This window comes from Mchenga conophoros, linkage group LG16 (assembly GCF_057382185.1).
Source record: "Mchenga conophoros isolate Kocher_MC1m ecotype Shallow Benthic linkage group LG16, M_conophoros_male_GT1.1, whole genome shotgun sequence".
Classification (NCBI taxonomy): domain Eukaryota; kingdom Metazoa; phylum Chordata; class Actinopteri; order Cichliformes; family Cichlidae; genus Mchenga; species Mchenga conophoros.
The window spans coordinates 17211242-17344614 of record NC_140541.1 but is presented as its reverse complement, the minus strand read 5'-3'; the positions used below and the strand labels follow the sequence as shown (position 1 = coordinate 17344614).

The 133373-nt window shown below is 41.9% G+C and overlaps 4 protein-coding genes and 2 long non-coding RNA genes across 8 annotated transcripts; all 6 read right to left on the bottom strand.

Moving 5' to 3' along the window:
- Window positions 1-16731: 16731 nt before the first annotated feature.
- LOC146556529 (uncharacterized) lies at window positions 16732-27392 on the bottom strand. Its single transcript, XR_014889046.1, has 4 exons — window positions 27080-27392; window positions 18824-19064; window positions 18007-18078; window positions 16732-17231 (listed from the first exon to the last, which is right to left on the bottom strand). It is a non-coding gene; the product is annotated as an uncharacterized LOC146556529 (long non-coding RNA).
- A 4248-nt stretch (window positions 27393-31640) lies between these two features.
- impg2a (interphotoreceptor matrix proteoglycan 2a) lies at window positions 31641-57373 on the bottom strand. Its single transcript, XM_085249786.1, has 22 exons — window positions 57038-57373; window positions 56707-56937; window positions 55449-55615; window positions 55335-55360; window positions 55189-55221; window positions 53657-53703; window positions 53270-53334; window positions 53027-53182; window positions 51936-51994; window positions 51787-51807; window positions 49245-49456; window positions 47074-47117; window positions 45024-45195; window positions 43912-44852; window positions 43530-43817; window positions 43204-43423; window positions 42224-42434; window positions 40634-40822; window positions 38542-38743; window positions 37978-38057; window positions 37327-37390; window positions 31641-34141 (listed from the first exon to the last, which is right to left on the bottom strand). Exons 1-21 carry the CDS (start codon window positions 57114-57116, stop codon window positions 37348-37350), a joined length of 3486 nt encoding a protein of 1161 aa, XP_085105912.1. The 5' UTR covers window positions 57117-57373; the 3' UTR covers window positions 31641-34141; window positions 37327-37347.
- A 2314-nt stretch (window positions 57374-59687) lies between these two features.
- Window positions 59688-79938, bottom strand: LOC146556527 (sentrin-specific protease 7). Of its 3 annotated transcripts, none has more exons than XM_085249483.1 (23): window positions 79736-79938; window positions 75644-75728; window positions 74736-74801; window positions 74542-74657; window positions 73519-73773; window positions 73008-73132; window positions 72562-72662; window positions 69979-70309; window positions 68508-68656; window positions 67352-67486; window positions 67230-67263; window positions 66430-66657; window positions 65902-66311; window positions 65600-65727; window positions 62697-62813; window positions 62466-62582; window positions 61998-62093; window positions 61714-61901; window positions 61559-61605; window positions 61428-61471; window positions 60397-60465; window positions 60133-60283; window positions 59688-60049 (listed from the first exon to the last, which is right to left on the bottom strand). In XM_085249483.1, exons 1-23 carry the CDS (start codon window positions 79837-79839, stop codon window positions 59894-59896), a joined length of 3252 nt encoding a protein of 1083 aa, XP_085105609.1. In that variant the 5' UTR covers window positions 79840-79938; the 3' UTR covers window positions 59688-59893. The 3 variants fall into 3 exon arrangements, with proteins under 3 accessions (XP_085105609.1, XP_085105607.1, XP_085105608.1); XM_085249481.1 differs by having other exon boundaries at window positions 79679-79814; XM_085249482.1 differs by lacking the exon at window positions 74736-74801 and having other exon boundaries at window positions 79679-79814.
- A 4423-nt stretch (window positions 79939-84361) lies between these two features.
- Window positions 84362-85859, bottom strand: LOC146556526 (uncharacterized). The gene is made up of 3 exons (XR_014889044.1): window positions 85705-85859; window positions 85352-85441; window positions 84362-84991 (listed from the first exon to the last, which is right to left on the bottom strand). It is a non-coding gene; the product is annotated as an uncharacterized LOC146556526 (long non-coding RNA).
- Window positions 85860-87223: 1364 nt separating this feature from the next.
- atp6ap2 (ATPase H+ transporting accessory protein 2) lies at window positions 87224-93736 on the bottom strand. The gene is made up of 9 exons (XM_085249949.1): window positions 93580-93736; window positions 90955-91085; window positions 90717-90845; window positions 90529-90624; window positions 90298-90435; window positions 88850-88903; window positions 88602-88751; window positions 88392-88511; window positions 87224-88081 (listed from the first exon to the last, which is right to left on the bottom strand). The coding sequence occupies exons 1-9, from the start codon at window positions 93629-93631 to the stop codon at window positions 87887-87889; spliced, it is 1065 nt and encodes a 354-aa protein (XP_085106075.1). The 5' UTR covers window positions 93632-93736; the 3' UTR covers window positions 87224-87886.
- Window positions 93737-100697: 6961 nt separating this feature from the next.
- bcor (BCL6 corepressor) lies at window positions 100698-132283 on the bottom strand. Its single transcript, XM_085249997.1, has 14 exons — window positions 132235-132283; window positions 123393-123474; window positions 120048-123194; window positions 118478-118534; window positions 117756-117915; window positions 116355-116693; window positions 114988-115272; window positions 113376-113701; window positions 111840-112124; window positions 105144-105310; window positions 104260-104405; window positions 102323-102400; window positions 101998-102151; window positions 100698-101912 (listed from the first exon to the last, which is right to left on the bottom strand). The coding sequence occupies exons 2-14, from the start codon at window positions 123393-123395 to the stop codon at window positions 101582-101584; spliced, it is 5478 nt and encodes a 1825-aa protein (XP_085106123.1). The 5' UTR covers window positions 123396-123474; window positions 132235-132283; the 3' UTR covers window positions 100698-101581.
- Between the last annotated feature and the right edge of the window lie 1090 nt (window positions 132284-133373).

The window sequence follows — 133373 nt, the reverse complement described above, 5'->3', positions numbered from 1 at the left end:
CAAATCAGATTTTTGTCTGAGCAATAATCTTTGGATTTGAATTTTGCGAGACCCTAGATTTTGTCTAATTTCTGTCACCTTTGACCAGGGGAAAAATGGGCAACTAAATGTTTGAGGGCAACTCAAACACTTAGTTAAAGATCTTTTTTTAAAATAAACTCTGCATGAACATTGAATATTTTGTATCCCTATCCTGTGCAGCAAAGTTGAGCTGAGTCACATTAAAACTTGAGGATGAAGCTGTTTCAGCTTCTATGCAATACTCCAGCTGAAACATACTCCATATATCATACAGCTTTATCCTCTCTGACTGCTGACCTAGAGCAGGGGTCCCCAATCCCAGTCCGCGAGGGCCGGTGTCCCTGCAGGTTTTAGATCTCACCCTGGGTCAACACACCTGAATCACATATTTAGTTCATTACCAGGCCTCTGAAGAACTTCAAGAGATGTTGAGAAAGTAATTTATCCATTTAAATCAGCTGTGATGGATCATGGACACATCTAAAACCTGCAGGGACACTGGCCCTCGTGGACCGGGATTGGGGACCCCTGACCTAGAGTCTCAAAAAGAGAATACAAACAGTATAGGTCTGTAGAGAAAGAAGAGATTGTCAGGTGCTCAAATCAAGCAGAAATCAGAATAGGTAGTCTATTGGAATCAAATTGAGAAGATCGATTCCATCAGGTGCATCATCTCATCCAATGCACTTTTGTTGTTTCCAAAAAAATATCCTTGCGTCTGTTTCTATCTTCTTCTATAAATACAATCACATTATCTGTGTAAAGATTGTCTATGGAAAAAAGAACTATAAATGGCCATACAAGCGCAAACAACGTTGAGTATGTCTGTCACCACAAGGTAGTGCACATTTAAATCAGACAGTAAGAACCTGCTTTTTTCACCTGAGGAACATTTCTAAACTTAGATCCATCGTGTCAACAAGTGAACTCGAGATGATAATACATGCTTTTATCTCTACAAGACTTGACTACTGTAACAGCCTGTTTACTTGTCTAAACATGAAAGGGCTAGCCCGCCTAAAGGTTGTTCAAAACTCTGCAGCGAGGCTACTGACCCCCTCGAACAAGGGTGCTCATATGACCCCTGTTTTAAAGTCGCTGCACTGGCTACCAATCAGATTCAGGTTCCATTTTAAAATTCTAGTTTTAACTTTTAGAGCATTACAGAGACAGGCACCTCCCTACATTGCTGATCTGATTCATACACACACCTCCACTCGTAACCTGAGGTCAGCAAACCAAAACCTTTTCGTGGTCCCCCACACTCGCTTTAAAACCCGAGGGGACCGATCTTTCCAAGCTGTTGCACCCAGATTGTGGAATGCACTTCCCCTATTTCTACGGGGTTTGGACTCAGTGGAGACCTTCAAAAAGCAGCTAAAGACATTTTTATTTCAAAAAGCTTTTAATTAGACCAGGGTTTTCATGGTGTATTTTATGACTGTATTATGTTTTTACCTTGTAAAGCACTTTGTGACATATGTCTGTGAAAGGTGCTATATAAATAAAGTTTACTTACTTACTTACTTACACATCTATCTGTATGTTACAGAGTACCAGAGTTTCCATTAACATGCAGCAATGGGTGGTTTGCATGAGTGGAGTTCAAGAGATGAACCACAATGGAAGTAGGCTACTACCTGACTTAGGAATAGAAGAAGAGGAATAGAAGAAAAGCCCTTTATTACCATTGTACATGTACAATGAAATTATGGGTGCACCATGCCAAATGTTAAACAGACAGACAGACAGACAGACAGACAAGAGGAATATATACAAAACAAGAAAAAACACACAACGGAGCGTAAAGTGGTTGGAAGCAGCCTCCAAGGGGTGGCAGAGGGTAGCCAATGATTTTTTTTTGGCAGTGTTAATTACCCATGGCTAAGCTATATGGCTAGCCATACAGCCATATAGCTTTAACCCATAAAAAATGCTTTAGTTACATTGAAACACAGCATTCAGCAGAATGGTTACCATCAAACCAAGAAACCCAATCAACAAATAGGCCAAACAGGGATTACCATGTGTGTGGCTTTAGTTTGTCATGTGTTGACAGTGTTAGTGTAAATACTCTCACTACCAGAAGGGGGAGACAAAAGTTCCACACTGGTGGTTTAAATGTGAAAATAAATGTGGGATTACAAGCAGCAGGTCTCCACAGCCTGAGTGTGTTCCAGTTAAATCCCCAATATGTCACTTAGTCACACATACACACACTTAAGTCTCTACAAGTTGACGTAATGTGCATCCAAATTCGACAAGTTGTGAGCGTACAGAATAAGGCTTTTACATTTGCTGGAAACAACGCCATCATCCTTTCTATAAATACATTCTTTGCAAGTCACGTGCAGCACAGACCAGCTGAAAAAAAAAAAAAAAAAAAAAAGCAACTGCCTTTGGCAACCATGTGTCATACATTTGGACATGATTTTCCTGTGCATCACTAACACATGGTGACAGCGTTGCATCATGGGCTTTCTTTGAAATCACCACTCTTTACAGTCACAGCGTTTCGTTTTTGCATCTGTTTGTGTGCATGCTCGACTGCGTTTCCTTGAGCCCGTCGTATTTCTGGTCAGCCAAGAATATCGGCCCTCACAGACAGACACAGACACAGACTGTTTGTGCAAGGCTCACACATCTGCTAGCACATGCGTGTTTATGTGCGTGTGTATTTAAACATCTCCACCCTCCAATACACTGCACTCCATCCCATCCCACATGTCATTACACGAGACGGGAAATGCTATTGCTTACCAGAGGAGGTGTTTCTTCTGTGGAAGTCCCTGAACAGATAGCTTTGGCCTTCATCACGTCAGAATCCATTAAACCAAAAATGAATCATAGGCTACTAGTGAAAATTTTTTAAAAAGTTATGAAGACTGGGTGTAACCAGTTTCCTTAAACTTCTTTTCTGTGGGATGAATGGAAACATGACAGATAAAGACCAAATAAATTATTGATTGATTCATAAAAGAGCATTAAAAGAAACTTTCTTAAGCAGGTCAAAAGAATTTGATTTCTAACTTGGGCCCCTCTGATCTAAAACCCACAAATCAAGTTAATATGAAAGCTTTGCCATTTTCCCTTTTACAATGCCAGCGTAAATGCGGGTTCATACAGGAATATCCACGGACCAAATATGGGAAAAAAACAACAGCCAGGCAACTACTGAGCAAACTAACATAACCAAAAAAGCAGCTCGGGAGTGTATTGCCACTACTCTGAGTACGGTGGGGTATAAAAATACTCTGGTTAATATACATCCACATCCAAAAGTGCATTACCTCCATTACATAACCAGAAAAATCACATATTTTATTTTCTACCCTTTTGTATGCAGCTTATTTACATGGACAAATGTCTGGATGTTGTCCAACAATGAGCGCTATAACCAGCAACTGCAAAACAGCTGTGAGTTAATCCCACAGGCAACTGTATGCATCAAAGTCAATGTGCTTTTTTTGTCACTGACAAGCTTAGATTGTTTTTCTAAGTGAGTGTGATTGTTTTTGATATCGAGCCATGCTTTTGCTTGTACTAATACCAAATCAACAAAATAAGGTTAGTTCCACTCTGTCTGCAGCAGGTCTGTCCAGTCTTGGAACAGCTTTTTTTTCCAGCAAAGTGCAGTTTTGGGTTCTTCTTCTGTTTGACTGGCGGTAATCCTTCCAGTTAAAATGGTCACGGCAAACACAACTGCTTGCAAGGCACAGCATAAGGTCAGTGCAGCCCCAGCTTCAACAAATACCTAGCAATTATAGCTGTCAAATAAATGTAATAGAGTAAAAAGGGAATAATAATTCCCTCTAAAGCAGGCATAGATAAATCATTTTCCCAAGAGTCCAAATGAGAAACTGGGACTGTTGTGAATCATTGCAGCAATAAGCTTAAAAAGAGGTAAAATTAATATTGAACAGCGTATTATTGTGGCCTTACAAAACAGTCCCTGTTTCTCGGGTCATGGAGTCAAAGTAAAAACATCAAGAAATGTAAATAGAAAAATGCAAGTACCTCAAAGAGTACAATACTTCAGTTAAAGCATTTACACCATTTACACCATGCTATTGATTTATTTACTACTTCATCTTTACCCCCACCACAACCAACAACAACTTTTATTCTTATACGCTTATATTTCCTCAGTTTTCTTTTCACACCTCTCATAAATATCTTATCCAAAAAAGAGCCTTTTTTTTTCCAACTTTTTACCCAATGTTCTCACTGCCTTGCAACACCACCAATTTCTTTGGTTTCCATCATCCCACTTGCCTTGTTGAATGCAGTCTGGTTTCTATCACTAGAGGAAATATATGTGGTCAACAACTGACCTAATTCATATTTTCAAGAGTTGCAATGAAACAGAATGAACATTACATTCAAAGCTTATAAACAATATTTGTATGTAAACCCTTTGGCAGAGCGCATTTTGCTGGATGGAACTAATTTTTGTGCGGCATTCTTGAAACAGTTTACAGCACAAACAACAATAGAAATGGACTTTCACTTTCAGGACTCACAGTACGAATTACACTACGCGGGGTAGATGTTCTGAGCTGTTCTGTTACAACTTTTTATTGAAACACTAAGCAGCAGTGATTCAGAGTGAAAACAGCTGTTAACTAAATAAAAGATAAATGGTTCAGAGCGTCAGATTTTACAGTAGACTCACAAAAAAAGAAAAATCCTAGCTCTATTCCTCCTGAGTTCAACCACTTGGCATCATAATTCCCTACATTTCCCAATTTGCATCTTCTTATTTTAAACTGTTGATTTGCAGTAATGCATCGCTACTGCTGCCTGCCAAATCCTGCAGTTAGTATTTCTGAAGAAATGTTTTGCACATATAAAAACAGTTATGTTTGTTAGCTTTGCAACCAATGCTCTAATGAAAAAAAGCAGTCACACTCCTCCATAAAAAGATGAATTCTAACAAGACTGTCACTCGTTGCGACCTACAGTACATGATGCTGTAAAACATGTTACAGAGCCAAGTCATTTTCATATACTTATTGACTCTGAAACTCTTAAAGTCTGCTGTTGATCTCAATAAACGTAACAGAGTAGCCTTTCTTCCCAGTGTTTCCCAACCCCTGTGCCGTGGAAGATTATCTGGTTCCACCTGATTAGTAATCTAAGCGATCAGCGTGAGTAATGGGCAGAACAATTACATTCTCTTCCACTAGAGGGCAGTACAACTACCTGCTCTAATTAAATGGGTTGCCAATAAAACAGAAAAAGAGGAAGAAGCAACTACACAATAGTCATGCTGAGGATGCAGAGTGTAATAGCAATAGAAAACTATTTGAAAAGACAAAACTGGTCAGTCTGACCTGGGTCCTGGAGAAAATTCCGACCCAGATAAAGGCCCTAGCATGAGTAGTGGTCAGAAGAAAGCAAAAAAGGTATACTGTGGACAAATACCTGGTGCGTGGGGAAAAATTATCAATAGGCTTTTTGTGACATTTTTGTTTGGTGGTGTGCCGTGCGATTTTTCTACTGTGAAATATTTGCCGTGGCTCCAAAAGGTTGGGAAATGTATTGTAGCTTAATATTTATTCATTATTTTTTAACTTGACTTTTGTGCCGTAAATTTGAGGTTATTTCAAATTAAATACTGAAGTTAAATGGCACAGCTGGCCAAAATAGCACTAAGTGGAAGAAGGATTTAATCCTGGTGTGTAAAACATGAGACTTAAAATATGAGGGCTTGTACAAGACCCCCAAATTACACGGATGTATGTTACAACATTGTTTTGAAGGAGGTGGTTATATGTTTAAGTTCTTAACTTATTTAGTTGATGTTCATAATTACTCTGTAATAATTATGAATGTCATTATAACCCTGAGCTGCTACCAAAACATTGAGATAGAAAGATTTTGACTGCAGAAAAAAAGTGCATGTATGAGAAGAACCAGCCCATTTACCATTTCCAGCAGTAATAAATACTCCGGGTTCAGAGGATCCCTGTGGTTCCTGAATTATTTTTGTGGTGAGGAAAAAATAAAATCAGACATTTTCTCTACCGCACACTGTCATGAGCCACTGTGCAGCCCTTTTTTCTTATTTTGGTGCCTTTTATTCCACATTCCTTTCTCAACTAAGTCACACTGTCCCCTTGCTGCTTTTGTCATCACAGATTCGTCACTTCTTTCTTTCATTTTACGGCTTTTCAGCACATCATCAACAGATCTGCCAACATGCGCCACACAGCTGGAAAACCTGTATCAGTAATGGGTGCAAAAAAAGAAAACAAAACAGCAGTTGTACAAAGCAAAGATCAGTTTTTGTCTGTCAGTTTACACAAGCTTGATTACACTTGGGAAAAAAATTCAAATTTCTTATCCACAGGACATTGGTCACCATACTCCATGAAAACAGATCACATTTAAACTGGTGGAAAACCACTCACAGAAGTCCTCACCAAATTCTTCCCAATATCAAAGTGACACATTAAAATTTCAAAATCTTGACTTTTTTGTGCACCCTCCACGAGTTCTGTGCCTCCAGTAGGTGCAGGCGGTCGGAAAATGTTTGCTGCCGTGGCCAAGAGTAGGTCTTTCACAGCTCAGTCAAGTGTGTGCAAGCTTCCTCGCTTGGACTGGTTGTGATTTTGAGTATGGAATAAGACAAGAATTTCGATTTTTTTTTTTCCACTCACTTTTTCCAACCTGTTGATGCCATGAGTAGAATGGCTTATTAAGTTACAGACTCCCATACCAGGTCAGAGCATTTCAAGGATGAAAATACTGCACACATTAAAGGACACGCTCATTCTTCCAGATGACTCCACTTCTTGCCACCCCACAAAGATCAGATATTTCTGTCATCACTGTCTCACCAAGTTGCTATAATATGAAATCTATAATGATACTTTTATCGAACCTCTCCAACTGCGGACCTTGTTACATTTTTGTAAACTTATTATGTGCCAGTCAGGATGTGCGGTCGTGCATGAAGTCCACTTTTCCAGGCAAATAAATGGGCTCTGCATTCTACAGCAAAGCGGAAAAATCTATGGGATAACCATCTGAAGTTTCACACACACACCCACAGTGTGCACACAAATATCTTTTTCATGTGTAAAAATCACCATATTGTACTGCATGCCCACTGCCATGAGGCTGCAGTGTTTTCCTCAGGATTAGTTTAATTAATATATTTGTATTGCCCATCAAAGTGTAGTCTATGCATAGGAAACGAGGGACTGTTAACAATATTGTGCTATTCAATGTTAAAAAGTGACGTAAACCAACAAACAGCATAAGAGATGAAATGCAAACACACATCCTTCTACATCTGCAAAAGATTTTTAAAGTTATAAAAAGAAATCTACGAGGAGGGTTTTTGTGTGGTATGTTTAAAATGTTCACATTTATACTGCAGACCTGGGACTAAAAATTCCATTTTTGAAAATGAGACGCACAGCCGCATTATGATTTTTGACAGACAGGAAGAGTAGCTGCCAACTGCCATGTGGCAATTAGCAAATCTTATTTTCTTCTTCTGGAAAGCCAAGGGGGACAGCAGCGATGTAGATGATGAAGCAAAAGGATTTAGAGGAACTAGAGGACAGAGAAAAGAAAGAGACATAATTCATCCACTTTTAAATTTGTCTCAGAGAGCAGAAGAGAGCAATCAAAAGCTCAATGTGGTTCTCATTTTGTGTGCCTTTGCCTGTGTGTGTGTGTGCAGGCATGCACGTATTTTATGTATGTGAGAGAGCTTGTCAGGATGGATCCTCCATCTGAAAGATAAATAACCACATTACATGGGAGGATCAGGCCTGCAGCTTAGAGCTGACAGCAGATAGGATACTAGAAAAATCCACAGTCTTAAAGAGAGAATCTGGCTCTGACACAGAATCACAAACACACACATGTCGGCATCAGAAAAGTCTGACTTTTTACACACTCTCTACTCCGCTACTGCACAGTTTTTTCGCTCCCAACAATCAACAGTGACCTCCATACAAATAGTTTCTTTTCATTTAAAGACACTACGGACACTGTGTAATCGCTTAACTCTCAAATGTTATAATCAGTATTTGCATGTAAAGGGGTTCAACTACATAAAAGACCATTATTGATTTTATTGGTTTCACATAATTAATGATGGAACAATGTGAATTGTTTCAGGATTTGTTATGAAAAGCAGAAGAAATTTATTGAAGAAAATGAAATAAGCGCTAATAATGCTTCCTATCGCCTGAAATGTAAACTGTTTATCATTCAATAAGCAAATGTTACCTTAGTGTTACGTTCATAGCTCCTGCCCACTGCCTGCAAAGTACCAGAGCATCTAGAAATTTCGTAATCCCACATCACAATTACTTTATGATGTATGTGTTTATTTATTTATAACTTTGAAGGAAGCACCTGTAAGTGAGAACAGGGCATTCTTTGAGCAGTCTTAAATAGGGTGAAGATGCATTACATTAAAAGTGCAAGACGACTTCGACTAAATTTAAACACGGCAAAAAGCAAAACAACACTTTAACAGAATTATAGTTAATGTAAATTCAATTTCATTGTTCTCCCCAACAATCCTATATTGAATATATTTATATAACAGACACAGTCATGGCCCTGACTGTAGCTGTACTTTGAAAATCAACTTACAGTGACAGAAAGTTTCCCTTTTGTGCATTTTGCTGCTTTCGTTTTTATTTGTTTTGGGTTTTTTTTTAACATATTTCTGTGATATAATGAAGAACATTTGTGAGGATTTTTTTATGTTTCAAAAACTTTTGTTAGCAAATAAATGAAATTTAATTTTGGCACTGATGTACCTGCCTTTTGGCCATGACTGTAGAGCTTTCCAAGATAAGTCAATATCAGTACGCAACTGTAGCATGGTCAACGGTGACCAACAATTTCAGCAAATTTTCTAATCACTCTACAGCTTTAAAAAATAGTTATCATATTTCAATATGAGATGCTACAAAGCAATTTCAATCTTCTGTAGGGCATCACATTAGACATTGAGTATAATGACTTCTCTCAAAAATCTTTCACTTACAGGTGATGGTTTTTCCAGGATAATTTGGATCATCATAGCTGCTGGTGCTAGCATGCTGTTTTTGTGCTAAGCAAAGCTACTTTCATTAACCTGTGTGTTCGATATGTGGCACATATGTGGTACAGTACTGATCTTGATTTGTAAATAAGTGTATTTTCCTAATAGTTATCAGGGACTAGAGCAGACAGTAACAAACATATTGTCCTTTGTATATATAACAGTAATAATTATGCATTAACAAAAATCCAACTTAAGTCAGTGAGATGTGTTATAACAAGACGTTCTCCATCACCCCACCAGTTCTTAACCATCCAAATTTTAAATACAACCCACTTATACATACAAGATGCATCTTTGACAATTGTTGTACTTTATGTAAAACATAAATGACTTAAAAATCACAAAACAGATGTGCACGATGGTAAAAATCATTTTCAGGCTTTGGAACTGAACACTGAAAACTACTCAGCTCTGCCATCTTTTGAGTAAAAATCCAGCATCACATTTTGTTTTAAAGTTAAGACACATGATGAAATAATGTTTTATGGTGGAACATTGGCGGGCTATGAGGGTCCTGTACAATACACAAGTCCTGCAGAGTAGGTCGGTGTGCACACAGTGGAGCAATAACAGAAGGCCTTCAGAAATCAACAAATAAACTGTTTAGATGTGTTTATACACAGTACACGGCTGCACAGCTTCATTGCATCTTTCATTGTTTGTGAAAGTTAACACTGCATTTTTGTGTTGCAAATAGTCATAAATTTCACAAAGATGAGACTGTGGCTTAGAACAAATGTGAAGAGTTCAAACAGACGTCTCAATTCAGATGTATTTGATTATGTTTCACAAAACAAATTTGCTTTGAATTTTGGGTAAATTAAACATGGCCGGGTTGCTTTGTCAGCCATTGTTCTTTAACTGCTCAGCTGTTGTTTTTCTAACTGAAAATACTTCATTTTTATTGTTTCAGAGGTTTCTACTGCAAAGATTCAGCAAAGACCTATGCATCTATACAATAAAGCTTACAAAAAATGTTTGCTGAGATGAGGTGGCCTTTTAGCTTGGCTCAGCACTTGAGTATATTGAGTTGAGTATATTGTCCTTATGACTTAATCTTATTTTGTTAAACTTGGATTCGGTTTGACATTTCTTTGATAAAACGCCATCTTTACATTTGTGAAAGTATTTAACTTAGATTAAACTTGTGTCATTGTCACTTCATCCTTATGACCTCCACTGTGTGATAACCTTTGCCAGAGACTCAAACATCCTCAGCATCCATTATCTCAACCAGGAAATTGTTTTCTTTCTGCAGACTTTGTTATAATGGTTCTTTAATGGTTCTTTTTGATCACAAAGTCACATCATCACCATGATCGGTGTTAGGAGACACCTTGAAATATTTTACAGCCTCTCACTTGCCATCAAAAGGAAAAGGGGGGAAAAAAGAACTAAAAAGAGCTTCAGCCACCAGAGAAACAGATACAAAATACAAATAAAAAATATATAAAAATTTTAAAAGAGAAGGATGAAGGAGACATAATTTCTAACTGAAGTAAGTTTTTTTTTCCGGGTTTGGTGATAAGACTATACTAAAGCCGTCTTTTGTCTCTGTGCTGTTTTTGCTGCTTTGAGTTAGGAGAAATAAATCACAGGATCAAACTAAGGGAAGCTTTAGCAAATGCCTTTGGTTGGGGAAGTGGAAAATAATTATCCACTCCACACCACATCATCAAATCATTGCTGAACAGAACATGAAAACCACAGTTTACACTAAAGCCTGTGACACCTTAAGGAAAAAAACAAACAACCAAATGCACCCTCTTTCCATTTTTCTGTCCATTTATCTGCTAAACTGTCTGGACTGCAAAGCAGAAAAATAAGAGAGGCTCTTCCAATAAAGAATTTAGCTGGATACAACCCAGAGTAAATCAACATACGGCAGATGATGAAGTAAGACACACTAAATGGATACACAGTAGTACTTGTTCAACCTCACAGGAGATGCATATAACTTACCACAGGTGTCCCTGTAGGGTTTAATCCATTTGTCTTCATGTCAAAGGGTTGAGGGTTGGCGCAGGAGCAGTGCTGGTTACGGCATCGTTCACTGGCAGGGTTAAGGTTATAATTTATTCACAGAATGATAGATCGAGGGAAAGGAAGAGAGAAAGATAGAAAGAATTGGATTGTTTAAGCCACAGAAAACAATAGTTAATAGACAAAACTGATTCTGTGCCCAGGTTGAAACAAAGGCAAAGGCATATTTTGTCTTGGAATGCATGGAATATGAAGGAAAACAATCAGATCTGAAAGTCCAGTTTTCTCTTTTCAAACTCTTTTCCCACAGTTTATTCTAACTGCCCTTGTTTAGGCTGTCCATGTGGCAGATGGGAAACATGAATTGTATATTTGAAAGAAATAAAGAAACAAGAGGTCACATGATAGATAAGACCTAAGTTTATTTTTATGTTTCCACCTGAAAAAATGTTCCCAGTTCAGTCATTGTCAACTCTGCAGCTGTGAGGGCGGAATGGGCAATCTTGGACTGAAAAACAAGTCTTCTGGTCCCAATCACCACGGAAGAGTGAGACGGGAAAAAACATTACTGCTTCTTAATCAGCCAATCAACAGTAAATGCCAACCTTGTAAAAACGTCTGTGGATGTTAATATTACCAAATGTGAGGCAACAAAAATGAAACACAAAAATGCATTTTAGTCATAGTATTGAGGCTAACTTCAAACTGGCATGCTCCGTTTCTCGAAATTTAGATGTACAGCTTTGTCCTTATATATAATGACGACTTAATGGCCGTCATTATATATAAGGTGAGCACATTGGAAACGTAATCACACAACTAAAGTGAAACTGCAATTGCAAAAGGTCAGAATTAGCCAGAAAGTCTGTACAGCAGTTAACTCACAGAGAAAAATATCAGCCAATCAGAGCACCATATCTTGTCCCCAAAAGTGATCAGTTGTGAGGAAGTGAAATAATATAATACACAAAAGATACACAGAAAACGATCATCTAAGTACACCCTGAAAAACTAATGAAGCAAAATATCAAGTTGCAATACCTGAGTCTAGAAAATCTATCATCTATTATCTGATGCCAGGACTTCCAGTTTAGCCAGCAGATATTTAAACCAAGTGCGACAGATTTCAGGCAATTCTGTGCTGCGGGTTTCCAATGAGCCCTGCGGCAGACTTGTCCAAAGATTACCCCAACTCTCGCCCTACAAGCTGAGCTCCCACCCCAACCCTGGAAAAGATAAGCAGAAGAAAACATGAATTGCTGGGTAGGTTGTCTAATGACAACCAAAGCTTTTATGATTAGATTTTAGCAAATGCAAGCCCACTTTTGCACATTACATAAACCTTTTACCTGCATATTACCAAAGCTTGCTCAAACGCGAGAGCAGTCAGAGTACTATTGGCAGGCTAAACAGGCTAAGCTTCTTGTTTCTGTTTTAAAAATCTTGGCCTTCACCTACATAATCTACACATTCTTGTCCAGAAACCTTTATAAAGATAAAAACCACAGTCACACATGACCATGCAAGAGAAAGTGAAAACGCTTTCCTATGTACACCCAATAATCAAAAAGCAGCATTATCATTTGTTTATCATAAAGAATATTAATTATAGCCACTTTCTATGATCACATTAGCTTTTCCTCACAGTTTTGGTGAACACTATCAGATTAGGACAACTTCTTTAAACTGTTTAGAACACATAGCAGACAGAGGTCTGGCCATGATGAACCCAATCAGTACAGAGTGGTGCATCTAAGTAAAACACTCTGTTTTTCCTCAGGAGCAGCATCTGAAGTGAATCTAAGAGACAGCTGAAGATGGGCCAGTAAAGCAAAGTTGTTGCTTGAAGCAGAATTCCTGGTGAAGAGGGATATCCTTAAATTGCCAGAGAGAAACTCATGAGCCAGTGGTCTGTGTTGTTTACTATGTTTTCAATCTTCTCCAATGGTAAAAAATTCACATTGACTCACAGTGTCAGTTTTCTGCTCTGAAGGGGAGGATTATAAAGCATACTCTTATATAAAAGAAAAGAGATTTGGCATTTGAAAATATGTTTAACATGTAATTAAAACTGAAGTATTGTCACGATCCACAGTGGCAGACCGAGTGGAAAGTGTGTGGAGGACTCAGGTGCAGACACAGGCGAAGACCCGAAACTGAGTTCAAACGAAAAGCGAGCCTTTATTTTGGCTGATGACATGGAGGTCAAACAAGGCAGAAGCACAGTGACGAAACTAAACTATAACTAAACTGGGAAACTGGTACTATGATGCCACAGAAAACTATGAATACAAACATGGTGGATGAGAACACAGACGACGCGACACTGAACACAGCAAGGCTGAGGACTAAATACACACATGAGGTGATCAGGGAAAGTGGAGACACATGGGGATACAGCTGACTACAATGAAACATAATGACAACACAGGGGAGAGTAAACTAGATGCAGTGAACAAAGAACAGACTCTTTCAAAATAAAACAGGAAACACGGAGATGCCTCGTTTATTTGTTATTTTTCTTCCAAAACTTCCAGACTTTCATATAATTTTTTAAAACATGTTCACAATTTCTCTGGTTTTTCTGAAGAGGTTTTCTTTGGTCATTGGGTAGTTTTTCACTCATTTTCAGTCAAGTCTCTGAACCTGATCATTTTCAGAGGAAAACCTCGACCATCAAAAAAAAAAAAAAAAACCCCTAAATGAGAGAGCACTTGGTTTTGGGGGGACATCTGCTGTGACTGGTTTGGGGTGAGAGGAGAAAGACAGGATAAACCAACACAGACCTATGAATCATTCATAGAAAAGGCACCTAACTCAAGAGATGAACCAGTGTTCTGTCTACTTACAGCAGACAACTCAACATTTTTAAATTGTATTTTTAGGCACTTTGTTACTAGCAGCACATTCACTGAATTCATTTATTCCCATTTCTTTAGTAATAATTGAACAATTCCTTAGATAAAACAAGAGCTTTTAGTCAAAAAGTTGGGTGTGCAGTGTGTCCTTAAAAAACTGGGGAAGCTGGACAAAAGGAGGACAAAGGAAGAAGTGGCAAAACTATCTACAACAGACGAACAGTATCTAAAAGCCCTGTCCTTGGGAAATAGGACAAAAAAATCAGCAAGGACTTGACATGGGACCTTGGAGATACAGCTGGACCTTCATTGGATCTACTATCTGCTGATCACTGAATACTCATCACACATGGTCTCAGTGGAAGGGTGGCTGTCAAGAAGCTATTCTAAAGGGAAACAGTGAGAAAAAGATGAAGAACGCCAAATTACGCAAGAACTGGAATGAAAATCAGCAGCAATAGGTCTTATGGATCAAAATTTGAACTTTTGGGTGAAATTGTCATCAATATGAATGAAGGGGGTCAGAAGAAAGGTACAACAATGAGCGTCTACAGCCATCTATAAAACGTGATGGAGGTAATGCATTTCAGTTAGTGATGCTAGAGATCTTGTCCAAAACTGATGGTATGGATGCAGAACCATCAGACTTCACCCATCTGGAAATCATCTGATTGGCAAAGGCTTCATTTTTCAGGATGACAATGAGAGTGTAGAAAGATAGATAAACATAATGGAACACCATCGGTTATGGATTGGCATCCCCAGAACCAAGACCTCAACATTGTTGAAGCACTGTGGGATCATCTTGATAGAGAACAGAACAAAAGGCAGAAACATCCATCTTTGAATCTCCTTCAAGACGTCTCGAGAACTATTCCTGAAGACTACTTAAAGAAATTGTAAGAACACTTCCCTAAGAGAGATTGTGTTGAAGAATAAGGGAAGTCATACCAGATACTGACTTTTGTAAAGTACAGTGTGAAATTTTGAATGTCACTAATAGTAGAAAAGCACTATAAAATTCCAGTCCATTTAGTCTATGTTCCTGCCACAGAAACATAAACATTATTCTCAGTCACACAAACACTGAAAACCATATCAAACATCCATAAAGGTTAAAGCATAAGGATAAATTAAATGAGCACTTCTAAATCAGTGAGCTTTAACATTTAGATTCCCATATGTCCTTGCACTTGCCTTTGAGAAAAACTTTCTGCTGTAAAAAACACAAGTGAAAACCATTAGAGAGTTCTGGCACAAACCCTAACATCACCTAAAAATGAACAACTGTATCCAGCAAAACGAACTGTGAATAAATACACACCAGAAAGGCCCCTACGTAAAGTGAAGTACAGTAGATTGCAATGAACTGCAGACAACCTGACAGCATGTGCAGCATGTGGGAGATATTCTCCATGGCAGCATTCAGATCCAGGTCTGTAACGACCATGCTAATGCTTGATTGTGTTTAATTTGATACAAATGAGGACATTATCCAGCAATTTACCAGGAGCAAGTTCTACACAATATTTCACTTCATTACCAAACGGGATAATATGACTGGCAGGTCATCTGTAACATATGTGAAAACTGAACTGTGAATTTCTTTAAACCTTTTTCTTTCCCGCTCTCTCAGGGGACTGTACTCGAGAGATGTGGTGCCGGTGTCATAAAGTATGCTTCCCTGAAAAACTGCTGAAAGATTTCTGACAGAAACAGGCCAACATCTAATTGGGCCTGGAGAAGAGGAGAATTCTAGCTCTTAACTCTTTTTTTTATTCATCCCTGTGTTTCCCATTAAAATAGTTTCCAGCCACTGAAAAAAGGATTTGAAACAGCCAGCCTCAGGTAGTACCTGCTAGAGCATTTGCCAGACCATTGGGATGAACTCTAGACCTGGTTCTGACGTTTAACTCTTTCCAATAACATTTAAAACCTTAAATTAAAAAAAAAAAAATCCATGCACATTCAACCACTATTTTTTAGGCCACCACACACTGAAAGCGCACATTTTTTTAGAAAATATATAGTGATTATCTTCAAAATCAGAGAGCATAATATATGATATAAACAATAACAATAGACAACACAAAAGTCTTACTTTTATTATCTGTTCTGTCACTTAGAGGTCTAAACATAACGCTTCAGTAAATCTAAATCTAAGTTAGACTAGCAACAGATGTTTAAACGTTAAACAGAACGCGTCTCATCGTATCTGAATTAGTCTTAGTGCCGTTGATAGTCATGTGGAAAATGTGTTGTGTGTGAAAATAGGACATTTGACAAAGGAAAGAATGTACAGTAAATGGTTCCAGTTGTGGGGTGGCTCATGATTTTGATCCAGCTGTCAGAAGAAAATTATGTTTATGGGGCCATTTTTTCACTAATTTGAATCAGCACATTAGAAATGCAAATAAACAATAACTGTAGGAAAAATGAAAAGTAAAATAAAATTAGAAAGTAAAAGTGATAGATTTCAGTCTAAAATGTTCAGGTAATATCCTGTCCCTCACAAAAGTAAGGAACCACGGACCTTTTATTCTCTTAATGTGTAGACATCTGTTTCATTTCAGCTCACTGCGAGAGTCTCTAGTGTGGTAGCAAGCAGGACATAAGGGTAAAACATACATGTTACCCCTCAGCCCCTTGCAGACACACCTATGGTAGCAATTTCAAAATCCTAGGTGACTTCCTTCTTGAGTTATCGCATTCACAAGATTTTCAGCAAACTTAACGTCTGACCTTTAATAAGTCGAGATCAATGAGATTCAAACTCGTCCCAGATTTTTGGTAGATACACCTAAATTATCAATTTGAAGTTTGAGGGATTCCTCTTTCGCTCTTTCACACACACACACACACACACACACACACACACACACACACACACACACACACACACACACACACAGCAAAATTGCATATTTGTTAGTGTACCTCTGTGTATCATCTTAGTTTACTTTGTTACAGAAGCAGCAGTTGGAGACCCAGTGTGTCTGTTTACTTCATCCTCGACTTTTTCCCCCACCCCCATTCTTTTTTCTCACCCTTTACTTTTTTTATTTCAATAACGAGGAGGCTACAGAAAGTCTTCGGTGTTCCTCTTGGGAAAGAAAATATGTTTCGAACAACAAAGCAGGACAGGACAGGTTAATAAAAAATACATAAATAAATTTTAAAAAATTGAAGCTCCTAACGTCACCTCTTTTTCCAGTTGTCGCATTTAGTGGGTCCACGCCACCCACCGGCTATTTAGGGCTGAGAGGTAAAAAGGAGTGAAGCAGCTGAAAGAGAACCAGACAAATTTTATGACAGCTTTACCGTCAACTGAAATTTCCCTACTTCTTTTCACAAGTTAAAGAGTCAGAGTACAGAGCTATTTTAGTGAACTCAGCTTTGGAATATTCTTAAACTACATTTGCAGCATGCATTTTGTCCTAGTAAATAAAATATTAAAGTCTCTGTGAAAAGTTTCAGAGAATAAACAATTTTAAACCGAATATGTCCATTGTCTGTCTAAAAGTACATTTAGTAGTTGACAATGACAGTGAGGTCACTGTACTGATTTAATGGAACAGGAGATTCACATCACGGATGTGCAGCTGATGAATCTGCAGCAACTGTCTGATGCTATTACATCAATATGGACCAAAATCTGTGAGGAATGTTTCCAGCACCTTGTTGAATCTGTACCATGAATAATTAAGGCAGTTTTAAAGGCAAAAGGGGCTCCAACCTGGTACTTGCCTGGTATGTCGCTAAATGACTTAATATAAAAGTTTAATTCTTTGAGTTAGTATGGTTAGTAGTTTCTGAACACACAGAAGAATAGAAGAGCAAATACATCTAGGTCTAATTGTAAGCAGGCGATTAATGTGCAGACTGGAAAAAGTGTCTCTGCTTCCAAGTTCCACAATCACCCCAGCTGGCCCTTCTCTCTCTCGCAGGTCTCTTACATTTTTCATAACATTCTTTAATCCACCTGGCCGACTACGCACACAGCATATCCAGACACATGCAAACATATGTACGCACACACACACAGACGCAATTACTTACAGTAAGTTTGCACTGTATTCCCAGTAGATGGATCCATGACCTCGCAGTGTCAACAGACCATAGAGAAAGATCCTTCAGCAATCAGTGAATGAAGGACAATGAGGACACGAAGAGGTCGCACACATAAATATATTGTGTTACATTATACATGATACATCACACAAGTGAGTTGTTTATCTCCAGCTGACAGGTTGGTGTGCAAGCTGCAATGTCTTGATTTCACACACACACACACACACACACACACATTGGTTGAAGACTTGGAAAATGTATTTGGGCACAGGATCATCTGGTTTCAATATGTCTGTCACAAACAACTCTTAATATTGGCCAGACAGCAAAAAGATTTTTTAGCACTGCTAAGATCAGCAGTTGGCCAAAGAGCTCATCACTTCCTAAACCGAGCAGAGAAAATAGAAATATATGCCTTTATTCATTCCGCATAACAGCACATGTATCATATCAAATAAAAATGTGTATTAGCTTCAGGTACTTATTATACATTCAAGCTTTTTTTAACTCTTAGTAAGATATGAAGACGCTTCAACTCTCATTTCTGATGGCGCATCATTCCAGTTACTGCTGATTTGGAATAAACAAGAATGATTTGATTTCTATGATGCTAGTAAAATCCATCAATATTTTTTCAGTTTTTCTCTTATTTCAGTAGGCCATGCATCTATAGTATTGACCACCCATGTATATTGTGGATCAATATTAGATTTTTCATTTTAATATGTCAGCGAACAATGGTATTTGTCGCCGATTTACTTGTTTTCTATCCTTTCACTCGAATTTTGAATGTTCAGTCGCTTACCCCTGGCCCTTCTCATCTTGTGCTTTCCCTACTGGCTGCCTCGCTGGCTATGTTGTTGTTGTTCATATCCTTAAAATCAGCTGCTTCCCCAGAGAGCATCTCATCCCACCATCAGATGCACTCCAACTCAGCTGCCTTGGACAGCAGCTGGAGGCAGCAGTCGTTCATCTTCTTCTCTGGAGATGTGCTGAGAGCTGGAAAGCCGCCCTAACGTCATCCGCTGCAGTCCAAGACAGTGAAGCTGTTAAAATAAAAGCAAAAAAGAAACTTTAATTTAATTATTTGATAATTTATTCAAGAAAGCATGTACAGCACAAATAAAAATATATACACGAGTCATTCCTACTATTCGGTGCCATTTCAGTGTGATCACTCTTCATCAAAAAATACAAAATTTTGAATTATTTTAACATTTCATCTAAAAGAGGGATTTTCAACCTATAAGAAAAATGTATTGGTCCAGCTAAGGATATTATATTATAATATTTTTTTAAATCAAAGTCTTTACCCATGACGTGCCAAATGTCCACCCTGTTACAGGACATTCAATTTTCTATTAATAACTGTTTTGAATACACAGTTATAGTAATATTTACATTTTCTAAAAGCTACAATGTCCCTTTTTAAAATCTGCAAGGAAATTTCATGTTACAGTGCATAGCAATAACAGGGGTGACGGTAACAGGGGGGAGATTTTATGCTAAACTTAGCCATTACTACTAGTATGATGAACAACAAGCTAGTACATGGTGACCACTAAGAACCATTTTTAACATGTTTATTAGCCATATTATAAAAATTACAAAAAAAAAATTGTTTCCACTATTAATAAGCGTAACAGGTTGGACGTGTTATGCTTTGCCACATTACAAAATCTTGCTAAAACATTGAAAAAAGGGTTGATTAAAGAGTGGTACTTACTCGTCTTCTTCTTGAAAGTTTTCCCTCCAAAATATGTTACATCCGGGAGTGTCATGTGACTAAAAGAATAATCAGGTGATGTGTTCTATGGAATTCTTATCAGAGTAACAGGGGTGACAGTTGATTCAGGGACACAACATTTTTTAAAGATTTTAAGTATTAAACATGCATTAATAATAAAAAAGAACATTTGATGAGGAACATTAGAAATAAGCCAATCCAGAAATGATGAAAAATCTAGATTTTTTTTTTTTTTAAGTTATATTTGTAACTGAAGTCGAGCAAGCATGACTGGGGACATAGTACTTTAGTGACTTGTGCTAAAATAAAAGTAATTTACTTTTAATGTATTTATCCTGTGTATATATCAATGTGTTCTATGGTAGAGGGGGGTTAAACATACAAGAAAATGGTTTAGAAATAAGCATTAGACAAGTTTTACACTAAATATACCATATTATGTCATTAGGACTCAAATGGCACCGAATAGTAAGAATGACCCACCACTCCCTGACTTCCTACCAAAATCTAAATCTGTGTGAAATAATAAAAGACACAATATTTTTTTAAAAACATAATCCACCACATAAACCACGTGCTGGCTTCTGTTTAATTATGTGTTATGTTCTGGCACTTCTCCTGGTTATCTACCAAGCCAGCAGGAAGTCAGTGCACTCAACCAAAACCCAATCAGACACATAATCCCCAGTAAAACCACAATGTGTCAACTTCAGTGGAGAGACTTTATTTTATTTTTTTTTTAAATGCAAAACCCTCAGCCTGGACGTTAACATGTACTGTTAAAGCAGATGAATGGTATCTAATTGTTATGACAGTTGAACATCTGTTAAAACACACCTGAAAGTAATTCTGCCTCGCTTAAGGTTAAATTGTCTAAGGTTAAGATCAGATATATTCTGCAGACACTTTATGTGCCACCAAGCCACCATGCCTTTATCACATCCTTTTATCATGTCCTTTTTCACAAGGGGGTGTAGACAATAAAAGACAAAAGAGACTTGGGCAATTACAGCAGGCAGAAAAAAGGGCAAAAGTTAGAGGGAAAAGCAGATCTGTGAGGAAAAAGCTACATGAACCATGATACTCTTTCAAACGGTTATTGTAATCACTGCTAATGTAAAACATCCCCTCCTGTTGAGCCCAGAATGTGTTTTTATGTGTTAGATTTGTAGGTAAGCTATGGTTTCCTCCACAAAGCACAATGTATCTAAAACATTATCACTCTTGACCCCAGATATGATATGACGTACCTTAACAGAAGGGCCAAGAAAAAAAACTAAGGGTCTGAAACAGAGCAGTGGTACAGAATCTGCTTTCCTTCACCTCCCCTCTGAAGCGCTCCGTAAGTGAGATCGCATGTCTTCCTTAATGCCTCTGCTCTTATTTATTAAGACAGAGCCTGCACTCAGCTACCTTAGCTTAGCATAACAACTGGAAACAGAGGAAAAACAGCCAGCTTGGTTTTATCTAGAGGTAACGTCTGACTAGGAGACACTCAAGAGCTCACTTTATATCTATATGCAGGGCTAATTATGTGAAGTAACTTCCTGTCAAACCATTTCTTCCCAAGAATTCACTTTCCAAATACTCCTGGCAAAAGGATTCATTTTGTAATACACAGGTTTTTGTTCTGAGGTTTGTGGTATTAGAAACACTGATGTTATCACCAATTTGTTGATTAGTGAACTTAATATGTCAGGACTGTTCCAACCATCAGCCATCAGTCATTTCCTAATTTTTTCATTAAAAGAACAAGTCTTGACCACAGTTCTTGCTAGGAAGCAAACAGAGGTGTCCAGGTAACTGAAAAACACATCAGCACAACTTTTTCTTTTTTTGAACTATTTTTCACTTTTGCAACCATGCCTCATGGTACAGATCGAGGGAATATGGCAATTACAAATAGTGGAAAGTGCCTAGTAAAGAACCATGATTGGCTGGTCTATGCATGTCTAGAACAAAAGAAGCACGAAACACTAAAAACTGACTGTAATGTGACATGCATGCTTATTTTGTGTTCAGAGTAAGAACACACAGTAGTAAAGGAGTGTGAGTGCAGTTTTCTAATAATGAATATAGTTCAGTTTTTCAGACTAAGAATAAATTCATAATTTTAAGTGTTAGGTGCCTATACAAAAACAAAGAGATCTGCTTTCTATAACTATTGTTCATTGTAACACTGGCCAATAAAAGATTAATTCCTTATGCACTTTTGGTGGACGTGAATAAGAACTCAATGTGAAAAAAAAAAGAAAATACTGATAATAAACTATAGGGAGAAACTTTATCCTTTCAGAAATAATGGTTTTAAAAAGAGAAGAAGTGAATGGAATTAATGAACCCATTTGACCCTGAAATAAATTTGGCTCTCGATGGTTTTGCGTGAGTAGTCAACGTTAAAAATCTGTTACAGCAAACAGAGGCTCAGCTTTGGCTTTGATCATTGTTTGACTTTAATTTTAAACACAGTTTTCTCACAGATAAACTATACTCAGGACAGACATTCATCCACTGATCCACTTTCTGCCACTTATCCTAGGCTGGGTCATGAGGGCAGCAGTCTAAGCAGAATACCCCAGTTCTCTCTCTCCCTGGCCACCTCCTCTATCTCATCCAGGGGGACATCAAGCAGTTCCCAAGGCTGCCAAAAGATATCATTTCTGCAGAATATCCTGAGTCTTCTACAGGCCCTCTCCCTTTATGGACATGTTTGAAACACCTCAACCAAGAAATACCCAGAAGACATCTAAATAAGATGCCCCAACCACCCAAATTGGGTCCTTTCAATGTGGAGAAATACCAGCTCTCCACAGTGACTGAGCCTCTCACCTTATAGCTGCTTGTATTGGCATTCTCTTTCTTTCAGTCACTACTTAAAACTTGTGAGTCCATGGAAGCCAGAGTTTTGTAATTTCACTCAGAAAGCTGACTAAAAAAGGAGGAATGTTTGAAACTTTGATCTCACTTTGAGTGACCGTCTTCCCTCATTAACAGTACGGAGCAGACCGTTCCAACCAAAAACAACAAAGATCCAGATGTCATAAAGCCATTGCTTTAAAAAAACTATAACCTCACATTCAGACATTATTAAGGAACTTTGTTACTTTGTTATTAGGGATTTTTCCCCTATTTTTAGGATTTAACAGTGTTGCTACTGAAATCTAAATAGGGTAATACAGTGAGCTCAAAGGCCATTCAAGCAGCTTCTTCCTAATGCAAACAAGCAATACATGTCTCCCTCTATAAGCAGATGTGCCAGAGGTTTCCCTGCGGCATCCTTTTCCCTATGAACCATTTGTTCCCACTCACCCCGAGGAGGACTCTGCTGACAGAAAGTCTGGAACAAGATAGCTGAGATCATGTTTTTCACACTCTTGTATTTCCAGTTCAGTTATAAATAATGCAGTCTCCATTACACACGTGTAACTGAAAAGGATCATAATTGGAAAAAGTGTTGGAAAAAAGTATTCACTTTGCATTTTTTATGTCACTGGGGACAAATCCCTCACTACATCAAAGGTTTGTTGTTGTTTTTTTAAACCTGTGACTATTCCAGCCTATGACTGAACCTTTAGTGTTTGAACAACATACCAACAATCACCAAAACAAAGGAACAAATGGTGCCAACAAATCAAACTGATACTGAAAAATACTCAGCTGGTTAGTGTTGCTGCCAAAAATCCTGCTCCGAGCCTAACCCTGACTAAAGAAGGATGAGAATCAAAGCTGTTTGTGACAGAAAGACTTGTGACCTAAGATAAGCCTGTGCTTCTGTAGAGAAGGTATAGCGGATAATCTTAAAAAAAATCAGTTACTACATGAAAATTAATAACACCAATCAGTGTTAGCGAGGAAAAATGACTTCCTGCAAGCTCCACACCACCTGTGTGGGCAGCTGCACTGGAGCATCGGACTTGTGAAAGGTCAAGCACAGGTGAGGAAAGCGCAAAACTACAAGTCAAGTATTTTCTGTGTGGACACACCTCACTCAGAGTGTAGCTTGAGTTCATCTGACAATGCTATACATTTGTGATAAAATCTTTGACTCTAACAATGCACAACCGCACAAATTTGCTTTGTCTGGATGCTTTTAGAATGGAATCGCATTCCTCTGAAGAAGAAAAAAAAAAGAGTAGAAAACAGTATCCTAACTGTTTTCCTTTCCGACTTCTTTAGACACCTCTGTTTCACAGCTAAAGGCATTACACTCATCACACAGACACTGAACTACTTCCCAAGAGCTCATCCCTGAACATCTGTGTCGTATAAATCACTCGCAGAGAAGTTACCTCACAAAACACCAGGTCTCAGGGTGACAGAGTGAGAGCGAGAGAAGCCCTAGGCTGTGACTGCCAAGCAAGAAAAGGAATCTAACACGCAAAATGCAATACATCATTTTAATCGTCAAAATACTGGAATTATGCTCAGAGAGGGATTTGTGGATAGATTCAGGCTGAAAAATGAGGGATGCAACAACAAAATGAAATCAACACGCTGTTGTGCTAAAATGTATCTCCAGACTCTAGTGCAGAGACATCCAAGGCTAAACTCTATAATGAATTATATCAAGCAAATATTCTACCTGACTGATACCTGGATGAAGCCCATCTACTGCCTAAGATTTGGTGTCAGCATTATGATCCAAAAAAGTTTTTATGGAAAACCAAATGCAGAATGACACACATTTATGTGATTTCATGGGCCACAGAGCAGAGGGGCAATACAGAAAAGAGTGAAGAGTCTGATGATGGCTTACAATATTATTATTATGATATTATTACTCTTATTATTGTTTGTTAAACAAAAACTTGACCAGTCCCGTTAGCAAGCAAACCAGGAAAACTGGCACATTTTTAGCATTTATGCAAAGCACATTTTAAAAGCATTGTATCATGCTCAGAACAACATCATCTACTTCTTTAACAAATGTACTTCATTAAAAAGATTACCATTCAAATATGACACCATCATGTTGTTTGTCAATGGACTAAAATGATATTTTTATAGTAGAGCAGGACCTATGCATCGCAGGGGACACATAAAAATAATATGTATAAAATCAGTCCCATATTTATCTCCTACTTATTTGTATAAATAAATAGGAGAAATATAAATATTAAACGACTGCAACAGCTATTTTTCCAAGATGACTGATCACTTTGCCAACAGCACAAACAGACCAAACAATTCTGCAGCATGTTAATTTCAGATACTGTCCATGTCTATTAGTGAGCAATCTTCTCTCTTTTCCTGCCTTTCTTGGCACATTAACTCCAACTCATGGTACCACCAGTAGGACACTGCCTCATCTCAACAACATATAGCTAAGATACAAACAAAATAAAGAAGCGCTCATGGAAACTTGACTCCAGAGCACCACTGGATATATTTTTTCTCTTTTTCTTTTTTTAAATACTGCAGAAATAAAAGGCCAATCGTTTCCCAAAGTTCAGCCACACGTAAAGTTTGTATGCTTTCACAGTGATTACAGAGACGTGAAACAGTGAGCTAAACAATGCCAATTCACACAACCATCTGTTGAAACTGAGCCGCTTGGTCTAGTTTTAAAACTGAGAAGGCTGTGGCCTGTGGCAATGTCCATCAACTCAGTGAGACAGCTAAAGGTGACATAGATGCATATGAACCCATTACATGCAATACACTGCTGGTGAAGCACGTGGACTGAAACAGAGAAGTACTAAAGCCATGTGCCTTTTCTGACTCTTTCCTTGATCTGATTTGCTCCCGCCTTCCATCCCTCAAACTCGCTCCCACAAGAGATACACTGGAAACAATTATGGGTCTTGATCAGGCATACAGAGAAAAAAAAGTAATGACAAGGAGGGACCTGGTGAAAGGAGCAGGAGAGAATGAATAATAAGAAAGACAATGCTATTAAAAGTGATAAAGTTCTAATACAACTTGATCATAAATGTCTAGGGCTGACCCGAACACCATTTCTTTGGCTCCAGAGATTTTCGCACAGCAGGATCGCAGACTGACAGGAATATAAGTGTCCACCACCAGCCTGCATGTAGGAAACAACTTCAGCTAGGAGGAAACTCTTTTTCACATCTACAGGAGACAAAATGCAACATGTTTCATAACAAGGTTGTTCATGTTTTCCAAAGTTTCTAGTGGGGCTCATTTGGAGTCTTTGCTGGGCTAATTCTGGCCCCGGGGCCTTATGTTTGACACCCCTGACCTGACTGTAGTACCTCACTGACAAGCTGCTAATACCTAAACAAATTGATGCAAAACACCTGTTTATACTTCAAGGAATGCTGTGAATTATGGTTCGACACGATGGATGCTCATGCGCTGTCCCTGTTTGATGTGTGTGAAATTACTGATCCAAAGATACGGTAATAGAAATTGAAAAGAGGTCCTGCAAGTAGTTAAAACTGCTCTGGAGTCCAGCTGCTCTGAAGGCCAGCCACTTTGAAGTATAACATACAGCACAGTACATTAGCAGGCTTCCTCCTGCGGTACTAAAAGAGGCCAACACAAAGGAAATTGTTGGATTTTAGAAGGAGGCTTAATTTGAACACCACTCTAGAAAAGGTAGAGGTGGTGAAGAGCTGCAACAGAGTGGACTAGAAGTGTAACACTGAGGCTGTGTACAAAAAAGGACAGAGCAGGCTCTACTTGACAAAGTTCAGGTCTTTTAATGTGTGCAGCAAAATGTAAAATGTTGCATATTTTCTCGGTGTTGCCAGTGCAACTTTGCAGTTGTGGTAGCATCACAAGAGCCAGTGACACCAGGAGGCTAAACAAGCTGATTAGAAAGCCTGGCTCAGTGTTGTGTAGCCCCTACAACACTTGAGAGAAGGATGTTTCAAAAACCGCTGAACATACTGGACAACACCTGTCACAGCACACCAGTCAAATAGAAAAACTTTCAGCAGCAGGCTCCTTAACCTCCTAGGACCTGGCTTCCACATATGTGAACATCACATTTTGGGTTATTTAGACTAAAATACTAAATTTTGCTCTACATGGGCCTGATATCCACTTACGAGGACATAATACTGCTACTGTTCTATCAAAAATTTAAACGAATATCCTCATATGTGGCTCTTATTTTTCTTAAAAACAAAAATAAGGTTAAAAAAATCTGGTAATTCTTTGTTTTTACATTCATCGGGCCCCAATATGCCCAAATATCAAAGAGAAATTACAAATGCATGTCGTGGAAGAGTTCCTGTCTTAGGAGGTTAAACTACAAATAAGTACAGAAAATAGGAAATCTAACTTAACTATGTAATGATTTTAAGACACACTAGTTCATTGGGCAAGAAAGATGTAACTCACTGTTTGATGTTAAAGTCCGTTTTCTTCTGTCGTTGATGGCCCTGCTGCCCTGGTTGTTTGTTATTTAGGTGACAGCATCCCAACACTGCTAGCTAAAATACAAAACAAAAAACCGAAGCTAATAGCTGCCCGTTTCTGTTTTTGTTAGTTTTCCTTTGGTAATAATGTATGGCCACAGACTGACTTATTTCACATTTAACGTTTTAACGTTAACAGTTACTTTGTTGAAATAAATGGATTACACGGCGGTATTTTCCTGTTTCATATTGTCACGGGTCAGGACTCTTTGGGTTTTGTTTGACAGCTATGTTCTGTTGTTGCAGGCGGCAGCGTTACGGTTACCACGGTTACAGGGTGACTGTGTGTTTCCTGGGTGAGAGAGCGCCTTTTTGTTGTTGTTGTTGTTGTTGTGCTAAGCTAATAGGCAGAATGCTACAGGCATATCCCTAAAGAATGTAGCCTCATGGGCAGTATAGTCCGTGCTGCAGGGAGAATGGACTGCCATACACGTTATGTGTCTGTGAGCGTGAGGAGGGAGAAAAGGGAGAGTGGAAAAGTACGAGTTGTCATCGAGCTGAAACGGGAGCTGGAAGCATGTAAGTATAATAATAACCACTGCAGCCAAGAAGAGTGCCTGACGAGCCCAGTTGTAAGTAAGCTATTAAGACTCGACTGTACACTGTGTTCGTGTTTTCCTCCGAAAACAATAAGTTCCGTTGGAGCAGCCTTTCAACGCCTCTCTCTGTCTCTCACTAGCAAAGTTGACCCAGACAACAAGCTATTTTTTGGCTAAGAGCCCAACACGGAACGACGTATTGACCAGAGGTCCCTTTACTATGGTTCGGAGCTGCGGACCTTCAGTAATAGTAATAACTCACATTCATGTAGTTGTAAAAAGCATGATAATATATTAAGTAATTCAAAGTATTCAGAATACGTTACTCTCATTGAGTAACGTAACAGAATACGATACAAAATACATTTTGGGGCATGTATTCTGTAATCTGTAGTGGAATACATTTTAAAAGTAACCTTCCCAACACTGACCACAGAACACCACCGAGCCACTGTTCCAGGCATGCGGATGACACTTATGTGAAAAACAAGTCATTGGACATGCCACAAATCACTGAACACATTAACTCAGTGGACAAACATATCAAGTTCACCAGAGAGGATATAAAAAAAAGACAGACTTGCATGACTAGAGTGTGAAATTACCATTTACCATTACCATAAACCAATGCGTACAGTATTTGAAATTTGACTCTTATAATCCATTGGAGCACAAACTGGGTGTCATCTGGACACAACAACACAGAGACACAGTGGCAAGGGAAGCAGAATATCCTGTCCAAAAGGCCCTGAGTAAATGTGGTTATCCCAGGTGGCCATTTGTCAAAACTGAGAAAATGCCTAAAGAATTCTCCAGGCAATCCAGGAGAGAAAAAGGGCAACTCCAGCCTAAGATATAAACTGGGGAAACCAAACAACTTCTGGCTAAGCAGATATCACAACACAGAAAAGCTGCCTCATCAGAGCCAGTCTTTCAATGATGAGGATGTGCATTTCCTCTTGGACAGGGAGAAAGGCTGCTTTGAGCAGAGTCAGGGAAGCTATCTATGTGAAAAGGGAACAATCATCTCTGAAGCAGGGAGAGGGCCTAAGAGTACATCTTTCCTGACTTTACGGTGCTGTGATTGCTGCCATTCCACAAATCTCTGTGAATAGTACTCATAGTCAGTTAGGCAATTTGCATATTGACAATAACGAAGCTGAGCTCGTTGTTCGTTGTTAGGCAGGGGTGCTAGTTTGAGTCATTGTGAAACTGTAGTGTTCATATGGCTGGGAAAACCTTCAGTAAACCGAGACTGAAAAAGTCAGTTCTTTGACTGATGAAGCTTTTCTCCCACTAAAATCACTGCGTCCAGATGAACAAAATCAACTTTCTGGCATGTGCCCAAACAATATAATACATGTACAATAGAAACATACATGCAAATTATTTCAAAACTGATGTCATGTTTAAGTGAGCTCAGAGAAACTATGAAACAGATAAAATACACAAAAAGGCCATCTAGGCTAAAGACTGAATCTTATATTTTCCTGTTTTCACATTTTATAGGCATTGACACCCACTGATCTTCACCCAAAGCCACCAAATGGTCCGAAAATGATAATTTATTACTCCTTATTTTACTGTGATTACTCATACAGCAGGGTTACAAGGTTTGCGAAAATCCAAACCTTTTTCTGAAGAAATTGGTTTGTCATAAATTAGAGACACCCGCATAATTGGCAGTAGGTTGAACAGACGTCAGCCACAGCAGTTCAGGAGTTTCCCCTCACTGCTGGAACTTCATATGTGTTTGTCAATCTTCTAATGAAATTACTTGGTGTTTTCCCTTTTTCGCTCATGTTGCCCAGCTATGAATCAATGTCAACCTGATAAACAGTCCAAACTGGAAATGATCAAGATTCATTCAGTGCTCCTTCCCATTTTTATTAATATTTAACACTCTGAGACCAAAAGTAGGCACACCCTCCTGCTTGATTACCATGGTGATTCAGCTTTTCTAATATTAAAATTAAGTGATGTTATTGCTGACAGCTGGAACACCCACTGACCTCACCAAACCACACCAAATACAATCCAAACCTCTGGAACAATAGCTCATACCAAAAACATAACAAAAAGAGGGCAGCTGCATCCAATTTTCTATGTATGCAGCACATTGACACACTGTTCAGATCTGTATTGTTTCACCAGACTAATGGTATGTTTACACAGTGTCCCAGGCTTGTGCATAGGCGTTAAATTACGCAGCCAGATCCTGGATCTGTATATATGTGTATGTCACAGACTGATTACTCATACATACTAATTTAGAAACTGTCATGTAGTAGACAAACCTGCAGTGCTGAGGTTTGTCTGCTCTTCAGATTATGTGGGATAGCCTCATACTCTACAGGAGAAAGTAAAATTATTAGCGAAATCTTTGTACAAGCAGCAATGGGAGTATTAATATTTAAGTGTCTGTTCAGAACTGTACTAATATATTCAAGTTCTATCTCATTTTTCTCAGAGTCGAAAGAGACTAAAGTATGGTGTTCAGAATGTCGGAGAATTATTGAGTCTGTTATAGGACTGTTGCTATTTCAGCTGTGTCAACATGCAAGCAGCATTTTTTAAACATACTCCAGACAGACAACATCAAACTCACCTCTCAGTCCTGGCAGATCAACTAATAAAAGCTGGTCTCAGTGCCAGCACACATCATGTAGTCATTCAGCTTCTTCTACATTCCTTCTTCATATCCAACTGGCAAATGCTATTTAAGGCACACAACTTCAGCTGCCTTAGACTGCCTGCCAGCAGTCGCTGCACATATGCAAGCCACTTTGCAACCCACCTCCTCCTTTTGATGTCATGTCTGACACCTGCAAGGTCCGCTGAGCTCAGTATGTTTGGATCTTGCATCAGCTGCTGTTCTGTCTAACGACAGAGCAATGCCACCAAATATAAATGAAAGCAGATATTTACTCACTGCCCACTTGAAAAGGTACATTTTGCTAGTACTGGGTTGGACCCCCTTTTGCTTTCATAACTACCTTAATTCTTCATAGAATAGATGTAACAGGGTGCTGGAAACAATTTTTCCTTAGTGGTATGATAGCAGTAGATAGATGTGTCAGCCCCACAAGCAGCAGCTTGAACTGCATAGATCCATGCTTTTTGACTCATCAGACCAGCCAACGTCTTCTTTGACCAATTTTGATGAGTTGGTGAAAATCCTTACTTTCCTGTTTTTAGCTGACAGGAGTGATACCAGGCGTGCTCTGCAGCTGTAGCCCATCTGCTTAAAGATTTGATGTGTTTTGATACAGTGATGCTCTTCTGCATACTTGTAACGAGTGGTTATTTGACTTACTGTTACCTTCCAATCAGCTCAAAGCAGTCAGGGCGTTCTTCTCTTACTTCTGAAATTAAAACATTTTCAACCAAAGAACATGTCAGATAAGTATTCCCTTTTAGAGCATTCATTGTAAACCCTAAGATGGTTGTGTGGGAAAATCCTAGTAGATCAGCAGTTCCTGGTATGGACCTATGGACCAGACCATCTGACACCATGACAATCTGACAATCATGTCATGTTCAAAGTCACTGAAATCACTTTCCTTCCTGATGTTTGGTTTGAAATTCAGCAGGTCATCTTGGCCATCTCTGCTTAGCTAAATGTACTGAATTGCTGCCATGTGACTGGCTGATACACATTTTCATTAACTGCAGCAGTTGAATAGGTGTACCTAACAATGTGGCTGATGAATATAAATAGCAATGTTCTTTTAACAAGATTCCTGCTGACTGAAATGTAATATTTGCTGCTAGGTTTATGCTTAGCAGTTGCCAACATGACATCGTAATTTGCAGACAGTGTGTAAATAATGTCCAGTACCATGGTGGTAAATGGAAAGTAAAATTTTAACGTAAATGTGCTTCGTGATTCTTCACACAGGAGTGGATTCTTCATTTTATAATAAAATATTTTATTTTTGTACTTGTTACACCTTATTAGTCCTTTACACAGCTGCACAGCATGATAACACTGTTAACATGGTGTCATCAGTATAAAAAGAAAATGTTGAAACACTGCAAACACACACAATTTACATCCTACAGGACAACTGCTATTTTAATGGCAGGACACTGTATGTGATGATTGGCTTGTTTGTCCAGGTAGCGGATGTTATAAATGGTGGTGGTAAAAACTGTATGCAGACAAAAAAAAGCATACATATACAAATTGAAAATAAGTTGCAAAAGGCATGACAATATCATAAGAGTCCGTTCCACCAGTGTTGTTTTTCTCACTTGTGTAGAGCTCTAACAGAAGACCAAAGGATGGGATATGTGCTATGTAAACAAGAAGCTAGGACATTATTTATATCCAACATTATAATATTGTGGCCTCCTATAACAGAATCAGCGGATAAACTGGATGACGATAAAAACTAACTGGGTTGTAGCTATTAGGGTCCTCTAAAAGGACCAAAAGGGTCAAGTCCAACAAATCCAGGGAGGAATGGATGGGAATGCCAAAGAAAGCACTGGGTTTAGTCTGTCAGAAGGTTTCAGATTAAAGAAGAGTATCGTGGCCAGATAAGCAGACAAAGGACAGATCACTTTTTTAAAAAATCGCTGGTAACCGTACAGCTTCTCTCAGCAGAAGACATAGCTTGAGGTCATCTTTCCAAAGAGCATATGTTGTTTATCAGTTCGCTCATCCTAGTTTTTCCTGTTCTTCCAGTTTGCATTGCATTTTACATCTGAAAGCACATCATTTGGTCAAATCCCTGGGCCGCTTGCCTTGGAGCATTTTTCCACTGAAACGTGTTTTCACTTATTTCTGAGCTGTAGAAGGTTCATGCTCTCTGCCTTTCTTCCCTCACCAGCATTTTTTTCACTCTTGTCTGCTTTGTCATACACTATAAACAAACACCAAAGTTTGTCATTTATGAAGAGAAACAGAAACAGTCTAACACTTAACAAGTTCGCTGCTTTTGGCCACCTTAAAGGAATAGTTTGATCTTGTCACATACATTGTTCCTGGAGTATGTTTAGAGGAAGATGAATACCTCTTCGATATCTGCACATCCAAACGTACAAAAACTGAATATAAGCAGAAACTTTATTGCCTGGCTCTGTCTGGAGCACCGCTAAAGGCAAATCCACATATAAAGTTTTTCAAGTGGCGAAAACCCTCTTTTTATGTTTTTGTTCTTTGACGCACATAGTGAAGCATATTTTTGTACAGACGGCTATAAAGATGTAACAAATCTTCAATATTTATATAACACTATATGTAGAAAAGTACTTGCCCACCTACACATTACATCTGGACGACCTGCTCAGCCAATGAGACCTATGACACGAAGCTCTTGGCGCACAGTTACGGTGCTGATGTTAACAACAGAGGAGGTTTGGAGTTTTTGTTACACCAATTTCAGTTGATTGTAGTGGGAAGAAATTTTATGAAGTGATTTGTTGTACGGTGGCATCATATCCTCAAAATCAGAGAACTCATTACAAAGACCCATTCTTTCACAAATGCTTGTGAAGGCAGACTGTGTGGCTATTTTTCAGCTATTTCACCTGTCGCAATTGGACTGAAGACAAATGAATTCAAAGATTAATACTGTTCTCTTTACACATAGTTGTAGTTGTGGCCTTTTAGCTTTTTTTCAGGAATGACTGATCAGAATTCCACTGCCAGCTTTCTGGTTTCACTTTGACAAGTAAATTTCCCAAATAAAACTAAAAAAAATCTACATAAAAACACGCTCGTCTTGAGTTAATATGTTAAAGCCAACCTGACAGACTCTGTCAGAAACTGAGAAGCGTACATCTGAAAATGCTGAACTATCCTTTTAATGTAGGATAATATCCAAATATACATAATTGGTTTATTGGTGTTGCTTTTAAATTGTAAAAGCGAATCATTGCAGACCTACATTTCAAAGAGCATTTAATATTAAAATAGCACCATTTACTAAAAAAGTTGCTTTCTCAGTATCTCTCTGAGAATCCCTACTGTAAAGAGAAAAATCTTCCCTACCAGACATCAGTTTAGCTATATACATACAATACATACATATTCACATGTATTTATGTTCTTCCCTTTTAAGAATGGACAGGTAGGCATGATGAAAAGAGCCCATACTAAATAAAAATACTACTTGATGCAGTTCATCTGTCAAAATTTCAAGTAACAGGATGCGGTCTACTTTTCCTTGCAGGGAAATGTCCGATGAATAAGCAGCAGACGCATCCCCTGATGTCACAACAAGCTCACCCTGTCAAGAGAAGGCACTGAGGGCGGAGGAAGAAGCATCAGCACCTCTGCCCTCGCACAGGCAGAGACGGACGCAGACTTTTTGTGGAGAGACGTATGCTGTGAGACAGTCCAGTTTAAGCAGTGCAATCCAGGCTCTGAGAATTGTGGCAAAGAAAAGATGACAGTCTTGACGGGGAGCTTGACGTTGAGAAACACAGGTGCGTTTCTGTGAAGGGTGAGAGGAGTGTCAGTATGAAAGTTACAAACAAAACAAAATATACAGTATGGTACACACTCAAAACTATATAGTTACTATATTTTGCCTTTGAATGTATTATCTCTAATGATTGAGCACATGCTCTTGATTCAGCAAAATGAATTTAACATTAAGTTTTAGGAAATGTCTTATTTCTCTGTGATTCATGTGCAATATGCTGTGAGTGCACTGGTGAGCCAGGCTTTAATAGTTTGGAATTGTTGGAAATATGTAAATTTGGTTTTTGGGGACAGATGAAAAGACTGATATCGATCTTATTTCACCATATGAAGCTGAATCCAGCAGCCACTTAACTGCTCCTATACTAGTAATAGTGCTGTACTCAACCACTCATAAAAACAAAGAAAACAGTCCGATGTTTTACATTTTGTTTTAGTCTGCACTAATTTAAAAAGAATATAAAAAGCATACATTAAAAAATGCTGAACAAGTTGTTGAAAATCATTTAAATCCTGAGTGATTTTAATTTCTTCCACATCTGCAGAGAGCCAGTAACCCATGGGTCATTGAAAATGGAAAAGCAAAATGGAAAAGTATGACGTCATTTATCATTATCTACTGTACTTTATCTACTGCACGCTCAGTTTCTTCCCATCTACGGTGCGGTTTACACCAACCTAGGCAATCTGCTCTGGTAATCAATCAATTCGTTTGGAGTATTAAACCCCCCTTGTCATTTACTTGCCCTTTATCTTTTTTATCTTTTGTTTTCCTGCTCTTATGTACAAAATAGATAATAATCAGCTTCCTGAATTCTCGTTATCTAAATTTTCTTTACTGAAAAAGATAAATTACAATAAGTTAAGAATTAACTGGTGCTGTTCTTAAATGTATGAGAAATTACATTTCTTTTCTTACTTGATCACCATTCTTAAGAACTATATCGAGGAGTATTGTTAAAAGGAGTATTGTTTGCTTTCAGGAGCAAAGTGAAGGAGGAGATGAAAGCAGCACAGCGGGAGGTGAAACGCTGCCTGAGGGAAGCAAAGGACACCTACAGGAGGAAGGTGGAGCAGAAGTTGGAGAGGAACAATATGAGGGAGGTCTGGAATGGTGTGAAAACCATCACAGGCCACAACACCAAGAAAAGCACAGTGGGGGGGACTGTGGAGAAGGCAAACGAACTCAACAACTTCTTCAACAGGTTTGACCAGCCCACAACCCCCCCACCCTCACCCTCACCTTCACTACAGAGTCCAATCCCCACTCTCCTACCTCCCTCGCTTCCCCCCCTTCCTGACACCATGACACCCCCCTCCTCCAATCCCTCTCTCAGCAGCAAGACATCTCCCCCCCTCCCCTCCTCCCAAACATCTCCCAGTGTCACAGTGGATCAGGTCAGGAGACAACTGAGGAAGCTTCGCCCCAGAAAGGCAGCAGGCCCAGACAAGGTGTGTCCTAGGATGCTAAAGGCGTGTGCTGCTGAACTTGGGGAGCCGCTACAACGAGTCTTCAACCTCAGTCTGCGACTGGGGAGAGTGCCCGCCCTATGGAAGACATCCTGCATCGTCCCGGTCCCCAAAAAGAACCGGCCCAATGAGCTGAATGACTTCCGACCGGTGGCACTGACGTCACATCTTATGAAGACTCTAGAGCGGCTCTTCCTCAACCTCCTCCGACCACAGGTACAACATGCCCAGGACCCACTACAGTTTGCATACAAGGCGGGTGTCGGAGTGGAGGATGCCATCCTGTACCTCCTACACAGAGCCCACTCACACCTGGATGGGGGAAAAGGCACGGTCAGGATCCTGTTTCTTGACTTTTCCAGTGCCTTTAATACCATCTGGCCCTGTATGCTTCAGGAAAAACTGAACAGGATGGAGGTGGACCCCTGCCTGGTGGCTTGGATCTCCGACTACCTCACCGACAGACCACAGTACGTCAGGCTGAAGGACATCACGTCTGACACAGTGGTCAGCAGCACAGGAGCACCACAGGGAACTGTGCTGTCCCCTCTTCTCTTCACCCTGTACACCTCTGACTTCTGCTACAACTCTGAATTATGCCACATTCAGAAGTTTGCAGACGACACAGCCATCATGGGGTGTATCTGGGATGATCAGGAAGAGGAGTACAGAAGTCTGGTGAGGAACTTTGTCGCATGGAGTCACACAAACCACCTGCAACTCAACACCTCAAAGACTAAGGAACTGGTTGTGGACTTCGGGAGGTCCAGAGAAGGTCCACTGCCGGTTCAGATAGAGGGGGAGGAGGTGGAGGTGGTCAACAAGTACAAGTTCCTCGGGCTGTGGGTGGACAATAAACTGGACTGGTCATGCAACACAGAGCACCTGTATAAAAAAGCCCAAAGCCGACTGTACTTCCTCAGGAGGCTGAGGTCTTTTAACATCTGCAGGAAGCTCCTGAGAATGTTTTACCAGTCGGTGGTTGCTGGAGTACTTTTCTATGCTGTGGTGTGCTGGGGGAGCAGCACAGCAAAGAGGGACTCATCCAGGCTGGAGAAACTGATCAGGAGGGCTAGCTCTGTGGTCGGCATGAAGCTGGACACTCTGGTGACAGTGGCAGAGAAAAGGACATTAAAGAAACTGATGGACATTATGGACAATGCCAGGCATCCTCTGCACACGGCCATAAACAATCAGAAGAGTCTGTTCAGTGACAGGTTGCTTCTCCCAAAGACAAGAACTAACAGACTTAAAAACTCCTTTGTCCCACACGCCATCAAACTGTTTAACTCCTCTCTGGAGGGGAGAGGGAGGGGAAACAGGAGGACAAAGGAGGGGGGAACAACTAAGCTGTAGTGCCTCTTCACTTCACTGTGCAATACCTTTTGTGCAATACTTTTGTAAATAGTCAACAGTGCAATAGACTCAATACTTGAAATGTGCAATTCACTTGTATTTTTATTTTTTATTCCTATTTATTCTATTTATCCCCTTCGTATATTTTATTTATATTGTCTCTGTATTTATATGTGTGTGTGTGTGTGTGTGTGTGTGTGTGTGTGTGTGTGTGTGTGTATATATATAATATTCTGTAACTCTGTAACTTCTGTCGGTGCTGTGCTTTTTTGGAAATCGAATTTCCCAGAGGAACCCACCCGAGGGATTAATAAAGTTCTATCTAATCTAATCTAAGAAAGAACAAGCGTTCAGATTAAGGCAAAATACCTCACTGTTCACAGGACGGCTTCATATCTGTGTAGAGGAGCTCTCTCTCTGGGTATCCAGGACACTGTAGTACATGCAGAGGCATAGAAAAAGCATATATTAACCTTTATTTATGCAAGAAGTGAAACTCTTATTTTTGGGAAAGTCTTGGGCTTGGATGGGCAGGATTACATGGGAGAGAGCACACACACTCCACACAGAAGTGCCCAGCTTGGGTTCAAATCCAGGACTCCTTTGCTGTGAGAAAACAGTGCTAATCACTGAGCCACCATGCTGTAACATTAGATAATATCATTAGATACTTCTGAGGTTGATAAGTTACTTTATTACATTCAACATGGAACTACAATTTCACTCAGCTTGGTTTGGAGGTGATCTATTACCAGATACGGCTTAAAAACAATCAGTACCACGGGGAAACTGCTATCGCCAGGCAAGCTGGCAGTGGAATACATGTCTGCATCTTGTAATGGTTTCAACCTCACTGTATCAGTTCCAGGTCTGGCTGGTGACAATTTAGGAATGATAAATGTGTCCTGTTGGCCTCCTGTATCTCAAACTCGCTTCCCCTTCTCCTCACAGCCTGGTTTGTTTGGCCCGTTTCTTTATCTGATCATAGTCCAAAAAGAGGATAACAAGTGAGCCGCTTACGCTTGGTGCTGCCGTACAAAGTCTGCAAACTGCCGGTCCTTAGCGTAGAGCTCAATGATGCGTATCCTGTCTTGGATTTCCTACAGAAAAACAGGATATATGTCCAGAAGGAACATTACATCACAGGCAGATAAACAGTAAACTCAACAGGCTGCAGCTTAGTGAAAACATGACATCAGAAAAAAGCCACAAAGAATTTTAAGTCAACAAAAGGCAGATGGCAATAAAAACCTGATATTAATTATTTTTCATCATAGACAGGTAAAACGTGTAATTAATATGTATTGCTCTTGGTGTGTAACTTCCTCAAAATTCCCAGCTGCACTGCACTCTTTTTTTGTTTTTTGGCCCAAACAGCAACAGCAATTTTCTCACAAAATTCGAGCCAAACAGTCTTCTGAGTGTTGTATAAACTTAAGCCTGGTGTTTTATGTGTACAGAGTAGACAGGGTGACTTGGGAATTACTTCTGCTTACTAATCCAAGAGTTAAAAGAAATAATGAGGTAAAGAAAAGACAACCCTCTCTTCTAATTCAACCACTGGACTGTAGTTCTCTCACGAACCTCCCTAGTCAGTTCGCTGTTCTCATAGATGTGTCGTATCTCCTCGCTGCTGAAGTCAGTGGAGGCCTCAGCGCTGGCACTGCTGTACACGGGAGCTTCAGGGTAGCGGCGGTAGTAGTGACTGTAGCCTGTGGTCGCTTCACTCTCATACATGGGGTTGTACTTGGTCGCCCTCTCTAAAGATGGGAGACTCTCTGCTCGCCTGCAAAATGACACAAACAGTGAAGTCAGTCGCATGGTAGAGAAAGGGTGGGAAACAGAGTCACACATCCAGGAGGAAGAAGTCAGGAAAAGAGCTCCGCGGCCATGAAAAATGTTATTGTACGTTTCATCAATAACTTGTGCCCATTAGAAAGTAGTACATGGGAATAAGAAGTTGTAGCACTTATTGATGAGTGGCTATGAGAAATGCAGTCTGTTGTTGACTCACTATAGCAGCCAAGCTCCATAGGGCTATTATAACACGTAAGGCATGGATGAATTTGACAAATGTTGTTTAGCAGAAGCTTTAAATAATGACAAAAACAGATGTGGACCAGATATGAAAATATTGCATGCAATATGCTGCAGTTTTACAAAGGAGAAATGAACCTTGTCTACTCCTCGCTCGCTGAACTAGCACACACTCTCTAATGAGGGTGTTCTGATTGCTCTGTATAGGATCCAGTGTGTGCCAAATTCAAGCGACTGCCTTGACATGTGATAGGGTAAAATGAATTCAACAATAAAGCCTCTCAAAATCAAAATATAATGGAATTAAAACTAATTTATCCATGCTTCATGCGTAATAATAGCATTATAGAGTTCACATAGTGTGGCCAGTAAACAACAGACTAGTTATCTTGAGGCCACGCATTATTAACACACACACACACACACATTTTTATTCATCAGCTACACAATGATTTACATCCTCCGTAACACTGTGGGTCTCAGTAAATAAGATGTTATTGTGGAATAGCCTTTATTAGGCTTAGATAAGCCAGCCTGCTTGTGCCAGAAAGTCAGATTCCAGACTAGTAGAAAGCCTAATGTGTTATGTGTTTAAGGCTTTTCAGCAATAGATCAGCACCATATCTGATCAGTTAATTGGCTGAGGTCAGCACAGTCATTCTCCACAGACAGGTCCGGGATCCATGCCAGACAGATCTTTGTGTGTGTGTGTGTGTGTGTGTGTGTGTGTGTGTGTGTCAGAGGAATTCAGGAAAGGAGCAAAGCAGGACACTCCAAACTTCCAGGCAGCAGGAGACGATGGCTGTACCGCTGTAAGTTTAGAAGGATAAAGAGATGGTACAGTGGAAACTTTGACTGTGGCGACTGGCCTGGGATTTCTCAACTTAGTCTGTCCCCTCAAGAAAATAACCACGCTGATTGCATGGAAGAGGGTTGGTCATCAAACAGACTAAATTTAAGTATTTCTCTTCACTATCAAACCATAAAGTATGGTTTCTTTCCATTTAAGACTGACTGACAAAAGGATTTAGTGTTAATTTTCCTATTTTAATCAAATTTAATATCCATTTAAAGACTGAACCATGAAATAATTGTCAGAAAAAAAATTTCTGGCAATTTTTTTGAATAAATAAATAATGATTTGCATATATGATTTTTAATTGGTATCACACAAAACTCAGGTATCAAATACGATAGACCAGGCGTTAACATTTTCCACTGTAGCATGCACCATACGCATTAAATACAGCTCCAAATCTTAACTGAAACTATTTAAACTGTTAAATGTGGCTTCAGTGGATGAATCTGTAAATGAAAAACTGAAGTTCTGTGAAATATGCATTATATTGATACTCAGGTGTGGAGTGCACTGAAAAGCTGGTTTCTCAGTCGTGAACATGCCCTTGAGCCTTCTGAATGGTTTGCCCACTGTAGAAATCTAAATCCAACAGCTTTACAGAGAGGCAGCGAGATTAAAAGCACAGTCATAATTACTAAAGTCAAACAACATTACAAATATCCTGTAAACTCTTAACTGCAACAGAAATCCAAATTCTTTCATTATTAAACCATCCCCATGTGCTCTGTGGTGTTGAAATGACTCTTTGGGTACTAACAGCATTTGACGTGCACTCCTTACCGTATGGGGTCCTCTGACTCATCCTTGTCATACTGATCCCGTAAAGTCCTGGCCAGGAAGAAGATGACTCCAGAGGCCACCAAGAGGAAGCCAGCTACAGAGGCAATCGCTATGCCAACAACCAGCGGCTCGGACACGTACTCCTCGCAATGTTCTCCTCTGTACCACCAGTTCTCCCCGACGCGACACCTGGGGATGACGTTGGAAATTTTTCAAAACCGCGATAACATTTTTTTCCAGTGTTCAAAAAACGAAAAAGACGAGAAGCATTGGAAACAGCAGAAGATGAAAATGCTGCATCCCACATCATGATTCATACATACACGTCATGCGTCATGTTGTAACGTCTCTTTCTTTCACTGAATAACAAAAATCTTTAAAAAGTCATCACTGACAACAACAAGTCATTAAATCATTAATACTTTTGGAATAAAGAATCAACAATTCACACCACTCGTTTGGAGCACCACAACACTTTTGTTGGACGGTGTGAGGTAAACAACGATCCAACAGCATCTGGAGCTGCCTGTGTGTTTTACGATGTGGTAGTGGGTGTGAAACAAATGTTAAGCACTCATCTTGGAACAAAGGCCCGTCCTTGTTTGTTCATAATCACTCAAGTTAAGCACACCACATACAAAATCGTGAACATAGCCACTGGACATATTTCTGTCACTGATGTTGGATTGTTCTTGGCACGTCATCTTGTGCACAACTTACACACCACATACAAATTTGCATGTTTGGATGCATATGCACAGATCTTTAGTCACACAAAACAAAACCTGTGATCATCAGGAATGTCTTGGAAAATATGTAAAAGCATCTAAGGTAGTATAAAATTTAAGAAAGGGTTTGGACCATATCACATTAAACTGAAATCTTTTATCCTGGAGCAGAGAAAATTAATCACCATGTTAATCACATCTTAGCGTTACTGTTTTCAAGTATGTACAGGGCAACAAAAATAAATGTCTTCTGGTGTAGATAACTGAATATTAACTGGCAAAGTTTTGAGCCTTTGCAGATTTGCTAAAATCTAATACATTTTATTTTTAGGCACCTTTAAAAACCCTCAAGGACAAATTACATTAGTACAGCAAATTAAAGACATATACACAACAGTGATCAAAGTAACAATTGACTAAGACTATGTTACAATGAATGGTATGCATTTCTGAACAGATGGGTTTTGACCCATGATTTAAAAATAGAAAGAGAATTTATGGTGGAAGTGCACACCAAAGTCATGGGGCAGGGCAACGAAAGGCTCTGAGTCACTAAGTCATCAGAAGAGCAGATGGAATAAACAAAAGAGAAGCTGAAGCGGAGTATGGGAGAGGGTAAGGTCAGAAAATAAATCTGGGCTGGTCTAATTATATTTTGTACCCAACAAAGATATAAAACATAATCTTCATTTTATTTACTTATTTATAATTTGCAAGGCCAGCTAGATTTATGGGGAGACCCAGCTAGCACTTGAAAATCTGTTTATGTGATGGAGTACTAGCCTCACAAATCTGCAAACTCAGACACACTATCCAGCACACAATCTCAGATCACTTCCCCTAATCCCCGCCTGTCACCCACCTGCAGATGGCTCCCTGGCCAGGGATGACGTCGCATTTGCCGTCATTGAGACAAAAGTCAGTCTGCAGCTCACAGATGCTCTGACAGGGCAAGCCATCCACGCTGAAATACCCAGCATTGCAGACGCACTCTGCCTCCCCAGACCACTTGTTCACTTTACACTCAGCGTACTCGTTACACGCCTGGAACTTACAGGGATCGGCCTGGTCACCTGTAAAATAAAATAACCTTCTCAAATGTGCATGGTCAAGAGTACTCAGACTACAAATGAACTACAAATTGAAATAGCTAACAACAAACGGACACGTACTAGTTGGCTTATGTAATCCAGCTGAACCCTGGAGTTAGTTACTATACCGGGATATGTCATTCTACTCACACTAACCGGTTGGTCAGAGTGAACAGTAGATAATGATATGTGTCAACATGGCTGCAGTCCAAGGAAGCCTGATTATCTCATTCCAGCTTATCTGTTTGTGACGCTCAGCTCTGCCACAAGTCACAATAATTCAATTCAGTTCAATTCAATTCAGTTTTATTTACGGAGAGCTAATTTTAAACAGGAAGAAACCTTCAGCAGAAGCAAACTCAGCAAGGGGAAAAAGGGGTTGGCAAGGTTTTGTAGGCTTTTGCGCACTGTGCTATACTTTGCCTTAGAATACCTTAGAATACTTTGCAAAGCAATATTCTAAGGTGACAATGAAGTAAGTGTTTAAAATTTATGGAAATAAGCCAATTGCCTTCTTTTCATGAGTTTGTTATACAATGCTAGCATAAAAGCATTTAAAAAGGCTAATTTAGATCCCCAAATACATGCAAGGAAGTAGCTAAAGATAGCTGGTGACAGGTGAGACTTTCTCATAGAACAGTGGTTCTTGGCAACAAGAACAGAAATAGTGATTTCTTTAGGAGACCTTTGACAGGGATCTCAAGAAGAAGTGCTGTCCTTATGACAGCACTGGTTGTCAGTGAGAGCATACCTGATTCAACATCCAGTGAATACTTGTCAATGGCCAGGTTCATGGTCTGGTAGGCTGTGTTACAAAAGTCCTCCAAGATTAAGTAGACAGTTGTTGTGACGCCACGAGCCACAGGCTTCCCGAATTTCATCCGGCTGTTGACTACAATGCTCCCATTTCGGAAGTTCAAGATCTCCAGGTTCTCAAAGTGACTGAGGTTGGATTGTAGGTAGGGCACAAGCTAGGGAACAGTTGAAAAATGTGCAGTTTGATGTTACAAGCAAAAGGATTTTACACAGGATTGTGAATAATGAAAATAACAAATACTGCAAGACGCAGGCATTTACCAGCTCGAGGAAGCGTTGCTCCAGAGCTTTGTACTCTGGGGAACTCTTGTTAAAGAGATCCTCTGAGAAGATCATGTTGGTCACCCTCAGACTAAAGAAAACCATTAGTGCTCGTCCAGGGTTTACAGGCATGGCAATACTAGCCTGGTCTGTGCCGTGGCCCACACCTATTGGGAATCCGGTGCTGCCCTCCTCTGTGTGGTTAATCAAACCATAACCATACTGAACCACATTATAACCATGGTCTCCAGTGGTGGTATCGTCCAAGCCATCATCAGTAGTCTGGATCTAGGCGATAAGAAAGTAAAATGATTTGATTATCAGATGCAGACAGCATACATTTTTTGTTCAAAACAAATCTTGTTTGATTCTATTGCTTTACCTCCACCAGTAAAGGCATGTCTGTGTCAGGCTCATCATCAAAATCAGGGTTTACATAAGAGATACGGGTAAAGGGTGACTCCCTCTCTGGAGACAGAGCAGTTGGTTGGGCAGGGCCCAGAGAATCTGTCACTGGTGGTTCAGGAACATCTTTGTTAACCAGTAAGATTTCATCATCTGTAAGATCTTCTCTAGAGATCTCTGGAGTTTCTGGAGGCTCTTCTACTACAACTGGAGCTTCAGACAGAGCCTCTTCATTTCTTTCGTGATCCTGATTTTCTACTGATTCTTCCAAGCCATTCTCTTCAAATACAGGTTCCTCGGGGCTGGCCGACAGCACATTAATGGCTGAATTTTCTGGTCTTAGAGTGTTAGCCTCCTCATTATCAGGTGGAATATCTGCAGGGTTAGACTCTTCTGATGTCCCCTCAATGGAGTTATCGCCAACAGGAAGAAGACTCATCTTCGTTGGCTCTGGCTGTGATGCTTCACTAGTTATATCTACAGCATCTGGAATTGGTATTTGGGCAGGTAAACCCTTTTCTTCCTTGGTTTCAGTTATGACAGTAAAGATTTCAAGTTCCTCTATAATCTCAACAACATCATCTGGATTCTCCTCTTCCATGGGTACAGCTGTAGGTCCAAATGTCTCTTCCTCAGCTCCAGATGTAACATCTGCATTTATGGTGATTTCTTCTGTTTTCACCTCTTCCTCTGAAGCAGTTTCCCCAAGGGACATTTCCTCCTCTTCTGGAGTGATTGTAGATGGTTCAATTAGCCCCTCCAAAACATCTGGGACTGAACCAGAGGCTTCAATTTCTACTGGGGGTTCAGGCAGTGTGACGCTTCCTGGCAGTTCAGCTGGAAGGTCTTCAGGTGGAGGAGGTTCTACAGAGAAAATCTGCACAGTATCCTCCAGCAACAAACCCTCCTTCTCAATCCCTGAAAAAACAAAGATAAGAAGAAACTCACTCTCTATTATAGAAGATATCTGACATATGATATCTTATGATATTATGATATAAGAACTAATGAAAAAGGTAGTCTTGTATAGCTGGAATGCTATGTGGAAAAATAAAGCATCATATGTAAAATTGCCCAAATAACACTTACCGGCAGCTTCAGGTATACGGAAGGTCAGATCAAGAGCAGGAGATGCAACTTCACTCTCCTCTAGAACAATAACATTATTTTCTATTGTTGCCACTGTGTTGGTTTCTGAAGATTCACTTTTGATGTCCTCTTCCAGCGTCAGGACCTCTGGCGGCTTATCAACAGCACTGATCTGCATCACAAACAGGAGCTCTGATTGGCCAGTCACCAGAGGCAGAGATTTTTAATCTTATCCCCAAACACCCTTTTTACTTTGGTGACAGTGGGAAGGAAAAACTCCCTTTCAACAGGAAGACACCTAGATATATCATGAAAGTTAATTATAGTAAATGCCTGACTTAATGCAAAGCCAGACACATCAGGAGGATTATGTGTGAGCCATGGCAGAGAATGGAGTGATTGCTTAATGCCAACTTTAAGGACACTGCTGGTATGTTAACCAAGCTTTGTTGTGAAATACTGCTTAATCATCTTTTATTAGAACCACATCTAGTGTTGAGGTAAACACTGTGTGTGTAATTAAAGACTGAACAAAGTTAGTTGAGAGTTAGTTGATGGTGTTGCGGTGTTTAACACTGTTGCCTCACATCAAGAAAGTCCTGGGTTTGAATCCATTCTGGGGCTTTTCTATGTGGGTTTTCTCTGTGTCTGTGTGGGTTCTCTCCAGGTACTCTGGCTTAGGTTACATGGTGATTGTAAACCAACCTTAGGTGTGAACGCAAAAGTAAGTGGCCGTCTGTCATTCTGTGTTAGCCCTGCAACAGATTGACAGCCTGTGCTGTGACAGGTAAGACAAGCTCAAGCCCTCTTGCAACTCTGAATTGAGTAACAGGAAGAAAGTGGATAGTTGGAGCTTTCAATATGTATTCTAATGAATGTGTCTTTGTGTTGCATATACTTGTTAACCAAGAGGAAATGTTGGTGCCTGGTTAAATCACGTTACTTTGGTGAAGTGTGTGATGATTGAAGACTGCACAGCTGAAACTTGAGCTACCTTACAATAATGATTGTACCGTATATATATATATATATATATATATATATATATATATATATATATATATATATATATATATATATATATATATATGTATATGTCTGTACATCTATGTGTCCTATCACCTCCTTATAGGTTGGCATATCTCAATGAAAATGTGCACAGACATAGTCACACATACAGCTATCATTAATATATTTTTTTAGAGAATTGCATACAGTTTTTGTGAGTTTTTGAGTGCGTGTGTGTGTGTGTACTCTTTCTATTAACTGCTGCTAAACCACCCAAGTCTTTCTGAATAACTGCAGAGTTTTTATTTCAATAACTGTATCAATCTATATTTCATATAGATATATAATTATATGTTCTTGTTCCTGTGCTTTCACATTAAGTCTTAGTGGTCCAAGTCTTAGTTTTGCTCATGGACCTTGTGTTTTTGTAGTGCATTAAGCTAATTCCCTAATTCCTTTTTATAGTTAAAGAATTTCTACTATACTACTTTTGCTATTGTATCTATTTAGTTTGATGGCTTATCATAAGATTCATATTTCTCATAACAACCAAATGAAATCTTTATTTAAACCGTTCCAACTTCAAATCAGGGTAGAAACTCTCCAACCTCATACCATGTGTCAAATTATCAGGCTATGCTGAAAATGTGACCAAAGCAAACCGAACTGTGATTATCATTAAAAGCACACTCAAACACAAGAGAGCACGAACAGAGACATACTTTAGATGGTATTGCTTGTCTAGATAAATTCTCAAGTGCAGTCTCTGTTGACTCATGGCGCTGTGGTGCACTGCAGTCTCTGCCCAAGAATAGCAGTGGATTATTACAGCAAGAACCAAACTAATCCTCAAAGCTTCACTTCATCCTTGCTAGTGAGCTCATCCCCTACCTGCGCTGGTGTAGTCTGGATAACATCTCAAGGCAGTTACGGGTCTTCACCACGGTGTCTTTTAACAAAAGCGATGTACAAATTCCAAGCAGCTGGATCGCCTGGAGAGAGATTGTTTTCATGATAGCTGTGGAGGTAACTTGTTACTCACCATGGCTCCGTCTTCAGTGTTGATAGAGTGAGGAATCTCAGACACTGTGGAACCACAGAAGAAACAAACATTAACAAAAACTGACATACAACACACAAACGTGCCAAATAGCCTAAATATTTCTGCCTGCCAGCATATTCAAAATTCTGTTAACTGTTAGTGTTTCAGCACAGACTGCCTGCTTTTTGACGGCGTCACCTCCAGGGGTAAATATCTACAAATCAGTGCTAAAATCTGGAATAAATATCAGCCACTGTGGTCCAAGGCTATTATTGCATCACCACCAAGGCAAAAAAAACAAAGCCAAAGCTGTGTCTTTAAGTCCCCAAGCCACATGTGTCAGCCATATGAGAATGTTTAGCCATCATTTTAGATGTCACAGCCTATAACTAATATGGAAATGAGAGGGCATCCATCTTTAAAAGTGCTTGCCTTTGCAGTAAACTAATGACCTGCAGTCTTTAAAAACACAAGGCTGAAGAAATCTCACAGGAGATTTCTTTAATTATATGTTAACGTATAATTAAATGACCAAAGTAAAAGGTAGGTAGGATATTGACTGCCTGAGTTTTTAGGTGGCATATTTAAAAAAAAAAAAATCATTGTGTAAAGGTGTCTGTGATTGGGTGAATGGGATGAGGTCACAGGTGAGGCAACGTCTGTTTGGCTAAAGACAAAGATTTCTCCATTGCAGTGTCGCCAACATTTAGACATGTTGACTACTCAGTAGTAGTTACTGCAATATTACCATCTGCAACTTTGTTTTCACTTTGTGAGTCTGTTTGCATCTCTATGTTGAGATCATTTGGGGAAAATGAACAGCTCAAAACACTTACTGCAGCAGAAACTACCACAAAGCTGGCTGCACAGCTGGATCAACTCCTTTGCAAGACGGACTGTAGTTGTATATGTACTCATGGATTGGAAAGAGACATTAAAGACAGACACAAGGGATTCAAACAGCCTATTATTGAAATACAGTATGTATTGTTTTGTTTTCTTTTGTTTTTAATCAGACCTGACCTGTGATTCTGTATATGCAGTTTTTATATCCCACTGTAGTCTCACAGGACTGGCTTATAGTTTCAGTTGGACCAACCAAAGTTTGTGACCCAGTTTTGCGCGTCTACAGACAACATAAAAAATTGCAAAAGTACTCAAACAGTCTTTGAGATAGTTCTTGCCACAGAAGGTGTCTCCAGGAGCATATCTTGCATGGATAACACATTCACAGACTCACAAGGTTAAAATAATCCCCGCTTCAGTCTCTCAAAACTCAGACATCTGCATAAATATGTAGAATCTGTAGGCAAGGGACAGGATTTGGGGGGATACGTAAAGTAGTGTGAATGCTATTGATCAATATCTATGATAAACTTTAGAGGAAAGCAGGTAAACAGTCCATGTGGAGAACAAAACAGCAATGACATTATTGCAAACGCACTGATTAACAATGACTGTATGTTTGTATTCTCTTATTGTATTTTCAGCATCATGGTGCACTGTGGGCAATGTTATTATCACATATCGACACTTCAAAAAAACATAGGGAATAAAATAAACCATATCTTTGCTTTGAATATGCCTGCTTCCAGTCTGACCATCTTTAAAGGAGAGCAATGCTAAGTAGGTGAAGTCAATTTTTAAGAGTTCACTGTGAAATCCAAAATATGTATGCCCAAAAAAAGAAAGGATTACAGTAAAGCCTAAAAATCTAAAGCTCAGATTTCAAACATCCTTTCTGCTGAGTTCTCCTTTGCTGACCATTTAATGACGAGGATTTAACTGACACACTGAATAAATACACAGTTCCTATAACTGATGACTGTTATTTGTCCATTAAAAATGGCCCAGTTGTGGGACTGAAACTTGTCTCTGTCCATTTGACAGAAAGAGAGTCAAATAAAAAACAGATGAGACTATTAAAAGCCTGGAATGTTTTCTCAAGTGACGAACGGTGTGTTTTAATATCAGTGCAATGTCAACAGCGTCTCTATTTGACATGACACATGTAGGTTTGCCCTGCGATGCACGCACCACCTTTTCCAGTGCATTCCCAGTGACTCCACTGCCATGCTGGCAAAATAAATCTCTGCAGTATAGTGGAAATATGAGCGTATCAGTTTAGGGAATATCTTTAGGAAGACTGGCAGTAATGCACATCATCTTACCACTCTCCAGCTTTTTGTCATCTAGGTCTTCAATGAAAATTTTGTTGTCCTCACTGATGGTGAGGACCACAGTGGGGTGCTCCTTGAACTCCCGATAGGAGTTCTCCACTTGGTTCGACTGTAGGGTCAGGTAGTTCAGTTGTTCAGCGGTCACTCCTGCTCCATTCACCACCACTGTGACGGCATAGTCCACCACCAAACCACCAAACCTGCTGACACAAGTATGCTGTTGTTATATTATATCAAGTTCATATAGTGATCCAGGTTAGGCCTAGGGACAATTTTAATATAATTTTCCTATATTTTGGGCAACTGCACTCTCATATTGTACTTATGTTATGCTAATTATGATTGAATTCTTCACTATAAATGTATTACGTTATTGATAATCCCCACCTCTAATCTCTCTCCTTTAAAGCTCCCATTACCGCTCCACTACAGCAGCGAGTTTAAATATTTAATTTAAAATAAGCAGAGAGGGTTTCTCATGCATTTTCATGACCAGTATATTATTATCCCATTCAATAGTTTACATTTATCCTTTGCACACAATTACACTAAAGGTATTAGAGGGAAAGAGGAAGAAAATTGTTCAGGCATTAGCTTGATTTAATGATAAACCTTTTTTTAAAAATTGTAGAACGCTAACATATGACTGATGAATCGTGTGATTTATTCTTGCTTGGAACGCAGGAGTGTGACTGTATAGCGCTAAAGGAGCCGAGTCAGCAGAATGATCAATATCATCATAATAAACATGGAAACCTCACAAGAGATTCCAGAGCCTGGAAAAAGCCATCTATCAGGCTTCATTTGACTACTGGGAGCCCTCCATGTCCATGCTGACCCAGTTTGTTGGGTTACTGGCAGACAGCTGAGCATGTGCTGACCCAAAGTCAGCCCCATTTAGAAGGAGATCCAGTTCACAAAAGGGCAGTCAGGCAGCGCTCTGCTCCTGCTGTGCCTTGTAAGTTGGAGTTAGAAGTTGCATGCAAGGTTGATTACAGCAATAAATTCATTTCTTACTCACCTATTTAATGTATAGCCATAATTTCATGAATAAATAATATTCAGAGTACAGTTACCAAAAAAACTGACTGCTTCTAACTATTATAACTATGTTTATTCAGGTATTGAATGTGAGCAAACATACAAGGTATATAAACGTTGATTTCATTGCACCTCAACAACAAACTTTGTACCCTACAACATTTATCAGGCCTTTTGTATTTACAATTTTCTACACAGATTCATACATTGAATAATAAATGAATACTTCAAACAGACGACATGTGTTGTTTTCTCTTGTTTTCCAGAGGTTGTGAGAAACACATTACTCTCAAATCTTACTGTTAAATATGAAGCCCTGACCAGTTAGCGTAGCTTAGCTGTAAACAGCAGGGAAGACTGTTTTTATACAACCCCTTTGCAAAAAATGTTTTGGCGCTGCGTAAAATGTAAATTAAAAACAGAATGCAATGATTTGCGGATTTCATAAACACAAATTCACCGCTGTGTAAACAATCTTTAAAATGCCTGTGAACTGAGATCATGTCCACGTATGGCTTCTTTTGTGGATGGCAGAGCTTTAACCTGCATTTGTGGATGGTGCTGAGGAAATGTTCTGGAAACGTTCCCGAGCTCTTGCATTAATTTCCATGAAAGAAATGGGCTATTTTCATGCAGTGGCATTTAAGGGCCTGAAGACCAGGAGCTTCCAATACAGATTTTTGGCCTTGTCCCTTGTGCACTGCCAGTCTTTTTATCTTTTGGTGGTATTATTCCATCAAATTCAAAATTATTTAATATTTGTCATGAAATAGCCTCACTTTAAGTATTTGATATGTCTCCTGTGTTCTGCCATGACTTAAATATGGATTTATGGATTTTTGTGTCCCAACCCTTTACACAGCATCATAAATGTTGTGGAATTGGGTTTATATGTCCAACGATAAAATACCAGCACACCTAAAGCTCAATAATCAGTGCATAATAGCCAATGTGTTTATTCTGCACACACAATAAAAATGTCTAACAAAGTTGCATTTTATGAAAAGTTATATCGAAGCTTCTAGGCGCTGCTGGATTTAACGATTCCTGGAAGTTCCTCGTTCCAGTCAACGATCCAGCACAGCATATTGCAAACTAAATTCTTAAACTGTCATTTATCCCCTTCTGCTTTTGTTCAGCTCAAACAAACCAGTTCAGTTTAGCTTTCCAAATAGCCATTTCCCACTCATTTCCATCCTTCCAGGTAAAGCTCAGATTATCGTCTCTATACAGGAGCACCTGCTCACTTGGTTCGATCCACCCTGATCCCACTTAACAGGTGAGTGACTGCGTTAAGTCCATTAACACAGGCAACTAGTGACACAGCTTAACACGTGCCCACGCTCACAGGTAAACACAGTGTGAGATGAAGCTGGGGTCACACACATACACAGCTCTATCTAGGTTGATAGGGATCTGTGGGCTTAAACACAACACAGGATGGGGAGAGCTATTCAAGGTCGAAGTACCAGAGCAACTACTGATGACTCACCCCTCTGCGCCATCTTGCGGCCTGTGTGAAACAAGCGAGATCTGTTAAACTTCTGCCGAGAGCTCAAATCACGATACAAGTATTACAAAAAGAGGCGGCTTTAAAAGGCCATTTGTTCTGACAGCCATAATCATTGGAGAGAAGCTGACCTGAAGTCAGTTACAGACACACTTTTAAATCCAGGAAGCCCCTCCAGAGCGTCTTCTATCTGCAAAGACAAAGTTGACCAGGCATCAGAGTGGAAACCGCAGTTAATTTGTTTCTTATTTTGAGTGGTTTACAATGAACTTGCTTGCCAAAATAAATCTCATTTATTGTTCCAAAAGGACTTCAAAGTACTCGAAATGTCGTCCCCGGATTATTTTCCTTAAAAGACAAACTGCTCATAGAAAACAGCTTGTAGTGGTTTTCAAGGCCTTGCTTCACCACACTAACATGAAAAAAGAAATAGATATAGTCGTGTCGTCCTGCAGACTCACTGACCCAGTTTATTAAATCTTCCAGAGATGAAGAAGTATGCGTACAGGTCTCCAGGGTCTTTCGTCTGCTGACTTCTCCTCCACTTCCTCTTTCTTTACACTCATTTACCATCAGTCCCTATCTTACCCTCCACTCCACTTTTCTTCTTTATCTCTTCAAGGCACGCAAACTTGCTTGTATGCATGACGTTTCTTGCTATAGACTACAGTATGTCAAGGTGTGTGCAGATGTTAGCTGTCCAGGAAATCCCCGCAGAGAATAAAAGCAGCTCAGAAATCAAAAGAAAAAAAAATACTGAAAGCATTCATCAAATGCAAAACACATACACGTGTGTGCACAAAAAAATGCACCAAATTGTCTGTTTAATGTTTTCATTTGCAAGGTTTTGTGCATCCGCTGCCAGGGAAAAGGCCTGTAGGCATGTTTACTGAATCTTCCAAGTACCTGTAAAACCACTGGATACCTGTGCAGCGGCGTGCATGTGCGGAAGTTTATGTATTCCCAAGACATGAGTCATGAAGCTGGATTTTCAGCACATTATTATTTCACCCTAACCAACTGTGTATCATAAAGTCAGTGTGTTTTGAGCCCTTGCCTAACAGTTTGAGTTTAACTACTGCTAAAGTGCGAGTTATTAAAACTAACAGTGCTTCAATCACAGACCATAAACCAGTAGATATAGAGAGTCCAGGCCAGCGCCAAGGCTCAGATGGGAGATATAAAGGGAAACAGACATGAGGAGCCAGAGCTAGAGGCAAACCTTTTCAGCGAGCTGTCTGCTGAGTGTTTGGTACTGGAGGCTGGCCGGATCAGCAAGGCTCTCGTTGTACATTTCTCCTGACAAGAGGATGCTTAGCTCCACAACCTGCTCCAGCGGAGCAGGAGTAGGCGGTTGTACGGTTATATCATTGTAAAGCTGAGTAGTGAGAAAGAGATAAAGACGCACTTTAATTAAGGGCAAATGATCAATCCCAGTCTGCAAGCAATCTGTGTTTACACTCACAGGACTCTCCTCTACTCCTGGTGAAATGGCAGGGGAATCCTCCTCCTTGTTTTCAGCTGTGTCTTCTAGGTGGTTAAGTTCATATGCAAAAGAAAAAGGGATTGTCGGTTTATTTGAGGTGGATGTCAGCTTAAACGTTTGGCAAGTGCCATGATTAGTGATAGTTATATGGATTAGACTGTCCTTACCCGGACTTCTTGCTAAATCTAAGGGTCAGCTGACCTAAAGCCAAGTTCACATACCGAGCACTTAAGGATGCACACTCCAAAATACAAAACTGCACACTAGACACGGGCCAGACACAAAAACAGCAAATCTATATCAGGGTGGTTAAATAAAAGGGGGATTTTTGCTACAGATGCCAGTATAATCAGGTAAAACACTGACCTAGCTCAGGAGCTTCAACGGATTCTGGTATGTCTGGTGTTGGAGTGCTGTGAAACACAGGAGGATCATGTTAGCGACGCCGATACAACGTTACACAATTATGATATAATAAAAAGGCAATAAGCACAACTATTAATGGCTTATGCACACTGCATGTAGGGTCGGAATAAGTTGTTAATGGAAGCAAATCCAGTTTCCCAGTGTCTGAAAATTATTGAAGGTTAGATTTTTGTCTATTAATTTAGTTTGTTAAAAAAGATTTTAAAAAAGAGGCAAAGACTGAGATCCAAGCAAGTCAGAAGCAGTCAAGCTATTTGTAATTGTTTATTTAAATTAGATAAACTGTTGCACCATTGGCTAACAGGACTCAACCATATCGATATATAATCACTACACTAAAAAAATAAATAAATAAATTATTTCTTAACTTCCTTTCAATTAATTTAATTACTTGTATATTTTGTATGCAATTTTGTTACAGAAGTACAGAGTAAAATGTTAAATTTATGGAATCTTGTCAAATGAAATGTACTGGATTTGCATAAATTTAGAGCATCTGAATAAATAAACCTTTGATTTTATATATTTCACATGAATTTGACTTTGTGTTTATTGGGGGGTAAAAAAAAATATTTTTTTAAGTGTGCTGTTCAAATGAGCTGTAAAAGATAATAATTATATTATTCTGGGGGGAAAAAACGTGATTCATGTGTTTACCAAATACCTTCAAACATTTGGTGAAATCGATGCTGTTTATACAACTGTGAATGTTACTGCAGACACATTGTTTGGCATTTCTGGGCACGATGGGAAACATGTGATATCCAAATCATGTGCATGTTGCTAACATTTGATTGAGGACTAGGGGAGATGCATGTATTACGAGGTCCTAACTTTCAAAACCAAATTTTGTACCACTAACCAAGAAAAGGTAAACATGTTCCACGTTCAGTAATTTCAGGTTGATTTCTCAAAGCCTTCAGCAGATACGTCAACGATTATTTATTTTTTTAAATTCCCAAGATAATCCTGAGTCAGTTTTAGGACGGCTGGTTTCTGTTTAAAGCGTCAAAAAAAATGTTTTTATGAACATGGTGAAACAAAATGGGTTTTTTTAATAAAAATCTCATATTCTTTAAACATCAGACAGCAAAGATGTAGCTGGAGTAAGAAAAAATAAAATGATGGAAGACAGCTGACCTCAGGCCAAGCCATTTTACAGAACACTGCAAAGACAAACTGGAGTCTGAGTCAAACTTCATGTTTCCACATGACATGAATAATAAAAAACGATGAGAATTATAACAGGTACGGTTGTATCTCAACAGCTTCTTTGCTTGGACCCCTGTTAATATTATCATTTAAAGAGAGAACTCAAACAGACAGTGAGCATAAAGACACATACCTAAATCTATGACACATAAATGAAAAAAAAAAAAAGAAGCCAAAACAAATAAATGTGAAAAATCATGTTTGATAAGTGATGAGTGGGAATATGAACAGGTAAGGTTGAAGAGCTTTGACAACCTTACCTGCACATATGTTGCCAGGACCTGGTGGGCTCACTACAGATAGTGGTAAAAGTGACACATTTACAAAACACAGACTTAATAATGAGATCATGAACGCATCATTAAAAGGTCACTTTGGGGAAAACAAAGCAGAGAGTTTCTTTTACCTCTTCAAACTGGGCGGCGACATTCTCTGGAAGTGGAAAACAGTTTCATGAGCCAGCTCCAGAGAAAATCATGTTTTGTACTAATCGCATATCATTTTATTGTTATTTAGTTACCTTTTTAGCCAGAGTCTGATGCTCCTCTGACGTACTAAAGTAGCTGCCAATATCCCGTGCAGAGACTATGCCCTCCTGACATCGACTCATCCAGCTTTGGTACTCTTCTTGCTCTGGGAGGCGGTCCCAGAAGATCTTAAATGCCTCCCATATGGTCTCCTGGCACACTGGTTAGACCAGAGAAAGACAGCACCCTCTTAAAAAATTTATCTGGAGAACTTTCTTTCATAGTAATGTTTTCCAAGTTATTTTTATTGGGGTGAAACTTGAACCCTAACTTAAATGTATGCTTGTTTGACAAGGAAACCACGACACACGTTCATTAGCTGAGAAATAAGATCATATTTTATGAGTTTGACTCATTTACAATCTTGATATCATTAGTTAGAGTTTCTGGGGGCCCAAGCTAAATCATAAATCTATCCATTTCCACGTTGATGTCGTGATATAACTCTCATACTGGGCGCTGATCCAAAATCAGTGCACAGACATATGCTCCAATCTTCTTCTCTAATTAACAGTGTCCACAAGGCTGCAGTGATCACTTCTAAATCCATATCTAACTTGCATAACAAACCTGCCCATGCACACATATAAGAAAGAGCTAAATGTCTGTTTTTACTGTAACTTTTGGCTTTTTAGAAAAAATCTTTTTTTTTTTGTTGTTTGTGTAATATTTGTATTTTTTGTCTGCGTGAATTGCTAATTTCATGAACTATTCCAAGCGAAGTACTTTAAAGCAGCATTACCTACTAATATGCAACTTGGCTGTCAAATTGCATTGTGGGTTATTGGTAGATAATATAAAAATATATAATGCAGTGCTAAATTGTGCAATAATCCTTTAAAAGCACACCAGAACTCGTCGGCAGGGCTGGTAAGATGCAGTGTAGGTAACAACGGCTTCTTTTAATGGAGACCTGATGTTGTGTAGATGCTACCAGTGTGTGTGGTGTAATGTTATTTCAGTAAATGAGCCCAATAAGTGGAGCAATCTGTTTTGATACAAATCTAATGAAGTCTAATTGAGTCTGATGGATCTTATTGCGTAAACACAGCAAAGGTTAACTCTCTCGTCCACTGGAGAATTAAATCTTTTCACACTGTAGACACGCAAAGGGGAAGATACAGAGGGGGCAATCTCTCAAAATCAGTTTGTTTGTTCTTTTTGGTGCCATCTTCACACCTTGGTGTGACAGTGACAATGAAACTCCATTTACAATATTCATTTTTAACACCGATTCACACTGGGTCTTACCTCTGAGATGAAAGTAGCTCAGATGGTTTGCAATGACTTGCTCGGCGGTCTCTTGCGCGCACAGTTTGACTCCACTTGGAAAAAGGATGTTCCTTTTCTGTCGAGAGATAACCGCGTGGCTCTCACGCGATGGCTTCACCTCAGATATGTGAGTGATGCGTGGAAACACCACAGGCTCCTGAGTATAAGGCAGATCAAGGTATCCCATAGAGGAACCTTCCATCATTGCATCTGGGGTGCACAACAACAACAAAGTTTAAAATATAGAGTTTGTGTGTGCATTTAGGTAAGTAGTGAACGCTTGATTTTTAAGTCAACTAATGCCACGTACCTGTCTTTAGGTCCAGAAATATGACCATTAAACCAAACACAGCAGGGTAGAAAACACATTTCCACGAGAGGATGCTCATGTTAAATCCGTGATTGTGCTTAGATCCGTGGCCTTGGGAAAGGATCAAGGAGATACGCGTTTCGTCTCAAGTCACGCAACAGCAGTAGGACAAACTGAGTACGAGTTTGCATATTTCAGAATTCTCCAAAGAAGACCCCAAAGAATAAGAGAAGCCCAATCACAAACCATTTGCTGACACAGTCACACTGTGGGCTCGCGCTTTCCTCTGTGCCCGGGGAGAGGTGTTTCCCATGGTGCTGAGAGGACAGCTCCTGGCTCAGGTAGATAGGCAGATGGCACTTGAGAGAGAGGAGGATTTTTTAATGCTCTCTAATCCTGTTTACAGTAAGTCTTTTAGGAGAACTCACCAAGAAGTTACTGGAGCAACACTGGGAGGGGAGGGTACTTAGTGTGGAGGAAACGTGGTCAGAGAGGAGGTAACAATGGCTACATAAAGGCCAAAGAGCAGCCACATGTACTCTATGTATGTAGAGGAATGTGAGGCAGGTCAAGGATTGAGTTGGCCATTAAGGTCATTTTGGGGGGAAAAAAAAAAAGAGTCCCTTTAACTGGCAGTCACCCAGTTAAATGTGCACTCAGACTCATGAGCTCAAGAGATGACATTTAGCCACTTGCTATTTCGATGGGGTTTAAACAGTTTTCAAACTGGAAATCTGCTTCTTCTTGCCTTTGAGTAGACCAACTTTTTGTAGCATTTACAAAGAGTGTTTGAACACACATTTGGAGGTTGAAATTAAAATAATATGATCCTTAAGCAAAAGTAAGTATATTGTTAATTATTGTGATATTTAAAACGTGGGTCATGTAATCTCTCATATAATCTTAGATTTGCCTAAAAATGTGAAATTTTAGCTTCATATACCAAAATGCTTTGGGGTTTGTTTTTTTTACATTTTAAAATCTGAGGCATCATCAAAACAAACAAGCAAACAAAAAATGAATAATAAACAATCTTTAAAAAACTCACATTGCTAAGGACATTTAGTGATACTTTCTGGGACGCAGGTAAATCTCAGAATAATTTGAAAAAAGAAAAAACATGAAATTCTTAGTCACAAACTAAGATCATACTGGATTGAGAAAATATGTGCAGCAGATAGTTTAACTCAAACAGAACAGAATGTTGGAGTTTCCAGAATTTCATATCACAATTCCTAGGTGACGTCTTTCTTAACACCTTCAGAAAACCTCTCTGAAGATTTTCAGAGTTTTCAGTTTGAAAACTCTTACGTTGCCTTGTTGGGTGACAACAATATCCCATCACCCTTTAATGGCTGTGGGGTAACAAGAATCCACTACTGACAATAACATAGCGTGTGTACCAACTCACCAGTCAAAATAAAACGCTTCACAATGCACCAGTTTGTAAATCATTCTTCACAAGGACCAGACTGGGCTTATTAACTTAAGCAATTTAGTTTCAAATATAAACAGCAACAAAAAAAAGACACATCAGAACAAGCATCATTTTTTCTACAAGTTTTAATATACAAATGAAACCAAATGTATTTTGGAATCAGTTTCTGTACATTCATCTGACAAAATAAAAAATTTAAAAAAAATCCCAAAGAGAACACCATAAAGGTGTTACACAAGAAAACGACAACTGAACAATCTGGCAAAAAGGGAAAACTGAGAACATTAATAAAGGACTGAATGGGTCTTCAGCAGGTCATCGAACGTTACACATGCCAGCGTGTGTGCCCTTAAACTTTTTTTTGCGAGGTGTATTCATGTTAAATTCATAAAGTTATCTATTAACCAGGACTTGAAACTCATTTTGCAGGACAAACCCAGGCAGGATAACAGCACAGGCCAGTGAAGCAATTTGATATGAAAGCAACGGCAATTTTGCACTTAATTCCTTTCCTACTGTGTTTCAAACAAGAACATCTGTTTATTTTTCACAAAGAAAAGAAGAAAAAAATTGGCCGATATATCAGATTAGCAGACTTTTTTCAAATGAAGTATTGGTCGGGCTCTACAGAGAGTCACAGACACACACTGTTATACACACTTTAACTTAATTAGAGAAGTGGGTGACTGCCGGGTCTGTCTGTAGCTGGGAGGGAGAGGCACAGTCCTGTGGTTTCAAATCATATATTTTTCTAATGAAATTCAGTAAGAAAACTCCTGTCTATTAAATACCACACCGACGCTTCTTACATTTTGTCTAAAGTAAATCTCATCTAATAAAACTTTGATACAAAAGAAGGCAACATCAGGGACAACCTGGATAAGAAAAAACACACAACAGATCTGAGCTGAACTGAACTGTCAGTCGGATAATACACGAAATGTCTACCAGATGCCAGCAAGCTGAATTCAAACTACAAAAGCTTAAAAGAAACCAAAGATCAAAGCAAGGGGGATCCTAATAGAACTTTAAAAAAAATTTTTTTTAAATATATCACTTTGCAAACTAAGTTTTACCACTGTTATGCTTTCACACATTATCTGCTTGGGCATACTACATAGAAAATTGAATTTTAATATTTCTTTATAAAATAGTTATCAGTATAAAAACAAACAGTAAAAAGTCTGGATTGATTTGTGTGTCTAGATATGCTTTTATTTTTTTTCTGCCCTTTATTTTTAATTAGCCAATTCTTTTATATTCACTAATAGGACCCCCAGGTAGTCAAAGGTTTACATTTTCAAGTTAATGCATAAAATAAAAGAATCTGCTTTAAAAGAAATATTTTCAGTTCACGCTGAAATGACCGTTGCTCAGTATGAGCAGTGATTTTTAATGGCTACAGGAATGTGATGTGCTCAACCGCTCAGCTGCTTTCCTAGTCTATTATCCAGGTTCTGATGTCGGTAAAGGTTAAGTACAAGATCTCGGATTTCATCTCGCTTCCTTCGCACCTGCTGCCGTGAAAACCATTGTTCTAGGTGTAGTGGGAGGTCAAAGTGCACCACGGGGTCCTGAAAGCAGAAGCAGAATTATTTATGCTGTCCTTGAACGCATTATTAGCTAAACTAAATGTGACGTTAAAAAAGTGCTTTACCTTCAAAAAGCACTCAACGTATTGTAGCAGGTAGAGGCCACAGTCGCTGCTGTTATCCTGAAGGGGGACGTGGCAGTGTGAGCTTTTCATCTGATCAGGACCAAAGTCCCTCGGTGACCCACGACGCACCTCCCATTCTGACTGCAAGTATCTGGCAGACAAATGTGTCATTAAAAAAAAAATAAAAATACAATAACATTTCACACAGACCCATACCCATGCATACCCAGCTTCAGAATTGTGGGTTTAAGGTGTCATACTTACTCCCGCAACAGTTTGAAGACTCGTTCATGAAGAGAAAGTTTAAGGGAATCCATGATAAGAATACACGGCCTACAGAGAGGACAGACAGCTGCAAGTCAGTGTTTACTTTTATATCAAGCTTTCATTTGTAAAGTCTTTTTGTTCAGATGTGTTTAAATACCCAGAGACCAGGGGGGAAACCACATAAACTTCCAAAACACACAAAGACCATTGCCTCTTTTCCGCAAGTGCCTACTTGGCTCAGCTCAGCTGTTAGGGGTTTTACATTAAGTTGTAGTGCCTTTTTAACCACTGTTGTAAATACATAAATTCCTGCACCATCTCATAGTATAAGAGCCATATCCCTATTATTTAACTGTGTTGTTTATTATTCTGGATTGAACACTGTACTATTTTTACTCTTTATCATGCTGCTGTAGCACAAAAATTTCCCTTGTGGGATCAAAAAGTATCCAACCATCTACCTGGTAGCAGGTATTTATTAGTACCTGCTCAGCCGGGGCTCCAAACAAGCCGAGTCGCTCCAAAGATGTGACATCATACTGCATGCCACCGATTGGTCGGTCAAAGGCATCACTCGATGACTCATGAGACCAACTCCTTCACAAAAATCTAAACCACCATTTTTGAAGCCCAGCAACAAGGGAAACCAACACATTGAGCGGCATGTTGAACTGAACTCAACGGGTTAAATCAGCCAGTGGTGGCTGACCAGTAACTGTCGACGATGCTTATGACTTCATTAGACGTATGTTGGAAGCAGCTTTCTGCTTAAACATATGCGCCTAATACATTTTGGATAGAAGTCATGTCAAGCTACACAAAGCAGATGAGCCTGGCAGGAAGTCACACACAGCCACAATTTAGAGCATTGGGCTGCTTTTCCTAATAAAACACCCCATCTAGACCCACCCTACTAAACCATTATCAGTGCATGAACATAAATGGTGTTAAGAGGTCAGAAAACAGATGATCAGAGGACAAAAGGAGTTTCTTTTTAGAATATGGACTAAAAAGGTGTAAAAACTCACCTTTTGCAAACTGTCTTCTTTTGCCACGTCAGCTCTGTACAACTCTACAAAGACAAAAATAGACTGAGCTGGTTTGCAGGAACAAACAGACACTTTTAAATATTCTTATATGTAACTGAATTATATCTTACTACTGGATTAGGTGGTGAATCTTTGGTGAATTCTTCCTGGGTATTTTCTAAAAGACACGAAACGACACACAATGATTACCTTCACCTTTCTGTCGTCACTGGTATAAACACCACATATAAACACCAAAGACAAAGAAGGCATGAGTCAAAAATACCTGTGTCTGTGTCTATATTGTCACTGCGCATATGTGATTTCTCCACATCATCATTAAAGCTTTTACTTCCTTGCGCATCATCTTGACTCTCAGACTCCTCCGTCACGTCGCTGCTCTTTCCTGTCCAGCCCTCGATTTTAGGCTCACCCAGTCCGGGAAAGCAAATGACAACTAAATACCAGTGAGCTCTAAATGGAGAGAGTCATGTGATGTGTTTAACAGATTTACTGAAAATTAAAAAGAGAAGAAAACTGTGCAAATAACACCTCCTGTGCTGAACTTACTCCTGATTGACAGGTACAAACAAGAAGTCCTTTTTGAAGATGTCGACGTGTCGTGTCCATGTCTTCACGCGTTGGTGCCGCCTCTGTCTCTGACAGCTGAATACAAACAAAAATAAAAACAATAAAAACATTTTTGGAGTCGTGCCTGTAACATGAATCTTGATTACAGGACATATCAGGTCTAAATACATTAAACATGCAATCTATTAAGCATTGCATTTTGGTCTTTGAAGCTTAGATGGTGTAGATGTGGACATCTACACTAATGACCAATGCATCCAACTCAAAAGGTACTGCAGGTTATAATACTGTTTAAGGAGGATGTAGTGTATCTTAAACGGCTGGCAGTTATTGTGCTATCTTGTTAAATCCAGTAAAGCGTAAGAAGGTAAGAACACTTTAAGTGAAGACATTTCACACAATCAGTACACCCCAAAGCAGACTGCAAACTCTATCAGGGTTACTTACGAGTCGCTGTTGCCACCTTCACTGGCATTGTCCCGCCGCGTCAGCTGCTTGTAGAAGAAGCTGCTGAAAATGTGGGAGCGCTCGACCACTGAAGCAGATGCGTTCTGGAGGAGGTATCTGGTTTTAAAAACACAAAAATCAAAAACGATCAATTTAGAAGCATCTCTATCCCAAGACTCAGAATCAATTAATGCCTTTTGTTTAATAAATAAAAAAAATAAAAGTTCATACTTGAGGTAAAAATCAATGATAACATCGTTAAGGTATTTCCCACTGTCAAGGCACTGCAGGTCCTCCATCGTAACAGTGATTCCTCCTTTCATTGGCGGAGGAGGAAACTGGATCAACCTAAGTAAGGAAGCAGGAGATAAGAATGAGCCGTTATTTAGATCATCAGAACTTTTAGGTTATACATATTATTCAAAGTGTTTTTATGAGGATGCACTGATCTCATAAGTCAGATTAGTATTACGATAAATGGGGACCTCATAGTAGTATTAACACCCCAAATAATTTGCAGTTTGTTTATTCATTCACTTTTGTGATTGATTAGTGATTAATCTAAGAATTAAGTTAGTCCAGTCAAAATATTCCCTGCTCTCCTCTTGTCGTTCATAAATATAATCCCAATAAGTTCCTCGCAGTGTGTTACAGCTTGAACATTTTAATCATTTTGCCTCTGGACATCACCACAGTGGATCCGAAATTAAGCAATCACAATGTGATCAAAGTGGAGGCTTAAAATTTATTCGAGGAGCTCAATAAAATATTATTTTAGCAATTTAGGATATTACAACATAGCACAATTTTAAAAGGCTCAGAATTAACTAAGAATTATACTTTGCAGTCAATTGGCATCCCCAGAGGTTCCTCCTTTGAGAAGCTCTGACAGCATTTACTGCAGCTGTGTTCAGCTGTTTGTTTGTGGAGCTCTCTGCTTTCACCTAGGGCTGGGCGATATATCGAGTTTTTAAAAAATATCGATATATTTTCATACGAGATATAAGATGTGACAATATCGTTTATATCGATATAGTCTATGTTACGTTATAATTATACTTGTGGAGCCGCAGGTTTGCCTCTCTTTCGTCCACTTTTGTCTCTACGCAACGTTACTCGGCCTCGCCTCTCCTGCACTGAACACAACTCCCCCATAGCTTCACCTGCAGGCAATGACAAGATGAAAGCGGAAAATCTCCGTTAGCGAGTTACCGTGCGTGGGGCTGGATGGCGTCAACGTGTTAGCGAGCTAACCGCGCTAACGACATGCAGCCCGGAGGGGCTGCACGGCCTAAAATCCTTTCCTTTTCTCAAAAATCGACAGTGCGCCTTATGTATGAATTCTGGTTGTGCTTACTGACCGCGAACCGATTTTATGTGGTACACAGCGCTCAGCAATCTGTCAAAAAATGTTTTAATATGACTTTGCTAAGCTACGGAGCTGCACTGCTTGATGGATTGTCGGAGAATTACGGCTACAGAGGAGGAGCCTCGCGGAGTGATACGTACTGTGTGTGTATAAGGACCACAAATGGCACCTGTTCAGAGACGTGGTGCAGCTGTGAAATCTGTCTCTTTGTTATTATGCTCAGCGTCTATTAGTTTACATTTTGACTGCACAATTGTGAGCTTTTTGTTATGCACAAAAACAACATTGTTTTCTTTTATTTATGGACCATGATTATTTAATATATGCTGATAATTTATTTTTGAGTAATATCTACGCTGTATGTAAATAAAAGTGCCCGTGTGACATCTGGGACACAGTGTGACTAAGAACTCTCTTTTTGTTCTTAACTTATGGCTTAAAAAAAAAAAACATCGAGATATATATCTTATATCGCCATCCAGCTAAAAAATATCGAGATATGAATTTTGGGTCATATCGCCCAGCCCTACTTTCACCAAGTGGAAAATAAGCTTGGGCTGAGATCAGTAGACTGACTTGGCCACTTGAGAACTTTCTGTTCCTTGTTTTCAGGTAGTTTTAGCTTTGTGTTTGGGGTCATTATCCTTTTTAATAAAGGTCATCCAGGTTCCCGGATTTTGACTGCATCCAAGTAGTAAAGCATTTTGCAAAGAATTCATGCTGCTACTTCTATCAGCAGTCACATCATCAATCAGCAACAATGACCCAGTTCCACTCGCAGCCATACATTTCCATGCCATCAGATTGTCTCTACTGTGTTTGACAGATGATGTGGTATGCTTCAGATCACGAGCCCTTCCTTTTGTTCTTCATACTCTTCTCTTCCCATCACTCTGGTTCACGCTCATCTGGACTTAATCTTTCTGCAGAATCCTACTCCACAGCTGGACCAGATGTTTTTTAGATGTTTCTTAGCAAAGTCTAACCAGTTTGTTCTGTTCTTGACCAATACTAGCTGTTTGAATCTTGCTGTAGCCCCTCTGTATTTACTGTCACAAAGGCATCTTTTGATTATAGCCCTTGATGGTGATACAGCTACTTCTTTATAAATATTCCCGAATTTGCTAGATGTGTTGTGAAAGGGTTTTCCTCACCTATGAGAGCTTTACGATCATCCACTTAACCTGTTTTTCATGGTCAACCATGAGTTTTTGGTTTTCCTCAAAAAATAACAAGTAGCAGGCCACAACTATCCACAAAACTGCTCCAACCTCCCTGAATTAACACCTACATCAGCCCATTGAAGACTTCATTCATAGTACACCAAAGTAATGAACAGATAAACAGTTAAATAACACAAAAGTTCCTGGTTTTCCACTATTTATACTGGGTCCACAGTTTAAAAATATAAAAAAAAAACATTTCTATGAATTAATCAACTCAAATTATAAAATCTATTATAATAATAGGACAGTCTGTATAAGGAACTACCCAAACTTTTCCTGTAACTTTTTAACATTTAGTCTCACTTGTCCGGGCAACTTAAAATCAAAGTACCTGACATACACCTTTAATCACAGCTTAATTGCTGTAGTTCAAATCCTCTGTGTTGGTGTAAAGAAGCAGAAATTATAAAATTTGTGCCACTGTCCAAATACTTAAGGACCTGTCTGTACAAATATTTTAAATATACTGGTGGTCTGTATGAACAGATCTCAAACCTCCACTGATGAATCTCATAAGCATCTTAGCTTAGGCTACTTGCCTGTGAGCCAGACCCTGATGTTTATATTTAGTCCAGCTGGAGCCTGGTTTACACAGTGACACAGAGTAGGATCCTCTGGTTCTACGATGGCACATTGTATACACAGGAGTCGGTTCCTCTTTCTCCTTCTGTGGAGGGAAATGCACATCACAGACCAGTGGCTGTCAGGTGATTGTGAAGTGGGCACAAGCTAAATGTGCAGGCTTGCAAGCTGAGTACCAGTAAAGAAAAAACGGTTTGGGGGGGGGGGGGGGGGGGGGGGGGGTGGTATACTCTTACTGAACCACCCAGTAGACACTTACATCAGAGGGACATTCAACCCTTTGTTCTTCCTGATCAGGCTTTGGTTTGAGCAAAGGTGCTTCTGTGTCTGGCTCTGGTGCAATCTCTGTCTCTAAAACTGAGTCTGTCTTTTGTGCTGTGGGCTTTTTGTCTTCTTCAGGTTCTGTGTCCGTGTTTGTCACACCCAGCATGGAGAGTAGGAAAGAGTCTAGTCCAGTTCTTCTAATCAGCTCTATGCTATCATCCAGAGAAAGAACAGGAGACAGAACGTCTCCCAACTCACTAAATCTGTCTGTACTGTGCCTTAAATTGGTTTGTTCATTTGCCAGAGTCTTGAGACAGACAATGTCCAGGAGAGAGCGCAAAAAAGCTCCCTCCATTCCCTCCAGAGGTTCTCTCAGAGTCAGCAGGATGAAAGGGCTGGCTTTCCCTATTAAAACAGAGCGCAATATGAAATAATGCTGAATGCTGGCACTATATAACAGAAACCTTCAGCATTTTTAAGTTTAAATGACCAAAACCCTGAACTTGTCATCCAGCAGTCTCACCAGTGTTCACAGCTCCATCTTTTTTGGCCGACAGCAGGCGGAGGTCCTGCTGTACCGAAGCGGCAGCAGTTTCTGACACACAAAATAGCAGCACAGCAGCAGGTGTGGGCTCCTCATCACCCTTAAAGTGCAGCTGTCGTTCTTCCAGTTCCTGTCGCTCCCAAACACTGTACCTCCTCAGCTCCAAACGCTCAAAGGTCAACTTCACCTCCAGCTCCTCACTGGTGTCTGAACACAAGATACGGTCGTAAGGACAATACATTTTTACAAACAGCTTTACACTTTATTCTTGTTTCTGGTATTTTACAATGTTTGTCTTGTTAAATTGACAAACAGCTTGTATATTTTGTGCAAGTATTTTTAAAGTATAAGGTAACAATTTTGTTCTTGCCTTTTATAAATCTTTTTCTAGCTAAGTAATACTTTTGTTTTTAATGCTTTGGAAAATAATGTTCAACCACTCTTCTTTAATAGAAACAAGGGTTACGCACACAAAGGCAGGCTAAAATGTCATTAAATGAACCCATAAATTGACTGAGTTTTACAGATTCAGAGGTGAAAGTCTACTGGGATCTTGAGGGTTTGACGCATTAGCACAAAGAAGCTAAGCGAAATAAGTGAAAAGCTAGGAGAGGATACTGTGCCAAAACAAAATGAGGTGACTTGTTTTTGTGTCAAAGCTTATACAACCCTGCCCAAAGGCACAAAAAATGATCAGAAAAGCTGATGGAGAGAGGTTCTCTTTAAAAGTTATTAGGAAAAGGAATTACTTAAGATCAAAACATATTTATAAATATTACCTTTGAGTGGGATGATGATTTCTTCCTCCTCTATCTGTGAACAGAGAGAAAGATGCATTAGATTTTCAAATTCTGTGCATGCTTACGGCAAAAAGCCCATCTTTGCATTTTATTAGGGTTACCGCGATGGGTCCATTTGCTTTTCCATGATAAACTCCACAGTGCAGACCACAGAAGGGCAACTCCATGCAGGAATAGTCTATATTGAAACTGGGAGCTGAAGTCACTGGAAGAGTAGTGTTGTGCACAACAAACACCTGCAAAACACAAACAGACACACACATGCAAAGTTTACAGGAAATAGAGCAGGCTGCGAAGCCGCACAACGATGCAAACAGATTAATACACGGTAATGTCAGGATAATAACAGACTACAAAGATAACTAGTGGCATGATTAAAGGGCAGCATGCAGAGGCTATATAAAATTGTTGCTTTGGCACCATCTGGTGGTGGTTAAAAGAATGACATGGCAGTTTGCAGGTATTCCGCTGTCTATTGAAAAATAGCATATCGAGATATTTGTCTTGATATGTTGCTCAAATGAGAAAGAAAGAGAAGACGCAGGAGGTCACCTGGTGGTCTATTCTGCAGGAGTTTGTTCAACCTTTTTGTGGCACTAAATGAAACTGATCTGTGATACTGTGCTACAGCTAAAGAACACACACACACACAAATATTCTTACTCACTGCATGCACTGCAAAGCTATTTAAAGCTGAATTCAGTGACTCTTCCTGCCAAAATTTGATGCATGTGTTAAATGCATTGACTATAAACCACTGTTAATGTACCAGGTTTGAAACTCGATGTTCTCCTTATAATGCCACGATCTTACAATGGTGGCAGTTTTTGAAAGCAGCTGTAGAGTGATCTTAGTTCACGTGACTGTGAAATCGATAACATAATGGTTTAGAAAAGAACAAGTTCTTCCTTTTATTATATCCAGACATCCACGTGCATGGCTCCTCTCTCCCTTCATGTCATTGGGTCAGATACAAGACTAAGTGGCTGCCGCACAGGCAAAGTATTGTCTTTTAATTAGCAGTTGGTGACTTGGACACCCTGGGGTGAAGTAAAACCTTAGGCCCCCGGATCATGTCTGTAAAACACCCTTTGTGATGTCATGTTAATCTGGGCATTAGCTCAGCTCAGTTTAGAGGCATGTGCGAGGCTGTTGTCTGCACAATATAAAAAAGGAAAAGAACATATATAAGGGGATTATAAAAACTGAGATCACATATGAAATGTGTTTGTGCTGGACTGAACACACTCTACCAACCTGCATGTCAGCAGTGTGTTGCTGTTTGGCCTCAGCTTCCTGTGACGACTGACCCTTTATTACTGCGTCTTCCACAGCGACCAGTGTGCGGACTTGGCTGCAGCCCCGAGAAACGTCTCCACCCTCCTCATCGTCACTGGACAGCACAACTGAAACAACCATTAAGACAACATGAGGCCAGAGTGAACCTTTTCTTTGGAATTCTCTAAAAGTACAAAACGCTTGAGGACACATAAGCCCCTATCTGATACTGTATAATGGAAATGTAATGGGCTTTAAAGCCACAGTGAGGACAGTAGTAATCCAGGAAAAGGCACGTGGGTAAGCTAAACAGTGAAAACATTGTAGCTGCTAATTGTATTTTCACGTGCTCCCGGATGGCCCCTTTTCCTGCGTCAGTCTTCAGTGTGTTCATGTGCCTCATAAACATAGAAAGAACATGGATGCTACAGAGAAGTTGTATTTTAGTGTTTAAGGCATTAAAATAACAGCTTGTTAACTTGATAAATAAGTAAGTCCTCAGGGTAGCTGACATCTTTGACATTTTTAGTAACTTTTCAAACTAATTTTGGTGAATGTATGCAAAAAGCAACTAATGGTTACAACCTAATAACATCCTGCTTCACACTCAAAAGAATCAGCTGAATTGGTTCAGGCATCAGACTCCTAGGATGCCTCCTAGTAGGGATGGACCCCAAAACCTGGTTTTGAATGAACCCTGGGAAAAAAATTATTTAAAAAACTGGAGAATCAATAAGCACCAAAATTATCAGTACTGCTTTCAGCCGTGGAGAAATAAAAAAGAAAGAAATTACATGTATTTATTGCTACATAAACAAAGTTATCATTTACATTTTATCTGACCACCATTACTGATTAAGAGATTAGTTTAAGATGCATTTAACTAGTCCAACAGATAGCGCCCTCTGTGTCACACATACGCACACACAAATCCTGGTCTTTGTGAAGAGGGCTGAGAGAATTAAACGCTCAAAAGTATAGCTGTACTTTGTTAGAGTGAAACGGTTCGTCACCACAAATGCAGGTCTTTTAATCTGTTAAAACAATCAGCAAAAGCCTATTTCTCCATCACATGCTGTAAATAGGCAGTAGCTTTCTCTCTCATAATCGGGAATATTGGTTGTGCAACTTTTCTGACTAAGAGCCGCTTATAACATGTATGACTTAGTAACACACTTTATTTTGATGGCCGCTATTTCAAGGTGAGTCAATTTCAAAGTCACTGAGCAGATGCAGCACAATTAATTACTGAAGTTTTGTTTAAATGAGGCCCTCTCACACACACACAAACGCACACAAACGCGCACACACACACACACACACACACACACACACACACACACACACACACACACACACACACACAGACTGGTATTCATTTGCCAGGTTCTGGCCTGCTCAGACACACTCAGCAGTGGACTGAAGCCACACGTTTGTTGGGTGTACTCACTGGGCTCAGAGGGACTGATCTGATTCCCGTTGTCCTGTGTGGATGATAGGCTTTGTCTTGGGCTGCCAGTAAAATCTTCGCGTTCCAGATCAGGGTTGATGACTGGGACAAGAACTTCTGTTCCATTGTCTTCACCCACCGTGAACTGCACTATGCAATGCTCCAAGCTCTCCAAATCACCATCCTCTCTACTGTCCTCGTGACAAATGGGTGCAGAGAATGCTCCTCCATCTCTTCCATCTTCTTCTGTGAGCTGAAGAACGCTCTCGCGGTTGCGTTTGGGGCTCTCCGTTCCATTGCATTGGGACGCCGAATCCCTTCTTTTCCTCTTCTATCACACAACATAAAGTATAATGTATCACTTCTGCTGTTTACTGAGCACACAGCATAAACTGAAAGATCACAGAGCCATTTTTAGAATACAGTAAAACAAAATAAATGTTTAATCTCACTTTTTAGACACGGAATAACAACTGCTGAGTAGGGGTGCAACGATACACAAAATTCACGGTTCGGTTCGATACTTTGGTGTCACGGTTCGATATTTTTTCGATACAAAAAAATGTTCATGCCTTTTTAATTTGTCATTTATTAAAATTATAAATATATATTTTAACTCAAAAGTACAGTTTTTAAATTTAACCCTAACCCTTGTGCGTGTTTTTTATTTTGACAGCGAATGCGCACCTGCGGACCACTTATGTGCAGCCCTGGTTATTTAGCTCGTCATATTGCAGCCACAGAAATTCTTTTGTCCATGAAACCATAAAGCTGCACTTTCTTTTTGCCTTATAGTCTGATTTGTCATAACTTCTCCGTTTTGTGGTAAGCTTTTCTTTGGCTGTCACTTCTTCACCCTGACCTGTCTTATTTGGCTCAGCAGAACTAAAATATATATCTGTCTGTGAAGGTTCTCAGTCATCCAGGTCATCGTAGTCAAATATAAATCCTGCTGCTTTTACACACGCACTCACATAAGCTCAGCGATTCTCTGCACGATCAACCTCTCACATGTTTAAGCTGCGGGAGATTTCACTTGTCATGTTTGCATAGTAAGCTAACAATTAATAAGACGATGTCAGAGGAATTGGTGCACAAATTATCATCACTCACAGATCAGTGCTGTCGCTCTCTATACACAGTTCGCAGATTGCAAAGTGAAAGCAAAAAAACAAGCGCAAATTCAAACGCGACTTCAATATGTCACATATTGACAGTGGCTCACAGATGCCAATGACATAATTACCCAGCTACATTTCTGAAAGAATGCAAAAGCATTGACATATATTTTTCCTACAATAGCCCGACGGGCAGGGAAGAGATAGATTTTGGTAACCCGACTGAAAAAATCGCTAGCTCCAGGACGTCGGGCTAGCGATATTGCGAGCCCTGTATCTGATTGAGGAATCACTCATCTTTGGAAAAGAGAGTTTATTACAGAGAAATGTCTCTTTCCAAAATAAAAGCTATACTATCCGCTTCTTCTGGGCTATATTCTCAGCAGCATAAGGAGAATCATGTGCTAACAGCTGTCTAAATGACTCGGCTAAAGTTAGTAGCATGCTTGTTGTTTTTGTCTTTGCACTAGGATGATGTCGGCGTAAATGTGCAGTCATATTCGTTGTGTTCCCACTAGTGCTTTCAGGTTAATCTCGTTGAAATGACCTTAACGCCACAACACGGCAAATCTCCGTTAACGAGCTACCGCCGAGTGCCCCGTGCATGGGGCTAGACGGCCAACACGTTAACGAGCTAACTGCGCTAACACACTAGTTCCCACCCATGTAATTGAGCATTGCATGGCACATCCAACATACTGTTTTACTTTAGTCCATGACTCGCTTACCTTCAGGGTCATACGTCACATGAAAACCAAAATAATTCCAAACGCGAGATCTGAATGAGGGTGGGGGAGGTGCCCTGCGCTCTTCCTTCTGTCTATGCTGTCTGTGTTGAGGCAGGTTACTCGTTTCCCAGCTTTTGTTCTAATCTAGTTAACTGTAGCACTAAATTCACTAAAACGATACAGGGGTGGAATTCATGCAGTAACTCTTAGGCTCAGGTCACAACATGCTAACATGTACTGGGAAGTAAGATGTGCCCCGTCACTTTATCTCCTGAAAAAGTTCCTTATATCACTGAATCTCTTAAATTCAAAGAGGAAGTGAGCTTCTGTCTCAACCTAATCTGTCCAACAGTCACATTTTCTATTGGTTTGCCAACACCTTTTCTCTTGTCACCTGCCAGTTCTTGATCACTGAGCCTGCAGTTGGTTAGGACGCGTCTCTACTTTTTATCTCTAACTTTAGAGCCAGAATCTCCCCACACATGATCTCAATTGTTATGGCCAGGAAGTATGCCAATCAACTTTGGCTTTCAGTTTCTGTTTTTCCAGTGTTTCAGACTCTGACTGCTTGCGTGGAAAGGACTCAAAGCCTTATTCAAAGCACAAGGCTGACAAGAAAATTTGCTACCATGTTTGCATAGTCTGGTGCACACCTGCTGAGCTCTCCGGGGATTGGTTAAGTTTAATCAAGGTTGATTGTTCCTGGTTTCATTTTGAGTTTTAAAAGTGGTACTCACCAGACTAGGCTGTGCATCTTTTTCTGAATCAGTCCACCTGTCTTTGATGTCACAGGACACTATATCCTCAGCAGGCTCCCAGCTCAAAGACAACCCACAGTCTGCATGACAAACATATAAAGTTAAAATACACTCATACACCACTGACAACCTATGAATGGAATTCCCTGTCCTCAAAGCAGGTCAAAAACAGGAAAACGATTACTAAACTTTAAACACTGATAAGTAAACAGAGTAACATGTGATGTCCTTTGCTCTATATAACTTTTGTTTTTTTTTAAAGCTACTCTGGAAATAAGACCAGCGGTGGATGGAACGGTAATGTCTCGAGTACACGATTTATTCACAGTTAAATCCAACATTGTCTTTATGACAACAAAGTCAGTCACAAAAGAGCGCCAGCAGCATTAAACCAACAACTGCATCAACTCTTCATGTTTACCCACCTACAACTTCAGCAAATCTGTCATCTTCTGTGTTGTCCTTGCCTATTATCACCTCCTCGATATCTTTGCTTTCTTCTTTGTCCTCTTGGTTGTCAACATTTTGTGGTCTTCTTCTAAGGCTCAACCTGTGGAGAAAAAGACGGGAAAAGATGTTCTGATTATGCTGTACAGTTTATTCCTATTTTTAGCAAACTGTTAAAAATTGGGCGTTTCCATTCGGGTCTGGGTTGAAAAAAAAAAGTATGCTGGCTTTAGTGTAAAGTGTGTTGTATGTAAATATGTTTCCCCAATTAAAATGAGCTACTGCAGATTCTACAAGCCTCTAAAGATGTAAAATTAATGAAAGTGGCCAGAAAGACATACACTTTTTAACTTACTTTCCCCCCCCTTCGTCTTATTGGGTTGGTCGGTGTTTACCAGAACTTACTGCTCGTAAGGATATTTGAGAGAGACCGACTGCTTCATCTAACTAATAGTCCTTCACATTACTTCTTTTACAATGCTATCCCACCTTTGGGAGGTTGGAGTGACAGTCCTCTGGTTGCGCTTGGGTGTCACACTCTTGCTCCTGTTATTCCTGGCTTCCCTCTGACTGGATCTAGTGTCTCTGTAGGTCGGTGTTTCCTCTCTACACTGACCGCTCTCCCTCCGCCTGCTTGGCGTTTGTCCTCTGTTCTTCGCACTATGAGTCTTTTTTGTCCTTTCCATATACTCCATGCCGAATTTTGTCTTCAGGACATCTGTCAGGATCAGAAGAGGCTTCCTCCTGTGGGAGAAAGCAGAGAATCGTTGATTCACAACCTTCCTCGAACGACGTCTTCTCCGCATATTGTTCCCATCAAGCCCACTGAGGTATTCAGGCTTAAAACTCATCTATCTCTGCACGTGAGACTTTATGTGTGCCAGCTGATCAACAGGGTGCGGTCTAATGGTGTAGATAAGTCACATGTGCAGAAATGATAAGCTTGGCTTTGAGTCATGGTGTTTGCAATGTTTCCTTTATGGACCGCAACTCTGACCACTGTGCAAAATTTATAAAATATATACAGAAAAGGCAAATATGTCTGGGTGGCCCAAACAGGCATTTTAATGGACGTATACTAACTGTGCAGCACCTGTCTTAAAGAACAATGACCACCTCCATCTATTTAATTTATCAGCACTCTTTACCCTTCTTCTCCCATTTCTGTTGCTCCTGCAAGTGCTCTGCAGAGAAATGATATTACTCTAATTTTGAAGAAATACTGCAGTGACACTTTTTTATTTTTGTTGTCCTGGAGTAATGAAGGTTAGATTAAGAGAGACCTTGGAGAACTTCATTATTAATTGTGAGCGCCCCATTTTGTGAATGCTTAAGACTGCAAAGAAAAATTTTTTATTTTTTATTTTATTTATTTTTTTTACAGAGAACATAAGCGCAATACGCTTCAGTGTAGACAACAGCACATATTTATGAGTTTTAAATCATAAGCAGATATTTTAGTCCGCAGTTTAAAAAAGTCAAATCATCACACGACACTTCTTGCCTCCTTACCTGTCCATGTCCAGTGCGATCATAGCTGCATGGCTGTGATCAAACTTCGTGGATCCGTTTTTATGCGGTGACTTGCGATTTCTGAATTTGCAATCTGCAAACGCAGTCCAGGAAACCTTTCAAAGAGGAGGCAGACACTGTTAGTTATAAGAATAACCCAGAATAACCATGTTAGCATAAAGATAACGCTGTACCTGTCTTTCTAATTTTCCATACTCTGATGAAAGACATGTCATGGGAATTCTGAGTGGATTTTCCATCTAAAATTAATATGGTTATTAGTGACCATGCTTGTATAAAACACATTGCAATGCAATAAACAAAAGCACAAGATTTCTTTCACACAACTAAGGAAATATGCTAAGCTTGTTGCATGCAGTTGCAACTGTCAGACCAGCTGCTGTTAAAGCGGTGTGTATAAGCTAGCGTCTATAATTCCAGTTCAAATACAATGATGGGTAGCAGTCAAAGCTCCCTAACCCATGAATTGTTGGACGAGTCAGCTGACACCTATTTAAAAATGTTGACTCTCGGGCAAAAAGACCTGCATTGTCCACTTTCAGCTGTTTCTCAAGAAGCATCTGTTGCTTCTCGTTTTGTCATTGTAAACTAAATCTAGACTTCTGTTAGGAGAACTTAGCATTGTGGTATCTTAAGAGGTGTTATTTTTGCTAGTTTTCTGATATTTTACAAACACCAGCAATGAATAAGTTCACCGAAGACATAATCAGCAGCTTCAGTGGGAGTCAAAGTAACTCTTAGTTGCAATCCTTGTAACAGCTTTTAAGCGTTGATTATGCAAGGAAATCCACTAAGTACAGCTCCCTATCCTCAATCAGTCAGGTCTCCAGCCCTTACTAGGAAGAGAGTGGGCTCACTGATTATCAGACTGACAAGAGCAAACATGTGAGAAAGTAAAAGAATCCCAATTTGCAACGTGCTTGTGATCAGCAAAGGATATGAATGCAGCAATGAAGCCATCAGCACCACAGGATTGGGCCAAGAGGAAATACAATTAAAACGGCACACTCACACAAGCTCACAAGAATGAATGGATGAAATGGAAAGTGGGTATTTCATAAAACATAGGTGATATATATACCAGGTTATCCTTGCCCACTGTAAATGGAATAGTTAAGGCTCTCCTTTGCTCCATCATGGTCCACGGGTAAGGCACAGCAACAAGACTGCAAGAAGCAAACAAAAAGACAAATGTGAAAAAAGCCATATAGTGTGCCATCATTATTATTATTATTATCATCATCAAGAACAGTAGCATGTAAAATGGCCTGCATGTGAATGTGAAAATGGTATAAATCTAACAAACAACAAGTTTTGTTGGAAGAAAAACTCCAACTGGGTGGCTCAGTCAAATAACTTCCAAAAGATGGACATGCTAACAGATTCCTGCCAAATGTTAATAAAATTTAGACAAATGTGATAAAACAGAGAAAAATGTGCGTAATGGGAAGACTAATGACTTCCTAAAACAGGAAATACTTGCTGACATATAGTTTTATGACCTATAGTTAGCTGTGAGACAAATATTAACACAGGAATACAACATAACTGCTTCCTCTTGGGATATGTTTTCTGAACATTGAAACAAAACACATTTTCCAGTTTTTATGGAATATTTTATGAACAAAAATGACTGAGCCTGATTTAATGAAACGTGACATAACACTGTGTTTTTTTTATTTGCTCAGGCAAAAACATCAGTACTTCATGACTTGTTGTGGTCACGCATACATGGTTAAATAAACAGCAGTTAATCAGCTTGTGTTTAAAAAAAAGAAAAAAGAAAAGAAAAATGAGGGGGAACATGGCAAACCACACATTCAGCTAAACACTCAAACATTATTAAAACTGAATAATAACCCCAGAACCACAATAAGCTTTCTTTAAAAATAAATAAATAGAGTAATACATTCATTCCCCGGACACTTTATTAGATACACTTTGTTACTATCAGGTTGGACCCCCACGTCAGAACTGTATTAATTCTCCATGGCATAGATTCAACAAGTTGCTGGAAATATTCCTCAGAGATTTTGGTCCACATTGACATAAAAGCCTCACACAGTTGCTGCAAATTTAATAACTTCGCATCCACAACCCACAGGTGGTCTATCGACTGAGATCTGATAAACTCATTGTCAAGTTCAAGAAACCAGCTGGAGAAGATTTGACCTGTGTGCAGGGCTCTAGAGTGCGACCAAATTTCTCCATGGTGCGACTAATAAAAAATACTTGGTTGCACCGGTGCGACCAAGTATTTTCTCGGAAAAAAAAGTTTCAGCAACCCTGAAAGTCTCCGTGTGTTCAACAACAGACACACATTATGCCCATGTCGTGTTCTAAACCAATCAGAGATACTCAGAGGCGGGGACCTCTGTGATTGGCCGTGGTCCAGATATTCCTGCAGACCTACTTGTGTTTATGTTTGAAAGTGCGGGCAGATAGAGAAGGGTGAGTAGCCCAGGTCAGAAGTGTATGAAGTTGGTATTGAGAAAATATGAAAAGAAAAATTGATAACTTTTTCGTTAAGTTAAGGCCTGATCAGTCCAAAATTCTGAGCCAGCGCTCTGACACGGAGCCATCAACCTCTCCGTTTTTGTCAAACACTGGTCCGGAGACGGCATCAGAAAATGAGCCACATACGATCGACTCCCAGCCGGAGTCCACTGAAAGTAAAAGTGAGAAAATGTATAGATTTCGAATCGAGTGGCTTGACCAGTTTCCCTGGCTAAGATACAGCCAAGCTGACAATATGATGCACTGCATTTATTGTCGCGAGTGTGGAAAGACCATGGCCGGCAACACAGCATTTGTCACTGGTGCTAATACGTTTCGAATTGAAACGCTGAAAAAGCATACAGCATCGAGAAGACACATTATATGCCGCGATAAATGCTCTGCCAAAATGTCCCCGCTCCCCACTGCCTTTCAGCGGCAGGCAGGAGTAAACAGGTCATCGGAGGAGGCCGAGATGATCATTAAGTTTAACATCGCCTACAATATTGCAAAAGAAGAAGTTCCGTTTACTAAGTTCAAGTCAGAAATAACTCTTCACAGGAAAAATGGCTTGGACATAAACCCCACATACAGCAATGATGTTGCGTGCGCCCAATTTATAGGCGTAATCGCTGACACACTGAAAAAAAAGACGTCAGTGGAAATTGCGAACAGTACATACATGGCCTTCCTGATCGATGGAGACACAGACATCGATTCAAAAGAATGTGTCATTGTGTACGCTCGTATCTTGCAAAAAGGAAGACCAGCGAATATACTGATTGGACATATTGAGGTCCAGCATGCCCATGCCCAAGGTAAGCCATGTCATGTCACGTAGCCTATGTATATGATTAATAATATTACGTCGTGTTACTGAATTAACCATATCTAGCATGTTCTTATCATTGAAAATTAAACATAGCAATAATACATGAATATAGAAACTCAAACTGAAAAAGACTGCATTGTAAACTCTTGATCTGAGAGGTAAATGGTTTTTTTTTAATTTGTTTAGGAATTTATGCTGCCTCAAAGAAAGCATTTGCTGCTCTTGGGGACCAGTGCAGTAACTGGTTGGATAAAATCATTGCTATGGGGGCTGATGGAGCTGCTGTTAATTTGGGCAGCAAAGGGGGTGTCAAGTTAATCATTTTGAAAGGTTGTTAGTTAATCATTTACAAATAAAAAAAAAACGTGAACATGTAAAACTGCGGTGTTAAGTAATGCAGTTAAAAAATTTGGGTACGCCTAACTTTTGTGCTTGTACGCCTAAATTTTGTGCTGGTGCGCCTAAATTTTATTTTTAGGCGCACCAGTGCAACCATGGCAAAAAGTTAGTCTAGAGCCCTGCCTGTGTGACATAGTGCGCTTTCCTGCTAGAACCAAACCTGAGATGATGTTTACACTCTGGTCATAAAGGGATGGACGTGGCGAGCAATTCTCAGGTAGGCTGTGATGTTTAAACGGTGCTCAGTTGGTACTAAAGGACCTTAAGTGTGCAAGAAAATATCCCCACACTATTACACTTCCACCACATGCTTTCATGTTGTTTACCTTAAATTATAATGCTACTAACAAAATGTTGCAGCAGAAACCAGACCAGAATCGGACAATAGAGATTGGACGATTCTGGTGAGCCTGTGCACAATGTGGCCTCAGTTTCCTGTTCTTAACTGCCACTCCGCTGTAGTCTTCTGCTGCACCTTTGTTCCTTATTCTGATGCTCAGAGTTTGAACAGGTCCTCTTGGCCATATCTACATGCCTCAAATTGATGCCATGTAATTGGCTGTATTTGTTTTGAGTTGAACGGGTGTACCTAATAAAATGGTCAATGGGCATATGTCATTATGCATCTGACATAAATGTCTCTCAGAGTGTGTCAGACTGCAGAATATTGCAGATACATTGCCCACGTTGTTATCCTGGCCAGTGTATCACAAAAGTATGAGTATTTCCAGGGTATTTCCAGGGTTTGAAGTCAGTTAACTGACTTCAAACCCTGGAAAAAGTATTATTCAGTAAATAAACCCTCTCCAAAAGGAAACTACATCACATGTTGCTGTAAAAGGGGAAAAAGGCACTTGGCAGACCACACGAATTGCTGCCAAACATGATCAAAAGAAAATGTACTTCCTATATGTTTAAACTCACATGCATTTCCTATTTTGCATCAACCACCATCGACAGATCTTATGAAGTTAAATGAATTATAAATCAGTTTCTTTGTGGACTCTCATAAGCCAAAATGATGAAATGCAAACTCAGAAATATATATAAAACTCAGTGTTGTGACTGTAACAGTACCGACTTGCAGCTAACCATAAGCGACCGACACTGCCAGTTCAGCAAGCAACACTCCAGCTTTCTTTTGTAATTGAAGCTGATGTTTAGCGCACATGCTGCTCCCAATCCAAACAGCCAACCTTTATTATGGTTGTAACACGGCACATTGTAACCTCGGAGGTCACCGTGCAGACCTCGTGTTTATTTATGTTTATTTTCTCTGCCTGAACACACCAGAAAGATTCAATCTGATTAGCTCTCGGCTACAGCTAGCAGCGTTAAAGCTATGGCTTACCCATGATGCTAGAAACACGCAGGAAAGCTAAAGCTTACCCCAGGCCACAGCCGCTCGCAAGTGCAACGCACAGTATCAGGAAACTGGAAACCTACTTTCCCACGGACGTGTACACCTGCACCTTACAGTCACAGAAGGCACACATTTTCCACAGTCCGATAGTGTACCCAACGGGCGCTGCAATATTCCTTAGGAACATCCGGTGAAACCCGGAAGTGCATCCAGAGCAAAACAAGAGCGTGAAGAGCAGTTTGTTCCCAGGCGGTGTTGTAGCGCCGGTGTTCTGAGCGGGCTGAGACCAGGGCATTTGCCCGGTGGGGCGCTCGTGATTTTTCGTTTTTATGGGCCGATGGGGGTTTATTTCTTTTTTTTTTTAACGATATAAATGAATGGTGGTGGATTGGCCAGTTGGTCATGATCGAATCTGGGCTTGACCAGTTACAGCAGAGGAGGTCGAACCTTAAAGTTGAGGTGAAAAGGAACGGGATTTCATAACTACTTAAGCTAGAAAGTTACTAATTCAATCATGAAACTGATCAATGATCAGCTGATCGGCTTTTCTCTCTGCGCCAGAAAGAGGGAACCAGCAGATGTAGCGCTAAACAACAGCAGCACGTTTAAGCTTGATCAGCTGTCGGTAGAATTTATTTAATATTAATTTCTAGTATCAGCTGATGTTTGCTGGAGCCACAGCTGTAAAGCTGCTGGCCATGATATCGGTTTGGATATGTGGTGAGAGGGAAACATGAAGATGAAACCAGGAGATGTCCTTACTGAATCATCAGAGCTGAACAGGTGATGGAGAAACAGGTTTACCTTTTAGGTGACATGAATGAGTTGAAGGGAAGAAATGAACTGTTTCTGAGAGACAAATAACACCAGGATCCATACTTTTCTTTCTTATTCTCATTTAAAATGTCTAGTTTTTAATAAATATTTATCTGAATCTTACAACCAAAGTTTTCATCTGATGTAAAATGTGTAGAAATACATTATTGTATTCAGTAAATATTAAGTATACTATATTAAATAGTATGTAATATCTAGTATATAGTAAGTTATAGTATTCTTTCCTTTGGGAAGGTACCATCTGTGCAGTCTGCAATTCTGTTGAAGAAAGATTTTGAATCTATTTGATTACAGGAGAAAAGTAATAGATTTCTGTGCATTTGTTTGATACGTGCATTAAATTAAAATCAGTTTTGTCAATTAAGCATCTTGAAACAGAGGGTGGGGGAGTGGTTCCCTTTTTTTTTTTTTTTTTCTTTTTTGCTGGGAGTTGGCAACCCTGTTAGTTAGGTATATGTAATTATAAATTAGGTTGTTTTATATTTTTGCTAAAGACCGTTTAGAATACCAGAATGGGGAGGGTGGTGTAGGTTTAAGTTTATATAGCATGGTGGGCTTAGTCTTTCTCTCTTTTTTAGCCATACCCTACAACTCACCACTACTTCTGAGATATAGCATACCACAGTTGCAATAACGCAATAAAAGCTAGATCATGCTCATCAATTAAAGGAAAACTTAGCAGCTTTTGTCTAATATTTAAAGGAGAAGTCTAGTTTTGAAATAAAAAAAAACAAGAAACAGTTTAAATGTACACAGTCAGCTTTAATTCGAGGGGGCTGAACAAAAATATTCCATTCACAGTTGAGGAATTACATTTACATTTATCTTTTTATGAGTAGCTCCTATTGTCAGAGGCTCAAATATTATTCTACAATTCACTCAAGCGTTATAACAGATGTATGATCCCTTCATTATTTCTTCATAAAATAAGCAGGTACTTCTGTGCAATGACAATAAAGTTTTACTGTCTTCTAAAAGGTCTAGAGTTGATTCCAAGTATAGTATTTACATCTGCTAGTTGTTTATGTGAATCCACAATGTGTGGACACAGGATTCACACATTAAGTCCAAGTTAAACAGTCAGTCACGAAGATGAAAGCCAAAACAGATCCATCACATTTAACTTTAGGAATATTAGGACATTGGCAGTGGCTAAGTCAACAGCATCTGGAACAAAGAAAAACTGGAAACATTTTTAAGTACAATATTATGGTGTTTTAGAGTCAGACAGTCAACTCAGTTGAGGTGCATTTCCCATGGTAAAGACAACTAATGAACAAAAAACAACTGAAGACTGTTGCAGTAAAGCACTGGGAAACATCAGAAATAAGAAAAAAAAACATTCTTTCCCAATGCAAAGACTTAGGTGTACAGTAGGTGTGGTCTTCTACATCAGCAAAAGAGCACATTGGGTGCAGTTCCTGTCAGCTAAAAAAAAGGCAACAGAGGCAACAGTTTCCATGAGGTCCACAAAGTTCGACAAAGGGTGACTGGAGAACATTGCCTGGTTTTACAAATCCCTCCTTGGTGCTAACTGAATATTGTTTATTGTTGCTGACCGTGTTCTGACCATGACTCTGGTATGCACAATGAATCTTCTGATAAAACACCAGAGTCACAAAGTTCAAATCTGGCTTGACAGTGAGTTCACTGTACTCAAATGGCCTCAGAGTCACGAGATCATAATCCAATAGAGGACCTTTGGGATGTGGTGAAACAGGAAAATTCCCATCATGAATATTTAGCCAGCAAATGTGCAACAACTATCTTATGCTATCACATCAAATGGACCAAGAAAATGTTGCATCTGTGCTCTGAAGGAAAAAGGAGGTCCAACTTGGTACTAGCACAGAATACCTACCAAGGTGGCTGGTACGTGTCAATAAAGCAATTAAAACAACCAAAACTGCCAACAGTTGTGTAGATCCCCTGCAAAAACTCTCCCTCATTATGAATTCTCATACTGTGATGTTGCCGGTAGATTCGTCTCATTTCAGCAAATCTTGTAGTTGATTTTATTGGATTTGTGTCTGGGAAAACTGATGGCTGTTTCCATGTTTCCACTTCTTCCAAGTGGAAACATGGAAACATGTTTCACTATCACATGAAGATGAATTTCAAGATGCATCCCAGCAAGTATCCCAGCAGAACAATAACTAACTTATAGTTTAATTGGTCTGCTACTCCAGCACCCACAGGACCCAAAATTCATATATATAAAAAATATACCATCCACTTTTACAGTCTTTTTGTTTTTTGTTAAACTGCATACCAATTACCAGGGGCAATAAGCATACCAATGTTAGACCAGCAATAATACAGCTGTAAGTTTTACAACAGTTTCAGCACATATGGTGCTTAAACTTAATTATCTACCTATCTATCAAGTTTTTTTCCACAAAAAGATTTTTTACAAAATCTCTCAGGATAAATCTGTACATACAGCAGAAAAATCCATGATGTAATTATTCACAACTCATTCAACAGTCAGTAATCCATGCTTTCTCATCAACATGGCTGTCATGGGACATTATAGTATTCCCTGAATGGAGCCAATAATGCTGCCATTTCTATCCTGTGCTTTTCCAGCTTGAAAAAGTCAAAAGGCCCAGCACGAAAAAAAAAAAGTAATTTTAAGGATTAAACTCGGATTTTCACTTCACCATTATTCCATCCATCCATTCACTTTATTCCACTTATCCAGGGGAACACCAAGCCATTCCCATGCCAGCCGAGAGATATAATTTCTCCAGCGTGTCCTGGGTCTGCCCCAGGGCCTCCTCCCAGTAGGACATACCCAGAACACCTCAGGCATGAGGCACCCAGGTGGCATCCCTGTCAGAACCACCTCAAGTGGCTCCTTTCGATGTGTAGGAGTAGTGGCTCTACTCTGAGTCCCTCCTGAATGGCCGAACTCCTCACCCTATCTCTAAGGGAGAGGCCAACCAACATTTGGAGAAAGCTCATTTACGCTGCTTGTATCTGCAATCTAGTGCTAGGTGAGGGTAGGGATGTAGATCAACCGAAAATTGGAGGGGCTGATTCTCATTCCTGCCGCTTCACACTTTGCTGCGAACCACTCCAGTGCAAACTGGAGGCCATCACCTGATGAATTCAACAGAACCACATCATCTGTGAAAAGAAGAGATGAGATTGTAAGACCACCCAAGTGGAAGTCTTCCACCACTTGGCTATGCCTAGAAATTCTGTCTATAAAAATTATGAACAGAATAGGTGACAAAGGGCAGCCCTGGCAGAGTCCCACTTATTACCGGGTGTGTGGCCCAAGCACTTGCAACAGTTGTAAAAGGAACGAATGGCCCATACCAATGGACTTGATGGACAAGTCATCCCTCTCGTCCCCAGACTCTACTTCCTCCACGGAAGATGCGCCACTGGGATTAAGGTGATCCTTTAAATATCTCTTCCACAACCTGAAAAGATCCTCAGTCGAAGTCAGCAGTGCTCTACCTGCACTATACACAGTGCAAGTAGAGCATCGCTCCCCCTCCTGAGTTGCCTGACAATTTTGCCAGAAATTCTTGGAGACGGTCCGAAAACCTCTCCAAGCTCCTCCCCCACCTGCGTTTTTGCTTCAGCCACAGCCTTCAGCCATAATTGAAATAAAAAATAAATATATTTTCAAAAATGTAGAAATCAAACAGCAAAATTGTTTCTGAAAGCTGTAGAAAAAAAAAACTCACTTAACTTAACTAACTCAGTGAAAGAACGGCCACTCACTCATTTATTACTAAAATAAAATAATTGAAGATTTCATTTTTTACATAGATATTTTCATTTTTCACAATTATTGTCAATGCATGTTTACTGGTACATTCTTATTCCTTATATAAGAAAATATGACCACAAGAGCATTTTTATAATTTATTGATGTAACTGCAGAAACATCAGGCCAGCTCAGCCCCTGGAAAGAGGTTGGTGAGCCGGCCTTCAAACACTGCAGCAGATAAACTTCAGATTTTACTTACAGAGAACATGTTGACCTACCACTCACACTTGATAACATATGCAGACTTTTTTTTAAACAGATTTTGGGTAATGTTATTATAATGATATTTTCTATTAGCTATGCTAACTTCATGGTGTGGCAAGTCAAAATGTTTCAAGTAATAAAAATTTGACCACTGGGTACAACATACAACATGGACAGTGCTGGAATAATATTTCTTGTTTGTTTGATGTTTGCTTTTGTGTAAAAGAAAAATAACAATGTAGATCTTCACACATAAACTGTTTAGTGTATAAAATGAATGAGTACCCCCCAAAAATGAAATTAAATAAATAATCGATTATTTATTTTTATTGACTTGTCCATGGTCCTAGTGTCCAGCGTAGTCTTTAACGTCAGGAGCCACATTTCTGCACAGCTGTCTCTGATGACGTCCCCGGCCCTGCTGCTTCTAAGACGCCTTCATCAGATCCTGGGCTCAGTGATGCAGCAGAGGCTTTTTCTCTCAACCCCTGCCCCGCTCTCTTTCCAGCTAAGATGACAAGAGAAACACATGGGAGTCAGTGATATTTACAGTGTAATGCTCCTGCATAAATCTACACGCACACTGTCTTTACCGCTAATACCGGTAACCCTAATCTCATGCTTAACGATGTAATGTCTTAAGAACTATGTTATATGTGCAGTTCACTGGTAAAAATAAGTGTTGCTTGTTTACTAAATTAATGTTTTGCATAAGTGTAAGACAAAAATGACTCATTAGAATGAAAAATAATAAATAGAGGCACAGTTCAGCTAACATTTAACGAAGATCTGCGACATCCACAGTCATAGACAGTTTGAACTTTTTTCCTGCTTGCAGTTTATTTCCATTAGTTGGTTATTATCTTACCTATAGCACTACATGGTGTCAGGATGGGCTTCTCCTGTTGCTCTCCTTCAGCGATGGAAGCCCGGATCCTTCTAACCACGTAGATGCTAGCTGCAATATGAAACAACAACACAACAAAACAACACGATTTTCTATGAGTATGAGTGTGCTTTGTGTAATGTTTTGTTTTGTTGTACATATTTGTCTATCTATACGTGTGTGTATATAAAATATATAATATATAAATATACAGTCAAGCCACATGTATACACTGTATATACAGTCACATAGATAGGTAGATCTTATTGTGGAAAAAATGTAAACACCGCGTGGACGCGAAACGGTTTAACAGGGATTTCAGAAAAGTCTCCTACCTTTTATTAGCAGTCACACCATCGTTTCTGTCCAGTGTCAATCTGTACTTTTCGTAAACTTCTCCGTAACAGGTACACACAGCTTCCTGTGTCCGCGAATGGTTATAAAAGCTCACAACCTACTACATATTGTGCCGGAGGCGGGGCTTCAAGAAACACTGCTTTCTGATTGGCTGAGCTGTTACGAAAGCTGAACATGTAATGAAGACGATGTGCGATGAGCAATACCTGTGCAGTGGTGACATAAGAATGATTATACAGAATTGGGGTTGACGTAACATTTACAGGATATCTAATAAAATATAATAATAATAATAATCTTTACTTATACAGCAACTTTCAAAACAGATTTTACAGATTTAATAGAACTACAAATTCAAAAAAACTAAAAGGGTAGGCAGGCATTGAAGGGATGTCACCAAAAAGAATACAAATATAAACAAATACAAGCGAGTCTATTGAAATGAGCTTTAAGAAGCGATTTCCTCGGGTGGATCATTTTAAAGTTGAGGATCCCTGATGGCAAAAGTAGTCACCTCTAGGTTTAACTCTTGATTTTGGAACAGCTGTAAGTACTCTGAATGTGGATCCAAGACAACTCAGGCTGTATCCCAATTCAGGGTCTGCAGCCTTAAAGGCCGCATTTTAAGGCCGATTACGTCACAGCGACGCGACGAAGACTGCTCGAAATGCGGCCCTCAAATGCGTCCTTCATTTCCCTGAATTTTAAGGGCGTGGCGGTGTAGACTTCGTGGCCCAACATATCCCAGAATGCATAGCGCGGCGGTGGGTGTGGATAATTTTGCTGAAAAAAAAAAACACAGCGGATGAGGGGCCCCGAAGAGTAAACTTTAAGTAAGTACTGAATATTATGTGACTTATTTATGTGCAAATGTTTAATAACGAAGAACATTAAAACATTACTGTTGGCCACATGTCGGCAAAGTTATGTGACATTAGTGATGTTTGTACTAACTTGGTTTTAAAGCCTTTACTTTAAAATATACGCCGTTCAATAGCTGACCTTAATCTTACAGAGAATGATCAAAGCTCATGTAGAAACAAGCAAACAAATGAACAAAATATGTTCTCCTTCATTTCTGTCAAACAATGCTGTATGAAACGTTTCCAGCTGTTAGTATCTTGGTTGCTAGGCAACCTGGGCAGCGCGACGGAGGCTAGACCGTCCCATTTCACAAGCCTCGCACTTCCGGCCTTAGCGGTCTTTGAGTACGTGGCCCTTGTGGACCGTTAAGGCTGCATACGTTAAGGCTGCAGACCCTGAATTGGGATACAGCCTCATGCTCATATGGGGTCAATAACTGTTAGCAGCTTGGGGCCAAATCCAGGAGACTTTTAAGTGGCCAGTAAAATATTAAAATAAAATAACATGTGCAGGAGGCCAATGCAGAGAACCCAGGAGAGTGGTGTTGTCTAGTAGATACTAGATAAAACCTTAATCAAGCTTCATAATTATGCACAGTGTGTGGTATATAGGAGTAAATAAAAATCAGGGTGATCCATTTAATAATTTATTGTCATTCACATATTGCAATTTACAGAGCTTCATTTATTCGAATCCAATCCTAACAAACAACATTTAGATCCAGTATTTGTGTCCCAACACATCTGTAATCTAGAATAGAAGCACGCTGAAGTCTACTTGACATCTTTTTACAAGAGCACAGCCGTTTCTCATACAGTTGCATTTGTATATTCAATATATACACATAAAATTTCATTTAACTTAAAACTGTTTCCCACAGAAAGAAAAGCACAACAATTTCACAGAGAAACCAGATAAATCTCCTTCTTTCATATTACAATATATTTTTTACAACAACAACAAAAAACAACTTCAATCACCAAGAAAAACAGATGAGACACAGATAGTGAGTGGTTAAATTTATAAGGAATGCTGTGAGTTTATAGAGAGGAAGTTTCAGTTTGTTCTCCCAGGACATGAAGAACGATACCGCTGTAGATAAACTGAGGAGCCGCTAACGAAATGTTAATATTTTTGTAGGTTCTGCAGCCAGAGTTCTAAACAAAGACGTGAGTGGTATTATGGTCTTCCTCCCATCAGAGTCTCACAGTTTATTCACTAAATGAGACCTCACACAAAACACAAACATTCACTAGAGGGCTCTAAGGGGACAACAGGAGATTTGACAGGCAGAACTTAGTCCATCCTGATCTTCTGATTGGTCATCCTGTAGATGATGCTGTCGTAGCCCGGGTCCATGTTCCACAGGTTGTAAGCGATGACGATGACAGCGAGTGCGAGAACGATCATGAGCCACAGCACGATGTTGAAGACCACGGCGTACTCGACGTCGTACTTGTGAGCCAGGTTGTAGAGGCTGCCTCGGTTACTCTGAAAAATGTTTGCAGTAGTCAAGAAATTTAAAACAGCTATTTGGAACTAGTTTAAAGTGTCAGTGTCCGCAGCTAAGAAACAAAACAAACTCAGAATCACCACACAGCTGAATGAACGCCTCTCGAAAAGAAAAGTAATTTTGCTGCTATTCTCTGCTACATGACGCAGACCTCTAAACTACATGTGTTACAGAAAATGTGCTTGAAATGTAAATAAACCCATTCTAATTTGGTACATTTATGTCATGTTCAGCAAGTATCTCCTCTGGCATATATATATATTAAAAAGTAGGTTGACCCAGACTTACAATCTGTCTGGATTCCAGGATTGAGCGGGACTTCCTGGTTAAAGGAGCTTCAAAGGCCTTCACTGTAACGACCTCCACCACAGAGCTGTTGCCATAGAGACCATACACATCCTGCCCAAACTGAAATGAAAAAACAAAAACGCACACGGTTAAAATGTGGTTAAATTGTTAGCTGCAGAGGCGTATCGCTTCTTCAGATCTTCTTCTAACCTTCTGAAGGACAGAAGCGAGAAGGGCCGTGGCATCGCGGTACTGAGGGGAGTCTGGACCATAGAGCCGGCTCAGCTCCTCCAAGCCAGACAGCTCCAACGAGTACAGGTCAGGGGAGTGGTCCTTAGCCAAATGTCTGTGTCTCTGCAGCTACAGGAGGGAAAGAAAAGATTTGCGTCAAACACAACTCTTTTTTCCTTTTTTTTTGTAAGTGGAAAGAATTGCTTCAGTCCGAGGGAACAACTCACCAGAGCGGTGATATCATGCAGTACTTGGACTTCAGACAGGAAGAGCAAATCGGCCTAACAAAAATAAGAATAAAAGGGTAAGAAAGGCAAAGGAAGGAATTTTGGTTAACTAAGGAGTAAGAACTAGAGATGGCACGATACCACTTTTTTATGTCCGATACGATACCGATATCATAAATTTGGATATCTGCCGATACCGATATGAATCCGATATAGTGTTTTTTAATCAACAAAACTGTTTTTTTTAAATATCTTGCTGAATTTTGTATAAGTTCATATTCAAGTTTAAAACAACAACTACACTAAAGCTATTCTGTTATACCTGTATGCAAAAAAAAAAAAGTTTCATAGTTCAGCAATACTGATCAATCTAATAAACTTAAACCTACACCATCCTCCCTATTCTGGTATTTTAAAGAGTACTTAGCATAAATATTAAGCAACCTAACTAATAGGGTTCCAACTCCAATCAATTATTTTTCAAGAAATATTAAATAGATTCAACATCTTTCTTCAGCAAAATTGCAGACTGCACAGATGGTACCTTCCCAAAGGAAAAAGTACTATAGCTTACTAGGGTATATATATTACCGTAGACTTAATAGTTTCTATATACAGTAATGGACTTCTATTCCTTTTACATCAAATTAAAACTTTGGGTGTAAGATTCGGATAATTATTTATTAAAAGCTAGACATTTTAAATGAGAATAAAGAAAAGTGTGTCTTTGTGCCCCTTTTCCCTGTTCATGCCCTATCGGCCCCCCTGGCTAAACTTTGCTAGATCCGCCCCTGCACAGTTACCAGCCGTCAGCTACGTAGAAAAAGATCCTGGTGTAGAAAGTAATATTAAATAAATTCTAACAACAGCTGATCAAGCTTAAACGTGCTGCTGTTGTTCAGCCGCTGGTTTCCTCTTTCTGGTGCAAAGTGGGCCAAAAGCAAACTAGAGAGACGGACTCGCGACAGAAAAGCCGATCAGCTGATCGTTAAGCAGTTTCATGATTGAAGTAGCAGCAAGAGGAGGCAGTCGCTCCATATATCGCTTGTTAAGCTTAACGCAGGAATGCTTTACAAACATTCAGAGATGGACTTACACACTTGCTTTACTTCTCTCGGGGATAACTTTGTCGGAGATGAAATGCCGGGTTGCTAGCGAAGCTCCACATGCTATCCAGACCACCGACAGGTCCCGCATGCCACAGCCGCTCTATCACGTGATGCATACTGCTCCGACGTGCTAACGTTCTGAGGCGAGTTACGGCGCGTTGCAAGTTTTGTGAGGTGCTTTCGTGATATTTAATGGATCGGATTACATTTTTTATTTTTCTCCGATATCCGATCCAGTAATTTAGGTCAGTATCGGACCGATACCGATACGTAATATCGGATCGGTCCATCTCTAGTAAGAACTAAGTCTTTTGGTTTTAAACGTGGCTAAGAACTGACCTCTGCATTTCTGCTGAGAGAGTTGAGGGGAAGAGAAGACAGCACTGAGCCATCCTGGGACAGACGGGCCCGGATCTGCTGCAACGTGACGGGTAAGTCCTCAAACACAGCATTGGCCTTGCCGAGCATATAGAGCCGCTGAAAGAAATGAAAGACAGGTCAAAGTAAATAACTAACAGTGCCTCAAGAGGGATGTCTCAGATAAGAAGTACATCAGCAGACTTTTATTACCTCCTCACTGGGGGCCAGCTGGAGGACTACAGGGGTGTCCTCAGCAAACAAAGAGTGTACAGTCTCTGCAACACTATCCATGGTGAAGGGAACGGGCTGCAGAAAAGAAGATAGCACCCTCATATACAGGTCTACACTTCTATTTATACCAAGATAAAAAGCTGATGCACAAAAACGGTCATACTTACATTCTCCAGGGGATATGAGGCCACGCTCTGAGGCAGAGCCAGGCTATCCACTCCTCTCACCACAACAAGAATGTTGGCCCGGGGCCGCTGGAACAACGGACCAGCCTGGAGGCCTGGCCACAATAGATCCTGTGCAATTGGACACGCATAGTAGAGCTTAAGCTGGCGTAATTATGAGCTTAGTCTTCTTCTATAACACTAATAAAACTGTGGAGCATGAGTTGAAGTAACGAATCACCTCTTGAACTGAGAAGCCCATGGTTAAAGCCACAAGGTCTGGAATCTTCTCTCCAGAAACCGGCCAGTCACCTTTCTGGAAGGACACAAACTCTGGAGCCTGCAGCACAGTGAAGCTGTCTCCATGGACACCTGAGGGGAAAAACAGCATGACTGTAAATCTAAGTGGAAAAGAATAGGGTACGGTTTTGTTTTTGTTTTTTAAAGTAAGACAAAAAAAAAATATCACCACCTACAAATATAATTATTAGCTTAGCTTTCTTTTTGATCCCAATCACCACCAAACTTCAAACAAAACTAAAATAACCAGTGAAGTCACTATCTGTTGCCCGGTGCACTTTCTGTATCCAACTCATTGCCCAATTTTGTATTTTAAAATGTGGCCATTTTGCAATCACAAATTCCCACAAAAGGAACAAAAAGAAGCGTCACATGGCAACATGCACAAGTTTTTGAAAGAATGGCACATGTACTACTTTTTCTGTGAATGATTTAAAAATTAAATTACAACGAATTTTGTCCAATTCTGTCCGGAAACTTCTTTTGCTCCTGTACTGAATACTGACTCAGTGAATACAGCATTACTTAAAATATTTACCATCTAGCAAGAACTTTAGCTATCACCCCTCAGGCTAGTTTAGTGAGTAAGACGATCCAGTCGGGTTACACAGGAATACTTTCTTGTATTGTACCATTTCTTTTACCTGTCACAGATACAGAGTGATTTTTATCAACATATTGACCATTAAGTCGTGAGTTCTCAGAATCGGCTCTTTGAGCACAAGAATGACAACATCACAGAGCGCAAGTATGGCGACGCTCGCGGCTCTCCAACAGATTGCGAGACCAGTGTTGGACTGTAGAACTGCTTTGAAATTCATGAGCTGTTCGCACTAAAGTATTTCACTGCAGGGCAACCTGCACGTGGCGAATAAAGCCTTGATTGATTGATTGATTGATTGAAGTATCTGTTTCAAGGCTTCAGTAGCAGTAAATCTAGATCCTCTAGATCTATTAGCTACATATGAAAGCAAAACATTACAATATAATTATGAAAAGTGGGACATTACAATAAAATCAAAGCCAATTATGTTTACCAGGGTTAATGACTCCAAGTAAATGTCAGTTTTTCTTACCAAACCAAGAGGGCCAATATTTGTTAGTGTTAGAACCAGACTGACACATTCATGGCAGTAAACTGTTTTACATCTATAAATATCACATGTGATTCATAATGACACATATTTCTTTTTTGCTGTTTTTCCAAAGAGGGCAGCATTGTGGCCTCACTGGTTTGTATCCAGCCTATGGAGTCTGCATGGGTTTGCAGATGGTTGCATGGTTTCTACAGTCAAACGACATGCACAGGTTTACACTAACTGTAGGCTCTAGTGTGTCTGTAGGTGTGAATGAGAGTTGTCTGTCTGCGCCTTAGCCCTGTGACAGACTGCAGACCTGTCCACCATGACAATATAGCGGCGACGCTTAGTTGGATATGCGTAATTAAAGAAATTACCTGTTTTGCATGACTCTGCCTTACTGTTCCTACATTATAATCAATCCGGTCCTTCTTGGCCACTGTGATTGCCATTTCTGCTACCCTACTGGTCAGATATCTCTTGAAAAAGACATTTTTAATATACATGATAAATTTACATGGACAAAGAGAGAATATATAAACTTCTACGTCTTCAACCTTGTGACAGGAATGTTCATTCTGGCTCAAAATGACTTGATATCATTCATTAGAGATATGTTTGACATATTATAGGTCAACACGTCATTTGCAACAGTTCAAATGTGGGCAATAATTTTTTGGCAGACAATCACTTTTTGATACAATGGAAGTCCCAAGCCTGGATAAATGGGAGGCCTGGAACGGCATACAGTTTAAAAATCTCTGCAAATCCCTTAGGAATAAGGAAACAGTTAAAAGTATTTAAACAGTGATATGGCGTTAACACTATAACGTTTACTGACTGTCAGCCCTGAGCTGCTGGAGGATGGCGCACAGTTTCTCACTGTTACAGCAAACACAAGAAGCAGCAGCCTGCTCAGTAACTATCGCCCCTCACCTTTCATGTGGATGAAGGAAGAACTCGTGACAGAGAGCTGATGGTGAATAAAGGGGAACCAGTGGCGTAGACCATGTCACGTGACCACCCAGGCTTCTGTAAAATCGTAACCCTCTACCAGGAAGCCGTATATTTAGTACTTTCTTCATTTTTACATGACCTGGACGGATTTGTCAACCTCGTCCTTACGAATATTAACCACGTCCTCGTCGTCACTGGCAGATTTTAAGAAGCGACTGAGCTATAATCTCCGTTAGCAACAAGCTAACCCTGTGGTCTTCCGCTTGATGATAGTCCAAAGCCGAACAATGATTCTCAGCATCCGCAGAGTTATTATTCCACTTTTCCTCGTTTATATTAGCACGGTCGTACGAGTCTGGCCACAGAAATATTACAATGAGTTAAACGGCAACGCTAACAATGTTCCGGGCTCGGCGAGCGACCTGCCATTCAGCGCATATAAGATACTTTACTATTACACGTAAATACGTGGGGGGAGGAAAACACCCCAACACGTCAGTAATGAAAAACTATTATTATGTATTTCTTACCGACTGTGAACAGACAGTAGAAGGTCAAAGTGACGGTAAAAACAGACTCCATCCTTCGCAAGATCTTCACAGACGTCTCTCTCTCCTCTACAGCAGCGATCAGCTGACCTGCGTCTCGCTCTTGTAGGACTTCACGTGCGCTACCGCCGCCTGCTGGACTGGAGGGGAAACAACACTCGCTGACGACCAAACGTCTCTGTGATGTTTCTCCAAGGAGATTTTATTACATCGTAGTTATACTTCAACTAAACTTTACACCCTATATACACCTTAATCTTATCTAGTATTTGCTGTGCTTCTGTTTTACTGTATTTCGTTAGCAATTTTTGTTTTATATTGCTTTATGGATTTTATTGCGCTATTCTACTTCACTTGATTCTTTTCCCAATACCGAGCCACTACACAGCTCTTAGGATTCCCCTACGTGCTGAATTCCACGGTAACCTTGACTGTATTCATTTTATTGTTAGTGGTGTAGTCACTTTCTATGATGTACGCAACAAAAATAGTCATTGTCCTAAATTATCTTTCACTGCATGTGTTCTGCATCACCCATTCAAGCTCATTACAATAATTAGAAATAGAGTGTATATTTTAATAATATTTGTATTTTCATGCACTAATATCATTTTATTATTACACTAATATAGCACAAGGTTCAGTTACCTTTGTACAAAAATGCTTAGAAGAATTGTCCTTCAAGGAGCTAATATTTACTGTCTTACTTTAAGTACATTTTTGGAGCCGAGGTGTTCTGGGAATCCATCCTACCTGGAAAAACATCCTACCCAATGTTTCTGCGCACAAAACCAACGCCGAATTAACTCCAACACCGGTACCTTTCATGTTTAATTGAGTAAAGAAGTTTCTTCAGTACTTCAGGGTTTACTGGAGTAAAGTTGTTTTGTTTGTTTGCTTTTAACACGGGTATCTGTACTTCAACTCAAGCAAGGAAGGTCTGCACTTTAGCCACCTGTGGTTAACACTGGGTCAACATTACAATGAAGTGAGTGCGATGAGGAAAAAACAAGTCACCCAGCATCTAAAAAATATGATATAATAAGATATATATATTTTTAAAAAGATAGAACAATATAAAATTAAACTCCACTAGAGACAGAAATAACGTTTAAAAAGTAACAAAAAATAAATATTCTTAAATTTACATGTTACATGAGGTGTCATGGTGGATTTGAGTAAAAGTAAGCATTCATTTTACTGGAACCCTTGAGTCGCTCACTTCCGAAGTATCTCCTTCCATATAATTTTTTACCAGGCTAATTTCACCTCTTCCTTACGTTGTTGTTGGGATTCCCTCCTGCACTTCTCAATGGATGGTGCTAGCAAGAACAGCTTCCGGTGCCTATGAGACTGAGCTGTTGCTGGTACTACTGTTGCAGCTGAAGGCCCAACTAACATATTGCATGTTCATTTATCAAATTTTGCTGCATTTATTTTTAGTTTAATTTTCTTTTCTTACCGTTTCAGCTTCACCTTTTCGCCACTTCTGCGACACCACACTGTGTTGTAGTGTCCAGTTTAGCCATGTTTAAAGGTAAGGATTGCTCAATGATATTTAATAAACTGGAAATTTAGAGCTGACAAGTACGGAGGATACGGAAGAGGATAAGGAACATTGGAAAAGAAAAAAAGTGGGCATGTCTTCTTTTTTTTTCTTTTGACGAATTCTGAGGAAATAAAGTAAGAATTCTGAGATTAAAGTCAAAATTCTGAGATTAAGGTCAGAACTTTGACGTTTTTCTCAGAATTTTGACTTGTGATTCTCAGGTGTCATTCTTTTCCCCACGCTGAGCCACTACAGCCAAATTCCACTTTAACCCCTTTACCAACTGGCCACCTAGCTGTAATAATAATAATAATAATAATAATAATAATAATAATAATGATGATGATGATGATTTCAACTTCTGTAACAACAGAATTCCTAAATTATGCAGTAAATTATTTATTTAAATTATTATTATTTGTTATTTTGCTTCACACCTGAAAGCTCAAGACTAAGAGGAAACACTGTGGTGCTGATGAATAATCTTATGTCATGGAGGGCATTCAGAGGAAAAATCTTTGTTAAACTACACATGCAGATCCATCTGCTGTGGTGACCTCTTGCAAGAAACTAGAATAAGTTTCTATTTTGCTTTGTTTTTCTATTTAATTGAGCTCTTTGGGGGATTTTTTATGTAATTAAGCTATACTGTTTTTCTACCCAGTTAAAGCTACTTTTTAATAACTATGTTGTTTTGATGAGTCAAAACTAGAATTTTCCACCCCAACCTTTGCCTTAAATAAAGCCTTTCTTATCCTATCTTTAAAAAACATATCCCCTGGAGGGCTTACAAGTTTTTGTGAGATATATGAGATTATTTACTCTGCTATAATTGTCTTGCTGGTGTATAAACAAAGGCCTTGTACACAAAAATTTTTTTTAATGACTCGTATATCTGCAAACTAGAATTACTGTGGATAAAATTGTAAATTTGAGGGCATTAATAATATTTTTCATTTCCTCTGTAAATTAATAGTTAAATGATGAAACCAACAATATTTATAGCTACACAAAACAGTGAAATAACCATCCAGGGTTTTTTTCTCTTTGTTCCTTTGAACATTATTATGATCATGGGAGAAATATGGTTTGTAAACAGACATAAACCCATAGACCACCACTATATGCTGACAATCAACAGTGATAATCAATAATCAGACACATAAAAAGCACGTGAATATACAGCATAGACAAAAACACACAGACACATAAAATAAAAGGCAGCAAATCGAGACAAAAATAGAAACGCTACTTAATGCTACTTTTGTTTTAAAACCAGCAGCAAACTTGCTGTAAAGTGCAGGTGTTGTGGTCTCCATTATGTTAGAGATTCAGTCTTTCAGGAATAAATGGAATCGAATGCACTTTGTCTTTATGTTTGGGAGAAGGTGTGTGTGTGTGTGTGTGTGTGTGTGTGTGTGTGTGTGTGTGTGTGTTACTATACTTGTGGGGACCAACTGTCACTTATGGGGACCAAATGCCCATCCCCATGAGTTTGAAGGCATTTTTGAGACTCAAAATGTGGTTTTAGTGTCAGGGTGACAATTAGGTTATGGTTAGGTTTAGAGGGTTAGAGTTAGGCATTCATTTTTCATGGTTAGGGTTAGGGTAAGATGCCAGGAAAAGCATTATGTCAATTACATGTCCCCACTAAGATATGAAAATGAGTGTGAGTTGTGTGTTAACTACAGTTGGCAGTTCCTCATTTTCATCTACACGCCTTGAATTCTTAAGTTATGACTTGATCAGAGCGTTTCATCGGGGAAAAAAGACTACAGAAAAGCTGGTGATAGCTCAGCACTTAAAAATGTATGGTAGAAGAAATGACATCGAAAGATGTTCAAAGGGACGGAAATGGTTCTACAGCTGCACTTTGTCAGCATTGTTGGGAATGCGGTGTAACCAGGGTCCAAATCAATGTAGTAACCAAAGCACACAAAACTTGCCAGTTGTGGATATGTTCAATCAGTATTTGACCTTTATCATTGTGGCCCTACTGGTTTGTTTAGAAGCTGGCACAAAGCAAAGCACACGCCTGTTTTCTGACTTGGCCTAAGGCGGTTCCGTATTTCCACACGTTCAGTGTTAAGTCGCCGTGATTTTATCCCTAAGTCTGAGGGCTGTGTCAAAATAAGATAACCGCTCCATCATCTCCAGAGATGATGATGCGGTGAAAAAAGTCATCTGATATCCGTTATGCTGTCTTAATTCTAAAATGATTACAAATCGTTCCATGCAAAGCTCGAAAATCGAACCCAAGAAATGTCTGAGAGAAAACATGACTTTTCATAAGAATGCCGTGCCAAATAGAGAAAAAAAAATGACTGAGGGTTAAGTAAGAGCGTGTCAGAATTGTGCACAAGCTGAAGTGTGTCCATTTGCATCCCTGTAGATGTCAACAAGCCATCCAAATGCACTTTGACAGGAAAAGAAAAGTAGAATGCATGCAGAGTGGCACTCAGAAATGGCCCCCTGGTTGGTTTGCCTTTTAGTAAGAGTGGTAAGCTTTTCTTTCTGTCCTTTGTCAGGGTTGCAGTGGCTAAAAGACGTTTCAGCGCTGATTTATCGACACTGCAGATCAAATTTTATCACAACACTTGCTTGAGATTTTTCAGTTCCATAAATCAGTTAAATCATCAGACTATTTCTGGGAGCTCATTAATAATGGAGAAAAACCCCAAGATTCAGACATTACCAACTAAATCGAGCTGCACGCAACCGTTCATTTTTCAGTCTGCTTGGCTCCATTCTAATGAATTTTACTGACAATTAGGAAGAAACAAAGCCTTCACCGTGGGTGACGAGCATATCCACGCCGTATTCTGTGTCATCCCAATTTTTCCACTTAATAGTGCCCATAATAAGTGCTTATTAGAGGTTTATATTCAGAGACAAAGCCCTTATCTGCAATTACATCCTGCTGTTGAGTAAAGTGGGAAGTTAGTCAGAGTAGAGATCCTCTTGACACTGAGTTGTGACCCTCCTGCAACCTCTGCCTCAGGATATGACTCTTCAGAGTCTCAGCTGACAAACTAACGCCTTCAGCATCTAAATTAGCTGTCTGACAGACTCTGACACCTGACACGAGTCTGACACCTTTACCAGGATATCTGCAATGGGCCGTTTCCTCTCGACCTGCATGCAGAAAGCAGTTCATCTCAGACTTTCCTCACCTAAGCAAAAGCAAGCAGTCACACTGAGCATTCTGAGTGATGTTGCTGGACTTAAAAAGAAGTCCTAAGATCATCTTATATCCCCACAATGATATTAGTTTGTCTTTATCTTTAACTTTGTCTGAAGAACTTGATTTGGTTTATGCTCATGTACTGCAATTTGCTGTTTCCATCCACAGCAGTCTGTCTATCCAGATATTTATTTCCTGAACGGATGTGTCGATGTTAATCTAAACATTTAGGGGATGTGGAAGTTGTGATGCAGACTGCAGATTGCTTCACTGTGGGGCTGTGGGCTAGTCCTACAAGTCCAGCAAACCCTGTAACGTGCATGCAATCATTGCTTATCTAGTAGAGTGCACACAGCTGACAATTGCATTGCATTTTTTTAATATATTTTATAGTTTGCCCGCAGCCCTGGATAGCAACTGTTATTCCTATACCGTAAAGGCGTCTGTGCAGTCTGTCAGAAATGCTCACCGAATGCTCAGATGCCTTAGGAAACCCCCTTTTTCCACACCTGTCTGACTTTCTGAAACTACCAATTTGACATTCACCACCTTCACTGGCTATTGGCCAACTGTGCAGGGGTTGGAAAGCAGCCAGAGTCTGAAGTGGTCTTCTTTTTGTTTTTGAACAAATTTACAGCATTTCTGTCTCTTTTCACATGGAGTGAAACATTATAAATATCTTCCAGGAGACAGTGGCAGAAAATGTTGTCTATTAAAACTCCAATAGCACGAGTCTAGCAAAAACAAAAACCTGCAGAGCCCAGACGAGATTTTGAGTCCCATCCCGGACCACTTGAGTAACAATATGCTGAAATGTTACCGTCACTCCTGAGTGACAGCTGGCTTACAGTACGAAATAACACTATCAAACACAACCTCACCTTATCACCTGGCTCCAAACTGCTTAGCTGAAATATACATTTCCAGAATTATGTGCCACAGAAACACAGCAGCACTACAAGACCTAAACATGTGAATAAAGTAACATATACGTGCTCTTGGCAAACTCCCACTGCACGTGCCTGTGGTGCTTCCCACTCTCGTTTTCGTGTTATGGAAGATGGACACTGTGGATTTAGAAAACATTTCTCAAACAATAGTAAATAGTGAATATATTTCGAACATATTGACATGACGGCATCACAGAGTTTCTGGAGATTTTGAAGCTGCTTATTCACAATGTGAATCTCCCATTTCAAATCTGGCCTGGTGACGATAGAGGCCATTGAAGTAAGTTGTCATGTTCAAGAAAACAGATTAAGGTGATCAGAGCTTTGCGACATGGAGCGTTATCCTGCTGGAAGATGGTGCACTGTGGTCATAAAGGGATGAACATGGTCAGCAACAATGTTTTCAGACCAAGTGCCGTTCCAACCTTTTGTTGTCCAGTTTTGTTAAGGCTGTGTGAACCGGAGCCTCAGATTCTTGGTCTTAGCTGACAGGAGTGGGAGCCGGTGTGGTCTTCTGCTGCTGTGGCCCATCTGCGTCAAGGATAGACTTGTTGCGCATTCAGAAATGCTCTTCTGCATACTTTGGTTATAGTGTGTGGTTATTTGAGTAACTGTTGGCTTCGTATGAGCTGACCTCTGGCATCAACAAGGCATTTTCACCCAGAGAACTGCTGCTCACTTAATATTTTCTCTTTTACAAGCCATTCTAAGCATTTGTGTGGGAAAATCCCAGTAGAGCAGCACTTTCTGAAACTCTCAGACTAGTCTGTCTGGCACCAACAATGAGTCCAAGTTTAAAGTCACTTGTGTACAACAGTAGAGCTCTGTGGCACAAATGAATAGAGATCCGCAGCCTCAGTGATACTGCTCATTTGAAGGAGAACTTCATTGCTGATTTTGCTGATAGTAAGAAGATCATTAGGTGATTATTGCCATTGAAAAAAACCCAAAACTTTTAATTTGGCTAATCAAGTAATCAAATCATGACACACACTCACATATTGTGTTTTCCAATCCTGCCTTGATGCAGTCAAAAACCTCCTGGATTTCCATTAACATTAAAAAGCATCGGCACCCACACAAAAGTTGGGATTTAGAATTGAAGCCCCATTGAATGGGTGGCGTTTGCAGATTTATACACTAGAGGACGCTGCAAGCCAGCAGCTGTTCACCACATAGGCGGCAAAAGGGGAGTTGGCACATTGTTCTCTCAGGGTTGCAGCAATAAATTGCACTAAACCTACAATACTTAAAATTTCCAAGAGATGGCAATAGAGGATCGTGGTGGATCGCACTTCCATCAGGCACAGGAGTAATTATACACACAGATTGAAATCGACAGGGCCCCCATCACCGCTCAACTTCTCAGAATTCAAATGACTTCATGAATGACTTAACGAGGAGCAGGACGCGTAGATCATCTTGCGGTTTGTATATTTATTTTAAAGCAACTTCGTTTGTAAAATATAAATACAAATTATGAGATATTTTAATTACAAAGTTAGAACAAAAAGAACAAACAAACCCAAAACAAAACAAAACTGGACACACCAAAAATTACCTTACTGCAGTAGCCTCCTTGTTATGTACAAGCTGTGCCAAGGGGTGAATATCAACATTATCTTAAAACTTTATTATACAATTTTGTAGTTTGCATGTTAAATTACAGACTAAACAGGAAGCAACATTTGAACATCCAGAAAAAAACCCCAAAAAACAACAACAACAGAAAAGCCCCTGAGGCTCAAGCGAGCACTAAAGTCTGAGGAGGGGATGGCTGGGGGGAGAAAAACAGGACATCATGTGCTTCCTATAAACACAGATACCACATTCAATAGCACAGCCTCGGTACTATTCTGTACAACTACACACATGCGCAATGTGCCGCGCGCTCACGCACGGCATCCAGTTGCTGACAACACGCTTACGCTCTGTTGCCATACAAAATCTTTCAGAGGGGCGTGTGAGCAAAAAAAAAAAAATCTCTTGATATTATATATTTATTTATGTATATATATATATATATCTATATATTTATTTATACATATATTAATTTATAAAAATAAGACCATTATTAAGTCTATTGAGTCACAAATATATTGATCCTCAGTTAACAGAGGGAAATGTTTCAGCAGCCCATCAGCCAGTAGGTCAGTCCATCTGTACAGTGCACCAGTGCTGGTCCAGAGTCGGGCCGAAGCGCAGGAACTAAAGGTCAGGCTAAGGCATATCGTCATAACCCCTGCTCGGTTCTAAAGCAAACTGCAGTCGATAATGATCAAGGTTCAGTGGGTCAAAGGGTCAGGATGAGCCCAACTTTTCCACAGCCTTGATTTTGTCCTTGAGTTTGTCACCGGGGTGATCCCAGCGGTCGTCCAGAAACTCCAGCGTGGAGCCCAGCAGGGCTGCGAGCTCTGCGCTGTCTTCCACCAGGTCCAGCAGCTCCTTGCTGTCGGGATGGAAGCCCTCCAGCTCTTCTGGGCAGGAGAAGAGCTGGGACAGAGATGCTTGCCGGTAAAACTCCGCCTCCGCTACCGTCACCACCTCCATGTGAGGGAAGGCCTGCCGGAAACCGCGAGCGGACATCCGCAGCCGACGGAGCACATCGGAGAATAGCAGCCAGTTTTTTGGCCTGAAAGAGAATAATTAACAGACGTTTAGGAATTTAGGAAAAAACAGAGTTGAAAATGTAATCTGCTTTTGAGAATAATGCTCACCCCTGGGAGAGGGACACCTGGATGTTGTAGCAAGGCAAAAGAGGTCGGTCGGAGAACTCGAACTCAAACACCTCCCTTTTATCATCCTCATCTTCATCATCTGGACCTGGGGCGTCTGCTAAAATGTCATAGACACCGCCCTCTTCAGTAGACTCTGGACACAGAAAAAAGGAAAAGCACGGATCGTTTTTTAGTGAGCGTCAACATTACCATAAAGCTGCCTTGCCTAAAAGAGGCCAGTGCGACGTACAGACACTGATGATGTTTAAAAATAAAGACTTTGTAAGCACTAAAGGACACACGCAGATTGCTGATCAGTACTCACCACACACAGCGCTGCCATAGAATTCCCAATAAAGCCCTGGGTCGTCATCTGAGCGGCCCTGAAGGTCGGCAAAATAATCTACGGACAGAGGAGAGGAGCGAAGCCTGTTATTCAAGAGCCAAAGCCCTGGGGACAGGCAACGAGGCAAATACAATTGCCCTTGGAGAATACAGCAGAAAAATGGATAAAGAGCGCAGGGAAAAAAAGAGGAGAGAAGGAGGAGGAGGGTGAGGGGGAGTGTCAAGAGAGAAAAGAGAAACAAACAGAGCAAATGTTTTTGGGGGGAGGAGGGGAGGACGGGAGGGCTGATGGTCAGGGGCCAGCGGCTCTACCACGGGGGAGGAGAGTGGCTGTCTCCGCTGGGTTAGAGCTGGCTCAGTGCAGAGCAGGCCTGCAGACTGCTGCCAGGAATCAAACAAGAACCACACACAGTCGCCGAGTGCGCACACACACACAGAGCGATGGAAACAAACAGGCAGAGGGAGCTGGATAAGCACACCCAGCGAGAGCAAAGTGTGTATTCAGCACATGCGCGCGCACGCACACACTTGCAGAGTGAGAGCTGGGCTTTGTGCCAGTGCTGAGGCGTGGGGCGTCTGGCGTGTGTTTGGAGGGATTAACGGCCTCCAGATGAGTGGGACCAGGTGGAGGGAGGGCAGCAATCGCTTGCACTCGCTCATTTTCTCCGGTGCTCGATCTCCCTGCCGACATCGATCCATCCACCCGCGTTCTCTTCAACATTCAGCACCAGCTTTCGCAGGCGTCTACCTACTCGCATAAACCTCCTCCTGCCACCTGTTTTATTTTCGCCTCCGTTCCGCGATCGTCTCTCCTGCTCGCTACGAGCCCCCGAGTGTCTCTCAGGCAATAGCTTTTAACTAGTTCAGGTAATGCCAAGCAGCTGGCTACAGGGGAAACGTGAGCCTGTTTGTGTGTGTGTGTGTGTGTGTGTGTGCTTTCATTTCCTCCTCCTCCTCCTGTGCACAGATTCGTGTTGACTCAACCCGAGTACAAACATCAAGCCCTCACAACACACACGTCAGACTGTAGCGTGGCAGCCTTGTGAAAAGACAGGCGCTCACATGCACACGTACAAAAGCAGAGTCTCTAGCCAGAGCAAAGCCCATTTCCGCACGTACGCTGAGCAAACACAGTTGCCGTTGCTAAGTAACCAGATAGAGGAGCTCAGAGGCAGCAGCACGCACCCTGGCGGGCTCAGACTCCCTGTCTAACAGGTGGTCGAGGGAGGAAGGGAGGGGGAGAGGAGGGGTAGGGAGGTCGCTGGAGGGGAGACGGGGATGACAGCGACGGACGTGTCGAGCTGTAGTTGGGAGGATTTGCGGAGGGGGCCTCACACCAACAGGTTGCACAGAGGTCAGAGCGCTGAAAGAACAGCAAACAAGCCAAGATGGGAGCTTTCGGGAACCGGGCTCGTGACCGATCTCTTTAACAGTTTACCCTTGCCTCACCTTTTGATGGCCACACTCCGGTGTGCCTTCTGGTTTTTGTTTTTTTGTGTGTGTGCGTGTGTGTTTTTTGAAAAAGAAATCCTTGCTTCGCGTTGGCTTTTATTTCCCTTTTCTAGCATTGCTGAGTTTTATGATCTGTGGTCAAAGGCACATTAATATTCAAATTTTGTGGCTTTTGCATTTCATTTTGTCTGCATGAGAGAAGAAACATTCTACCAACTTTAGCTCTTACTACACTGCAATTTTAATAAGGATCTTAAATTAGGTATTAAGTAACCTTTTTTTTGTTAAGATCCGTTTTGTCTTTCTTCATATTGCAGATAATTCCTACATATGATGGCCTAACTCAGAAGGCTTTGTTTGCAAGCCATCTATCACACGTGCCAAAATGAGACTCAAATGTAAGAATCTGAAGTCAAGGACTCAATGTCAATTTCTTTCTTTCATATGTAAGAAAATCACATTTACCAGTGAGGAAGCGCTCCATGCTGTCGCTGTGGGTCATCTTGAGAAGGCCACGGCCAGAATACGTTGCCAAGGTGGGGTCGGCGCCATAAGACAGCAGGACTCTCACCACGTCCAGGTGGTCGTTCTCCACGGCATCGTGAATCGGTCTACACACACAGGGAAGTAAGTTCATTGATTAACTATTGGAGTGGTTTTCCAGGATGAGATTAGGGGGGAAATTGCATTTTGCATCATATCTTTACAAATACATATCAAATTAAAATTATAAGAGGGAAATGTCTTCTTTACCTTCTTCAGAAAATATTTTAAACTCGGATCCACATATCCTTCAAAATCTATGGATAAAATTTATACATGGTGTGGAGGATATTTTTGGGAATTCACTTCTGATCAAACTTACAAGAACGATCTATATTTTCCTTTTTTAGATTTTCCCTAAACTCAGACGTAGCGAGACATAAAGTAAAATGAAATTCAGATTTATAAGACTACTGTTGTTCTTACTGCAGATGCTGCAAATCTCAAAAGCAAAACTGCATGGGCAATACTCCTGTAAGACCTGAGCACAGTTTCTTAGAACAGACCCCCCAGTGTAAATTTTAATAACACTGCAATGAAAGTACTAGCCTTCCCTTTCCAAAAGTGCAGCTAATCAGCCAAATCACTGCTCTTGTACAATAATGTAAAATAAATCCCAGAAATTTTAGTTATGAGAAAGCTCGCGTCACTTTATTGATGGCCAAGCCCTGGTTTTCTTTATTCGGGAATTCATGTAAAACCAAAAAAAGAAAATCCCTACATTTCTGCATTTTCCTAAGAGGGGTGTTTATGTAACCGTTGGTGTTTGTGATCAAGTGTGCACGTGCATGAAAGAGTTCGTTTACCTGGTGCCGTCCTGAGCGCTGCAGTTGATGTCAGCCCCGTAATCCAGAAGGTGTTGGACTATGGTGAGCCAGCCGCGGGCGCATGCCTCGTGGAGCGCGCAGTAACCGGCGTAATCTCTGTGATTCACCTCACACACTCTGTTCTCCAGACAGTACAGCACAACCTCCTAAAAAAAAAAAAAAAAGAGCCAACAAAGAGAGCAGGGCTTAGTGTGTGAGCATCTGCGAAGCAAACACTGCGAGAGCAGCCACACAAGTCAGATGCATGCGCAAACAGTCCTTCCCTTTACGGTTCCTGAGGGAGAAAAATGAAGGAAAGGAGGAACTGAGTGTGTTTCCTGTGCTGGACAAACATACACGCTCGCACACAAATGCTCCATAATACTGGAGCTGGCGCCAAACACATCGAGGAGACCAAGTGTGACTCAACTGTATTTAGCCTGCCAGATTCTCCTCATGCACGTGTGTGTGTGTGTGTGTGTGTGTGTGTGTGTGTGTGTGGGGCATGGTTGGGCCTGGACGCTGCTGTGGCAGCCAGTTACAATGGCTGGGCTCTGAACACAGCATAATGGAAGCGGAACAAAGAGATTTGATAGCGCCGCTCAAGAGCTGGAAGCGTTTTCTCTGGTCTAGGGCTGTGACAGTTGGAGGTCCAGCACTAAGTAGTCAGACTGGTTTTTATTGGACTGGAGCAGCGTCTGCTGCCATTAAACAGAGACGAGCCAGAGAGACAGAAAGCAGCCTAAAAGTGTGTCGATACAGGGCCCGTTCGAGTCAGACAAGTGTGCTTTTTTTTGTTAGTTTGTGCACTTTTGGATAGGCAACTTAGTGTGGCACTGGCTATTACTAGTATTTGTAAACCCAAATAGATATATCCAGACGTTAAAATAGCTTTGAAATCCAATATGTCCTTAAATTTGCATGAAATGAGCAGTTTTGTGACCACGAGTGGCCCGTCTCCACGACACCAGTAAATTGTCCTTTCACTTTTGAGCCTGTGAAAATGGAAATGTCACGTAGAAATATAGAAAAAAAATAGCTTGAACTCGTTAACATTAACACAATATTTGTCTTAAAACCCCTTGAATTAAAGCTGCATACATTTACATCTTTATTGCTATGTTTCATATCAATTGTAGTGGTATATAGAAGCAAAATTATATATAAATATATAGATTTTTTAAACTTATGGATCCAACTGTAACCACACACACACACACACACACACACGTGACTCTTATATCCAGACACATTCATACCCTGTCCTGCTGACAGTCCTGTGCCGAGGGGAGCAGAGCTGCTCATCTGAACCTGGGAAATGACTCCAAACTTCCATTTCTATGCTAATTCTAGGCTGCCATCTAGTCCAAGTGTTTATCTCTCTCTCACTCGCGCTTTCAGAACAGGGTGGCTGGAGGGAGGAAGAGGGAAGGAAAGGCAAGCGGAGAGAGAAAACAGACTGACAGAGGGACGAGCAGAGGGTTAGAGAGGACGCGGAACGGGACAGACGAGAGGCAACACCCCGACAGATGACAGATAAATGAATCTGTGGATGAAATCTGCCGGGGCAGTCCTCTGGGCTGCAGCTGATAATAACAAGAGATGAAGGGGTGGTGGGTGGCGGTGTGAAAACGGGGAGGGGTGAAAGGAGTGATAGAGCGAGCGATCGGACGAGCCAGAGAGGCGGGAGAGATAATGGAGAAAGAGAAGGAAGAGGGAAAGCAGGCAAGGAAGAAGTGCAAAATAAAAAGAGGGAGAGAGAGAAATGAGGGAAGGTGGAGAGACGCTCCAACTGGTTTTCTTTCACTGCCAACGCTCTGTTTGCCTGCTGGAGAGAGATTCAGGAGCACTGTGCTCAAGCTCCCCTCTGGGGGATTCCACTTGCTGTGTGTGTGTGTGTGTGTGTGTGTGTGTGTGTGTGTGTGAGAGAGAGTGAATGAGAGCAAGTGTTAGAGAGACTGACGGGTAGAGAGTGTTGATATGCAGCTTTCCTCGGTCTGTGTCTGTGCGCTTGTGTGCCTTTTTGTGTGTGGCTGTGGAGGAGGCGTAGCGCTAAACCTCCGGAGCCGTGTTTAATATCGCTGGGAGAGAGCGAGGAGCTTAGCATGAGAGCCCCGGCTTCCCGCCAGACAGACACACACACGCACTCCTCCGCAGTAAAATGAGACACCCCTCCCCTCCTCCTCCTCTCGCTCTTTCGCTCCGTCCTCTAATCTCCCTCTCTAGAATGCTTCCCTGCGCTCGCCTGCAATCAATGCATCACTCAGACATTTAACCCCTCGCGGCTCGCAGAGTCCTCGCATACAGCACATGTGGTCATGTCGAGATGAATCACGTGCGCAGATGCACGAGTGGCTTTCCTTTGAATGATGAAGTCTAGGCAGCAAAGTTTGTGCGTGCTCAGAAAAGTGAAATGTGCGGATGATTGAGTGCATGTGTAAAGTGTGCGTGAAAGCCCGGCCCTCCTAGAATGGCACCGCTGGAGGGAGACGGGAAGCCTCAGTATGCAACTACTCATGATGTCAGTCAGACTTCATCTCACACTCAGCCACACATATGCCATTTAAGCCAATTTAAAAAGAAGAATGAAAACAGGAGGATGTCCCATTCTCATCAGTAACCTGCACATTAAAGCTTCTCCACAGGTGTCTTTTAAATGGGTACGTCCACACTAATCCAGTTTCATTTTAAAACTTCTGCTTTCACATCCGCTGTCCAAAATCTTCGGCCGGTTTAAGAGCCCCGAAAATAAACCTATGGAAGCTCTGCTGACCCAACCTTTGTGTGAAAATAATGAGATATTGTTTTAATTTGGACAAACAATGATAACGCAACACCCGCGTTCACTGATCAAACCATAACAGCTAAGCTTGCGTACTTTTCTTTTGAGGTCGTCCTTCTTGTGCCAATGCCAGTGGCTTTTACTAACGATGAAAAATGGTCCTGCCACTGTCCTCACATTTTCTCTGCAACACCGCAAAGTCTGTTTTGGTTTTCTTGTTGCCGCTTCTACCTTCCACCTCGTTGGTAGTCCAGGCGGAAAAACGAAACCTTGTCTTGAATTTCGTCAATCCTGTTGTGCCGTTGCCTGCTGCACATGCATACCCTGTGGTATGCGAATGGTCTTGCAATAACCGTTTACAGTTGTGTTATTGTTTACCATATTCTGTATATTAGACATAGACGGCCCAAAATGTTTTGCTAATAACCAGCAGGGGGCGACTCGTCTCGTTTCAGTCGAGTTGTACTGAATCCTCAGACCCTCATGCTAACCGTCTGATGATGAAATTTACGTCAAGTCCCAAGCAGACTCGGAAATATAACCCCTGCTTTATGCTTCTTTGAAGTCCACCACTTTGTGAGCATGCGTAGCTGCTGCACTGTAATGTAAATTCTCCTTGCAGTCACCAAAAGCAGGTAGACGCAGACGCCCCCACGGAACTTCACACTCACCGTCTGATGATGAAATTTACATTACTTGGACCCAAGCAGGCTTGTGGATACGGAAAGCATAATCCTTTGTCACTCAGAGATTAGTAGCTATTGGTATTTCGTTGGATCAGAAGATGACAGAGTGCAAATGTAAGTTTGCAAAAAACGTTGATGTTACGTCCGAAGCTAGTTAGCAATCTTTTGCTAACTAGCTCTAGTTAGCAAGCGATACTGCTACTACCCAACAACATGATGGTGCGAACCCGCCAAAGCAGTTGTCATAGCTAGCTGGCCTGCGACGAGTAAGCTAACGACCCTAACGACCTCAGCTTAAAATTGTTTAGTTAAAGAGATGTGCAGTATTAGTCTGTTTAATGAAATGCAATACAGTTAGTGTGATAACGTGTTAAATTTTGGACTTTTTGGTCTGTAGTTCCATCAAAGGTCAGCACTGTCGGGACTGCTTGCCATCGGTCAAAGCTGAACTTTAAGTCACTGTGGATGTACTTTACCACAAAAACCACTGATCACAGTGATTTCATTTTCCAAGTTTTTCCATCACGCTTTCTGGTCCAACTACGCACTTAAAATGCAATCCAGTTTTTTCCTCTTTGCTTGGATCATACATGGATTTGAGGAGAAAAATCAGAAGCGATTCATGGGGAGAATAAATGACAGATTGCACCTTTATCTGAGCTTTCAATGGGCAGAGAGCTGAGGGGCCCCGAGCCCCAGCACTAGAGGGATGAAGACATCCGCAGAATCTCTGCTCATTACCATTTCAAATGCTCGGAGAGCGAGGGAGAGCGAGAGAATAAAAGGGGAGTGAGGGAGGAAGGAAGAGAGAGAGAGAAAGAGAGAGAGAGTGGGCTTTCATGTGCAGAGGCACGGATTGCAAAACTAAATGAACGTGAAATATGCACAGTGTCGGCCCGGGCAGCGAGAACAGCACGGAGAAGTGCATGTGTGCTAAAATCGCATGCATGAGGTGATTCTGCATCCTGCATGTGCCGATTTACACACAAACACGCACACAAAAAAGATGCAGCGGTGTATTTAGTGGCTTGTGCGTGCATGAGGAGACACTGAATTTGCATGTTCAGGTCTATGTGGGTGTGCGATAGCGAACGCCGAGAGTCGCCTTGTCTGTGTGGCATATGGAGAAGAAACATGTCAGGATGCCTGTGCATGTGCTTACTGGGTCAGAACGTGCGTGTGTGCGTGCGCGCACGTATTCCGTCGCATGCTCATAATCGGCATGTGAGCTGTGTTCGTGTGCGTGCCTCCGTCTCGCAGGCCCTCATATCTCTCTGCCTGCATGTGATAAGCCCAGAGCTCGCAGCGCTTAAACACCAGCGTGAGACAAGCGCTGTACGCATCTACAGGCTTGTATGCAAGTGTGTGTGTGTGTGTGTTAGGCCTTATGCATAGTTGGTGTGTGTGTTCCTGAGCACGTCCTTGTGTGTGCATGTGTGGGAGCCCCAGGGGCCTGCCCCAGGCTTATCGCACACAGGCAGTGAGAGACGAGCTTCCTGAGAGAGAGAGAGAGAGAGAGAGAGAGAGAGAGAAAGAAAGAAAGAAAGAAAGGAAGGGTGGGAGAGAGGGGGTTGTTTGCGCAGCGGTCAGTGCCTTGTTTGTGTAGTCTCAGGTTTTCTCCTCCCTCCTCCTTCATTCCCTCTCCACATGCAGAGCGCAGGAAGGGAAAAATGCGAAGGGGGAATGAAAAAAAAAAAAGGAGAGGGAGGGAAAAAAAACGTTCGAGAGAGACGCATAAATCAGAGAGACGAGCCAGCTTCTCTCCAGCACGGCTGACTGAACCCTGCTGCTGCGCTGCACCCTGTTCGTGCGCGTGTATCTGTGTGTGTGAGAGTGTGTGTGTGTGAGTGAGAGAGAGAGAGAGAGCGAGCGAGCGAGCCAGGGAGAAAAACAGCCGCCGCCACTGCTAACCACAGTCACCACGGCACATTAGAGGGCCATTAGAACGCGATTATACTCCCAGTGCTTACCTCTCATTCACACTCTCGCTCTCTCCCATTCAGACTCACACACATAATCACTGACACACACACACACACGCGCGCGCGCACGTACCTCATCATCATAAACGTGTCCAAACACACACACAACCATAAAGCAACTCATGAATGAGCAACAAAAGAAACCCACACCTATTTACAGTTTCTGAGAAGATTCCTCTGCTGGTGATAAAAATTATCACGCACGCACACAGGCGGCATCAAAGGAGATACCGAAGGAGTGGACACGCATACAGGCGCCCACACACACACACACACACACACACACACACACACTGAGAGAGCAGGAATCCGCAGCTCAAGTAGCATTAAAACTACTCAGATCAATAAATCAATTTGTAACATCTGTCAACAAGGGGGAGAAACGTTTAGGCTCGCGAAGAGAAACACGGGGGATGAGGGAGAACGAGAGAGCGGGCCATCCAACTTTAATTAAAAGCTTTCGGAGCAATGGGAGTTGCGAGAGAGCGAGAAAGAGTCGGTAAAATATACACAAGTCTCATTCTTTCTTGCGTGTGGGGAGAATGAGGATCTGGTTTAGGAGCAAATGATCGGCAGCAAAGAAAAAAAAATCTCCCGATGCTACGGAGAGGCAGCGAGCATCAGTCTGCGCATAATGATCCCACCGATCCCTTCATGCTGCCTGCGCGTGCTCGTTTCTGTGCGTGTGTGCGCGCCGGGGTGTGTGTCACACTTCGCCTCACGGAAAATTAATGAGATGTGAGAGCGGAGCGAGGCGAGAAGAGGGGAGGCTGTGTGTGTGTGTGTGCGCACTTGTGGGGAAGAGGAGGGGTGCCAACGACAATCTGAGTCACAAAGAGAGGAAGAGAAAGAGAGCGCTGAGAGGAAAGGGGGGGAGGGAGAGAGCGGAAACCTGAGAGAGAGAAAGAGTAGAGCGGGCGAGCCGAAAAGATGGAGCATTTGAAGTAGAAATCGCGAGTGAGGGCGAAATAGGAGGAAATCATACAAGAAGGAAGAAGAGGAAGAATAGGACAGATGAAAGAAGAATCTCAAAAACTCTGAGAAGGGGAAAAAAAAAAAAAAAAAAAAAGAGTAAAGCGACGTTTGGCAGAGTCACAGACAGGAACAAAGTAGGTGGAGAAAATGAGCTCAATTTAAGAAGGGAGAGAGAAAGCGAGAGATTTGGAAAAGACAAAGTCTGAGGGTGTAAATTGCGAAGAGAGAAAGCAGATAAGAAGGGAGGATGACTTCGACTGAAGCCTATTACCTCGTAGCCCAGTCGCGCTGCTCTCTGAAGGAGCGTCTCCCCGGCGTTCTTGTTCACAATCAGCCGACGAGCCTCTGGCGGGATCGGACGCACCACGGAGGGCTCGGCAGGGGGGGTTCTGTGCAAGCCCGCCGGCTCTGGTGGAACACCGCCCGCTCTGTCATTAGCCTGGAGCTGCAGGGAGGGTGGACAGAGCGCAGTGGGGGAGCAGGGCTTGACTGGAGAGCAGGGATAATGATTAGGAGAAGCGGCTCTCTTCCTCGGAGCGCTGCACTGCTCACTCAGCTGAGGAGAGAGTGAGAGATGGGGAGAGAGCGTTACAGTCCCTGCCACGAAGCAGACGGGACATTGACAGACACACACGAGCACGAGCATCCAAGGGGACAGGGATGAGACTACGCACACGCGCACGGAGGGAAATTAAAATGTGCATCCATGCACAGGAAATGATATCCACTTTTTTAAATAAGTTAAAAGGAGAATCAATTAAAAAGGTGGTTTAAGTATTCAAATCAGGGCCCAAAATTCATACTGAAATTTGAAGCTCAAATCTGTTCTTAAGCCATGTGTTTAGACCCCCCCACCCCACTTATCCTCACATGACTTCCAAACTACCTCTTTAACAGCATACCTACTCTATATATACACACTCAGATTGATTTTTTATCAACAACATCTGTGTTTATATATGACTATTGTGTCTGGGAGATACGCTATGCATCGCTGAAAACACACACACACACACACTCACACACAAAGCTTTCACGCCCTAAAACAGTGCAGGTTGGCACGCCACTTTTCTTTAACTGCTAAACCAACAGAGCCCTCTGAACACAACACACGAGAGAGGGAGTTGCCTGCTTGAGTGTGTGCGTGTCTGACTGAGTGTGTGCGAACACTGCGAGCCCTCTCAGTGGAATTCCATGTCGAAGCAGCTGTCAGGCTGAGGAGGAGCAGGGGAGGAGAGCAGCACGGGCGGAAAACGACTCGCCTTCTTTTTTCTTTTTTTTTTCCGCTCAATTTTTCCCCCGTGCTCTCCCCCCTCCCTCCTCCTTTTGAACTCGGCGTTTCAAACGCTCAGTCGTAGCTGCCACATTCCTCATTGTGCGAGTGCGAGAAAGTGTGCGTGTGTGTAGCTTTGTGTTCAGGAGTGAGTGTGATATATAATTGCTCCAGGGTTTTTGAATGCTTGCGAACACGCAGACACTCGCACCCCTGTCTCTCACCTACCTACACACACACACACACACACACACACACACACACACACACACACACACACACACACAAAAAGATGACACGCGTTCGACAATTAAGGCCAGAGACACAAACACATGCATGCGGGGCCCTCCGCAGGGAGCCGCTGAGGGCGCGGGGAGGTCAAAGCTCCAGCAGTCCTCTAAACATTGTAAACATACTTCCTTCCTCAGTCCCTCCCTCCCGTCCCCAGCTGCATAATCAGAGGCGCCAACAGGCATACTGAAACAGAGTCTGCCGCTGCAAACATCCAGACGCCTGCGTCTTGGTCGCACTCACCTTGTCATCCTCAGCTTTTCCCAGCTCAGTCCCGCAACGCTGGCCCGGGCTGCTGGCGGCTGCCTCTTTCCTTTTCTCCCTCTCCCGCTCTCGCTCCCTCTGGCTGGTGTGTTTGGTCTTGCACGGCCGCTTGCCCTTGGGTTTGTCCGTGTCACTATGGCGACGGACCTTGAGGGGAGGGGTGCCTCCCACGGACTGTTCTGGGGCCGGAGAGGGGGGGCCCCTCCTGGACTCCTTGAGGCCACGGTCACCTGAGAAGGGGTTCGGCGGGTGCGCTCTGTCCTTCAGCTGGCTGGGGGGGAGGGGAGCGACGGCAGCAGCTACTCCTGGAGAAGGAAAAGAGGAAGGCAGAGTGAGCGAGTGCGAGGATAGGAAAGTATTGCAAGGCCATCTCTCACCCTCTGTTGGTTTATTAATGAGCACACAGAGCTGTCTGGGAGCGCAGCATGCCTGCTCGCCCAGGGAAAAAAAAATTATAAATAAAAAACACACACTCTCGCACGCAAGCTCGCATAAACACCGCTATAGTGATTCCTGTGCACTTCTTCACTGCAGCAAGGACACGGCTAGGAGTAATCTCCTTAAACAAATGTGGCACTGTCTGGTTTCAGCCTCTTATAGTACATATTTACACAAAAATAAAAAAGCTGCCCTTGAAACCTCAATGTCGAAAAGCTTATTGGAAATACATTTGCTCCTAAGGATCGTTGCAAACCCGCTTTAATCTACTTGGCGATCTGGTCTAGGTCTGATTTCTGCTGCAGTACAACTTTTAGAATAACAATTTAATAACAGCAATTTGTTGCAGAGACAACAGCTTTTTACAATGCAATATCCTTAACAGGCAGATTCATGCATTTCATGTGACTAGTGGTTTTCTGAAGGGGAAAAAAAAGAAAAAAAACAACACACAGATACAGTGGAATAACCACAGTCATTATCAACACAACCGTTGTCACAGTCATGAGAGGTGAGAGGTAATTAAATAAATGTATATTATTTAAAAAAAAAAAAAAAAAGAATCAGTGCCCAGTAATGGTCTGTGGTTTCTACAGAAAAATACTCAAACCCTCTTCTGCTTTATTCACTTCCTTTAATCTCTCCACTGCTCTTTTATTCTCTCTTCTGCCTCGGAGACGCCATTTTGCATTTCTCATAAGGGAAAGCCCTGGCTTTAGTAAGACCCCTCTACCTCACACACCCAACAAAGGGGAAAGAAAAAGAAAATCATTGATCACACATTAGTCACACTCCACCTGCCTACACATACCTCCACCAGCCACTTCCCCTCATTTGCTTTTTAATCGTCCTCACAGAGACCCCGCTGTAGATCAGCTGAACATGAAAGAAAAAGCCTAAATCTTTGCGCACCGGGAGGGTGGTGAGAGGCATTTTATCTTGTGGTTCTCTGCGTCCCCCCTTTTTTTTGATTCCTCAAGCCTTTACCCTGGCAAGAGGAAGAATCTCCCCCCCCCCCTCGTGCTCCCTGACAGCTTTTGGGAAATCCCCTAAAGACAGACTGCTCAACAAGAAAGTGAAACGTGAGCCAAAGATAGATTTCCGTTACCCTAGCTGAACTCGGCGGTTTGTACGGCTGGTGGTTCACTCTTACCATTAGGCAGCTTCTCGCAGCCCCATTTCCTGTTGATCTCGCTTCTCTGCGCCGCGGCTCTGTCCTCGTGCTCGCCGGGCCTGATCTTGCGCTCGCGCAGGCCCTGGGTAGGGCTAACCAATCGGGGCTGAGGCCATGCCCTCTCTTGCTTGATTTGGGACCCATCAGGTGAAGCAGCGCCCGCGGCGGGCTTGCTGAGTCGCAGTCCCTTGAGCTCTATGCAGACCTTAAGCTTCCGCACCTCCTCGTCGTCGTCGTCGTCCGCACTGGCTTTCTCACGCTCGTCTGCAGATGAACACAAACACAGAATGTTGCTTGAAACGCAACAGTTTGATGGTTTTTGCGTTTAAACCTCGATGCAAAGATGTGAAGAGCAAGCTCTCGAGCCTCGGTTATTATTAAAAGGTCATTTAAAAAAAAAAAAACGCTAGGTAGTCTGAAAAGTGCATTATGAGCTACTTAAAAGATTTCTTCTAAGTGTCTCTGAGTTGACATTTGGATTAAAAGGTTTTCTGCTTTCTAAAGCCGTCATTGTCACCGTCTGCAACGTGCAGAACTACTGTAGATATTGACATGCAAGCAACAGAGCACAGAGAACAAAGGCCATTAATCAGGACATTCTTATGGCTGGTAAAACCCCATCTAAGCCTTACATATGACACACACCCAGGCAAGAGAGGCAGGGAGCAGGATGTAGAGCAGACAGATTGCGGAGTGAAAGGGGAGAGAAGTCAAGAGTCGGGTGGAGAAACAAAGCAATAAAGGCTGGAAAAGCAGAGGGAGGGTTCTCCCCCATGAAATTCACAGGGGACGGGTATTTGACTCGTCTGCCAGTGCCGAGGAGAACAAGCACGATACCGCATGCCAGCGAGAAAAGAAATAAAAAGGAAACCCAAACAGATGAGGGAAAAAAGAAAGGAGATGAAAAGAGAAGAAAAGAGCAGCTTTGAAGAGGGTGGGTAAGCACAGCGAAGGAACGGCAGTGCTGAAAGAAGAGAGAGAGAGAGAGACAGAGGGAATAGCTGTCCCTCTTCGTCGCTTCTCTCGCACTCCACTCAAAGGCAGGATTAAACACTTCTCAGAGCTGGCTGCCACACAGAGCGAAACACAGGACAGAGAGCAGGAAAGGGGAGGAAGAGCGTGTTGTGATGGAACGGATGTGAGGTGGAATTGATTGGGATGGAAGTAGTGATTATAAAAGTGGGATTTTTTAAAAAAAGAACAAGGGATGAAACGGTGCTCGGCATCACACGGTGAAGGAAAACTAACTGGGCGGAATTCTAAGGATGCATGGAGAGCGGATGAAGAGCAGAAGGGGGATGCTATTTGAGGCATGCGAGATGCACGCTTGTTTGTGAAATTCTCACCCGTACAAAGCTTGGCTCTTTTCTCCAAGTGGATCACCCTTTCTCCCTCCATCTCTGTGTCCTCGTCCTCCGCTTTGAGGCCAAGGGGGCGTTTCCTGGTGACCCCAAAGCCAGGGCTAGTCCTCTCGTCGGGAAAGCCCTTTGATGGCGTCAGTGTGGGTGGCATACAGTGACCTTCCTCGCACTCTTTCATCCCCTTCCTGACACCATCCTTTAGCCCTCCTTGGCCCGGACCTCTGGCCCCATCTTGGGCTTCATGAGGATGGGATAAAGGCTCCCTCTGCCCTCCACACCTCTGAAGGACTGGAACTCTGTTGTTTGTGTATGCCGGCCGGACACCTGAGCAAAGCAGAGAAGACGGGGACATGAAGCGAACAGAGGAAATATAAACATAAGATGATGGGAAGGGTGCAGACACACGGGAAGAGATTTCAGACAGAAAACAAGCAGGGAAACAGGGTGACACAAGGTGTGGTTGGTGGGGGTTGACGGAGCGAGAATGCCAGTTAAACACCAGCCCGCTTTTATTCTGCTTTAAAGACAGGCAGTAAAACTTTGATGAGGTAAAGACTTTTTAATCTGATGCGAGCCGAGCCAGCGGCCTGATGGTTCAGTGCAGCCGTGCACACTTCCAGCAGAGAGAGGCACGAAAACATCCTGCGCACATGTTGTGCATGGTGACTCCCATCCCTCTTCCCTCTCCCTCTTTTCGTCATCTCCCTGCCCCCCCCTCCATGACCGCACCACGCCCTTCTCACACAGAGCGTGACTCTACCCCCCTCCCCCCCTTTTCCTTCCCCTCTCTCGTCGTCGACTCCCTCTCTGTCTCTCTCCATGCCATAATTAGGCTCACACGTCAGCTGCGGCCTCGCTCCAACACACAGCTGGGCTGCCAGCCAATGTAACTACCCCGCTCCCCACCCCACCCCGCTCTTTCCGTTGCGCTCTCCCATCCGCTTTCACCCACCAACTCCCCCCCCCCACCACAGCTTTCACTCACGCACTCCCTGCCCCTCCTTCTCCCCCATTGCCCTCCCCTCGCCATCGTCTCTCTGCGCAGATAAGCACAAAAGGCTTCTTGAAAATAAAACTCCCCCTCGCTGTCTCTCTTGCCCGCTCATTGGCTTGCGCTGCCTAGCTTGTGTAAAAGTGCGTGCACACACGGACACGCTTGTGTGTGTGTGTCTGTGTCTCTGTGTGTGAGTGGAAGAGTGTCTTTTTTTAGAGTGACCCGGTCTTGCCTCAGCATTTGCTGCAAGTGCATGAGAGCGAGTGTGTACGCTCCTATTGTTTGCGTGCGTGTCCCTTTTTTTTGTGAGTGTTCATTTGCAGAGTGTCTGCATGTATGTGTGTGCATGCCTTGTGTATATGTGTGTGTGTGTGTGGTGCTGGGTTACTCACCCTCCCTCTCTCCCTGCCTGGTGGTGTGTTGGCAGTACTCCAGCACTCTCTCTCCGCACTGGCCGTCTGCCAGCTCCCGTCCTGCTGCCGAGGCAGTCATACACACACCGCTGCCCTCCTTCTCCTTCAGCTCCAGCTCCGAGAACCGCATCATTGCCCGCTGTGCATACACACACAAAAATGCAGAGAAAACCCATGAAAACCACTCATCATCTGCCCATGCCGCGCACACACACGCACCTCTCTAAGCCTAAATCTGGCCTCAACAGCTACACAAGCAAAAAAAAAAAAAAAAGCATGAGAAATCACATCGTCTTAAAAAACAAAAGAAGAATATGCCAAAAGAATTAACCTCCCCCCACTCCCCCCCCCCCCACACACACACACTCACAACACACATACGCACACAAATACACGCAGGACACAAAGGAGGACAGATAAATCACAAGCACGGCGTCAAGACACAGGTTAGACTACTGCAGCCACTGTCAGTCCATGCGCTCTGGGGCTTAAATCCTGGCTTCTCCCTTCCTGAAACATAAACATGGCTTGGAAACATATACATCTAAGCCCTGAGGCGGAGAGAGGAGATGAAAAGGAGGGAAGAAGGAAAGAAGGGAGTGGGGAGGGGAAAAATAAAAAAAGAAGTGTGCAGCGATACACAGTACAAAGGAGACAGAGCCCGTCAGAGGCAGATGTGATAAGAAATGTAAAGAACTGACCTCCCAGTTAGCTGCAGGTTGACTTATATTACTCCCCTCTCGTGATATGACTTCCATCTAAGCAATTAGAACGGGGGGGGGGGCTCAATATATCTGTCCAGCATTTCATCTTTTTCTTTTTCTTTTTTTTTAAATAAATGAATTTACGTTACGTTTCTCCACATGTTTCTTTTACACAGAACAGGTAGCCACAATCCCAACAAAAATAACAATCAAATTAAAGTGAATCAACAGGTCAATTAACACTGCATCAAAACCATCAAATAATCTCTGAACTGCACCAGTGACAAATTGGAAAATTTGAATGGAAATAACACGGGCATTTGAGGTATAATTGATGACACCAATTCAGTTTCAGCTGTCTTGCTTGCTTTCTTTTTTTGGCGGCAGGGGGGTGATCCAAGCAGACCACATCTGATTTTTTTTTACGCATCCAGAAATCCAGTGTTTGATAGCTTTGAGTTGCAGCTGTGGATTGACAAGCATGACAAAAGACAAAAACCACAGTTTTCTAAGGTGCATTCACAACATAGACAGACATGTGCAACCTATTAACATTTCTGCCCCTGAGCCAGTGGATAATATAGCATAGTGTGTCTTTGTGTTTCTGTGCTCAGCATTGAGCAAAAGGCAACCCCAAAAGACATAAACAGTTTGAAATGAATAGCTCAGTGTGCATGTATGAATGACAGTGGATAATAGCTAAATGTAGGTGATACTACTGTAATAGTATGTTTATAGAGGTCATGTGATCTTTGTTAGGAGGGCTGGTATTTTAGCCAATGGCGGGAGCGGGGATGAGGAGAATTATGACCTTAGACAGCAACCAGGCAGGACAGGCCATTGGAGGGAGGTGGGTTGGGTGAGGATAGTGAATGGCAGATGGGGGCATGCAGAAAGCCTTAGAGAAACCCTGAAGAGGGCAGCTGTTGGTTGTTAAGCACACTGCAAGCCCTCCACTGGCCCTAACCTTGGGGTTAAGCGTAGCCAAAGGCAGTGTGAACTGTGAGGGTGCCACAGTCATTCTCCCAAACTACTGTACATGTCTCTTTAGCACACTCAGCACTAACATGCTTTAGCCCCAAGGCAGTCACACAAGGACAAGCACATACGGAGACACAAACACGCACACACGCACAGAAATAACCTTTACAATGGCTGCTCACTAATCAACATACAAAGATAGCAGCTCTGGTTAACCTTTGAACTGCCACCCCATTAAGGAGGGTCTCGACTGGCCAGATCCCTAAGACAATGATAAACTATAAAGGGACAATCAAATCTACGGCCAGGACAGTAGCGTGACAGCAATTATATTGTATGCAAAGTATGCCAATTCCATGCAAGGTGTGCTCTATAGGCTGATCTGAATATTGCAGCAGGGGAAAACTGAGAGTGGCCTTTGAGGTTTTATTCCTGTGTGGATGTTAGAAATCAAAGTATGTCTGAAATGTCTGCACATAAGAAAAGTTGCTCATAACAACCTCTCCCCATCCCATCAATTATCTTAAACCCAGTTCATTACGTATTGCATGTATACACAAACGTGCACAGTTGTTTGCAGCCTTACCTGCAGAGCTCTCTGTTCACGGCTCAGCTTGCTCGAGTCAGCATATAGCTCAGTGGTGACACATTTAAAGCGGTCGCCAACGTAGCCTGAGGAGTTAGCAATCCTTTTGGCCAGGCTGGATCTACGAGAGTTTTTAGATGAAGTCTGGCTACCGTCTTCTTCCTCATCCCCTTCTCCCTGAGACTCCCCCAGGTCAACAATACTGTCTTCTTTTTCAGTCTCTCTCTTGGGGACTTTTTCCAGGTCTGATTTCTTCACCATATCTGTGCAGTGTTGTGTAAGGCGAGAAATTCTGCTGTCCCCCCTGTCCCCTTTGTCCCTACCAGAGCTGCGCTCCCCTGATGTTCGAGCACAGCGCAAGGTGCTCTGATCTTGGTCTTCAAGGTCTGGGCTGGGGCTCTGCTCCTCACAGCTCTCCTCTGCTTGGGCAACCAGGCACGGAGAAGCTGGGGATATGCTAGATGTTGCCCCAGCACAGCCAGTGTCCTGGGGAACCTCTGCTCTCCCAAAGGGAGCTTCTGGTTGTCTGTCACTGTGGTTGGGCTTAAGGTTAGGACTCTGTCTGGAGTGGATTGGATAAGGAAGGGAAAGGTGGTGTTTTGGTTCATACTCAGTCTTTGTGAGATTTTGGTTACTATGATAACATTCATTTTGGGAAGCCTTGGTGCTGGTCTCGGCAGAATGTTGTTTGTGGCCTGATGGTGTAGTCTCCATATCTGTGTCTGAGTGTACAAGGTCAATGCAGACAATCTTTTCTCTGGATGTTAAAGAGGAAGAGGGGTGTTTGCTTTGACTGCCACACTGTCCTTGTGCTCCAGCTTCCCTGTCAGGCTTCATTTGGTTTCCTTCGCCTATCTCTTTCCCACTGTTGTTATCTCTGTGGCTTCCACCTTCTTCAACAGTTCCCCGAGATTTCTCCTGTCCCCGGGACTTCAGTGTTGCATCTGCCCTTTCTGCCAGCTTGTTGTCAGAGTGTGTCTGCATCAAGGGATGGGCCATCTCCTGTGAGTTATAAGTGAGATATTCTCCTCCTGGACCAGGGAGATTGTGGTATGGTAAAGGGTGTTTTGCTGCCAGGTGGGTTGGATAAAGGCTGTTGCTGCCCAGCAGTACTGGGTGAGGGTAAACTGGGCCTTTTCCTCCAATTGGCACAGAATGTATTGTCATGTTGTCTGTGATGGGGTAAGGTAGGTATCTGTTGGCATAAGCCAAGCTGTGGTTTAGATAAGCCTCATTCTGTGGAAGGTAAAGATGGCCAGGAGGATGACCGTTCTCTACACAGTGCCTCTTGTAAGATGGCACATCTGGGGTTGTTTCAGCTCTCTTACTGGTCTGGGAGGGCTTCTCTGTTCCCTCTCTGTGGTGACCCGCAGCTGGTGGAGGTTCTGACTGGCTGGGGCTGTGTTTGACCCACTCACCATTATGTTTGGGAGAAAGAGCCCTGGAGTTGACCACAGAAGTGCCAGATGGTTGAGTCGAGGAGTGGTTGGGCTCTTCTATCCTTGGACAGGATGAGCTACGTTGCTGAGGGAGTACTCTCTCCAGACCTTTATTTTTGATAACAGAGGGTGAAGAGCCTTTAGTTTGTGAAAGACCCAGGTCTGTATTAGGTCTCGGAGAGGTGGGCAGGCCCGGTGTGTGCTGTGCGTGAGAAGGTGATGGACTAGGTACGACCCAGGTGGAGTGTAAAGTGCTGATCATCTCTGGTCTGTCTGAGACCTTTGAAGAAGTGCTGCTGACCACACAATGTGGATGGGGAGAAGGGGAAAGGTTTTCTTTTAAGAGCTCTCTGTTAGGGGGAAGTCCATAACGTGGACCTGAAGTGTCCATCTTAACTGGGAATCCATTGGAGGGCAATCCAAAGTCTAGCATTCTTCCAGACAAATCCAAAGGCTTCTCTGCTGGGTCTTTGGTTGCCTGTGGTTGGTGAGCTGGTCTCTCAGAGCTGGCTTTGGAGGGAGACCTGCTGGGTCTTTTCTCAACTCCTGCATTTCTGGGTTCAGGGGCCCCATCTCTTGGCCTTGATTTGTGGGGGCTGGGTCGGGCAGGAGAGGGCTGCTCTGATGCCATGCTGCTAACAGAGAACGTAAGAGGAATGGACTGTGCGGATGTGGATGAGGCAGATATTGAGGAAGTGGACGACACCGGTTGTCCTATCCTGGCAACCGGCCTTTGCAAATCCAGTGAATTGTCGATGAGAGCAGGAGGAAGGGGAGGTTGTGGCAGGCGAGAAGAAACACGAGGAGAGGAATCAGTAGGCAGACTACTGATACCACTAGTAATAATACTACTTGTATTAATATTGTTGCTAGAGCCCTTCCTGGACGGAGGTCTGCTCGGTCTGATACTCCTGTTAGGTGAGCGGTCCCTGTCTATAGAAGCTTGATGGTGCTGAGAAAGAGGTGAGGGTTGGTGAAGCTGCTGTGCAAATGGAGGTGCAACACCAAGCCCCTTGTCTTGGCAGTGTACCAGTGATGTTGGGGCCACGGTGACTGCAGGAATCCTCATAGGTGGTGCCACCAGGGGTGAAGAGATGGGTGAAGCAGGATAGGGAGGCATATAATAGAGCCTGTCAGCAGCAGAGACCGCTGCAGCAGGGGTAACACTGCCTCCCTGGGCTGCACACAGAGAAGGATAGGCCAGGTGCTGGGGAAGATAGGGGTTGGGTTGGCTGAGCAAAGAGGCTTTGTACATGCTTAGAGCTGCATACTTGGATGTGTCCATGAAGGGATACATGCTCGCTTCGGGGTAAGGGCTGAGCCATGGCATGCGGAGGTAGCTGCCACCAGCACTTGCCAAGCCCAGTTCAGATGCTTTCTCTCCAGGCCCTACTCTGCGTTCCAAGCCGAGACCTTCGGCTCCAGGAACCAACACGGGCTTGTGGAGACTTGGATGAGCGCCCTTATAGAGGCCTAGGTATCCATTCGCCGTCTTACGACTGTCCAGAGGGCCATCAGGCTTGTAGATGAGTTCTGGGAGTCCATCCCTGTTATAAGTAAGTGGAAGTGCAGGCGCCTCTCTGCCCTTCTCTGCCTGAAGTGCTCTGATCCCTGGATACACAACCCCACCATGGAGATGAAGCCCATCGTGTAAAAGAGTGCTTCGGTCCAGCCCCATTGCTGCCAGGGGCGTCAACCTTGCATCCACCTGCAGCAACAAAGGAAAAAGTATCTATTAGCACACAAAAAAAAAAAAAATATATATATATATCCTGACATCAGCACAAAAACAAAAGAAAAAAATACTACTAAAGATTGAAAAAGAAAATCTTGGCTTGTTTTTGCTAAAGTGACTTATGCGACAAATGAGTACAATCTGTACATGGGGATGAGCACGGGGACTTGCCATGTTTCGTGCGATATGGTTCCCTTGTCTTAGTTCCAGGTTGGTTTGTGCCTCAGCATCGACATCACGAACAGATGTTGCCCTGTGGAGATGAGCAAACAGTTAGCTGTCAGTGTCTTGGCTCCGTCACACACACTCACAAACAGGCACACACACATGCAAGCATGCACCGCAGCTGTGTTGCAATGCTGCTGCAAAAGCAAAAAAACCAAACAAGCAATTACAAAAAAGCGAATTCATAAAATTTCAAAAGAGGAAACACATTTTAATTCTTGCCAAGACTTAAACAAATGTGTCTCTGCTAAACAGGGATTAAACGCAGTCCAGGGATGTGCAAGTGAAACGAGGCAAGAGCAACAAAATGGCACTGTCCACTGAAGCGCTTGCTAGAGATGAAAGCACAGTGTGGGCTCCCCACTCCCGCCCCTTCTAATCTGTCAACATCTCCCCCATCCCCATATCCCCCTCCCGTTACCCCCAACCTGCCCACCCTTGGGCTAGACGTGCACTGTGAAGCTGCATCTATTCAGTCACGTTCCTCACACACTGGTTTTTCTATGCCCTCTTTGACCTGCCCCCTCGGCTGCCTCAGCCAGCAGAGCGAGGGAAGATTATGCATCACAGACCAATTCGGTGGGAGACCATTTACCACCCGCCAACACAGAGCTTCAGATCAACAAACACTCACACCAGAACACGCACACACACACACAAGCACACAAAAAGAATATCAGGCAGCAAGAGAAAAGAGACGACTGTGCAAAATTTTTAATAAACCATAGATTTGAAAAATAAATCATAAATTTTAAAAATTAAGTTGACAATAGGAAACTTTTTTTAAACCCCAGAGGTAGTGACAAAAAGAAGAAGAAAAAGAAATCTTCATAAGACCCCCGTTTGTGTGAAACGTCCTTTAATGTCTTCTGTTTAGTATAGATTAGAATTTTCTTAAAGCACCAGAGTACAACAGGGTTGTTGTTGTATTTTTGTAATGACAGGGAAAATGTGAGAAGTTACAAGAGGATGGTTATCAATTATTCATTACTGCAACAAATTCTGAAGACAACAGATTCAACAACTGGTTGCTAAACCTGTGCTTTTCTCAGCTGGGTGCTGATGAGTTCGATTTCAAAAGGGGGAAAAGAACCAAACACGCCTAATTTAATTAAACTGCTGCGAAAGCAAATGTACAGAAACTTTCTGAAGAGCTAGGATTTTTTTTTTTAAAGAGAAGTGGCAACCGATGTCAACCCTGCATGTTCGTTACTGCCTGAGTGACATCACAATGCCCTGAAAAACAATGTCTCACACACACACACACACACACACACACACACACACACACACACACACACACACACAGGGTTTCAAAGATTTTAATTGCGCAAATGTCAAAGTATTTCGGACCCTTAACGGGTCATGTGGTATCTTAACAGCTTTTCCCTAAAAGATTAAAAATTAAATAAAACCATCAAACAGATGAAAGGATGAAAAAACTGTTTAAATTTGATCCCCTTTTCACGATTTGGGAAATATTTTACTTTGAATTCTGACTCGATCCCTAATTACGGTAAAAAAAAAATAAAAATATTTTTTTTCTGAAGGGCAGCCGTGGTAAGCAAGCACATACAGGAGTGCGGTGAGAGACGGTGAGAGAGAGAAGAGGCTTTAAAGAGGGGGGAAATGAAGCTTTGCAGAGAAACACGGCCCCTCGATCATTGCAGTAAAACGCCTCTGCGCCTCGCTGGCACGCCACTTTTATTGCCGTGACCCGGGGCACATTAATCAGCCTGCTGTGGGCCCCTCGACACGGCTTCTCCCTGTCCCATCCTCCCCCACCACCACCCTAAGCCACAGCTCCGCCGCCAGTCCACCGTCAACATCATCCGCGTCGGAAGCGAAACGGGTAGCTTGTGTGAGAGTTCGTGGGCACAAGCGAGACGGTGTATACGCACGTGTGCACGACCACGTGTTCAGCTGCAGGAGTTTCGTCAGTGCACGGGGACGCTGTTCAGAAATCACACCGCTCCTTCCTCAGCGCGTTTCTCTGCGTGCCGCTGTCAAAAAGCGGATCGTGTTGCGCTTGCACTGAAAAGTCTGCGCTCAACCAGAGCTCAACAGCTACAACAGCAGCGGACACAAAACACCCTCATTCAAACCTTTACCGGCGTTTCTGTCCAAATGAAAGAAAACTATCATAAACACATAAATCTGCTGAGCTTCTCTGGAAGGAAAAAACAGCAACTTGGAGATCGAGCGTTTTATGACAGTACTATCTCTACCTAGACTATTTTTAGATGAAATGAGCAGCAACAGGGCCGAGATAAGAGGTTGTATCGGGGCAAAAGTCAGGATGAGGCACCTGATAAACGCTGAGGGGGAGAATGCGTGTCTGCGGACTATCTCCCGCATAACTTCAGAATTGCACGAAAACGCTAAAGCTTTCTTTCTGCCTCCTACATTAGTGGGATATATAGTCATATGTTTATGTTAATATGATAAATGGGCTGGTGTTTGTTTTAGACGCTTTAAAACCTGCTGCTCAGCTCACATCCACATCGCGTGTGCAGGCAGGAAAAGATTAAATCAGGGCCCACAGGCTATCAAGACGCGAGCAGATAAGGTGTCATTAGAACCCTGTAAAATAGGTGTTTGAGGATTTTCCGGGAGTAAGTCCTGACATACTTTCTCACTGTAAGTGGATAGATGGAAAGAAAAGAATGAAAAGAAAAGCAGGAGGTGGGAGAGAAGGGAAAAGGCAGCGTGTTGACGCCCAACCCCACTGGCTAAGAATAGTTTGCGCAACAAACAACTCCCGACGGCCGTCCAATCCATCACGCTGGCCTGCAGCAGGCGGAGGGGGGAAGGGGGGAGGGCAGCGGTCGGTGCTGCTGCGTTTATAAACCAGACCGCTGGAGCGCAGCCCCGACGCGCACCATTAAACTGAAAACCACCGGGTGTTTTTTAGCGGAACCTGGTTTCAGCGCTGCGTTTCAACGGAGCAGCTGTAAACAAAGCCGAAGAGACAGACTGATGAAAAAAAAAATAGGAGAGAGGGAGGAGAGGAGAGCCAGAAGACAGTCCCGCTTCTCCCTCCTTTGTTTCCCGTCTCCGATGACAGCGACTTGAACTCTCAGTGACCCGCGGCAGGCGCACCAGAACAAACACCGGCACCACTCATCATTTCCTCCAGGGCTGAGGCCTCTCCCCGCGCAGCGCAGTGGTTGTGTGCATACCAATAACGCGCGCGCGTGTACAGGCCTCATCTCCTTTTAAAAGTTGATAAATGACCGCCTAGAAACGTTTCAGTGAAAGAGCTCGGGGCATATATTAAGCACGGCTGTTCCGTTTTACGATCAGCCCGCCGCGCGACCCTGTTGTTGAATTTCTCTCAGACTGAACGAGGAAACCGGGTGGCAGGTCTCTGCTGTGCGCCGGGGGAGAATGTAGGCTACATAGGCGCCCTCTCGTTCTTTGTCCCTGGAGCTTTGCCAGACTCTCTGAAGCGGCAGAGCTGCGATCAGCTCTGAAAAAAAAAGAAAAAAAATGCACTGTGACGCAGGATAATCTCCGCAGCGACGGGGGTGGGGTGGGGATAAACATGGATTAAATGCGGGCGCGCGCGCACACGCACCCCCACCACCACACACACGGGATCACCGTGACGGCGGTGTGTTTACACGCACTCGAAACGAAAGGAATTTTTTTGCGCACACGGCGGAGAACATCTGCGGCAAAACACGTGAACAGCAACTACAGTCTGGCTACAAACTCCACAGCCTCAGGTCACCCGATCCCCGGCATTAACACCCAGCACCGTAATGAGCCGGGAAAGGGGGGAAAAAAAAACCTCGGAAGAGAACGCCGGCCCAATTTTAATGGTTATTGATTATCGAGCCGACGTGTGCCAAATGGACCAATTGATCATCTCAGCGCAGGCTGCGCAATCTATGGAAAGCTGACACGCTGTAGTTTCAGATTTAACAGAGCTGTGAGCGCAAAGTGGAGGGAGGGGAGGGGGGGAGTGAGCAGGAGATGGAGGAGATAAATGTTGTGCGGGGACTCGGAGGAGAGGCGCGCTGCTGCCGGAGCGCGGAGCTGGAAGGAGAGATGGCGGCGCCTCTTCAGCTGTCACATTATTAGCGGCGCAGTTGTAAACAAGGGCCCCCCGCGTCCTCCCGGGCCGCTGCACAGCCGCACGCAAGTCGGTGCACGGTTCAGTTCCCCCCCGCAGCAACACGGCCGTCAACAACGGCGACATTGTGAGCCCCCCTCCCCCCTCGCTCTCCCTCCAGTGCTGTCACCAGGGCTCGGGCGGCGGCTGCTGAACTGGCTCTATTCATCCCAGGCCAAATGAGGACTAAATGGCTCTTTATGCCACCAAAGAACCCGATTGTAACAGAGATGCGCATGCACGAGCCGGCCCGCGTTTACCGGAGGTTTTTGGAAACGCTGGCATTGCTTTCATGTGTTTCTGATAAAAGCACATGATGATGAAGGAATGATCCTCTTTCATGTGCCCTCTATTTGTTCGCTACTTTCCAAAGGCTGAAGTTCCAAAGTGTTTCGCGCAGACGGAGACAAGAGGATGTTTTGCCTCTTTTCATACGCGCTGCTTAATTAACTGCGCCCTGTAAATTAGGCCAGACAATCTCTGCTGAAACAATTAAGTGTTTACCCTCACGGTACGACCCACGTGACCACCTTCCCCACTTCGAGGTCAGAAGCTCCGCGGCCGACACAGGCTCGTGCGATGTTACGTGCAGACAGCGCATGACGCATTCCTGGCTTTGAAGACTGTCGGCGTAATAAACTCCTGTCGCTATTAACATGCTGCGTTGCCAAGAGTCTGTGGGATTTCGTCAGAGATGCCCGAGGCGCAACGCGGTCTAAAAAAGAGAAGGGAAAAAAAGCTTCAAGACCGAGCCTGCAGAGACTAGGGAGGAAGGAGGTGAGGTGTGTCATCATCACTCTGCCGCTAAATCAATCACACCGCGGGCCAGAGCGAGGTCAGCAAACTAAATCCATTCAGAGTGAGATTTAGACTTTAATTACAGCCCCCCACTCGTTCACGTTACATTAAGCCACCACTGATGACATTTATCAACGATCGCTGCTGTAAAATAAGCAAATGTCTAAAAAAAAAAAATCGCTATTAAACCAACATCCCTGGGTCATCGGCGCCAGAAAGCAGCTGCTAGAGGAAAGAATAATGCTATGTGCCCCCCCTCTCTCTCTGTGGGTAAAGCAGTGGAGAGAGGGGGTGGGAGGGTAAGTGACCCGTGAGCTCCAGACCTCGTCGAAACAAAAAGCTCTCTCTCAGAGAGAGAGAGCGAGAGGTGGGTGGAGAGGGGAGAGGAGGGAAAGGGGGAGAAAAGGCGGAGGGGAGGGTGGGTTCTCCCGTTTCATCGCGAGGTCCCGGGAGGCCAGCATGGAGCATAGCTTCAATCAAACCGTGACGTCTCCTCCGGGAGCTGCGCAGCGCCTGGAAAACCGATCTCTCCTCGGCTCTCTGCCGTGCCTCCCGCTTTTGTTCACACGCATCTCGCCTCAGCAGCGAGTGCAGCGCCGGCAGCGACGAGCCTGTTGTTTTATATCCATGCGCGTGAGAGACACACACACACAGACACACACAAAGGAGCGCGACAAGAATAAGAGCGCCTTCATATTTCTGTCTGGATGTTTACCGGGACACAGGGCATTTCTTTTGACGAATTCCCCCCCGGACTATTTAGAGCACAGAAGGTTTGATAAGCAGGAGCGGGTCCCGTGATTGTAATGACACGCTCTCTCTGCTCACAATATTCCCCGCGTGTTCCCTATTGATTCCGGATTAGAAGCGGACAAACACCGGGGGGGTTAATTGGTTTAAAATGGAGGTGATGAGGGTTGTTTCTATTCTCTTAAAGGCAAGCAGATCTCCAGCCCCCCCGCGGGGCAATACGCTGACACGCTGTCACACATCATTCAGCGGGACAATAAGTCCGGCAGTCCCCGAGGCTGCTGTTGCCTCCAGGTGAACTGTGCGCCCACGGACCTCTGTGCTTTTTACAACTGCGGATTTCTCCACGTCTGCCTGCTCAAATGTCTTTAATGCTTCACACATCACTTCCCCACCTCTGCTGATTAAAAACCTGCACATGAATTGGCTGCACGTATGCAAGCGAGGTGACGCTGGCAAAGGTGAAAGTAATTAATAAACCCCCTCTTTTCTTTGCACGTTTCTGATTCTAAATTATGTCTAATTAATAAAATTAGCACCAGATGCAATCCTGTTTTGCTAAAGGGGGGGGGGGGGGGTGGCACTGAACCGCACTCTGTCAGCTAATGGGCCTTGGCAATACAACACTGTTTGTGGAAGAAGTGTGAAGTCTTCTCGTGTGAAACAGAGAAAACTCAAGTATGTCAATCTAGCGAAAGCAGCCCTCCCTTTCTGTGTTCCGACACCTGGAAAACAGATCAGTCCCACACTGACTTCGCGGCGCACAGTGGAAAAATGATGCGCAAAACAGTCCGACGAGCTTTCGCTAAAAATAAACTCGGCCCACACAAATGCGAAGTATTTGTTTTAGGCTTCCACGGCGCGCAGCGCTTGGGAACCAGACTCTATTGCAGACGAACCAAACTAAGCAGCCGTCCAAGTTTGTGCAGATAGTGTTTATTCCACGGGCCCCAATGAAATCCGTGCGTAACTTTTATTTGGACACCGAGAAAAAAAAAAACCCAAGTCGGACTAAACCTGAGATCGTCACTGAACACACAAGCAAAAGTTGTTGAACAGTTATTTCAATTATAATAGAAGTTAAACTTAAAAATACCCTTTCAGTAAGTAATTAGCCCCACTGTCACGCAAAGTCACATTTAACTTATAACTTAACAAATAAATGCCTTCCAGTTGTCCAGCTTTTCTCTGCCATCCCAAGTAAGACCGACGTTTAATTTATATATAAACAGCTCTTTTATTCTGACTCAAAGCCACCTGAAACTGACCCCTCCACCCACACACCCACCCCTTTACAGTGTCCCATCCTGCTCCTGCAGCCTGCCGGCAGCCGTTCGCGTTATTGCAAGCGTTTCTTCGACCGTTTATCCTGCGCGGGTTGGCTGCTGGGGGCTGAAGTGGTCTTTTCAGTAGCTGCTTCCCTCACTCAGCTCGTCAATGAGCTGGAGCCAGCCAATATGAGGCACATCGATCGTCCTAAGAGAGCGTCCCCTAATTAGTGCATGCGTGGCTCCAGGACAGGCAGCAGGCAGGGCAGCACGGAAGGAAAACTCCCCAGATACGAATCTCTCTCACCGTCTTGTCTGCGGTGGAAAATGTGGTCCGATAACATCAACCTTCTAATAAATGAAAAAAACAAAAAGCCCCACTTCGCATAAACGCGCGTGAAACGCAGTCTGCGTTGCTCACAGAGGAGCTTCAAAGAATCGCGAGGTAAAAGACGACTCAGTTTGGAACGCATCCAACGCGCCTCGCGGCGCTTATTTTCAATTAAACTGCAATAGTGGAAGAAGCGGATCGCGCTGATTGACGTCGCGCACAACAGCGTGAGGAGGGTGGCGAAAACGATTTTTAAAGTTAGCGCAGTGTAAGTCAGTGAAGTGGAGTGTGTGTGTGTGTGTGTGTAGGGGGGGAAGAAACCGATAATTACGGGAAGTTTATTATTATTATTATTATTATTATTATTATTATTATTAAGTGTTTGGGTTTTTTTTTTTCTAAGTGAAAGCGTCCCGGTGACACATTCTGTGCAAGAGAGCAGCGCGTATCGGAGCTCCGGGAGGAGGAGGAGAGGTGGAGATGGTAGGAAGGGGGGGGGAGAGATCCAAACTGGCGCTACGACGAGTCTCCGTGCGCAAAGAATAATCCCCTGCATTGCAAAGCCTAGTCATACAGCAAGTGTGCCTGTATGAGTGTAACGCAAAGTCATATCCGAAAACACCTGCAAGACTCGGCGTGTGAGTGGGGAGAGAGCGAGAGACAAAGAGGTTTCCATCAAGTAGACACGAAGGTGAGCGGTGCAGCCCCCGCGTCCCGTCTCTTCCCCCAGCGCTATACCTTTGATGAGACAAGAGATTATCAGTCCACTCCGTCCAAACCAAACCTCCCCCGCGACACACACACTCCGCGGCACACCAACAGCCCACACACACACACACACACCGCGGGGATGCCCTCCAACTGAACTGAACTGTGCATAAACGGAGCAGCAGCGCTCGCTCGCCTTTGGCAGGGCGAGGCTGGATTCCGTAACCTTGTTTAGCGCAGAAGCTCCCGTGTGCGCGCACGTACACGCGTACACACACACACACACACACACACTACCTACCCTCAGCCCCACAGGCACACTCGCGCTCTTCGTCACACAACAGGGTGCGAAAAGCCTGAATAGTCACCTTCGAGGACGGCGCCACTTTCAAGTTCGCTAATCTCTGGGATGTCCTTCTCACCTCTATCAGCTTGACAGGGCAGTTGTTAAAAGGACAAACTCATGCTCGGATAATTGTGTGTGTGCGCGCGCGCGCGTATGTTATTTATCAACCACATGCCACTGCCCCGCCGAAACGCACAAAGACCACCCTATGCGCTATTCTTAGAAGTGGCCGATCCTCTCCCCAGTCTGCGCACAACACTGGACGATCGCGCTTAGATTCAGCCCCACGAGGGGACTGTTTTTAATCAAAAACACACCACATGAAAACACAGGATAATTTAAAACACCTTGGACGTTATACTGCCATTAAAAAACAGCGCTACACGTTTCGATCGTCACGCGAGGGATTTCACATCAAAGACACACGTTAAGGAAAATAGGTTCTGATTTGCCATTGATTGCCTCACCTGGTTAATTGGTGCAAGTTCCAACCGTGCTCAGCGCGCCCCGACTCACGCCTTATTTTTTCTTTTCTTCTTTCCCCCCCTGTTTTTTTTCCCCAAGTTAACTGGAAGGGCAGCGATCCGTGCGTACGTAGACTTGCCCGGTCACGGTCCTGTCCGCTGGAGACAGACGATCCCGGCCAGAGGGAGAAAAAAAAACAACTAAAAGTGCCTAACAGGTTACTCACTTGTCATAAAACAAAACAAGTCTTACATATAAAGCTTTGGGTCTTTATTCTTTTGTCTACAAGCAGCTCTCATCCATTCCACTATGTTTCAAGAGGAGTTTTTGCTGCTGAAAATGTCACTTGGGTTTCCATAAAGCAAAAACAAAAAAAGATCCTGCGCCGAGCAAAAACAAACGGCAGGATAAAGAGAAATCCACTAAAGAAAATCCGTTAAGGTCCTTTAAGTCGTAGAGCACTGCGCCGTATGGCCCGGACCCCTGAAGGATACAGGTGACGAGGTCGGCGGAATCGCGGAGAAATTAATTCAGCTCGGCCGTACCGCGCAGCAGCGCCATGTTGGGTTTCAGCGGAGCACGCCGTCCTCGGAAAAAGCCCCTTTCTCCAGCTCTCCGTCACTCCATGTCCTCTCCGACGGCGGAATCTGTGTCGCAGAGGGTTTGCTGAAGGTTATTCCGCGTAGCTTTCCGTCCCGCGCGTTTCCTTCGAGGATCGTAGACAACAGCCCGGTCGGAGCCCTCGGTTCGCACCGAGGACGCACGGAGCTGTACGGGGAGTGCCGCACAGAATGGATGAGCGCTGCCGAGACCGTGCGGCTCGTTCCACTCCCACTCGCGCAGCTCTACCCAGAAGGCCAGTCGGGAGACCGCAATTACCATAAGCCTCCAGCTCACGGCACTCACTGCGCGCGCACGCGCAAAGAGAGACACACACAGAAACACCGACACACACACACACACACGAGAGTCGCCGAAACTCCAAAACAGGAATAGCTGAGGTTTTAACCGAGAATAATTCAGTGATGAAAAATGAAAATAGGTATTTGACTAAAGGAAAAGTTCAATGAAGAACTTGGGTTTCTAGATCTCAATGTGCAGTTTGGTAACAGATACAGGGACATTTATGTTTAAATATATA

Excerpts from the sequence above, each read along its gene's own strand:
- impg2a (XM_085249786.1), bottom strand. The coding sequence starts at position 57,116 with ATGAGCATCCTCTCGTGGAAATGTGTTTTCTACCCTGCTGTGTTTGGT. Across the intron at positions 51,808-51,935 it reads GTGTCTGTAACTGACTTCAG|GCCGCAAGATGGCGCAGAGG; the intron begins GTCAGCTTCTCT and ends TGTTTCACACAG. Across the intron at positions 37,391-37,977 it reads TTTGTACGGCAGCACCAAGC|TGTCCTGGATACCCAGAGAG; the intron begins GTAAGCGGCTCA and ends CATGTACTACAG.
- atp6ap2 (XM_085249949.1), bottom strand. The coding sequence starts at position 93,631 with ATGGAGTCTGTTTTTACCGTCACTTTGACCTTCTACTGTCTGTTCACA. Across the intron at positions 90,436-90,528 it reads AGCTGGCCCCCAGTGAGGAG|CGGCTCTATATGCTCGGCAA; the intron begins GTAATAAAAGTC and ends CATTTCTTTCAG. Across the intron at positions 88,752-88,849 it reads TGCATGATATCACCGCTCTG|CTGCAGAGACACAGACATTT; the intron begins GTGAGTTGTTCC and ends TCCCTCCTGTAG.
- LOC146556527 (XM_085249483.1), bottom strand. The coding sequence starts at position 79,839 with ATGTTCCTAAGGAATATTGCAGCGCCCGTTGGGTACACTATCGGACTG. Across the intron at positions 74,802-75,643 it reads CAGTGGGCAAGGATAACCTG|ATGGAAAATCCACTCAGAAT; the intron begins GTATATATATCA and ends TATTAATTTTAG. Across the intron at positions 60,284-60,396 it reads GTCTTCAAACTGTTGCGGGA|ATACTTGCAGTCAGAATGGG; the intron begins GTAAGTATGACA and ends TTTGTCTGCCAG.
- bcor (XM_085249997.1), bottom strand. Across the intron at positions 115,273-116,354 it reads AAGAGCCAAGCTTTGTACGG|ACGAGCGTGAGAAAGCCAGT; the intron begins GTGAGAATTTCA and ends GTTCATCTGCAG. Across the intron at positions 113,702-114,987 it reads CTGCGAGAAGCTGCCTAATG|GAGTAGCTGCTGCCGTCGCT; the intron begins GTAAGAGTGAAC and ends TTCCTTCTCCAG.